Source organism: Brassica napus, chromosome C9 (genome assembly GCF_020379485.1).
Source record: "Brassica napus cultivar Da-Ae chromosome C9, Da-Ae, whole genome shotgun sequence".
Classification (NCBI taxonomy): domain Eukaryota; kingdom Viridiplantae; phylum Streptophyta; class Magnoliopsida; order Brassicales; family Brassicaceae; genus Brassica; species Brassica napus.
Genome location: NC_063452.1, coordinates 27094640 through 27238519, shown reverse-complemented (window position 1 = coordinate 27238519; position 143880 = coordinate 27094640). Strand labels below are relative to the sequence as shown.

At 37.3% G+C, this 143880-nt stretch overlaps 13 protein-coding genes and 1 non-coding gene across 16 annotated transcripts; 4 read left to right on the top strand and 10 right to left on the bottom strand.

The window, feature by feature from the left end:
* The first annotated feature begins 17188 nt into the window (after positions 1-17188).
* LOC106366931 (putative cysteine-rich receptor-like protein kinase 39) lies at positions 17189-22908 on the top strand. The gene is made up of 7 exons (XM_048767814.1): positions 17189-17600; positions 17714-18043; positions 21536-21663; positions 21749-21812; positions 21897-21959; positions 22052-22290; positions 22885-22908. The coding sequence occupies exons 1-7, from the start codon at positions 17189-17191 to the stop codon at positions 22906-22908; spliced, it is 1260 nt and encodes a 419-aa protein (XP_048623771.1).
* Positions 22909-34195: 11287 nt separating this feature from the next.
* Positions 34196-36900, bottom strand: LOC106392758 (protein PHR1-LIKE 2-like). 2 transcript variants are annotated; one of them, XM_048768299.1, is made up of 6 exons: positions 36491-36900; positions 36209-36285; positions 36049-36085; positions 35407-35512; positions 34972-35032; positions 34196-34553 (listed from the first exon to the last, which is right to left on the bottom strand). In XM_048768299.1, the coding sequence occupies exons 1-6, from the start codon at positions 36603-36605 to the stop codon at positions 34428-34430; spliced, it is 522 nt and encodes a 173-aa protein (XP_048624256.1). In that variant the 5' UTR covers positions 36606-36900; the 3' UTR covers positions 34196-34427. The 2 variants fall into 2 exon arrangements, with proteins under 2 accessions (XP_048624256.1, XP_048624257.1); XM_048768300.1 differs by having other exon boundaries at positions 35407-35509.
* A 24811-nt stretch (positions 36901-61711) lies between these two features.
* LOC106418329 (5'-adenylylsulfate reductase 1, chloroplastic-like) lies at positions 61712-63738 on the top strand. The gene is made up of 3 exons (XM_013859009.3): positions 61712-61928; positions 62084-62369; positions 62461-63738. Exons 1-3 carry the CDS (start codon positions 61847-61849, stop codon positions 63473-63475), a joined length of 1383 nt encoding a protein of 460 aa, XP_013714463.1. The 5' UTR covers positions 61712-61846; the 3' UTR covers positions 63476-63738.
* A 126-nt stretch (positions 63739-63864) lies between these two features.
* On the bottom strand, positions 63865-65194 carry LOC106418330. Its single transcript, XM_013859011.3, has 3 exons — positions 65032-65194; positions 64586-64724; positions 63865-64436 (listed from the first exon to the last, which is right to left on the bottom strand). The coding sequence occupies exons 2-3, from the start codon at positions 64713-64715 to the stop codon at positions 64063-64065; spliced, it is 504 nt and encodes a 167-aa protein (XP_013714465.1). The 5' UTR covers positions 64716-64724; positions 65032-65194; the 3' UTR covers positions 63865-64062.
* A 7471-nt stretch (positions 65195-72665) lies between these two features.
* On the top strand, positions 72666-75093 carry LOC111209452. The gene is made up of 10 exons (XM_022709362.2): positions 72666-72815; positions 73129-73140; positions 73214-73487; positions 73600-73684; positions 73800-73903; positions 73973-74054; positions 74128-74245; positions 74333-74422; positions 74688-74873; positions 74947-75093. The coding sequence occupies exons 1-10, from the start codon at positions 72666-72668 to the stop codon at positions 75091-75093; spliced, it is 1248 nt and encodes a 415-aa protein (XP_022565083.2).
* Positions 75094-76192: 1099 nt separating this feature from the next.
* Positions 76193-76825, top strand: LOC125592570 (F-box protein At2g35280-like). Its single transcript, XM_048767813.1, has one exon. It carries the CDS (start codon positions 76193-76195, stop codon positions 76823-76825), a length of 633 nt encoding a protein of 210 aa, XP_048623770.1.
* Positions 76826-83069: 6244 nt separating this feature from the next.
* On the bottom strand, positions 83070-87427 carry LOC125592832 (F-box protein At3g49510-like). Its single transcript, XM_048768296.1, has one exon. It carries the CDS (start codon positions 87420-87422, stop codon positions 86721-86723), a length of 702 nt encoding a protein of 233 aa, XP_048624253.1. The 5' UTR covers positions 87423-87427; the 3' UTR covers positions 83070-86720.
* Positions 87428-90481: 3054 nt separating this feature from the next.
* Positions 90482-92812, bottom strand: LOC106417526 (F-box protein At1g54550-like). Its single transcript, XM_048768297.1, is given in 2 exon segments — positions 90482-90741; positions 90743-92812. Coding segments are annotated over 2 exon segments (942 nt in total). The 5' UTR covers positions 91445-92812; the 3' UTR covers positions 90482-90501.
* Positions 92813-93318: 506 nt separating this feature from the next.
* On the bottom strand, positions 93319-94360 carry LOC111213706 (ATP-dependent DNA helicase PIF1-like). The gene is made up of 2 exons (XM_022715523.1): positions 93446-94360; positions 93319-93399 (listed from the first exon to the last, which is right to left on the bottom strand). The coding sequence occupies exons 1-2, from the start codon at positions 94358-94360 to the stop codon at positions 93319-93321; spliced, it is 996 nt and encodes a 331-aa protein (XP_022571244.1).
* Positions 94361-96641: 2281 nt separating this feature from the next.
* LOC125593645 lies at positions 96642-96748 on the bottom strand. Its single transcript, XR_007329545.1, has one exon. It is a non-coding gene; the product is annotated as a small nucleolar RNA R71 (small nucleolar RNA).
* Positions 96749-105913: 9165 nt separating this feature from the next.
* LOC125592569 lies at positions 105914-107436 on the bottom strand. Its single transcript, XM_048767812.1, has 3 exons — positions 107433-107436; positions 106242-107344; positions 105914-106153 (listed from the first exon to the last, which is right to left on the bottom strand). Exons 1-3 carry the CDS (start codon positions 107434-107436, stop codon positions 105914-105916), a joined length of 1347 nt encoding a protein of 448 aa, XP_048623769.1.
* A 7113-nt stretch (positions 107437-114549) lies between these two features.
* On the bottom strand, positions 114550-115965 carry LOC106366894 (autophagy-related protein 8b). Its single transcript, XM_013806570.3, has 6 exons — positions 115813-115965; positions 115646-115699; positions 115360-115415; positions 115227-115279; positions 114950-115068; positions 114550-114867 (listed from the first exon to the last, which is right to left on the bottom strand). Exons 2-6 carry the CDS (start codon positions 115680-115682, stop codon positions 114770-114772), a joined length of 363 nt encoding a protein of 120 aa, XP_013662024.2. The 5' UTR covers positions 115683-115699; positions 115813-115965; the 3' UTR covers positions 114550-114769.
* A 3677-nt stretch (positions 115966-119642) lies between these two features.
* Positions 119643-120674, bottom strand: LOC106378111. Its single transcript, XM_048767811.1, has one exon. The coding sequence runs from the start codon at positions 120672-120674 to the stop codon at positions 119643-119645; it is 1032 nt and encodes a 343-aa protein (XP_048623768.1).
* Positions 120675-135726: 15052 nt separating this feature from the next.
* Positions 135727-143517, bottom strand: LOC106378199 (protein FAR-RED ELONGATED HYPOCOTYL 3-like). Of its 2 annotated transcripts, XR_007328495.1 has the most exons (4): positions 142446-143517; positions 141801-142256; positions 136079-141577; positions 135727-135856 (listed from the first exon to the last, which is right to left on the bottom strand). XR_007328495.1 is itself a non-coding variant. In XM_048768295.1 (3 exons), exon 3 carries the CDS (start codon positions 140268-140270, stop codon positions 138306-138308), a length of 1965 nt encoding a protein of 654 aa, XP_048624252.1. In that variant the 5' UTR covers positions 140271-141577; positions 141801-142256; positions 142446-143517; the 3' UTR covers positions 135867-138305. The 2 variants fall into 2 exon arrangements, 1 of the variants encoding a protein (XP_048624252.1); XM_048768295.1 differs by lacking the exon at positions 135727-135856 and having other exon boundaries at positions 135867-141577.
* Between the last annotated feature and the right edge of the window lie 363 nt (positions 143518-143880).

The following is a 143880-nucleotide window of genomic DNA, read 5'->3' as shown; positions in this document are numbered from 1 at the left end:
CTCTTTTTTTACTGACTTCATTTCTTATGTGTTTATTCTTTTCGATCTGAGTTAGTTTTCTGTTTTTCTCATTCATTCAATTTACAAACTTTTCTCATTCATCAAGTTTCAATGGAAGGTTCAAAGAAGATGATGAAGCGTCCCATAAAGGAGGTTTACGGATCTGATGCTTCCGAAGGTTTCAACAAAGGAAAGGCGGAAACTGTGGAACGTTACAGGGCTCTTCTTCGTTTGTCCAACGAACACAGGCTATCCGAAATTGAATGGCATCAGGAAGCCAGCAAAGCAAATTCCATTGCTTCCCAAATCGAGTTGCTTGAAGAGATTATCAAGGCTAAAGGAAAATTTGACTTCACTGCTGAGTTGGAAAAACTCAAAGAAGAACTCATGGAAGCGGATGGAATGCTTGCTGATGTGAAGATCAAAGTCCCTGATTGGTGTAAGCTTGATGAAAAGTGGCTGTTGGATGAGTAATCTCATATTATGATCTTCTCATTTTTTATGTTTTAAGAAACCACATTATGATTTGTTTTAAGAAACCACATTATGATTTATTTTAAGAAACCACATTATGAGTAATCTCATGTTATCATCTTCTTTTGTGTTGTGTTTCAGTCAAAACAAAACAAAAACACTGATTAGAATGTAGAGGATTAGTGGTCTTATATCTGGTTAATCTCGGTTTCATATTCGTTTTTGGAAACCCATCCTGAATTTGACAAATGCGGTTAAATTCATTTATGTGGACACATATATCAGATGATTCACCTAAGCCTAGCGGCTAAACCACCTATCTTTCCAAATCTGAAACACTTGTCTCGACCTGGGGTCGACTCCCCTTGAAATCATATTTTTTTTTTTTAAATTATAGTTGAATACAAATAAAGGAAATATATTCCATTACTTACATTACCTAACGATTGAAACACACTTGGTCTAGTGGTAGACCTTATTCCGCCTTTACTCCCAGACATTTCAGGTTCGAATCCTGGGAGATGTGTATATTTTTATTTATTTTTCTCCAAATTTTGCTAATCACAATTTGTACGGTAAAATATGTTTATGTGGAAAAATATACCAGATGATTCTCCTCGGCCTAGCGGTTAAACCACTTATCTTTCAAAATTGATGCACTTGTCCTGACCTGGGTTCGATTCCCCTTGGAATCAGATTTTTTTTTAACGGTTCTGGAAAGCCATCCTGAATATGACAAATGATATACTATGCTTACTTATTTCAATGGTAACTCTATTTTCAATTCATTCACACTCATATTCAGCTTAATCTCTCGTAAATCTACAAAAGTATAAAACTTTGTCCAATCATAAGCATGATTCATCAACAATTTAAACTTTTAACCGTAGATTCACATAGAGAAACAAAAACAGACTGCTTAAACAACAGAGCAACCATCCTAACACATCAGAACAGAGCACAATCCTATGAAAGAAGACATTAAACAGACACAAACATCTAACAGAAACGGAATGATCACCTTCTGCAACCTTCCTGGAAATCTTTATCCATAAACAGATCGAACATCTCACAACATAGCTTGCTTCGTAAATCCATCGCAGTATCATCATTTATACTGGACATTTTCTTCAATCCTAATGACCTGCATTCTAGCATCTTGACAACAAAGAGACCACAATTGAAAGGAAGTTTTGTCTTCGGGAGCCCTTCTGCCTTCTTAACTTGAAACGGGACGATATCGTTGAAGTTTATCTCTTCATTCATCATTTCCAACTTTATGGCAGGAATCAACACTGTCAGAACACAAAAAAAAGTTTTCATATTCGTTTCTGGAAAGCCATCCTGAATTTGACAAATGATATCCTATGCTTACTCATTTCAATGATAACTCTATTTTCACATAGAGAAACAAGAACAGAGCGCTTAAACAACAGAGAAACATTCCTAACACATCAGAACATAGCAAAATCCTAAGAAAGAAGACATTAAACAGACACAAACATTTACCTGCCAGTTTTTGGATTAGAGGTTTTCTTTAACCTTGTGAACGCCACATTGAAAGATTCTGATTGTGTTCTCCATCAGATGTATCTCCACCCCAATGAAGTGATCCACAAGTCTTTCATGAACGACACCATAGACTATGTCAGCATCTTGCATCCACATCTTATTTGGACGTATTAAACCTCTCACAACTTCGCCTACCCAACCCTTTATGATGTTTATTCCTTTTTTATCTGGCTTCTAGAGATTTTCATAACTGTATCCAACCGTTTCAAAGAACTGGACTGGTAGAAAGCAAGCTTTTGGGATACCTTGCTCGCTGAACCAAGAAGATTGCTCAATTCTCTTTTGATTTAGCATTGCAAATGCAGCATCTACGTGCTGCCAAAGTAACAATATAGTTAGAAAATTTCATAGACACAGTGGAATTTTGACACAATCGAATAAACAAGAATAACATCACGCTATGTAACCACCGAAACCAACTTTCTTTTTTGACAAAATCCACAATTGCAATAACAAGAACATCTAGTATAGCTCAACCTAATCTCTTCCTATTCATATGCACAAAGAATAATTGTGGGATATGAAACATATTTTAAATTAATTACCTTTTCTTTGAGATTGTTTTTTGCATTGTCAAGGTATTCAAAGAAATTTTTCTCTATTTTGTTTCCATTGATATAGAGAGGCCTGTACTTGACAAAAGTTAAAAGTATCAATCAAATCTCTGCCAAAATAAATTACGAATATTTTATACAAGGACATAATTTGCTTACACATAATGTATGCCGCATAGTTGCATCCAATATCCAAGCCTTGAAAACTGAGGAAATTCAGGTGTCACAAATGGATCAATAGGAAGGATAACCTTAGGTGTTACAGGCATAGGAGGGTTTCTAGGTACTATTCGCCTCTTCTCTTCTCGTTGAAGAAAAGCAAGACGATCTACTGGCTGAGCAATTGTTTTTTTCTTCATACCAACAACAGGTTTCCCCTTTAATTAAAAACAAATACAAAGTATCTTAGAAAGACAAAATTTCAGTATCATTTTATCTTTTATTCATGAAAGCCTTCTTAATATGATGTATAAATATTTCATACCTTTTTTGCATGATCTACTGGCTGAGTAGTTGCTTTCCTCTTCATACCAACAACAGGCTTCCCCTTTAATTAAAAACAAATATAAAGTATCTTAGAAAGACCAAAATTCAGGATCATTTTATCTTTTATTCATGAAAGCCTTCCTAATATGATGTATAAATATTTCATACCTTTTTTGCATGATCGTCTTGTGTTGGCTTCACACTCTGAGTCTGCTGTACTTCTATCTGAGAAACAAAACCGATATATCAGAATATTGAAGTGAACTTCAATCTAAGTGGATCTTAGGCATTTGGTTTACCTCTTTTTCCATCTTCCAAACACCAGCTACCCATTCTTTAGGTATGCGCAGATCAGAAAGGTTGAACTGAATGAATTCAGTAGAACTGTTGAAACGGACAGAATATATGTCATTACTTAAAATTATATGAACTACTCCACTGCACCAGCCGTCATTGTGGTACGCCTCCACCTTATCCATCAGTTCAAAACCTTTTGTATCTCCAGGTGGTGGTTGAGGACGGATACTGTCAATGGACACACTTTCCTGAAGTTTCTTTGTCCTTTTCTCTTTGTCCCGAAACCGTGTTGAGTACTCAACCTTCAACATCTCAACCCCATTTCGAATATCTATTTTCAACACAACTCCTGGATACCATTTCACATATCTGTCTTCATCTTTTGATGCAATCTCCACATTAGCACCGACATCAAAGTGAGTTTGAACTCTGGGTTCTTCGTTCTGTGATGATTTTTATTCAAGGATATAAGTCATTTTTGATAGTAAAACAAGAAAAAATTAGGAAGACAATCCTAAATATGTATAACATCAATGAGTAATATCTTATTTTGCTCTCTTAATATTTTTGCGCGAGCTCGAGTAAGGCGCTGTGTGTCCGAAATATTTTGTGAAATGTTCTCATTCGTAGGCTCCTTAGTATCCTGAAGTCAGGAATGGGAACATGAACACGTACAAGGGTTTCTAAAAATTAATTGAAAAGTCCAATATGTTTTTGAGCATGTACCTGCTGCGTCTGATCTGGATTGGCTTCATCTTGTCTGGAAGCCGTCTCATGCAATGGAGTCTGTGCAAGTACAACAAAAATCAGGATGACAATCCTAAATATGCATAGAGAATTGTAGTTCAACTTATCTAAGATATATAAATTACCTCATCTGCCATCTTCCACACTCCATCTAGCCATTCTCTATGAATTCTCAAATCTGAAGCTTTGAATTCAAGTGTTTCCATCCAGCTATTCAGATAAACAGAAAATGTGTTCTCACCCAGAATCATTCTGACTTGTCCACTGCTCCAGCCTTTACTGTAAAATGCTTCAACATTATCCATCATCTCAAACTTCTTTTCTCTGTCATCAGCGGGTGGCTTAGGGCGGATTTTGTCTGCTGTTACAGTAACTCTCTTTTGGTCCGCAAACAGTGTTACTGCCACCTTCTCTATCCCATCACACAGATTTGTAGCAAATACATTTCCAGGATACCAGATTCGACAAGTAGCGTCATCGCTAGTTGCAATCTCAACATCTGCCCCGTTTTCAAAGAGAGTAGAAAGTGGTGAAGATGCACTTGTCTGAGGATGTTGTGTTTCTTCAATAACTCGTGAAATTATAGTGAAGAGACTAGAGAGGAAGGTGTGCTATGCACAGCATGTGTATCCTCCTGTAATAAAATAAAAGAGGTAGTTATGAATGAGTTTCTACGATTTAAAGTTTAAGTTGAAGCTATGAAAGAGTTTTTCTGCTTACCTGTTTATTGATTGCTGAAATTATTTCAGTCAAAGGCTCTTTATTGGTTGCTGAAATGATTTCAGTCAAAGGCTCTGTTGAGTCATACGTTCCCTCTGTTACCATCTGCAAAACAAAAAAAAAGTCAGGAATGGGATCATGAACAACTACAAAAGCTTCCAAAAATTAATGTAAAAGTCCAAGATTTTTTTGAGCATGTACCTGTTGCGTCTGAATTGGAGTAAAAAATGGAGTCTCAATACTCTGTGGAGCTATTGGAGAGACAGGTGTCTCATTCGTTGCCTCTGTTCCCACCTGCAAAGCAGAGAAAAACAGGATTTGGATCATGAACAAACACAGATATCAACTTAAACAAAGTTTAAGTTGAATCTATGAAAGAGTTTTTATGCTTACCTGTTTATTGGTTGCTGAAATTATTTCAGTCAGAGGCTCTGTAGAGTCATACGTTCCCTCTGTTACCGTCTGGAAAACAAAAAAAAAATCAGGAATGGGATAATGAACAAGTACAAAAGCTTCCCAACATTAATGTAAAAGTCCAAGATTTTTTTGAGCATGTACCTGCTGCATTTGAATTGGAGTAAAAACCGGAGTCTCAATACTCTGTGGAGCTATTGGAGAGACAGATGTCTCATTCGTTGCCTCTGTTCCCACCTGCAAAGCAGAGAAAAACAGGATTTGGATCATGAACAAGTACAAAAGCTTCCAAAAATTAATTGAAAAGTTCAAGATTTTTTTGTGTATGTACCTGTTGCGTTAGAACTGGAGTACAAACTTGAGTCTCAATGATCACAGTCGCAGGCTCTGTAGCATCCTGGGAAAAACATTTTCTCATTAGTTTTTCTACCAAAATACCATCAACTATAATTTTAGAAAAAAATCTTACTTCATCGCTAAGATTTTCTTTTTCATTAGCATTGAATGGCGTCTCATATGATCGCTCTGGGTCATTCTACAAGAAAATCAGAAATGCCTTTATATGTACAAAAGCTTACAAAGCTACTTGTATACTCCAAGTATAAATCAATATTTTTGAGCATATACCTCTGGTGTCAAATTAAGAGAGAATTCTTGAGTCTGAAGGGAAGTTGTCTCATTCAATGGCTCTCTCACACTCTGCAAAATTCAGGAAATGTCATCCCAAATGTGCACAAAAGCTTCCAAACATTACTTCAAAACTCAAAAATGTAAAACAATATCTTGAGCATATACCTCTTGTGGCAAATTAGGAGAGAATTCTTGAGTCTGAAGGGAAGGGTTCTCATTAAATGGCTCTCTCCCAGTCTTCAAAAAATCAGGAAAGGTCATCACAAGTGTGCACAAAAGCTTCCAAACATTACTTCAAAACTCAAAATGTAAAACAATATCTTGAGCATATACCTCTCGTGGCAAATTAGGAGAGAATTCTTGAGTCTGAAGGGAAGGGGTCTCATTAAATGGCTCTCTCCCTGTCTGCACAGGAAAAGTCATCCTAAGTGTGTTCAAAAGCTTCCAAATATTACTTCAAAACTCAAAATGCAAAACAATATCTTGAGCATATACCTCTCGTGGCAAATTAGGAGAGAATTCTTGAATCTGAAGGGAAGGGGTCTCAGGCTGTTGAGACATTCGAGATAAAGGTGTCCCACTGGATCGCTGTGTGTCAAAAATTAGGAGGGCATTCAAGAACAGTACAAGATTTTCCAAATATTACTTGAAAAGTCCAAATGTAAAACAAGATTTTTTGAGAATTTACCTGTTGTGTCACATTAGTGGGAAAAACTGGAGTCTGAGTGTGTGGAGCAACATTCTGGTTTCCTTCCAACTCTGACACACGGGCTCTAAGCTCCATGTTCTCTGCTTCCAGTAAGGACATTCGATCCTTCATGCTCTTGGCATTCTCCATCATTAACTTGATGATCTTATTCAGTTTGGCATTTTCTGAGTCATCCTCAATCGAAGCAGAAGCTTGGCTAGTCTCCACATTTTCCGTCATATGAATCGTCATATGAATAAGAGCATCCAATGTGTCCAATGTGTCTACAGACCTATTTTTCCAATCATCGGCTTTAAACTTGTACCCTTTCTTGGATATATCTTTCACAGATTCCAACTCGTCACTATGTTCGTCTTCCATGGAGACATCATCTTCTGGATCATGAGGAATAGGAGGTAGGATGCATGTGACCTTCAGCTGAAAGCATAAAAAAAGAGAAACCAATGAGAATAAGTTTTAAAAAAGAAGAAGCGAAATAAACAGAGAAAGATATCAAAACAAGGTCACTGTAAATGCTTGCCTTTTTTTGAGCTTCAATCTGTAAAACCCGTTCAAGTGATGGATTTTCTAGCTCAGTGTATTTCTCACACAAGTAAATCGGTCCAGGAACATCAACAGTCGGTGCCCAATTACTGAACTTATCTCGTTGCAAGGGAATGGACTCTAGTATCCAAAGATGGAATACTAGAGGATAACCTTGCAACTCGAATTTTGAAGTATCCTCCAGGTGGTTTGCGACAGCTTTTTGAATTGACCTCAGGAGCACCAGGTAAGCGTCTCTTCCCCATGGATACATCATATCCTTTGCTTTGTTGACATACTCCAAAGGGAAAGTCCCTTTGTTGTTCTTCGGCAGCAATATGCTCTCTACCAGGAGGAGCATTGCGAGGCAAACTCTCTCATCAGAAGCATCTACTCTTGTCTTTTTGAGCTGGTTCAACACGTCGCTTAACTTATGAGTACGCCCCTTTAGTAGGTCCCACTCATACTCCCCTCGTAGTCCTTCTACTTCACCATTACATTTCAAACCGGTCACCATATGAAATTCTCTTATAGAGAACTTCATTGGCTGACCAGCGAAATGGAACCAAGCTTCATTCTTTTTGACAGTAACGATGCTTCTTGTGAGAATATCGTAGACAGTCTTTCCTGATAATTTCATTTCACTCCTCCCACTGAGCCTCATTACAGGTCCCAAAAACCCTCGTACTCTCTCAGTCTCATTTGCTGTTAGAATACTCTCAACAATGAAGATATACATCGAGGTTGAATGTTGGTTTATTGACACCTTTTTTTCCTTTGGATCTGAACCAATAGGGCACTTGAGCTCAGGCAGAGTTAGTGTGAGAGGTAATGAATCTTCCATTTGTTTCTATCCTGCGTAAACAAGGGGAAATTTTTTTTTTCAAACTTTTCTGGAAGGCTTTCCTGAAACAATACAAACCCTTCCTGAATTAAGAAAAAGAAACACACACATACTTTCACAATCCTATCCATTATCAATGCAACTCTATCAATACCTCAGTCCCAAATTCAAAAACAACACGAGCTAGGAAGGATATAAGTCATTTTTGATAGTAAAACAAGAAAAATTAAGAAGGCGATCCTAAATATGTATAACTCTATCAATACCTCAGACCTCAGACCCAAATTCAAAAGCAACACGAACTAAAAACACGCACTCGTGAACTCTCGGATTTCACCAAGCCTATACACAAGCAAGAAGCAGTAGACAACGAGATCACTCACAAAGAAGCTTGAATCTGCAACATACTTCAAAGAGATGGTTTATGTCAGAGAATATTTGAGCTCCAACAACTTTGTTTTCCCACAATTCAAAAGCCTTTGCTTTGAGCTCCAACAACTTAAGGATATTTGCTTCGCTGGAAAACAAACGCAAGCTTCTCGGGTTAATAGGAAAAAATACCAAACAAATCAAATTCAACTTTTCGATTAGGAAAGCTAAGCTAAACAAATCAAATTCAACATTAAATAGAGTTGAACAAACATCATAAATGAATATGCAAAGTAGAAATCAAAATTAAGAAGACATTCCTGAATATCTACAAATTCTTCCTAAAACAAAAAAAAGGAAGAACCAGAACGAGCATATACTCTTTTTGTCAAATTTGGAGGAGAAACATAAGTCCAAGTGTTTGGATCATCATATAAAACAACAAGAAACTGTATTAGATACACGAAACGCCTTCCAGAAGATAAAAGATAAAAAAATTCCACAAGTTTTCACAAGCAAAACACTCACGAACACAAGCAAATCCCACATAATCAATAGAATCAACTTTATGTTGAAAAGAACAGAATACATTACCTCAAAAGCTTGTGTTCCCAATGATGATGATAAAGAAGCTGGTGCTTTTTGAACAAGACAGACTTGAGAACAGACCAGCTACGATGCATGCAAGGAGAAAGGCAGCAGAAAGGTAAACCAAGGCAACAGTTGGATTATCCATCGATTAGATGGATACTTGATGATAATCACCCCCTTTCTGTTTATTGGAGTCCTAGACGCAAGCTACGACAAAAAATGAAACCCAAAGAACATAAACAAATCTTACAATAGCATATGGAAACCAATCAGGAAAGATATCCTGAAAACAATTTCAAACTTCCGGAAATCAAATTAGCAACAAAAAGAGCTCGAAATATCAAAGAAACATCATAAACAAACAACCAACATGGTCATGAATGAAATCATGAGCCTACCAACTAACAACTGCTAACCTGATTTTAGAGGAACAAGAGAATTAAAACATCAAAACAGAGGTTTGAAACGGTATCATATCACCTAATCTAACCAAATGACACAATAAGACTCAATAAAAAATCTGAATATGAAACAATTAAAGCTTGATAAGAGAAGAAATAGGAACATAAAACATTCAAAACACTAAGTAAATTTCAAGTCGAAAACACAAAGTAAAATTGTATTTTTTCTTCATAAACCATTGATAATAACGATTAAAGCATAAGAAAAAGCTACAATTTTTGTGTGTGTTCTTAACTATGAAATTCTAAAAATTTTTGATTAACAAGAGAACTATAACAAAACGAAGAACAACACACACCATTCAGCTTTGAAGCAATGTCAAATCGGAACAAATTATCAACAAAAAGAACTCGGAACATCAAATATTCAAACAACAAATCGAAATCCCCAAATAGGAAACCCTAAGAAGAGGAATCATACCTTGGAGAGTCGAATCTTCGTGAGATGATCACCGGAAATGATCAAACGAAATCGGAGAGCGTCGGCGCCGTCGCGTCGCGTCGAAGAGATCGAGAAGAAGAATCGCCGTCGCGTCGCGTGAGAGAGAGGCGGTTCTGATTTTTTTTTTTTCTGTCTGTTTAATTAATTTTAAAACAAGGGTATCAGAGACATTTTACCAATTAATGAATGTCATTTCTGTGACTTTCTCCTTCTGATGCTATTTTGGTGACAAAAACTTCAAAAGTGCCATTATGGAAAATTGCCCATTAACAAAAAAAATTATAGTTTTGATGTAATTCCAACATTATTAATTTATAGAGGTTTCACTGTATTTGAAATTTTACTCAATATCTATTCTATTAAAGATTTGTAAAGATCTAACTTAACATGCGAAAGATTAGTTTAAGATCTTTTATACCGAAGTGAGTATATCAAAACTTAATTACATGCCATATTTCCATAAACGAATTTTTTTTTAAATATGATGAGAAGTTAATATATTAAAGATTTGCTTTCGATTTTGTTCTCATTAATTTACGTGTTTTTGGTATCTTAACTTATTCTACAATTCTTTGATAGTGATATATAATACAGCAATCTTCACCACCTCTTCTCACCACGACTTAAAAAGCATATTATTCATTGCTTATTTAGCTAGCATATAATTATAATGGCATCTATCGTAAAACTTACTAATCCCAGTACACTAGATCCTGATCCGCGCGCCAGCGCGGATATGAATTTTCAGTTTTTAATTATTTATTTTATTAAATGATGTATTTGTAAAATTCATTCATATTATATTCATTAAGTAAATATTTCTTTTTTTTGCATCTTAAACTATCTATTTTTTTTACGAATGTGTGATATCATATAAAAAAATATAAAAAAATGAGTATACATAGTTAATTATATAATTGTAAAAAGATAAATTTTTCTTTCGTTTGCGATATCATATAAATAATGATCCGCCCAGTTAACAAAAATCATGATTTTTTTTATGTGTAATTTTTTTTATTTAGACTATTTCCTTAAAACTATATTAAATTTTACATATTTTAATTAAAATATTTTTAATATCTTTACATTTTTATTTGAAATACAACTCAATATTTTTTAAAAAATTATAACAAAATATTTAAAAAATATTTGTAGAATTTGTTTGAAAAATATGAAAATTACATTTTAAATTAAAATTATCCTAAAATATGATAAGTTTTGATGTAAATGAAAACTCAAATTATGTCAAAAATAATTATTTTCAATGATAATAACAATTTAAATTGATTATTTTTAAAAAAATACATTTGCAAAAATATTGTTTGAAAGAAAATTCATTTCTCTTTCAAATATAAAATGAAAATATTATAACTAAATAATAAAAAAATATAAATAAAAACCATAAATTTAGCAAATGACAACTGAGTTATATTATGCTAAAATTTTATTTCTAACAATTTAGTAAATGACAAATGAGTTATGAGCAAATAATACCATATAATTTTTTAAAACATAGCCATTCTTAAATATTTTTTGAATAAATAAATATTTTTTAATTTAATCAACTGAAAATAATATCCGTACTATTGTGTGAGTCAAATTCTAGTTTTATTGATGCATGTTATATATTAGTGCTGTATGTTTTATGTAACATTTTAATGATGCACGTTTTTTAAAATCTCTTTTATTAAAATTATGCACGTAAGGATAACTCATGATTTTTTTATTTTTTTGATTAAATGACATTATGTCCAAATTTATTTAAGGATATTTCATTACTATTAATCCCTCTGTTTCTAAATATAAAATGTTCTAGGTAAAACAGCTTATTAAGAAAATTACTTTTTATTTTAAAAAAAATTATTAAAACTATTCAACCAATTAGAAAATAGAGTTATTAAATTTGATTGGTTACACAGATTTTGATAAAGCTAAAGTTACCTACAAATATAAAAACATTTTATATATTAAAACATAATTTTTTTTCTAAACATCTTATATTTCAGAACGGGGGGAGTACTAGACTAAATACATTTGTCACCAATAGAAGCATGGACTTTCTTTAGTCTTTAGCTTAACCCAAAACCCGGCTTTGCTTGACTGCTTGTACCCATTTCTCACGTTATTTGAACTGGTTGCGCAGAAAAAGGTAGAAGCCTCTCCTCTAATACATTTAGGCTCTGAATGTTTATATCCGCACCGCAGTTAATAGTTGTTCCGCAGTTGTCGGTATGTTGTCATTCAGATCCTTAGACTTGAAAGCGTTTATACAAAATAAAATAATAACATGCAAGGTCGCACAACAAATCACAACAATAAACTTCATAATGGAATGCTACTCTAAATTGATAGAGAGAATTTATCCTATCATGAAACAATTAAGGTGAATAAAATCCAACTTTGGAATCCTATCAATAGAGTAAATGGCAAATAGTTAATATTAATATGATATTTTCCTTTAGGCCAAATGGAAATTGGTTTAATATCTCATGGTGAAACTATAACTATGTAACCCATTACAAACTTAACTTAGTTTGACAAACATTATGTATCTTAAACGATCTCTAGAGCACTTTCTAAAACTTCTCTAAAACATTTTACATTTACATTTTAGAACGGAGGAAGTTATATTTCCGTTTTTTCAGTACTCTCTATATCATTTTAAATGATATTTAAGGTTTTTGCACAAAAATTAAAAAAATATAAAAATTTATTTAGTTTATCTTGGTTATATAAAAGTAACATTAAATAAAAGTAGTTTTACCAATAAGAAAAAATATAGTATTTTGTAATTGGTCACAACTTCTTGAGAATTTTCATGTTTACCACATTGTTGGTATCATTATTCATGTTTACCATCACTAATGATACATTTTCAAAAATATATTTTTCATTAATATGCAAAAGGCTCTTATACTCTTGTTATATATATAATAAATAATTATTTTAATAAATAAAAAATCAATTTTTTTTTAATGGTTTCGAATTTCTTTTTTCAAATTCGAACTTTTTTATAATTTTTTTGATTTTTTTTTCAATTTTTTTGAAGGTTTTTTGAAACTATTTTTTTAAAACTTAAAATTTTTAAGTATTTATATATATATATATATATATATATATATATTTGTTTTTATTATTAGAATCCTAAATTTCACATTCCAAAAGCCTCACCCCTCAACTCTAAACTTTAAGTCTAGATTAGTTAACCGTAAGATCATTAATTTTTTTTTCTCTCTTTTAAAGTTTGGGTAAAAATAGTTAGTGTAAACATGAAAAGTGGTACTATGAATGTGGTATTTTTAGCAGTTTCCCACGTTTAAATGATATTAAATTTTATCTAGAATATTGAGAACATCACTTATTATGAATTTTTTTGTAAATCTTTAAACACCACTTAAAATGATACGGAGGAAGTATTTGAAAACCTGATATCATTATCTTCTTTTTTTTGCTAAAATGATATTATCATCTTAACATTAGATGGTTCTCAAAAAGAAAAAGAAAAAGAAATAAATTAGAGAGAAACGAAGCTCTAAAAAATCTACACCCATTCGATGTACTATCCGTTCGACCCCTCAATATACATTTCCTACTAAATTTAATAAATATCAAATATTAAATTATGTAAGGTCAGTTATATTAAATTTTATGAATTTAATTTTGAAAATACCTTTACATAGCCTTAGATCAAGTTTTTATTCAAAAAATAATACATAAAAAATCTTCAAAATAGAATTCACTAAGAGATAAATATATTTATATATTTGATTTTAGAACTTAATAATTAAAGTTTAGAGTTTAGTATTGGATTTGGGTTAGAGTTCTGGATGTACGATTATTTAGTCTTTTATTTATTAATAAATACTAATTTAAAGATTTTTTTCTCTATTTAGACCATCTCCAATAGTGCATCATTTTGAGAGAAAATACAAAATATAATGAAAGTTGTCTCCAATAGTGTATTGGCTTCAATCGGTGACCATATTTTATGAATAAAATATGGTAAAATTCTTATTCCTCAATTTTTATACCAATCATGTTAATTTTTTTTTCAAATTAGAAACACATGGATCCCACTCTATTCTTCTTGTTTCCTTAAGAATGAAAAAATTATGAAGAAAAAATCTCTCTTCTGTTGTGAATAAGAGAAAGAGGAAATTGGTTAATCTTATTCTTCCATAGATCACGGTACAGTATATAGAGATACAACATTAGAAATTCAGAATCCTCTAGAATATGGGATTATGGGCCTAATGGACATCCACATAATAGTTCATAACACTCCCATTTGGATGTACATTAAAAAAATATTTCCTAAAGCGCATAAGATGCTACCTCATTAAAAACCTTGGGAAAAACCGTGGTGAAGAGAAAAAAAGTGCAGCGCACCTCTACTCCCCCTGATGAAAACATTACTTGATATATCTGATAGGACACAATCCAATGTGATGAATTAACTTCTTCTTCTTGGGGTTGGACCGATTTACTTTTTTTGGTTGATTTGACACTCCTCACTAAAACTTGAATATCTTGGTGACCGTAGGACAAAACGACTTCAAACCACTTGAAAATCGAAGCTAACATCCATGTCTAACTTTAGGCACCAATCTGGCTCTGTTAAGATGGAAATATCGAGCAATATTTTGAATATCATATGATATTAGGTATTCTGAGACAGCTTGTACATGTCCCACGAAAACAGCCATATCTCGAGTTCTATCATCAGGAATGACTTGATTCAAATTAGAGATTAAAGTAGACTCAGAGATCTTTCTCTGGACAACAATTTTATATTTTAATTCCATCTAGAAGGTCTCCTTTGATTAAGATAATTTCGACATTTGTTTCTCTCTAGCGAATTAAATGTGTCCATACCTTGATTCTTGTTCAAGTACGATTGATTTTTGATCATTATCTTCTGCTTCTTTTTGTCTCAAAATACATTGGAAGATTGATAGATCTTCATCACTTAAGTGTTAACATTTCTCTTTAGGTATCTATCATTTACGTGTTCTTTGTTGCCTCGTTAAAACCTTGACATGGAAAATCCAATGGGACAAAAACCATGATAAGGAAAAAGAGTACAACTAAGGACATCATCATATTACTCCCCCTGGAAGCATCATCTTAGAGAGATGTTTTCTCATCATATAAATCTTCCTTTTAAGAATTGATATAAGCATATCCTTAGTAATAAACTCGTTTGATTGTCAGATAATCTCTTAGACCATTGGACTTCTTATCCATAATATTATTTTCACACAAAAGATCATATCTTGGTCTATTTGGACTCCTTGTCCAAGTTTCCTTTTATAGACAGTCTTCTAAACCTTCACATTATGCATACTTATACATACGAGTTATTATTTTGCTTCTTGTGAATGTTACAAATATGACTATCCCTCTTGTCATACGAAATCACATCTTTCAATCATGAAAGAGATCAGTAAATTTCCAATATCATGGTACTTCATGACCAATACTTTTTTTTTCTTTTATATGCTCAATATACCCACGCGGTATGTTCTCGAGAACTAGCACTTACTGCTTCTTGCAGTCCAAATCCTTATGGGGTTTACTGCTTCTTATAGTTTATATTCTTTTGGATCTTTCACATAAATTTCATTGTTCTAGTGGCTCTCAGTTCTTTTTCTTTATTGCCAGACTAAAGAAACTTGAAAGTTGATGCTTCCACCACATGATGTATTTCTTATAGCAATTTCAGGTCTTTATGGGAAGTCTTGTGCAACTACTCTTTTGCTTCTCATAACTTTTCATCATCTCATTCATTCTTTCACATAATGACCTATTTATGTGCCACTGGTTTTACACCATTAGGTGTATGGACTACTTGTCCAAATACTCTCTCTTTCCAAGAGATTTAATCCCGCATCTATTGCTTATTTCCATCTTGGCCAATCATTTCTTTGTGTACACTTTTCAATATATGGTTCACGATCCTCATTCTCATCAACTGCTACATTGCATGCATAGATATTGACGACGTCGATTTGATATTGGTTCCATATTGTTTCAGACATGACATAGCTATTTGAGCTTTATTTATTCTCAGGTACCATAATTTCTCTCTTGTCATGTTTTCTATCTCTTCTCGAGATCCTTAATATTTCATTCCTCGATTCCTGCCATTCTCATTTATGCTCCCTTTTTCGAGGATTATTATATTTGGAACCAATAGGTCTATCACGCTTCAGGCGATCTTTAGACTCATTAGCAGTTTGATATTGTCCTTATGGGACATCCATTTTAATTGGAGCATTTACAGCTGGTAATTGTGACTTAATCACTTTCTTAAGGTCAGTAAATGAATCTGGCAACTCATATGCTAATCTTTGTAATAGAATTATCTCTATACATTCATTTTCGACTTCTATTCTCGATCTTTAGTCTGAGGATCAATGATAATTCATTTCATTTCATTCATTCTCCAGCTGTTTATTTTTCTCCCCCTAATGTTGGATAGAAAAACTTTGAGTCTTTAAATAAATCTTAGATTTTATCATCAATGGAGATCATATCCAACATATCCATAACCTCCTTTGAAGTCCCATCTGTTAGCGGTTGTGGTGGAACAAACAACTTATCCAAATTTTCTAGATGTGGATCTTTGGTTCTTGACCCAAAACCAGTTCGATGGGGAGAGAAAGATGAAATTGGTTAATCTTATTCTTCCATAGGTCACGATACAATATATAGAGATACAACATTAGGGATTCAGAATCCTCTAGAACATGAGCTTATGGACCTAATGGACATCCACATAATAGTTCATAACATCTTCCAATTTTGTTGAAAAATGAATCGAGTATAAATTCCGATATTTCTGTTTATTCACTTCCTCAACTGAATTTTTGTTTATTATTTTTTCATTTTCTGTTCAATTAAACTGTCACCATTTGAAGCAGAGGAAATGAAGATGTGAAAAGTAGCACATCAAATTTGTCGCAACTATAACCTCTTTTCTGTTAAGCATTTTTAATTTACAAATTGATCTTTAATTTTTTACATTGTTATGTTTATATCTAAAATAAATATATGTGTTTATACTTTAGTAAAATTATTAATACTTTCATTGACACAATTATAATATAAGAAATTAAAGAAGAGAAATTACAACCAGGATGAAAAATTTCTCTAATGTTATTCTCTTCTCTTGAGCATCGTTGTCTATATCTAAAATAGTTTTGTTTATATCTAAAATAAATATATGTGTTTTATACGTAGGCATCGTTGCCAATTTTATGAACCACAATTAAGCAATATTCATCCTATAAATATAGCCTATATTTTGGCAATGACAATATAAGAAATTAAAGAAGAGAAATTACAACCAGAATGGAAAATTTCTCTAATGTTATTCTCTTCTCTTGCTTTCTTCTCCTTCTAACTTTTATAGACGCTAAAACAGTTTGTGAAGGAAGCTTATTCTCAGATAACAGCACTTACAGCGACAACCTCAACTCTCTTTTCTCTTCTCTTGCAAGTAACGTCGTGGCTAACGACGGCTTCTACAACACTTCAATCGGAGAAGGCACCAACAAAGTTTACGGTCTTGCCCTTTGTGGACGAGGCTACGAGAAGCAAGCTTGTGTGAACTGCGTGGAGCAAGGGATTCAGGATTTAGAAGATATATGTCCGAATCGAATTAAATCCTTCAAGTGGACCACGAGAGACAGTGACAATGCTTCTTGCCTTGTACGATATGCTAATTACTCTGTTTTCGAAAAACTCGAGCTCTTCCCACCTGGTTTGTCACAAAATCCTTTATACATATAGTCATATAGGAATCTAAGAGCCTTAAGCTTTTTCGACGAGAATGGGAAGCACTGACTAACCTAACAATGCAGTCTGCTATTTCAGCTCCTGAAAATTCATCAGTTGTGCTAAAGTATTATAGCGTCGTAAGAGCAGAGTTCACAGAATTTGCAGATGTTTACATGATGATGAAATGCACTCCTGACATTTTACCTAGTGAATGCAACATATGTCTTATGCAGTGTGTGTTGAACTTTCAAAACAATAATTGGGGAAGGCAGGGCGGTGCGGGTAAGCTTCTTAGCTGTTGTTTCCGGTGGGATCTTTATAATATTCCTAGATCTTCTGAGAATATGACAAGAGTCTCCATGATTAGTCGTGGTTCGACTCCTCCTCGAGAAGATACCGAGTTAAAACCTGGATATGACGAAAAAGGTAAATTATAGAGCAATTATCTTAAATAGCCATTTTTAAGTTTTTGTCACAAAATAGCATTCAAAAAAGAAAAGAGAAATTACCTATAATGACTCTAATCATTCATGTTATTACTATACTAATTCATAAACTTTCTTAATTACTGTACTAGATCACATGGGTAACAAAAATACAAAAAAACCAGCCTTCATTTGAGTATTAACAAAACTGCCATTGAATTAATGTAATAATTAATTGTACCCCCTCTGTTTTTTTAATATAAGTCATTTTAAAGAAATTTTTAAGTTCCAAATTATATGACGTTTTCGATTTTTTATGTAAAATTTATTAACACTTAATGCTATATGACCAATGATAATATACATTCTATTTTATTATTGGTTGATTTGTGGTTAGGTAAATATTTAATGATGTTTTTGTTTAGAAAATATAAAAAATTAATGATTTTCTTAATCTATTTGCACAATTCTAAAACTATTTATATTAAAAAAAGGAGCGAGTATAATATTTTCCAGAAAAGCAAAACCCCTTTGTCGACACTTCTCTCTTTCACAATCTCAAATCTCCTTCTCCACACATCGGTTCCATCGAACTTCCATATCCGACAACCTCATCTCAGTTGCAGTCTCCTTGCACACGATGCACCCTAACTCGAACCCTAATTCGGTCACATCCGCCTCAAAATCGAAGAAAATTGAATCTGTAAGTGCTAAATATATTCAAAACCCTAATTCCCAAATTGAAAATCAATTTGTCTTTTCTTTGTTTCTAGATAAACTTTTCTGATTGCTTGATTTTAAAAACCCTAAACCCGCAATTCCCTTAATCCTTTGGCAGTAAAATTTATTAACTTGATTAATGTGAAATCAAAGAACTCTCATACTCTGTTACTTCACAATTTCAGTTTCTCAATATCACAGAACAAGGACACTTTTGTATTGCTTTTTTTATGTTGTATGATTATTATTGTTCCATTTGTTAAGTTCTTTCTAAAAATTTTGTGATAGTTAATTCTAATTTCTCTGTTATAATCTGGATGAATGATACTCCTTCTGTTCCTTAATGATAGACTTTTTAGAAAAAAAATTTGTTTCAGAAAAATGTATTTTTGTGTTTTCTATGATAAAATTGTAAACTTCAAAAAAATTAATTGACTTTATTGAATTACTATTGGTTAAAAGTTATTGAAAATTGAAAATTGTAGAAAACAATACATTTATTACGGTAGTTTAATGTGTTTTCTTAATATGTGTGAAAATACTAAAAGGTCTATCATTTAGGAACGGAGGGAATATTTATTAAATGTGCTCTTGCTTTTTTTTAAAGGAATGGCCTCATCTTCGGGTAACAAGAAGTATCCTCCGCGGCTTTACGAGATATATGGGCATCGGATAGAGGAAGCTGAGGTTCCGCTTCTGTCATGGCATGATTCTCATCAGCGTATCAACTTCCCAAACTTCTCTGCACAAGAAGACCCATGAGATTGCGGCGTGTACACTCTGAAATACATTTAATGTTTAGCTCTGGGGTATAATTTTGTAGGCTTAAGTGATCAGATCAATAGATCATACCAGCAATGCGATCGAATATGGCTGCAGAGATTTATGATGAGGTGGCTATGGAGGATTAGGAAGTATAACTCGTAGTCTGTTTTTGTTTGTTTGCTTTTTCTTGGATGTATAACTGTAGGTTTTTGCTTATTTTTGGATGGTATTCTTGTTTTCGGATGTATAATTTGGATGTTTAACATTGATGGTTAGTTTATTTAATTATGGCTCGTCTCTTTCACTTGTTCTCAGCTCATTACAAATTCTTGAGAAAGACAAACTAAATGACATGTAAACTAAAATACAAACTAAATGAACCATAATGTGATGACTAAGTCGTTTTCTGCAAAACCAACTTCATAATCCGCAAATATGATTTTCACAAAGTCTTCGATTCGAGTGTCCTCATTCGCACCAACTATTATGCTACCTCGATCATTATCTACTTTAAATAACCCCTTTGTTTTCTCCACTTTCCACTTCCCAAAGACGAGAATCATGTGTTTCATTATTCTCCAATCAATATGAATTAAAAGTCACCGTTGTAGATCCCCATGAAAGTGGACCCAAAATTTATGAATGGAATGTAACATGAAGAAGAAGACGACATAAAATGTAAACCTAATTGGAAAATGTGGTGTAATATGATTCTTAACTTAAACCAACTTTTAAAATTGTTTTAACCGGAGGTTTAAATTAATTTAAACCAAGAACAAATTGATTTAAACCAAAATTTAAAATTAATTAAAACCGAAAATAATCGAAACTGAACCAAGTTAAACTAAACCGAAATCTTTGTGAACTTAACCAGAAATTCAAGTGGATAAGTCTGCTACAACAAGTGTGTCTTAATCTGGTAATTAAAATTTGGTTTAAAAGTCAGCCGTCAAAGATGACAATTTTAAAAATTTGCCACCAAATGAATATAAAAGTCGACCAGAAATTTAAATCGGATAAACATATTTGTCATAAAAAACTATGTCTATTATCCATTAAAAATCGGTTGTAGGTAATTTTAAATCGGTCTTAAAAATCTAACCGATACAATATAAAACTGGCAATTTAAAAAAAAATCGGCCACTTCATTCGTTAGACTAAAACAGATAAATCTATTGACACCATTAAGTCGGACAGATAAATCAGCCAACCATCTTAAAAAAATCTGCTGTAACTCAAAAGTCTGCTACTAAATACACAGCAGATGTAAATTCAACAGCAGATTTAATTAACATATTTATGTCACGATAGATTTTTTTTTCTGTTAAATAAATATGCCGACGGAAAATTTTCCAAAATTTAAAGGGCAATTTTGTAATATACATTTTTTTATCACAACCGTAAAAAGGACATTTTTGACCATAAAAATAATTTAGTAATTTTAAACTTTTAAGACATATTCTAGTAATAACTGAATTAATTTGACTCATTTTAGTAAACTTCCCAAAAAAAATAACCAAAATAGCTTTTTTTTTTTGAAATTTTTAATATTTAAATTTTATTTTTTAAAATTTGAAACTCTATCTTCAAAAACCCACCCGTTAACTATAAATCTTAAGTCTAGATTAGTTAACCCTATGGTAAAAATTTACTTTTTCCCTTTGATAAAACTTTTTTTGGTCATTTTTCTATTTTTGTGACAAAAACTAAAAAAAAACTATTATAGGGGAAATTAATTGATTATATGTTAGGTTATCTTGTTAGTCATTTGGTGGTTGCAAATTGATGTTTTATTTTGCAGGAAAAAAGATTCGGAATGGAACTATCGCTATAATTGTGGTTCCACTCTTTTCATCATCTTTGATCAGAGGAGAAAGTCGTATAATAAAAACATCAGCGGTTAGTTATTTGTTTATTGTTTCAATGAAACTTAGTTAGTTATTTGTTTATTGTTCCATTGAAGCTTAGTATTTGTAGAATAAAGGTTTGATATTTTTTGTTGGTTCAGAATCAGAATGCTGTGATTCTGATGGACAATCTATGTTGCGGTTTGGCCTTGCCATGATACTCTCTGTTACCAATGACTTTTCGCCAGAAAATAAGCTTGGTCAAGGTGGATTTGGAACTGTCTACAAGGTAAAAAAAGACATTCAGAAATTAAATAATCTTGTCAAATCTTGATACGGGTCAATAATTTTACTGCGAGGATGACCGGTTTCAGGGGGTTTTACCGAACGGGCAAGAAATAGCGGTGAAGAGATTAGTAAGTGGTTCAGGACAAGGAGGTACAGAGTTTAAGAATGAGGTCTCGATCTTGACAAGACTCCAACATTAGAACTTAGTTAAGCTACTTGGTTTCTGTAATGAAGGAGATGAAGAGATTCTTGTCTACGAGCTTGTGCCCAATTCTAGTCTTGAACATTTTATCTTTGGTTTGTCATCGTGGGACGCTGCATTTAGTTACAATACATCTGGAATATTTTTTGTTTAGCGGAATTAGAGTGTTTTCTTTGAAAATCTGCAGATGAAGAGAAGCGTTTGCTTCTTACATGGGAGGTGACGTTCAAGATTATAGAAGGAGTTGCTCGAGGTCTACTTTATCTCCATGAAGATTCGCAGTTGAAGATTATTCATAGAGACTTGAAGGCAAGCAACATCCTTTTAGATTCAGAGATGAACCCTAAAGTTGCAGACTTCGGGACCGCAAGGTTGTTCGAAGCTGATGAGACTCGAGCTGAAACAAGACTGAATAGCTGGAACCCGGTAAGAATTTATCAATCAACACTGAAGAAAAATATAAGAACATCAACATTGGTTAATAAATTCATAGAGTTTCTTATTTTTGCTCCAAAAAAAAAGAGTTTCTTATTTAAAATTTTAATATTTAAATAATAGACAACTTGACACATGTGAAAAAAGTTGCAAATAATAGCATAGTTTCTTATCGAGAAAGTCTTTTTCTCTCAGGCACCAACTTTGGGGAGTGACAGTGATAGATTCCTACCTTGTTCCATGCTGTAGAACGTTTGGTTCCCCCCAACCGCCTGGTTTCTCCCCGTAGCTACCTGGTTTACCACCGCAACCACCTGGTTTTCCGCCGTCGTCACCGGAATTTTCAAAATTTGAAAAATTTCTGGTTGATTGCTTCCTCTGGTGTGCGTGTTTGGGTCCTGGCACACTTCCTCCGCTTGAAATCGGCTTGATTGGTACTACCACAAACCACCTCTACAAACATGAATATCGCTAGACCCGGTGTGAAAAGCCCCTTGTGGGGTTTGTGATAGCTCCTTTACCCTGCCTCAGGGCATTTTACTGTCTGAGTGCAGTCCAGTTTCTATTTTTGTCTTCTTGTTACAGATTGTGTTTTGCTTTGGAGCTTGAGCTGGTGTTTTTGTTTTGGAACTCTGTTTTGAACAGACCACTACTCTCCTCTAAATCATGGCACGTAGATACTCCAACAAAGAGAAGGAGAAATGGATCGCAGACTCTTCTAGCCCATCAAAACGAGCTCCGATCCAACTTCCGGAAGCAGACAGCTCTAGACTTATCGAAGAGCACAAACTCACTCTGATTGGACGCGTCACTAACCCGGCCATGCAGAATACTAGAGCTTTGGTGGGTTTCTTCCTCCAACACTGGCAGGTCATCGGCAACATTACTGGAAGTGCGCTGGGACCGCAATTGTTCCAGTTTAAGTTTGACACTGAACAAGACCTGCAAGCTATACTCTCTAAGGCGCCATACCATTTCAAAAAATGGATGTTCATCTTACAACGCTGGGAACCCATTGTCTCGGATCTTTTCCCCTCAACCATTCCCTTATGGGTGACAATTCATGGGGTTCCTCTCCACTACTGGACAGACCCAGCGCTCCGTGCTATTGGAAAAGAACTGGGTCCGGTGGAGGATACTGACACTGTCAAATGCAGAGTTCGAGTCATAATCAATGGCCTTAAACCTCTGGAAAGGACTCTGGACATCAGCCTATCTTCTGGAACAATGCAGGTAGAGCTCGAGTACGAGAAATCGGAAAAACATTGCTTTTCGTGTCTCTCTCTAGCCCATGAAGCGAGTAACTACCCTTCTAACCCGGCTTCAGCTGACTCTCCACGCCTTGGTATCTCCCAACTACGTACTCTGGATCGTATCGCCGAGAGCAGGAAAAGGGCTGATAACCGCAAACTATCTCGCTTCTCACCATATGACAGGGGCTATGATGAACCAAACAACAATAGACGTCATGATCATCAATCTCGTGAGAGGCACAATCACTCTGACCTCCGAGATTTCCATGAGGGAATTAGAGAGAACAAGAGAGATGGTAACTATCATTCTCGTCATTACTCTTCCTCAGAAGATAGAGAAGGAAACCGCTCCAACCGTCCTGCGAGTGACAGGCTACCACCTATTCGAGAAAGCTCTTATGTCTCGAGTAGACCTCAAGGAATGCGTACTGCCAACCCCGCTTCTAAAGGTTACTGGCGACCAGTCTCAGGTGATGGAGCTAGAGGACAGTCAAACTCCATTCAGTCTCAAGTGTCTCACACCCCATCCCCAAGAACCCAACGTGAACCTATGATACTGGACGGTAATCCTCCTCTGGCTTCACCGCAAACGCCAAGAGTGTCAAATAACTCGGGTGAACGCCGCTCTGCTCTGGAACGTCTCTCAGGTGCTCCAGATAGAGTTCCCCTGCTCCAAAATGGGGTTGCTAACTCAGACTCTGGGCGACTACAAGAGGTCAACGTCCAGTACCTGGAAGATGCTCTACCATACCAAACCCCACCAGAGCTTATGAGACCTTCTAGCTCCAAAGCAGCAGGGGGGAGCTTGCACATATTGAGATGAAGGGGCACTCTCCCATAAGGACACTCAGTGAAGATAGAACTCATGTCTCTCTAAGACTAGGACCTCTCCCCACTGATGACTCGCCCCTCCCAATCCTAGCTAAAACGATATCTAAAGCTGAAGGCAAGAAACCTACTCGTGCCCCATCTACTCGCGCTCCAACAGCCAGACGGGTTCGTAGCCCTGCCAAGGGTATCACTCTCAACAAACGCAGAATCCTAAATCAAGGCTTACCAAAACGTAAGCCAGGGATGAACCCAAAGGCAAGGGGCAAGGCATCTGCGACGGGAGACAGGCCAACCACCACTCTAATACCGGCTATCTCTAAGAAGCGAGCGGATTTTCAGACCGCTCCCGGCTCTCTTCCTTAGCGAGTATGAGCTGGAACTGTCAGGGGTTAAGGAACCCTCTCACAGTTCAATGCGTCAGGGAAATCAGATCGAAGCTTTCCCCCGACATCATGTTCCTTATGGAGACCAAAAATCAAGATGAAGCTGTTTTCAACTCCTATCGAGGCTCTGAGTACTCCTGCCAATTAACGGTTCCTCCCGATGGACTGAGTGGGGGTCTTGCTCTCTCGTGAAAAGCTAATGTTCAACTTGATGTTTTGTACTCATCTCCGAATATTATCGACACTTGTATCACAAGTAATAATAAGACCTTCTTTGTCTCTTATGTTTACGGTGCCCCTAGAAAGGAGGAACGCGCTGAATTCTGGAATAAACTCTCCGAACTAGGAGTACAAAGAAAAGAGGCTTGGCTTATTACGGGAGATTTCAATGATCTCTTGAACAATTCGGAGAAAGTAGGAGGCCCGGTTCGATGGGAGGGCTCCTTTCTCTCCTTCCGCAGCTATGTGACCTAACATGGCGTTTGGGATCTCCAACATTCTGGGAACTCACTCTCATGGCGAGGCATTCGATACAGTCATTTTATTCAATCTTGCCTTGACAGGCCAATGGCTAATGTAGAGTGGAGTGAGATGTTCCCGACGGGTCGATGTGAGTATCATCGGTTTGAAGGCTCCGACCATAGGCCAGTGCTCACTCTCTTTGATAGTAACTTGCTGAAAAAAAAAGGTATCTTTCGCTTCGATAGAAGGCTACGAGATAAGCCAGAGATCAGAGCTATCGTGGAAGATACATGGGAGGCACAACCAGGTGATGCAGTCATTACTAAAATCTGTCGCGTTAGGACCAAGATTGTCGAGTGGACTAAGCTACAAAACCAGAACAGCAGGGATCTAATTCTATCTTCCCAAGAACAGCTTGAGGCCGCTCTCTCGGATACAAGTCCTGTTGCTGACCTCATTCTATCGCTGCAGTCTTCCTTAGATAAGGTGTATGCAGAGGAGGAGCAGTTTTGGCGTCAAAGAAGCAGAACTCAGTGGCTAAGTTGCGGAGACAGGAACTCGAGCTTCTTCCACTCGGTCACCCGAGGCCGACGGGCCCTTAATAAGTTCGCGGTTATAGAAGATGAAACAGGGAATGCATTTTTTAAAGAAGAACAGATTGTGCAGGCCATCAAGTCTTTCTACCAAGACATCTTCTCTTCCCGCTCAACTGGAGACTTAAGTGTGGTCCGAGAGGTCGTCACTCCCAAAGTCTCACCGGAGATGAACGAAGAGCTCATTGCTGTACCATCAGATGTGGAAATCAGGCAAGCGGTCTTCTCCATTAATGTGGACAAAGAGCCAGGACCTGATGGATTCTCAGCGGGTTTCTATCAATCCTTTTGGGATATCATTGGTCCTGATATTACTATAGACATCAGAGACTTCTTCGCCTCCGAGAATTTGCACAAACGCCAAAATGAGACACATGTAAGGATGATCCCCAAGATCTCCGGACCTAGGAAGGTGGCGGACTACCGACCGATCGCCTTGTGCAACACCCACTACAAGATCATTGCGAAAATCCTCACCAAGCGTCTCCAACCTCTCATGTCCCATCTGATCTCGCGGCATCAATCTGTCTTCGTACCCGGACGGGCAATCTCCGATAATGTTCTAATCACACATGAGATCCTTTGCTATCTCCGTACGTCGGCTGCACGGCAGAGATGCACCATGGCGGTTAAAACGGACATGAGCAAGGCATATGATCGGATTGAATGGGATTTCCTTAGAGAGGTTATGGAGCGGATGGGTTTCCATAGTGTGTGGATTTCAGGGATCATGGCTTGTGTCTCCTCGGTCTCATACTCCTTCCTCGTAAATGGAGCGCCTCAAGGACTCGTTTCACCTACTCGAGGGCTGAGACAGGGAGACCCTCTCTCCCCATATCTCTTCATTCTGTGTACGGATGTGCTGTCCGGGCTTTGTAACCAAGCGCAAGAGAGGGGGGCTTTAGCTGGAGTAAAAGTCGCATGTGCCTGTCCACCGATAAACCATCTCCTCTTCGCGGATGACACCATGTTTTTCTGCCGTTCTGACAGTGCCAGCTGCGAAGCCCTAGTGTCGATTTTGTAGAGATACGAGCTGGCCTCCGGCCAATGCATCAACCGCAATAAATCTGCAATTACCTTCTCTTCCAAGACGCTGCCGAGCACAAAGCAGAATGTTAAATCAGCCCTTGGTACAGGACAAGAAGGAGGCATAGGAAAGTACCTCGGTCTACCTGAGCATTTCGGGAGAAGAAAGCGCGACATTTTTGCCTCCTTGGTGGATCGTATCAGACAAAAATCCCATGGCTGGACGACTAGATTTCTGTCGGGAGCTGGGAAGCTAGTTTTGCTGAAATCAGTGCTGGCAGCAATGCCTTCTTACGCCATGTCCTGCTTCAAATTTCCTCAGTCTCTTTGTAAACAAATCCAAGCGGTTTTAACCCGGTTCTGGTGGGATCAGAAACCGGAACAGAGACGGCTCTGCTGGATCGCGTGGGATAGACTCACGCTCCCGAAATCTGTTGGTGGCCTCGGGTTTAGAGACATCGAACTTTTCAATGACGCCTTACTAGCCAAACTAACTTGGAGATTGCTAAAGAACCCAGACTCCTTGCTTGGGCAGACATTACTCGGGAAGTATTGTCGTAACGAGAGTCTTTTGGAATGTTCTTTTAGTGAGCAATGTCGCATGGCTGGCGAGGAATTTTAGCGGGACGGGAAGTCTTAAAGCTAGGTGTTGGATGGGCCATAGGCGATGGCAGGAACGTCAACCTTTGGAAAGAGAACTGGCTATCAACCAGTGGTGCTCTATGCCCTATAGGCCCACCAACCTTTGAAGAAAAAGACATGACCGTAAGAGATCTCCTCCAGCCTGATACCGCAGAATTGAATGTCCCAGAGATCCGGTCTCATTTACCGCAGTATGAAGCAGCTATCAGACTCATCCAACCCAGTTCGCTCAATATGGAAGACACTATGGTGTGGTTGCCAGAGAAGACTGGCAGTTACTCCACTAAGTCTGGCTATGCTATGGAAAAGCTTGCGGAAGGGAACAAAACACAACAAGCGAGGAATGGTTCTTTTAACTGGAAGGCTTGTGTCTGGAATGTTGAGACCTCCTCGAAGCTTAAATTATTCTTGTGGAAACTGGCCAACAGAGCTCTACCAGTGGGAGAATCCCTCACTACAAGAAAAATGAGTATTTATTGCGCCGGGAAAACGCTATACTACGATACCATAGCGTTATTAGGTACGCTGTATCATCGGCCGTGATAATAGGTCTTCCACTTAAGATAGTGCTTTTCGCTTCCGCTACATATGTTTTATTTAGATAGCGTTTCCGCTTTTGCTATTTTAATATTTTAATATAGGATTCGTTTTACGATATTGATTCGAAGCCTTATACTTTTACAGATTTCTCTTTCGTAGCGTTAATGCTATAATTAAATTGAAACCGTAATATAATAAAATTTAAATATAATAAATATTTAACATAAATAATATTATGCATTAATTATTATTAAACATTAAAAGAGTACATATCCTGTTGACATACATGTTCAACAACATCCACCAACACAAAACAACATCCACCAACGTCAACGAACCAAACAACACACCAAAGTTTTAAAACATAGCTATATATGAAACATAGAAGTATCAGACAAATATAACTTTGTCATTAGGCCAAGCCACAGTGGTACCAAAAGCATCGGATATGAATTCAACTTCTGCATTTGGTCTCCAAACTTTTGCATCTCCAATCTTTGTCACTAGAACGAAGACCTTGGAAGCATTTTCACCTAATGGGACAAAGTGGACTCTATCCTCTGGATTTGTGAAAACAACACGGCCCTCAGCGATAGTCTTTCCCGAGTTAAAGCAATCTAACAAGATGTAGTTCTTCTCTGGACTTGATTTAGCAGTGTCCAAGCTGTTACTGACACTCTATCACCAAAACAAAAGCATCATGCGACTACGCATAACAATTCCAATAAATGCTTTACGTTCGAAAAAGTTACCTGAGGTGAAGATGATAATGGCGAAACTCTTTTTGGAGACTGGTTAATGATATCTATCTTCTGAATTGGCCAAGCGATACTTTGATGAAGTGCGTCAGCAATGGTTGACATCTCGGGACTAGGTCTCCACAAATAAGCATTCTTCTTAAGCACCTTTTTAACTTTGACAATTGCAGCATTGGGTCCAAGGGGAATGTTGTTGACCAGTTGCTTGGGATCAGTTGAAAACAAACCACCCTCAGCAATCACATCATCAGAAGTCCAGTCAATGATGAGTATTTTATCCGGTGATGCCTAAGACATGAATAGTGTGTTACACCATAATTCAAACAGAAAACCAATTCATACAAGATTAGAGAAATAAGATGTTTACCGATGAAGCATTTGTGTGACTTTCAGGTGTGGTGCCTTGGTCGTTATCCAGTATTACGTTGTCTGCTGGCCATGCGATTTTGTTACCCATTGCTTGTCCAAGTGAAAATATAGTTGTGGTTGGCCTCCAGACATAAGCATCAGCTTTTGTTACAACATTGACAATAACAGCAGCTGCTCCAGGTCCAAGAGGAACACACCCAATTTTGTACATTGGTTCAATGTTGTTGCTCGGCACAGTTGGTCCAGGGATCAGAAAAGTAAGCATAATGTTCTCTTCTTTCAGACACAATGTGGGATGCATGTTGTAGTTGACTAATAACACCGGCCATGTACTGTGGGTGGAGCTTTGGAATGAGAAAGGATTCATACCATCCGTACAAAGACCAAGCCGGAGGTTTCTTGCTTCGTCAGAAAACTGTGGCCACTTATCCTTCACAGTGGACCAGGTTATAGAGTCTACTGGGTGCCGCATTGTACCATCTGAGCTAGCATTGTTGAAATGCCAAACCAAATCTTCAGCCATCCTCTTCGATCTAAACATCCTCCTGAATCTATCTTTGATAGGAAAGTACCTTAGAACCTTAGCTGGAATCCCTGTCCTCTCCTCACCAGTGTGCTTATCCCTTTCCCATCTTGAGAGGCCACATCTTGGACAACTTGTCATGTCCTTGTATTCCTTACGGTAAAGAATGCAGTCGTTTGTGCAGGCATGAATCTGATCGTATCCAAAACCAAACACTTTCAAGAATTTCTTCACCTCATCTGTTGAACGCGGAAGGACATTATCTACTGGAAGCATGTCGTGAACTACCGTCAGGAGCTGGTTGAAGTAATTCTCAGACATACCACTCTTGACTTTAATGCGGTAAAGCGCCATTATTGCTGAAACCTTCGTGTATTTGGGACAGCTAGAGTACAGTGGAGTTTCTGCATCTTCCAGTTTCTTCCTAAACTCTGATTCCTCCTTACTATCACCTTCTTCTATCTGAACACTTTCTGCATCGTTGTTATGGGGCTGTGAAGCTTCACCATCAAAGAAAGCTGTCCTGAACAAGTCAAAAGCTTCACACTCGTAACTTCCCATATCTGAAGGCTTATCACTCTTCACATCTCCATGTTCAAACCAACTCTGCTTCCTCTTGTATTTCTGATCCATATCGTTGATGATTAAATGATCCACCACTGTATCTGTCGGCTGATGACACAAGTTGCAGCAGTCAATGGAGAGACACAATATATCAGTCGACTGACCCAATCTCAAAGCTGATGCTCTCACAAAATCCATTGCTCCTTCCTGATACTCAAGGCTAGCCCTGTAACAAACATTTCGAAAACCAGTGAGCACTTTCAACGTAACAGACACTTTCAACGTAACAGACAAGTTCATTCTCCAAAGATATTAGCTTCTCAGGGTCAAACACTTTCAACGTAACAGACAAATGAAAATATAAAATCTTTCACATACCTTGGTAGCCAAACCCAATTCTTGTCCATTTTTACAGAAAACCAGTGCTCCAGATCCAAGTGTACTCAGACACGAGTAAATTGTCGTATATCAGAAAACTAAAATTCTGAGAAAACTAAAATCTGAGAAATAAGGAATGAGAAGCTCACCACTTAAATGAGTACACTTGATATGAGAATATATCTGCAAAGTAACAATCATCGATTAATAATTTATAGATGTAATAGAAGAAAAAAAAACAGATTAAAATCCTAAATCGATTGAAACCAAATAGAAGAACCCAAAATCGATTAATTTGTAGATGTAACAGATGAAAAACCTAAATTGATTGAAACCAAATTAAGACCCTAAATCATTTCGAAATTTGAGGACAAAATCGAAGAACCCTAAATCGATTAATAATCTGTACATGTAACATATGAAAACTATAAATCGACTTGAAATCCAATTAAAACCCTAAATCATTTCGGAAATTTGAGGAGAAAATCGAAGAATCCTAAATCGAGAACATCAAACCTTCGACTGTGAACACGAGATGAATCCTTTGAGAGAGAGGCACAAGCTCGGAATGAGTTGAATCAAGCTCGGTTTCGATTGAATAAAAGAGTCTCGGAATGAGTTGAATCAAGCTCGGTTTCGATTGAATCAAAGAGTGTCGAAATGAGTTGGAATGAGGATTCGAGAGAGAGAGAGGCACAAGCTCGGTTTCGATAGAAAGATATCTTTCTTATTTTTGCCTTAGAATATTTTTTGAGGGAAAACCCAAAAAATAACTTTATCCCGCGTATTGGTTTTTCATAACACTTTTATTTTGGTTTTGCTACTAATAACTAACCGCGAAAACACTTAGCTAAAAAATATACCGCGTATCGAATCTATTTTTTCCGCCTAAATTAAATATAGCGTTTCATTAAAACAAAACGCTATAGAAAAAGCCGTGTGTTATAAACCATAGCATAAACAAAAACAACGCTATATTCGTGTGCTATGAATACTCGATATTCTTGTAGTGCCTGGCCAGAAGGGGTATTGCCGCGACAACAACTTGCAAGAAGTGTGGCGCTAATGAGAGTGAGATCCACACCTTTTTTCAATGTCCTTTTGCGAAAAAGGTTTGGGATCTCCTCCCAGCTATGCACAAACCTAGTGAAGCAACCCCGACGATCCTGAGCTTGATCGAGAATAGCAAGAGGATGATCACTCTCCCGCCAGCAGGGGTTAGTAAACCGTTATTCCCTTGGCTGCTATGGAACCTTTGGACCTGCAGGAATCAGCTCCTGTTCGAAGACAAAAAGTATACCGAAACAGAGGTCCTTAATAAGGCAATCAAAGATGCCAAAGAATGGAGCCTCGCTCAAGTTACACCACCACCAAAGCCTCCTCCTCCCCCGCTGGCTGCTGCTCAAAACTATAGCTCCTCTACTACTCTTTGTTATACAGATGGAGCGTGGGATGCGACCTCAAAGACCGGTGGTATGGGATGGTGCTTCAAAGATCACATGGGGTTGTTGATGGTACAAGGCGCTAATGCAAAGCGATATGTCGGTTCTACCTTGATGGCAGAGGCTCTATCTCTTAAAATGGCGTTGGAAATTGCTACTGGCTTAGGCATCCGAGACCTAAGATGTTTTTCAGACTCTCGTAGTCTTGTGTCACTGCTTACGACGAACTCTTCTTTTGTTGAGCTTCAAGGGATCCTCCACGACATATGCGTGTTGAGTAGTTCTTTTACTTTTATCTCTTTTCATCACATTCCTCGTTTGGAGAATGGTGTAGCTGATGGGCTAGCTAAGTCTGCTCTTGTTTTATGTATGAACTCCCCTCCTTAGTGGAGTATGAACCTTTTGCTTTAATTTAATGAATGAATGTTTGACCAAAAAAAAAAAATAGCATAGTTTCTTATATATGCATTGTTAGAAGATTCACTATGCTAATACTCTATGAGTTTAACATAATGTTTCAAACATTCACCAATTAATGTATGCAGTGGATATATGGCTCCGAAATACGTGAATCATGGGCAAATCTCAGCTAAATCTGACGTTTTTAGTTTCGGTGTTATGCTTCTAGAGATAATAAGTGGTCAAAAGAACTATAGCTTTGAAGGAGAGGGACTTGCAGCTTTTGTAAGCTTCCTCACATGTCTTTGTTCATTTCTTTTACTTATAACATGCATAAAGAAAGTAAGAACATATCTTTATTGGTATAGGCATGGAAGCGATGGGTTGAAGGAAAGCCTGAGATGGTAATTGATCCTTTACTGATGAAGAATCCGAGAAACGAGATCATCAAGTTGATCCAGATTGGTTTATTGTGCGTTCAAGAGAATGCGGCAAAGAGACCAACCATGAGTTCTGTAATAGTTTGGCTTAGCAGTGAGACTATCACCATCCCTTTACTTAGAGGTCCTGCTTTCACTAGGAATAATTCCCTATCTGAAAATAGTAAAATGTCAGTGAGTAATAACATTTTCACGGAGATGAGTTGCCGTTGAGTTATAAATAAGTTGATCGTTGGTGTCTGCAACTGTGTTACTACAAACATCCAATAAACTGATTTGTCGTAAGATGATATAGGCCATATTCGGTTTTGCATCCAAACGTTCCATATGGATGCAAATGCTCAAAAGTTTTTTTTAACACTTTTAAATATGTATTTAGATGCTGCATCTAGATGTATAATCTCAATAGAAAATCCAGATATCTAGAATTTATTATGGATTTATCACTTTTAAATAAATATTATAAAAACAATTACATTTTTTTTAAAATCGCATAGGCAGCCATTAATATACACTATACGTAATTGTTTTCATAATAGTGTATAGAAATTTGCAATTAATTTGTTTCTTCTTTGCTTTTAACTCAGCTAATTAGTCACTTCGCAAACCTATAGCTACGACTTTGCAACTATGATATTTACATTATTTGTGTAATAACGGATTTGCAATTGCATAAATAGTTCTAAATAAGTCATAATAATACTACTGTGATGCAACTACGCTGATTAGCCACGAAAAACGTCTCAAATGTGTCTCAAATAGGCGACTAAATTACCATATATGGCTGTTCTACGGTACTTGTAAATTAGTTAAAAACTAGTCACACAACATTGCAATCACCATGTACAGTCGCAATAAAAGTCTCTAAATTGATGTTTTCTTGGAGTGTGACCTCTCTCACTCCTGCTCCATACTATCCCACAAGCTTGTGAACCTTGTTAAAGTGATGCCATATATATAGTACAAGATTTATCTTGTCATAAGAAATGTAAGACTTCTTACTTTTTATTTAGAACCCAAAAAAAATTTGATCCAACTTTCTCTCTTCACATTAATCTAAAATTTTACGCAGTCCAAAGACTTACAAAATTTGGGTTCCAACAGATTCTTGCCTTAAACTAAGCTTGGTCAAGGTGGATTTGGAAATGTCTACAAGGTCAGAACATTCATAAACTAGAAATTTTGTCAAAATATTTAAATGGTCTATGATTTCAGGGGCTTCACCAAAGGGACAGAGATATAGGTGAAGTAACTAGCAAATGTTTTTGCATAAACTTGATACAGAGAAGAAGAACGAGGTCTCAGTGAATGATAAGAAGAGATTCTTGTCTGCAATAAAATATTTATTATTAAATAATATTTTCACCCAAATAATGAATGAAAAATCACATAGTTACATTTTATATTATATTGTTCCTTTTTTTGATTGGAACGCATATGTTCATTTTTATTGTTCTCATACCATTATATGGAACAAGAATTACATAAATATAGGAAACTTAAAAAGGATAGAACCGAAGTCCTCTTAGTACTTGAGTCCAAGAGTGAGTCCAAGGGACAATTTCTCTTCCCCCTTCAAAACTCCTGTGGAGTTTAAACGAACATTTGCACCATCGCTAACAGCAACCAAACCATCGTCAGCATGTCCGACCTACCATAAACCAATCATATAGATGACAGTAATTATAAGCAACCATGTTTTACTAAATTAAAAAAAAAAAATGCATTCTCAAGTTTCTATTGTCATATAGATTATCTTTTTTTATATGATAGCATATCCAAAATCAACATAAACTTAGAAAATATAATCGGAAAATAATATCGAAAATAGTTAGATATCATTATTATGGGTAAACATTTGATAAATATAAAAATTTTAGCAATGAGTGTAGGGTGATGATATTTTTTTTGGGGGGGGGGGGGGGAATATTGTGTATGTGATTTGATATAAACATCTATTTAAACGATCTTCATGGAATCCACATATTAATAATCCTTCACGATTATAATTTAGTACAAAGGAAACGAAAGATCGCTCATGAAGACTGAAATAGAGACTTGCAAGATACCTCCATAGTTTTGTTACTTGGTTTCAGAAATTCGATTGTTTTTTCTTTATTATCGCTTAGCCTACAAGAAATTCAAAACAAAGTTTATCATTATATATAAAACAGGAAAAAATAATGTATATATAAATAAACAATTAGATGAATTTAGAGAAATCATTAAAATATCATAAGTTGACTACCACTTTTCAAAAATACAACCAATCAAAAATATCATAATATTTGGGACTCGTATATTACTTAGAGAATAAATTATTAGTTTAAAGTTTGTTTAAAATTATTGTAACACTGCCACACAAGCAATAAAATAATGTTAAACAAATTCAAATTGTTATTAATTCAAAGTTGAGGTTGCATTTCTTAAAAAGATAGTTAATAACTGTTTACAAAAAAAAAAAGATACTTAATAATATATAGCTGATTAATTATCGCATGAACCTTCGTTGATTTTGGATAAACTCGGTAGCGTCTCGAAGGCGTTCATAGATTTGAAAGTGTTGTTGAAATTGCCGCCACCTCATTTCTTGTCTCATTATCCTTTCTGCTATAGAATTGCACACATGTAATTTATAATAAGACTACGGCAAAATATTTGATATTTCAAACATTTTTAAAATATTTATAAAATAACTAAATACCATTTAAGTTTTTGAATTACAACATAAATCCAGTAATTTCATATCAATACAAATAATGCCGATCCTGAGTGGAAGGCATATAAGCATGTGCTTCCAGTCTTGTTTACAATATTAAATTTTTGACCGTTCATTTCATAAATCATATGTCACTCAGTTGGCTAATGCCTTAATTAAGACTGTTACCATTTTAGAACTTTATTACCATTTTCGTTCATTTTAAGATACAATTTCTTCTGTTCTCTGGCCCAAAAATCAAAATGTTTCAGACCAAGCCAACGAATTGAAAATTTTATATCCGAATGAAATGAAACAAATCATGGACATCACAAAACAATTATCATATCTGCTGTGAACTCTCTGTTATTGGATCATGTGCAAAAAGATGTACAATACAAACATGCTTGTACAGCTTTAAATTAAAATGCGTATGATATTTATTTACCTTGTACTGAGTCTCTCCGCTTCTTGTTCCTATACATCTATTGAGATCAACAGATTCGTTTGATTCAGTAAACACCAGCATAGACAAATATAAATGATCACACACTGAAAATTTGCATTTATAGTGATACTTTAGACATATTTTGTGTGTATATAATGACCTGGAGAAGGCTTTTCACATGAGATAGTGTGAGACTTTTCACACCCATTGCCTGCACAATCTTCTTAGGAGTTGCTTCTGCAATTTTAACAATAAAATACATACTTTTTTATACAATCAAACAATAAATATATAATAATATAAAAATTATTTATAAATTATAATATAGATAAATTTTGAAAGTAGAGAAAATTATCAAAACAAATAATATTGGTTTTGATAGACATAATTTTTAATAGAGAAACTGTAATTGTTGTTGGAAAAAAAACAAAAAATTGTTTACTTCTTTCGCCACCGAGTCGATTAACAACATAAACAAAATATTGATGGAGATCAGTAGCCCATCGCAGCCGTGGCATCTTTGACTTAGTGTAAAATCTAACAATCGGTTTTTCCATCGCCTATGTTTTCCGATGAAACTTATAATCTGTTTTTTCAGTAATATACTGATTTATATTTTTTGTTCAGAGATTTATAGAATTTTGTTTCTAGAGGATGTAATTCCCAAAATAAATAATTAGGAAGAAAATATTTGATGCATATAAATATTTTTTGTTTGTTTCTTGTTTAAGTATACCTCTTAAAAAGACATTCAAATTGAACTTCTAGAGAAAATAAAAATTTACACCATTTTTTTCTCATGATAATAATATGTACCATAAATTTATAAATATCAATTAATACTACTAGATTTTGTTTAGAAAATCATAAAATAAAACTATATACAAAATTTATATAAATAAGTCAAAATTAACCAAGAATTGATGTATAGGATATGTACAACTTAATAGTTTCAACAACTGTATTACCAACCAAATTCTGACCAGCATATTAAAAGTTATTGACAACAACAACAAATATTAAGACATAAAGCCTCAAATAGTCAAGTTATAACTTATTACCATTATTTTTAACCATATGATATAAATAACTTGAACATTTTCCAAGAAAAATACCATGAATATATATACACTATACAAATGCTGTTTCCTTTCCAACCAACTTTTTGCTGATCACAAAACACTTCAATACTGGAGATATCACAGTGTAGAAATTTAATAGTTTCCAAATAATTAAAGTAACCCCCCCCTCCCCCCCCTAGATTTCCTTATGTGTTAGATATTGTAATTTATTCTTATTATATTTTTTATAGATTATTAAGTTGTAGGTTTGAATTTACAGTAAAAATTCTATAAATTATTAATGTTGAGATTATGATATTTATTAATTTATAGAGTTATTAATCTACAAATTTTTTTTTTTTAGATTTATATATAATAAATATATACTTTTCTAAAATAAAAAAATATATTTAATTTTATGTATATACATTAATTAAAATTTTGAAATTCAACGTTCATACTATTTTATTATATTATTTGGCGCATATAAAATATGTTTAATATAGTTTAAATGTGATTTTAGATATAATTTTACCAAATCTCATTAAAATATATTAAATATTAAAAAATTATAAAAATAATTCCATTTTGAATATAAAACAAATCATATAATGATTTGTTTGTACATATATAAATGTATATACAAATGAATTATTAATAAAATCAAGGAACCTCTAAGAAATTCTTCTTCCCAAAAGGAGTATAATAGGGTCTTGATTTCGAATTTATAATTTTAATGAAATCATATTTTTACAAAAATTTACTTAAAATCATTATTTTATCGATTTGTGTCATATTTTGAACCGGTCCAATTCAAAATTGGAGAAATTTATTAATCTATAGTGTTTTTTAATTTATAGAGTTCCATCTACTGTATCTAATTTTATTTCACCCTTCATTTGAGTAATGTTATAGTTGATTCCTTAGCAAATGCACAGTTCTCTATTCTATCGTAAAGTCTCTCTTGGTGGACTAACTTTGTTTCTTTTTAATTTTTATGAAATCAAGATTATTATTCAAAAAAATCACAAAACGGTTTATGGAAAAAAAAAATATAAAGAGCAATACATATATGTATTATATGTAGAACAATATTTTATGATTTAACTTCAAGTAGCTATAAATAAAAAAAGATACTAAATTAGTATATGGACTGAGTTCAACAGTTAATTTGAGACCGTGTAAACAGTCATACAGCGAATGAAAGATAATTCCGAAATATAAAACCCAATCGTATACTAATTAAAGGATCTACCAATAAAAAGAGAATGAAAGAATAGTGGAATAGTTACCGTAAATTCGTAATGATCCTAAAGAGGAATTAGAATATACTCCCTATCCCTATGTTCCTAAAAAAATTAATCCATATTCTAAAGAAAACTTTTGTTTCAAAAAAATACATATTTTATATTTCCAATGTAATTTTTGTCAATTAGTAATGAAAAATTATGAAGTTCAAGAACATTAATTGCATTTTTAAAAATTTTATTGGTTTAAAAAATATAGGAAATATAAAATTATAAAAAACTATGCATTTATAGCTAAATTTTAATATGTTTTATTAAAAAGTATGAAAATTCTAAAACATGAATCTTTTATAAACGGAATGAGTATTAATATATCCTTCTAGATGATAATGGCTAATGATTTTATAATCCTTATTAGATAGTGCTTAAGTTTAACCTTTCACTTTTTTTTATCAACAGTTTAACTTTTCACTAATTTCAGTATTACTATCTATACCAATAAAATAAGTTTTTTTCTCCCATTGGGAGAAAAATGACATGTGTCAGCCTGTGATTTGTTGGTTATTTTGAATTGGGCTTTTGTTTTTTCAAACTGTACAACATGTTGTTAAATTTTAGGCCCACCTCAGGCGTGAAATAGACTTTAGGTCCATATGAACATGTTTTCGTCTAGGTCAAATTTTCTTCTTACGTCATCCAGATGAGAACTGATGCTAAAGCCATGGACGTTACTGTTATAAAATAACTTATAACTTTGAAGTATCGAAAAATTTAAATAAGAACAAAATTTTATACCCGTAGAAAGGAAATAACACTGATATATGATACATATACGATAGAGAGAAGTTATTATAAAGAGGGAGAAGATGGATGAGGTGCGAGTTACAAATGATCGAAATCGATCGTTTATTTAGAAGTTAAAAAGTGGAAGTTATTGTGTAAATAGTGATAGTGGGCTCCATTCAAATTTCTTTCACACGATCATTTCAATGATCGGTGCAGCTTTTGTTGACATCTTCTTTTTCATGTTTACAACACTCCCCCTTGAAGAACAGTGTCGCTATTATCTCTTGCTTAACGTGTTTGTTGCCTCGTTAAAAACTTTTCTAGGAAAACCCAATGGGAAAAACCATAGTAAGGTAAAAAGAGGACAACTACGTAAGCTCCCCCTCAAATGAGTAATCATAGATCCTTCTGATAACGCATTCCAAAGTTATGGACATGTTTTCTGAATACCGAAGTCGGAAGTGATTTTGTGAAGAGATCGGCTGCATTGTCGCATGATCGGACATATCTCACTTCAATCTCTTTCTTCTTCCCGAGCTCTTGAGTATATGAAAAGAACTTTGGATGTATATGTTTCGTTCTATCACTTTTGATATATCCTTCCTTCGCTTGAGCAACACATGCTGCATTATCTTCATATAAGATTGTTGGCTCCGTATTTTCGTCAATCCCGCTGCTTGAACAGATGTGTCGGCTTATTGATCTTAGCCATACACATTCTCTACTTGCTTCATGGAGTGCAATGATCTCAGCATGATTTGAAGAAGTAGCCATGAGCGTTTGTTTCTGAGAACGCCAAGATATAGCAGTGCCTCTGATTGTGAAAACGTATCCTGTTTGTGATCGGGCTTTGTGTGGATCTGAAAGATATCATGCATCTGCAAAACCAACCATTTGACCTTTTGAACTTTTAGGATAAAACAAGCCTAAATCAATGGTCCCTTGGAGGTAATGAAAAACATGTTTAATCTCATTCCAATGTCTTCGAGTTGGAGATGAGTTGAATCTTGCCAAAAGGTTCACAGCAAATGATATATCAGGCCGTGTACAATTTGCAAGGTACTTCAACACTCCAATTGCACTTAGATATGGTACTTCCGGACCAAGTATCTCTTCTTTCTCCTCAGGTGGTCGAAATGGATCACTTTCAATATTAAGTGACCTAACGACTATCGGGGTGCTAAGAGGAGTTGATTTATCCATGTTAAATCGTTTCAACACTCTTTTAGTGTATGTGGATTGATGCACAAATATACCATTTTGTGAATGCTCTATTTGTAGGCCAAAGCAATACTGTGTCTGTCCAAGATCTTTCATCTCAAATTCTCCTTTGAGATAGTTTTTGAGATAGTCTGATGCCTTTTGTATTTCCTTTTGAGTTCCGATAATGTTAAGATCATCAACATATACTGCGATTATTACAAATCCGGATATTGTTTTCTTGATGAAAACACATGGGCATATAGGATCATTCACATATCCTTCTTTTGTTAAATGATCATTGAGACGATTATACCACATACGTCTAGATTTCTTTAACCTATATAGTGATCTTTGCAATTTTATTGCACATAACTCTTTAGGTTTGGAACTTAATGCTTCTGGCATTTTAAATCCATCAGGAACTTTCATGTAGATATCAATATCTAATGATCCATATAGATAAGCTGTAACAACATCCATGAGACGCATCTCTAGATTTTTATCAGCTGCTAGACTCATCACGAATCTAAACGTGATTGCATCCATAACTGGAGAATACGTTTCTTCATAATCGATTCCAGGTCTTTGAGAAAAACCTTGAGCCACTAGACGAGCTTTGTATCTCGTAACCTCATTTTTCTCATTTCGCTTTCGAACGAAAACCCATTTGTACCCAACTGGTCTCACATCTATAGGTGTGAGCACAATAGATCCAAATACTTCTCGTTTATTAAGAGAATCATGTTCGGCTTGTATTGCATCTTTCCATTGTTCCCAATCATGTCTCTTTTGACATTCATAGACAGATTTTGGTTCTGAATCATCGATTTCTTCATTTATTTCACTTGACACAATATATGAGAAAGCATCATCAAGATCATCTTGTTCATTTCTATTCCATATCTTCTTATTATGGATGTAGTTGATAGAAATTTCATGATTACTTTCCGACACATGATGCTCAACTTTCTCAGCATCCTTATTATTTGTTTCTTCCAAAATACTTTATGCTATTTTGGATGTGTCATTAATCTTGACATCCTTTTGTTTTCTAGGATTTTTATTCTTAGAACCAGCAGGTCTGCCATGTTGCAAGCGTGTTTTAGATTCTCGTGTATCATCTGCTTTTCCTTGCTCATTTGATATTTTGATACAAGCAGGAGCATTCACGGCTGGTATATGAGATTTAGTTACCGTCTTGGTATCCGCAAATGCATCAGGTAGCTTATTAGTTATACTCTGTAAATGCATGATTCATCGACCTTCTAGTTCAGACTCTTTAGTACGACGATCAAGATATAATAACGAAGGTACACTCCATTTGATATCATTTTCTACATTTTTGTTTTCTCCCCTAGAGCTGGGAATATTTTCTCATCAAAATGACAATCGGCGAAACGTGCCGTGAAGACGTCACCAGTCTGTGGTTCTAGATATCGTATAATTGATGGAGAATCACAACCAACATATATTCTCAATCTTCTTTGTGGTCCCATCTTTGTACGTTGTGGTGGTGCTACAGACACATATACCGCACAACCAAAGATTCTAAAGTGGGAAATGTTTGGTTCTCGACCAAACGTTAGCTGTAGTGGCCTAGTGGGGAATACTTATGGTATGCACTCGGTCTGATCCGAATGAGTGCTTCTGCATGCAAAATGGCATGTCCCCATACAGAGGTTGGAAGTTTTGATCTCATGAACAATGGTCTTGCAATCAATTGTAGACGCTTAATTAAAGATTCGGCCAAACCATTTTGCGTATGAACATGAGCAACCGAATGTTCAACTTCAATTCCCATTACCATACAATAGTCATTGAATGCTTGGGATGTGATTTCACCAGCGTTGTCTAGTCTAACTCTTTTAATAGTATAATCAGGAAACTGTGCTCGCAGTTTGATTATCTGAGTTAGAAATCTCGTAAATGCCACATTTCGAGATGATAGTAGACAAACGTGTGACCATCTACTGGATGCGTCAATTAATACCATAAAATAGTGGAATGGTCCACAAGGTGGGTGTATAGGTCCACATATATCGCCTTGAATTCTTTCAAGGAACTTTGGTGATTCTTTATCTATTTTGGTTGGCGATGGCCTTACGATCAATTTTCTTAGAGAACATGCAACACATGTCATTTTATTCCCTTGAGAAATCTCCTGGATTTTCAGTGAATGACCATGTGAACTTTCTATGATTTTACGCATCATTGTAGTGCCTGGATGGCCGAGGCGATCATGCCATAATGTGAACTCTTCTGGGTTTCATTTTACTACAAAGTTTGATTCGATCTCATCGATATAAGTATGATGTAGTCCTGAAGGAAGTTCTGGAAACTTTTCCAATATGTGTTTTCTGCCACATTTCTCAGAAGTTACATACATGTACTTCTTTCCATCCTCAGTTGCAGACTGAGTATCATATCCGTGAAGATATATGTCTTTAAAACTCAACAAATTCCTTTTAGAACTCAGAGAATATAGAGTATTTATGGAAAATTTTGTTCCATTCGGCAACGTAAAGTTTGCTTTACCAGTTCCTTCAATCACGTCTGCAGGACCTGATATTGTATTGACGAAAATTCTTGTCGGTTTTATATCCGAGAAATATATCTTTTGTCTCAGAATAGTGTGCGTTGTTCCACTATCTGGTATACATATTTCTCGAATCCGTTTCTTGGATTTTGCTCCATTAGCATTTTGATCCATTTCTGAAATTGTCATGAATATTAATAAAAGAAAACATAAAATTCATTCATATAATAATCATATAAGGAAACACACAATAATTATACATTAAGGTGACGTTAAAACATCATTATTTGTTTAAAACAGGAAATGTAATAATTATACATGACAATATTGAAAACTATTCAATAGTCTTATTATAAGCATTTCGGTTCTCTTCAGGAGTAATCTAGTCCAGCTCATTTGCGAAGTCGGAGGCATCGAGGTACGATGCCCCTTCAAAGTTTTCAGTGAGGTTCACTTCTTTAGCTTTGCCTTTCGTGGACTTTTGATATAACTTACAGAGATGTGGAGGAGTACGACAGGTACGGGACCAATGTCCTTTACAGCCATATCTGTAACACACTGTCTCACGCTTCTGGGTGGTATCCTCTTGAGTTTCTTTACCCTTAGAAACTTGTCCGGATCTAACCCACTTGTTAGATCCCTTCCATTTGGAATTATAAGTTTTTCCACGTTTGTTGTTGAAACGGCGACCATGACCTCGGTTGGTCTGGTTTCTCCTTTCCGAATTTTCTACCGCCGTAGCATTCACTCCAGGAAATGCTTTGGCACCCGTAGGTCAGGAATTGTGGTTTTTGATCAGGAGCTCATTTTTCTTTTCAGCCAACATGAGCGCAACCATCAATTCAGAAAATCTCGTGTACCCGCATTTTCTGTAAATTTCGGGCAAGAAGTGAAGCTGTTCGTGGAAAGTGTTGTATGTTTTATTCATCATTTCTGCCTCAGAAACAGGGTTACCACAATATTCCAGGAGTGAAACTATCCTCAGGACAGCGAAATTGTAATCCTCAACCTTTTGAAAATCTTGAAACCTCAAATTTTTCCTCTCTTCTAGAGCGTGAGGGAGGTTGACTTCTCTCTGGTTATCGAACCTTTCTTTTAAAGCTTGCCACAGTTCAGCTGGGTCTTCTACGCTTGCATAGTCATGCGTTAGATTCTCATCTAAATTCTTCTTCAGGAAGATTATCGCTTCGGCTATATGCTCGGGTGGCGATTTGTTACCGATTTTTATCGTTTCGGTTATCTTTTTCATTACAAGGTAAGGTTTCACATTTGTGACTCATCCGATGTAATTTTCGCCAGTTATTTTCAGAGCCGAGAACTGAAGTTTCTCGATGTTTTCCATTTGTATTTCTAAAACACAAAATAATATATTTTATTAGAATTTTGTAATTTTAAAACGAACCACTTATATTAATAATACACGCAATTACAAGGAGAAACAACGCATAGAAAAGTAAAACGACATTAAGCGTAAGTTCTCCAGGAGCAAATTCTCCAATAAAAAGAACGTACATAGAAGCAAAAATTAGAATTGTACATAAAACCAAAAATATGCGAATCATCTTTCTTGCAATGAAAAACCGGAGTGGAGTGATTTGAAAATATTTGAGAGAATATGAAATTTTTTGGATGAAGTAAATGAGTGAAGTATGAGTGTATTTATAAATAAAAAATACTGTTCATAGCCGTATGAAAAGGGGGATAATTTTGAAATTTTTTCTTTGTGACCGTTGGGATTAAATCGTATGAACCAAAAATCGATCTGAAAATATTGTAATAATCAGTCAACCAAATTCCGTAAATTTCATAATATTCGATATAGGTGACCAAACATTTATATAATAACCATAATATATTAAACAAACAAATATCAATCATATTATGGTGATATAAAAATTATAACATTAAATAAATTATGCGGCGGCACAGCCAAGCCAATAATTATAGTGTAATTAGCGATCAAGGTTTATTAACGAGGCGACATACCACCCGCATTAATATAGATAAATAATAATAATTAAAACAACCATTAGAAAATTATTAATAATAATATAGGCAGTATACCGGCCATTATAGCAGCGTAAATATGATGCATATAAATTTTACCGAATCACAGAGTGATCGTGCTGATAACGTGTTATAAAATAACTTATAATTTTATAGGATCGAGAAATTTAAATAAGGGCGAAATTTTATACCCGTAGAAAAGAAATAACACTGATATATGATAAATATGCGATAGAGAAAAGTTATTATAAAGAGGAAGAAGAGAGATGAGGTGCGAGTTACAAACGATCGAATTCCATCGTTTATATAGAAGTTAAAAATTGAAAGTTACTGTGTAAATAATTACGGTGGGCTCTATTCAAATTTCTTTACCACAATCATTTCAGCTTTTGTTGACATCTTCTTTTTAACTTTTACAACAGTTACAACGTTTCCTCTTGTTCTTCTTTATTTCCTGTTTATACGTGATTTTCCCACTCCTAATCATTCAATCCAACTTCTTGTCCTCCCAGAGTAACACACTAAGCTTCGGGTATAAATAACTCCTCATCCGAACATGAGCATCGCAGCTTCGACGAGAACCAGAAGACCAGTCTGTTCAATTTAATACACGCTCTATTGTACCGATTCTACACCTATAAATAAGGGCATTCAAATCAGTGAAATTCATCGCTTTCTCCTTTTCAAGCATTAGAAAACTGGTTAGAGGCAAAGAGTATCTTGAGTCTGTGTAAGTCTCAGTTCACAAGCCATTTACTTACTTGCATAAGTTTATTACTACTTGAAATGGCTTTAATGTATTGTTGAAATCATGCATAAGCATCTGTTCTCACCGAGTCCTTGATTTTTTAATGAGGATTGTGGAAGCGTTTATAGTTGTTTAACCTTCTCCCTTGCTCTTTTGCGCTGCTCTCTTCTTGGACCAGCAAGTGTTGTGGTTTTTTTTTCTGATCGTAAGCTTTCTGTCCAACTTGTCTTATGATCTCAAGTTGTGAAGCATGTTGGTAAAGTTTAAGACTGTGCTTTTTAGGTTAGCTTTTGCCTGAAAATTAACTCGAGCCTGCTGCTTGATAGCTGATTAGTTCAATGTTGGGTTTTCCTTTTATGATTGAGCTACAGAAGTAAATTTCATAATTTTTTTTTTTTGCTCTGATCAGTTGATTTTATCACAGCAGTTTCATGGATACCAAAAGGGACTTCAAAGGCCATGCATGATGATGCTGAGCGTCCTTTTAAGGAGAATATCAATGAGTTGATCGAGAATGGCACTATCAAGAAAAAGGTGAATTCTTTTCCCTTTCCTGTTTCTACTGGACTTTTTAAAAAACTACCCGTTGATTTGTGGTTACATGTACAACATATGCTATCTGAGTGACATAGATGACGATGACGAGGAGATAAAGCCTGAAATACATAATGCTGAAGTTACTCATTCCAAATCTGTAGCCAAATATTTTGGAAAACCATGTTCCAAAAGCAAGATTACAATTCTAAGCACTGTAAATTGACCCATCTGATTGTCATTGTCCTCTCATTGATCACAGCCAACTGAGTTTCGCAGTACCGGCAAGGTGATCAGGATTCAAACTGATAACGGATGCTCAAAATGTTCGAAGTAGCTATAGCGATGGGCTTGTGATGATTCCAACGCTGTCGGTATCGTCAGGTTACAAACATATTACTGAACTTCTTCTCAAATTTCTTAGTTATTAAACTCACCAAAGGGAAGTAAAAGAGAGTAAACTTAATTAAGCCTTTTATTTCCAGGTTTCTACTGATCAAAGAGAGAGGTTGGCAATGTCCGTGGAGAGGCTTGATCAGTCTAGGACAAAATCAGAGAGAGTAGAAGAACCATGATGGAGACGGAAGATCTTGGTGTCTCAGTTCTTCAAGATCTGATAATAACCTCCACAAAGGCATTGATGTCCATGTAAAGATCATAAAGAACAACAGACTTTTTTGACCAGAGCCGTGATGAGATCAAACTTCTCAAGTATGTCAATCAGCATGATCCCGCTGACAAATACCATCTCTTTCGATTGTATGACTTCTTCTTTCGGGTAAGTGGGGGATTATTTCTTTTTTACTTTTGATCATCTTATTTATGATGTTTCTAGAAGCTGTTATGCAGAATTTTTTTTGTTGATGAGATTCAATGTAGAATGTGTAACATGGGACTGCATCTTGATGCCTCTGATGCAATTAATTTAAAATCTTTGTTTTGTAGGAGCACCTGTTAATAGTATGTGAAACTTCTCAAGGCAAACTTGTATGAGTTCCAAAAGATTAATAGAGAATCAGGTGGAGAAGTTTATTTCAAAATGCCAAGATTGCCGGTTAGCCAAAAATCATTACCACTCCCAAGTTTCACTTAAATAATGCTTTAGCAAGTCCTTATTATAGAACTCAATTTTTTTCGTTGTGGTGTTTATATTAATTACTAATATAAGCATATGCCGAATTTGTTATCATCGTTATCAATTGTTCAGTATAAATGAATGAGAATAAGCTGTTTGTGCCAACTAACTTGACCTGATAAGTTGTATATGCTTCTATACAGTACAGTTATTCCCAAAGAAACAAAACCCATGTCGAAGTGAAACATTCAAATGCCGCATATCACAATATACCAACTTTACAGCAATTCCTCTACGACGTCGTAGAGTTAAAAAGGAAGATCATCTACCACTTTGTAACTTTGACCCACCCTTATGTGCAATAGCGCTATGATTAGTCCAGTGCCGTGGTGCGAACGTTTTCAGGGCCCTAAGGCAATTTTTTTCTTTTGACAACATTTAAGGCATTTATTTTCTCAAATGATCTTTTCATATAAGATTTCGGTATGTTCACAGAAAACTAAAATAGTAAATATACTGACTATGTTTATAATTGAAATCTAAAAAGAGAATCCAAACTAAAATCTAGAAAAAAATATATATACAATCAAACTTTTTTATGTACCATAAACATATATAACACTAACTAATGCATTTATATATAAAATGGGGCCCTAAATATTAACTAAAAATTATGGGGCCTAAGGCCATTTCCTTTTTCAACAAGGGGTAAAAGCACGACTCTGGATTAGTCCAACGGTAATCCTAAGCACATTTTTTACCACACTACCCTCTACATAAAGTCTCATTTATACAACCATAAATACTTTTAATCGCAGGTCAAGCACGCTAACGAATCCCAAACCAACGAATTAAGGACCTGCGAAATACTTGCTCAGATGCAACGTTCGGTCTCACTCCTTTACGTTACATACATTTGGTAGGCCATTCAACAGAGACGGTTTTAATCTAATATTCTATACATGATACAACACCTGCTGCTTTGATTGATGTTTACGTAACGATACAATTTCTCACAGTAAGCCGTTACTCCATAGCACCATTACTTTTCACCTCATCTCTCAAACACAAGAAACACTTCTATCTGCTATCAAAAGTACAAAGAAAAATAGATTTTGTGTCTAAATTTATGTTTTGGGGTATAAAGTATAGGTTTAGAGTATAAGAGTCTGAATATAATAATTGGAGTTTAGCTTTAATTTTTTTAAAATATCAAAATAAAAAAACAATTACAAATGCGGGGTTGTCGTTACGAGGAAACTTACCACTATAATTAAACTATACTTGGAAATGTATTTTTGAATGTAGTGTTAGAGGAAATATTTTATTATTTTTTCTTATTAAATTTTTGTTAGTATTTATATGTAAATATAATTATAATTATTTTAATAATAATATATTTGTAAAATTTCACTCTTTTATAGAACTCTTACTAATAAATATATAGAATACGTATATTTTAAAATAATAATTGTTTAAAATATGAAATTTTGTATTAATAATGAAGTGTTTATGATAATAACTATTAATATTGATGTATATTAACTTGACTAAATTATGTTTACCAATTAGCAATGGACTGAATCAGTTTATAAAGTCTTAGTGTAATTTATATCAAATATATGATATCAGATAAAATATAAAAAGACATATTGTTGTATTAGATAAATTGGTTTTTATGTTTTCAAATTATCCGGTTTGGATGAACCGGGTTGTTTCTTTCACATCTTTGTTTATTTTATTTATTTCCCGAGTAGGAGAAACTTATTCAAACAATAGGGAATTTACATTATTAATCAAGATATCTCATGCATCACTCGACATTTTTTCATCGACTTTACTTTATGTTTTAAGTTCAACTATATTTACTTTGTGCAACTATCAGCTATTTATTCTATTTTTTATTGCATTAATCTATGAAAACTGTTTATTCTATTCCTTTTTAATTTAAAAAAAAACTACAAAACAAAGTAATACATTAATATTACTAACCAGTATCAAATGGATCAAATAAATCATTTTAAATTCATTAGAGAACAAAATATATGAGGCGCGTAGTGCCGGAATACCACTAATATAATATATTCTATCAAAAACAAGGCAATAAACCAAATCTATAGCTATCTCTTAAAGCTTCTAGATGTTTTCTCATTTTATTATAAGAAAGACAAACTACAACATGTGTTAGTCTCATTTCTGTCACATGCATTATAACGTTTAAGTAGGTGAAATACCTAATTATATATTATTTGGCGATGGAGCTTATGCATGAATCTTCCAATAAAGTTAATTTTTTGGTAGCGTAACCAATAAAGTTAATTATTGCTGGTAAGTATACTTGCATAAATAATATATAGAGCTGGGCACAAATGCTTGATATTCGGTTTGTACTCGCTACGTAACTCGATTTAGTTTGAAAAAACAATTACTTGCTCCAATCAAGTCGAGTAACAACTAAACAGATTTTATTACTCGCAAGTACAAGTCAAGTATCAAGTTCATTTTAATTTTTAGCTACTTGGTTTGTTACTTGGTTTATTACTTGGTTTATTACTTGTTATCCTTTACTTATTCAGTTATTTGTTATATATTCACTACAAGAAAACAACATGGATACTGAGGGAAAAAATCGTCGGAATTTCGTCGGAATAACGTTATTCCGACGACATACCGACGAAACAAGTCGTCGGAAATAATTCCTCGGAATTTCTACTTTCCTCGGAATTCCGTCGGAAATATCCGACGGAATTCCGAGGAAACACATTTCCGAGGAAATTCCGAGGAGCACCAGTTTGTCGGAAATCTCCTCAGAATATACCGAAGGAGTACTTCGTCGGGATATACATCGATCGATGTGTTTTTGGACATATACCCATCGATCGATCCGTTTATAAAAACACGTTCGGAATATACCGAGGGACACCTTTCCTCGGAATATTCCGAGGAACATGTCCCTCGGTATATTCCGAGGAACATCTCCCTCGGTATATTCCGAGGAATATCTCCCTCGGTATATTCCGAGGAACCTGTCCCTCGGTATAGCCCGAACGTTTTTTAAAAAACGCATCGATCGATGCGTTTTTGAACAAAAACGCATCGATCGATCAAGTGAAAAATATAATTAATTTCCTCGGAATGTAAAAAATATTAATTTTTTTAAAAAGATAAAATTTCTGAAATTTAAATTCGAAAATATGAAATTAAAAGTAAAATTGAAATCATATTAATTAATATTCAAAGTTTCACAAATAAAAATAAAACATTCCGAGTTTGTGGAAAAAAAAAAACTACGGGTCTGGCACGTCCGGGAACACCTCGTTCGGGTACATCCTCTGCATCATCTCCATCATTTGCTGGTTCAGCCTCCTCTGTGCCTCATAGCCCGCCTGTTGAGCCGCCATCTGGGTCTCTAACAAAGATATACGATCATCTTTGTCCTTCAACTGGGCCGTAAGTACTTCTGGATCAACGAAGGGCGGTGGTGCAGAAGAAGGGGGAACCGACCGGGTGCGACGACCCAAACCGACCAAACGTCCCTTCTTCTTTGGAACCGACTGAATAGAAAAAAGCCAAATTTAGAAATTTAAACCAAGAAATAAATGAATTGAACTTTTAAAAACAAAGAACTTACGGATTCAACGATTTCGTTGATTCGAAACCGGGACAAGTTGGTCGAAGCCGTCGAAGCGTCATCCTCGGTTTGAAGCTGAGACACTTCGTCTACCACCTGAGTTTGGACCAGGTCGACCACGTCCCTCACAAGACCGTCATCAATCTGGCCGGTCTTCTTGTTGGTATACGCCCTCCTCATTAGGGCGAGATCATCAACCGGCTCGCCATCATTTTCTTCCGCCTTGAAAAAAAACATAAATTAAAGAAACATTAGAAATTAGAAGAAATGCACAATAAATTTAAATTCTGAAACTCAAATAATTGAAGAAAAAGCGGTTGAACTTACCATGCGATCTCCGAGAGTGGCAATAGATTGAGCACCCAAGTTATGCTTGTAGATGCCCTTCCCTTTACGGTCGCTCTTGCGGTTGGTGGAGTTGGTGGAAGAAGTTTCTTTCGTCTCTTCCTTATCCCAATGCGCACACAACTCCTTCCAGACCGTGTCGTTCATCGACTTTGGGACCTTTTAATTAAAAAAAAAGAAAATTTAATAAATTAAAAAATAGTTTAATAAATTAAAAAATGGTTTAATAAATTAAATCGAACCTTATTGATTTCCCACTTCTTCTTCCACTCGTGGATCTGCTTCCCATAGTTGTCCATTACTTTATGGACGAAGTGGTGATAGATAAAGAGCGTCTCATCGGAATTCCAGTTGAACTCTTGCTGAAAAAAAACACAATTAGTAGAAAATTTATATTAAAGATTAAAAATATAAGTAAAAAATTAGAATACTTACCGCAAATTGACGAAACCACAGAACCTGCTTGTCGGTTGGGAAGTGAGTGAAAGTCGGATGTCCACTGTCGAGGGCCGAGTACATCATACGGTTGATCCATGCGCTGATCCCGTTCCCGGATCGGTTGAACCTTAGTTAAAGAACAAACGGTTAATAATGAATCCAAATTTAAAGAAAAAAAAAAGTTTAATTACCATGTTTGACCCCGTCCATGTGGATACGGAGTGAGATACGGAAGATGGTCACGACCGGGCTGTTGAACCAACTCCGCAACACGCATCACTCCCGGAGGACCCGGATGAACAGGAGTGGATGCAGCAGCGGGAGCGAGAGGAGCAGGAGCGGGTGCAGCAGAGGGAGATGTATGGTTGGAGCTGTGGGGCGAAGGGGAATCCTGAAAATGGCTGGAATCCCGAGACTGGCTCCCCGTACCACCACGACCACGACGCTGTCGAGGCCGGGTCTGATCATCATGGGACCTGTAAATTTAAAAAATACTACCTCCGTTCCCGAAAGTAAGATAGACACAAAGATAGATATATTGTTAATACTTTTTTATACTTTTGAGGAACATTAATTGAGAATATTTAATGATTAAATTTCATTGGTGGAAAGTTATTGGAAAGTGTATAATAAAGTAAAAAATAAATTAAATTATAAACATTTATGAAATTCTTAATAAATACTCTAGAAAAATTTCAGGAACAAAGTATATTAATAAATACAGAAATATTACAAAAAATTCCAAAATAATTTTTTTTTAAAAAAATTCCCAAATAATTTAATCACAAAAAAAGATTTATATATATTTAAAATTATTAATAAATATATAAAAATAGTTCTAATAAACAAAAAATAGTTGTAATAAATAAAAATAGTTTAATAATTACAAAAAAATAGTTTTAATAATATATATATATTAAAAATATTTTTAAATCCCAAATAATAGTTTTTAATCACAAAAAAGTTTTATAGATATTTAAAATGTTTTGTAAAATCCAAAAATTGAATTTATATAGAAATTTTTTTTTTGTAAAGTCCAAAAAATCGAATTTATATAGAAAAATCGTTTTGTAAAATACAAAAATCGATTTTATATACAAAAATCGATTTTATAAATAGAAAAAAAATTATACAAAAATTCTAAATCAATTCAACAAAACAAATCATTCAACCAAATCACAATTCTAAACCTATTATACAACCAAATCACAATCCTAACCAATCACCCTAAAAAAATCTATCAAAACCACACAAAAACCTAACAAATAGAACCTAAGAGAGTGGGATAGGGTCCTTACATGATTTGTGTAAGAGAAGAGGGAGATCGCCGGAGATATCGTCGGATTTCAGGGGAAATCGCCGGAGAGAAGAGAGGATTTGCGCAGAGGAAGAAGAAAGAAATGGGGAAGAAGAAGTGGCTCGGGGTTATAAAACCTAGGGTCCGACGGATATTATCCGTCGGAATTCTAATTTCAATTTTCGCGAAATATTTGCCCGGTAAAATGAAAATATTCCGAGGAAATTCCGACGGATAGTAAAATATCCGTCGGAATTTCCTCGGAATATTCCGAGGAAATACCGAGGAACTAGTGTTTGGGGTTTCAAAACATCAATTTTTTTGCCGTATTTCATTTCTTATACAATTGTAATGCATACCATTGAGGATTCTTTGTATAGATGAGCATAAACCATGAAATAAAAAATTTCAAAACTAATTGAAAGTATTCCCTTTACCGTTCATTAAAAGGTATAAGTGTTTGTCTTATGTTGCGAGATTTCGTTCATACAATCGGAAAAGTGTTAATTATACGGTAAGGAACAAATTTTTGTCTTCATAATGAACGTAAGACACTTAATAAGGGTTATATAGGTGTTATTCAAACGGCAAAACGTTGTTTTCAGTTTAAAAACCCTATTTCCTCGGAATTTCCTCGGATTATTCCGAGGGAACTCCGAGGAAACCCTCTTCTTCCTCGGAATATCCTCGGAATATTCCGAGGAAATTCCGAGGAACTAGTGTTTGGGGTTTCAAAACGTAATTTTTTTTAAATAAACGCATCGATCGATGCGTTTTTGAACAAAAACAAATCGATCGATTACAAAGATGGACCGGGCCGTAAGATTGTGATCGATCGATGAGAGTATCCCATCGATCGATCGAGAATCTCAATTGTTCCTCGGAATGTCCTCGGAAAATCTTGTATGTTTTTTTAAAAACGCATCGATCGATGCGTTTTTGAACAAAAACAAATCGATCGATTACAAAGATGGACCGGGCCGTAAGATTGTGATCGATCGATGAGAGTATCCCATCGATCGATCGAGAATCTCAATTGTTCCTCGGAATGTCCTCGGAAAATCTTGTATGTTTTTTTAAAAACGCATCGATCGATGCGTTTCTGAACAAAAACAAATCGATCGATTACAAAGATGGACCGGGCCGTAAGATTGTGATCGATCGATGAGAGTATCCCATCGATCGATCGAGAATCTCAATTTTTCCTCGGAATGTCCTCGGAAAATCTTGTATGTTTTTTTAAAAACGCATCGATCGATGCGTTTCTGAACAAAAACAAATCGATCGATTACAAAGATGGACCGGGCCGTAAGATTGTGATCGATCGATGCGTTATAGAACAAAAACGCATCGATCGATGCGTGTTCGGAAAACAGAATTATAAGGCAAAACCCGACCTTTTCTGGATCTAAACCTTAGAACTCTCATCCCCTCCGATTTCCCCTATAATTCGCCCCCCCTTTCTCTCTCTATAATCATCCGATTTGAACAATTTTGGGCTCCATTCCACTTGATTTTTCGAGCTCTACCTGATTCCTACACTCGTCTTCACCCTAAGACAGGTATACTCCGCGAATCTCCACATTCTGAAATCGTGTTCTTGAGCAATTTTTTGGGTTTTGTGAATTTCTTATTTCCGTGTTGATTCCTTGATCAAATATGCATGAAACAGATGTTTAAACATGGAATAGAACACAATTGTCTGTGATCAACGAGTTTGGAACAGGATTTGAGATGATTTAGGGATTGAGAATTTTTTTCAATTTGGTTTTTTTTTATCACAACTCGATTTCGCTTTTCATTTTCATGTTGCTTTGAGTTCTTAATTGATTATAACCATGTTGAGAGCAATGATTCTATTTTGTAGAGAATGAAGCGCACGAAAATGTCAGCAAAGAAGAACACACAAGAAGAGGGTTCGTCTCAGCGAGAGAAGCAAAGGCCAAAGAAGTGGGATAAGTCTGATACCACCCACTACAACAACATGAAGAAGGTAGCCGTTCCGGCTACACAACTAGCATGTCCTGAGACGATGACAATATTGGGAATCCAAGCAGACATTGAAGGACTGTTCCAGAACATGGGTCTAGGCCAACTATGCAACCTCAACGAACCCACTTATCCGGAGTTGGTACGCCAGTTCATAGCATCCGCATACGTCACCCGTCCCGATGATAGCCATCAGGAAGGTTTTCTGGCATTCGTAGTGCAGAAAGTATACTATGAGGTATCTTTCACAGACCTCTGCAGACTATTTGGATTGAGTGCAGGGGAGAGGACATCTGGTCTTTATTGGACTTCAGAGCTGTTGAACTTCTGGGAAACGATTGGCACAGGGGTTTATAGATCTTCTCAGGCAAAGGAGTCACTTATCCGGAGCCCAGTACTGAGATATGCCACACGCCTCATTGGCTCATTGCTATACGGGACAACCACAGCCGCATCAGTCACGCAATGGGAGTTGTGCCTCCTGTACCAAGGTGTGAGGCATTTGCTACCGGCATTTGGAAACTCTACATTCCCACCTGCTACTGCCTTCAACATGGGAGCGGTGCTGGCCGCAAACTTAGCAGGATACAAGGGGAAAGTAACCAAAAAAAAGAGCAATGCATGTGGATTTGGTGCAGTGATTACTCGGATCCTTAGACATGTGGGTGTAGACTGCAAGAACCAGCAGGTAGCACTGGACAGATCGAACAACATTGCTTGGAACTACCTGGATGTCATTTCTCTAGTAAGTAAGGAGTTCATAGCTGGTCCCCACTCGAGGATCCATCGGGATGGTCCTTACGTCTACGTATTCCAGGACCGAGCGAAGAAAACACTCTACTGCCACCTACCTCAGATCGGTCTCACTTCTCTACTTTCAGAGGCTGCAGTTGAGTTCCTACCCCCTGCTACCGCACTAGTAGACAAGCCATCCTTCTTCACGCCAAAATATCAGACCAAAGGCAAGGGCGTGGTTGATGAAGAAGGAGAAGATGAGGCTGCACAAGCCATTCCAGATGATTCACAACCCCATCAGCTACTCCCATCAGACTCCAGCCAGTACAAGCTGCAAGAGCTTCCACCGAACGCCACTTCGCGCCAGCAACAACATTGGAGAGATCAGAGCATAAAGACAAACAACGACATGCTACACAAGATCTGGGCTGCCATTTCACGTATCAGGCCGTGTCGTTGCCAAAAGGATGATGTAGTTCATCGGGACAACTCTCCATCCACCTCTGGTTCGGGTTCGAGTGGTACACACAGGGTAAGAAAGAGGTCCAAGAGACCCAACGATGCAGGAACATCTGGAGCAGGAGACGAGGAGTAGGAGCTATCACCGGCTATTTTATTTTCTTTTCTATTCTAACGTTTTATGGTCTTATTTTCTGTTAATTTTGAACTGAGTTTTTTTTTGGGTTTCTTAATTATGAGTTCGTATTTCTTTTACATGGTTTCTTCGTTTTATTTGGTTGTGTTCTGAGTAGTTTTTAATTCGTATTCAGCTTTGCCTTGCTAGATAAACCAAATAACTATTATCCGAGGAAAGAGGTTATATCAAGTGTTCCTCGGAATTTCCTCGGTATTTCTTTAAAAAAAAAATAAATAAGTTCAATGGTAGTCTGTTTCCGAGTCATCATCACCAGATGAATCTGAATCTGGATCTTGGTGAAACTCTCCAATCACTGGTTCATCCTCTACGTGAACGACGGCTTCCTCTCCAAAGTCGGTTAAATCGACTACAAGGCCAACTCCAGCTAAATCTTCTGCTGCACTTAAGTTGCCGGATGTGCTTGGTTGTAGTGGGTCTTCCAGCTCAGAACTTCCCTGAACTCGGCCTCTCGGGTTGAGTCTTGTAACAGTAACCCATGGATCATCTCTGTTCCTTACCCGGGGGTACTTGATATAACAAACCTGTAACATTTAGAAAAATTATAAATTAATACACATGATGATGAATCATTCTGAATAATTAACATTTAATTACCTGATCGGCCTGAGAAGCAAGAATGAAAGGATCATAATATTGCAGCTTTCGCCTCGAATTTACTGATGTAACACCAAATGCATCTGTTCTCACACCTCGATCTGGGGTGTTGTCGTGCCAATCACAATAGAAAACAGTACAGCGCAATCCAACCATGCCCAAATACTTAATTTCCAAAATCTCATGTATGTGTCCGTAGTATACATCATCTCCTGATGCAGAACAAACGCCAGCATCATAAGTCGTACTCGAACGTCTCCTCTTCTGAGTTGTGAATGCATATCCTCGAGTACAAAATCTCGGATATGACTTCACAACAAAGTTTGGTCCAACGACCATCTCACGTATCCAATCGTCAAATGTTTCACCTCTGGCCAAACCAGCAGACACCTATTAATAGCACATATATATATATTATATCAATAAATGTGAATTAGTATAAATATGTGATAAAATATATTTTAATTTGTTTAAAGCACTCACATAAGTAAACATCCATCCACTAAATTCTCTCTGCTTCATTTCTTCTAGTTCGTCCTCTGTGGCGTATCTATACTCGAACCGCTTTTCTGCCATGAAAATCCTGTATATGATGACAATAATGTAATTAATTAAGATTTAAATTTCAACTTGTTAAAATAAAAATTTGTAAGCTCATTTATTTACCTCTCATATTGAAGAACGTCTTCGCAGTTGGTGAGCAAATATGTTTGCAAATGACTGCGCTCCTGCTCAGTAAGTCGACGGTCCTTTGGTTTTCCGCTAAGTCGTCCAACATCTGTGAAAATGTCTGGAACCGTAACATGATATGTTGCCCGTTCGCCTCTATCATCATGCCGAGCAGGTCTTCTGTTTTTGGTCTGAACTTCTGCTGGAAAGTAGTACTCGGCAAAGTTTGAAGTTTCTTCATTGATCATCTGTGCGACTATAGAACCTTCCACCCTACTTAAATTTTTCACCATCTTCTTCAAATGGAACATATACCGCTCATACAGATACATCCATCTATACTGCACAGGACCACCAAGTTCCAATTCTCTTGCCAGGTGAATAACAAGATGCTCCATAACATCAAAAAATGAGGGAGGAAATATCTTCTCAAGGTTGCACTGAATCACGGCTATGTTAGTCTTCAAATTTTCAATACCTTCAAGAGTCACTGATCTCGTGCATAAATCGCGGAAGAAACCACTTATCCCTGCAATTGCTTCATGAACATTTCGTGGTAATAGTTCCTTGAAGGCGAACGGAAGGAGGCGCTGCATCATTACATGGCAATCGTGGCTTTTCAAGCCAGTAAACTTTCCTTCCTTTCTGTCGATACAGTTACGCAAATTTGATGCGTAACCGTCTGGAAATTCCACATCGTTTGAAATCCAATCAAAGAACGCATCTTTTCCCCCTGCATCAAGTCGGTATATGGGAAAAGGAGCCCTACCATTTCATCAACATGAAGTTCTGAACGAGCACATATATCGACTAAATCCAGTCTTGACTTCAAATTATCCTTTGTTTTACCTTGAACATTAAGGATCGTGTTCATGAGATTGTCAAAAAAGTTCTTCTCAATATGCATGACATCTAAATTATGCCTTAGCAGATGATCCTCCCAGTATGGCAGATCCCAGAAAATACTTTTTTTGTGCCAGTTATGTAGTTCTCCAACAGCATCTACCGGAAAACGCTCATGTCCACCGACTTCTGGCGTCCTTTCTGCACCAAAATCTCTTAGTTGTATCTTCAAATCTTTCCCACAAATTTCCGGAGGTGGACTGTCAAACACCCTCTTGTTCTTCGTAAACAAATTCCTACTCCTACGATATGGATGATCAGGTGGTAGGAATCTCCTGTGACAGTCAAACCAACACGTTTTCCTTCCGTGTTTTAGTTGGAAAGCATCAGTGTTATCTTGACAATATGGACATGATAGCCTTCCATGCGTTGTCCATCCAGACAACATACCATATGCTGGAAAATCACTTATTGTCCACATTAGTACTGCCCGCATTTGAAAGTTTTCTTTACACGAAACATCGTATGTTTCAGCACCTTGAGCCCATAGTTGTTGCAACTCATATATTAGTGGCTGAAGAAACACATCAAGTGATCTCTTAGGATGCTCTGGTCCGGGAACGAGAATCGAGAGAAACAAAAACTCTCGTCGCAAGCACAAGTTTGGGGGGAGGTTGTATGGTGTAAGAATGACGGGCCATAGAGAATACTGTCTTCCACTCTTGCCAAACGGACTGAAACCATCAGTACATAATCCAAGGTAGACATTTCTTCTCTCATACGCAAAGTCGGGATACTTTGATTGGAAATGCTTCCACGCTTTTGCATCTGAAGGATGTCTGATCTCACCATCTGTTGAGTGCTCCGCATGCCATCTCATTGGTTGCGCTGTGCGTTCAGACAGATACAACCTCTGCAACCTTTCCGTCAAAGGTAAATACCACATCCTTTTATATGGCACTGGAACTCTTCCACTCGTATCTTTATAACGAGGCTTTCCACAAAATTTGCATGTAACCCGCTGTTCATCCGCCCTCCAATAAATCATGCAGTTGTCGCTGCATACATCTATTACCTGATACGATAAACCAAGACCAGCTACGAGTTTCTGAACCTCGTAGTATGAACCAGGAGCTACATTATCCTCGGGTAGAATACCTTTTACAAAATCAGCAATCGCATCCACACAGTCTTCAGCCAAATTATAATCTGTTTTAATGCCCATCAATCTTGTAGCAGATGATAAAGCTGAATGACCATCTCTGCAACCTTCGTACAATGGTTGCTTTCCAGCATCCAACATATCATAAAATCTCCTAGCTTCTGCATTGGGTAAATCTTCCCCTCTAAAATGATCATTTACCATCTGCTCAGTACCTACACCATAATCTACATCCGTTCTAATTGGTTCTTCTAATCTAACCGCTGGCTGAGGTTCGCTAGTACTACCATGTTCATAATCAGTTTCCCCATGATGATACCAAATTTTGTAACTTCGTGTAAACCCACTCAAATATAGATGAGTCCAAACATCCCACTCTTTAATAACCTTTCTATTTTTACAATTAGAGCAAGGACATCTTAACTTACCTGTTTTTGCTTCCGGTTGTCGGTGAACTAACCCCATGAATTCGGTTATACCTCGTTGGTATTCTTCCGTAAGCAATCTCGTGTTCGGATCCAAATGAGGTCGATCGATCCAAGAACGAAAATAATTTGAAGAAGACATATTTTTTATGAATCAAATTCGTGTGTAAATAGAGTAAGAGGGAGGATGAAGATATGGAGTGAATGAAGAGGAAGAGGAGTGCTTGTTATATAGATTAAATCATGCCGACATACCGAGGAAATTCCGACGGAATTCCGACGGAAAAGGCTAGTTCGTCGGAATTTCCTCGGAATTTTGTAAAATCCCCCAACGGCTCTCCAACGGCTATAATATTTCCTCGGAATTCATCGGTTTTTTCCGAGGAACACATTGTTCCTCGGAATTTCCTCGGAATATTCCGACGGACTGAGGTTTCCTCGGAATTCCGTCGGTATATTCCGAGGAAATTCCGAGGAACCCCAATTTTGTGTTTCCTCGGAATTTCCTCGGAAATTCCTCGGTATATTCCGAGGATTTCATTTTCCGTCGGAATGTCCGTCAGAATACCGCTGTTTTCTTGTAGTGATTATTTGGTTTATTAAATACTTAGTATATATTTCATTAGTTAATTAAAATGTATGTATTTTATGAGTGGCTACAATTACTTGTTACTTGCCTATGATCACTACTTGGTTGGTTGGTACTTGATCTTTAAAGTCGAATACTTGTTTTGACCAAGATGTGTATCAAGTAGTCTATTTAAACTACTTGCGAATACATACAAATACAAAATCATAAAATAAAATTAATTATTTGGTTTATTATTCATTTTTTAGTTGAACAAATATACATTTTCCTAAATTATAGTAAAACAACTCGTTTATATTTCAATTTTTATAAGTGAATCAAACATAAATGATATATTTATATAAGAATTTTGAAATTTTTCTTTTTTAATTTAATCTATTTACGAATGACTAAAAAACAGGAAAAACAATGACAAAATAAAAACAAAGACATATTATTTATATATAATAAATTTATTTACTTTTAAATTTCAACTAATTATCAAATAATTTATCAATAATTATCAAATAATTTGTAAATAATTTACAAGTAACAAGTAATAAAACAAGGGAAGTAACTACCAAGTCCATCAATTTTTCGTAAATACTTGAAACTGTAAGTACTCGTTTTTAACAAACCAAATACAAGTCCAAAATTTTAATACTCGTACAAGCCAAACCGAGTACTAAATATACCGAAAATACCAAGTACTCGGCTTTTGTCCACCTCTAATAATATACCCATACGGTGAGGAAGGGATGTCGTATAAAATATTTTAATAAAAAAAGTATATTTGTGTATAATTTTAGCGATATGCAATATGAATATATTTTATATTAATAACATAGGATATATAGTCTCATTTCATTATTGTTAATTTTTTTGGTGACAGCTTATTTTGTGAATATATTCTATTTTATTCCAACATGTTAATAAAAAGGAAACAATTTTTTAAAAAAAAGAAAAAAACTCTACTGGTTTGCCATAATTGACTACAAATGAGCGATGTTATAAAAAAAGAAAATTCATCCACTTAAAAAAAGCCATGTCATCAAGTTTGACCAGAATCTTCGCGCTGCCTAAAACAAAAACACGTCCAGATTCAATGAACCTGGTTTCACCTGGTTCTTCATCCTTTTTATAAGGCCAACGCTTTCTGTCAAAGCATCTGTCAAAAAAAAAGAAAGAAGAAGAAATCAAAACTATCCAAAATCTGTCTTTCCAATTCGAAATCTTGCTGTGAAGGAATGGCAATGGCTGCAACAGTCTCTTCTTCAGGGATCACAAGCTGTGCTTTCTCTCGTTCTGTGATCTCTTCAGAACCCAAAGGTAATAAGATCAAGTTTCAATTTTTCTACGAATCCTCAACTTCTCGAACTCAAAATCTGAGAAATTGTTCGATGAGTTTCTCTTAGTTACATCAAATTCGGTTCCTTTATTGCAGAATCTGAAATCTAATTTAAGTTTTTAAATCTTTCTTACAGTATCGCAAATCGGTTCGTTGAAGTTATTAGACCGTGTTAGTGTCACAACTCCGATGCCTCTGAATCTATCTGGGAAGCGATCATCCGTCAAGCCCTTAAACGCTGAGCCAAAGAGGAACGACTCTATGGTCCCTCTTGCAGCAACAATGGTAGCACAAGTCGCAGAGGAAGTAGTTGAGACAGAGGATTTTGCAGAGCTTGCTAAGAAGCTAGAGAATGCTTCACCTCTTCAGATTATGGATAAAGCCCTCGAGATGTTCGGCAACGACATCGCTATTGCTTTTAGGTATAGAAATAATATTACATTTTCAGATTGATTCTTTGAATACGAATATGTTTGTTCATTAGACTGATTTGCCTTCTTGTGTGTGTTGCAGTGGTGCTGAGGATGTTGCTTTGATTGAGTACGCTCATTTAACTGGGAGACCATATAGAGTGTTTAGTTTGGATACAGGGAGGTTAAACCCTGAGACGTATCGGTTTTTCGACGCGGTGGAGACACACTATGGGATTAGGATTGAGTACATGTTTCCCGACTCTGTTGAGGTTCAAGGCTTGGTTAGGAGCAAGGGTTTGTTCTCTTTCTACGAGGATGGTCATCAGGAGTGTTGCCGTGTGCGAAAGGTGAGACCTTTGAGGCGTGCGCTCAAGGGCTTAAGAGCTTGGATCACTGGTCAGAGGAAAGATCAGTCTCCTGGAACCAGGTCTGAGATTCCGGTTGTTCAGGTTGATCCAGTTTTCGAAGGTTTGGACGGTGGAGCTGGTAGCTTGGTGAAGTGGAACCCGGTTGCGAACGTTGAAGGGAGCCATGTGTGGAGTTTCTTGAGGACTATGGATGTTCCGGTCAACACACTGCACGCGGCGGGGTATGTTTCGATAGGGTGCGAGCCGTGCACGAGAGCGGTTTTTCCTGGCCAGCACGAGAGAGAAGGGAGATGGTGGTGGGAAGATGCTAAGGCTAAGGAGTGTGGACTTCACAAAGGGAACATCAAGGAGAATGCTAATGTAAACGGAGAGTCAAAACCCATTGTTGAGGATATCTTTAAGAGTGAGAATCTTGTGGCTCTGAGCAGGCAAGGGATTGATAATTTGGTGAAGTTGGAGAACCGTAAAGAGCCTTGGATCGTTGTGCTTTATGCTCCGTGGTGTCCGTTTTGTCAAGCCATGGAAGCATCGTATGATGAACTGGCTGATAAACTGGCTGGAAGTGGGGTTAAGGTTGCCAAGTTCAGAGCTGATGGTGAGCAGAAGGAGTTTGCTAAGCAGGAGTTGCAGCTCGGTAGCTTCCCGACGATACTGGTTTTCCCTAAGAACTCTACAGGACCAATCAAGTATCCGTCTGAGAAGAGAGACGTTGATTCTTTGACTTCGTTCTTGAATCTTGTCCGGTAAAGAAACCGCAAAACTAGTCGACACTTCCATGAGAACAGAGAGATCAAACAAGAACCATTTCATCTCGTTCCAGATTGCTAGAACAGATGAAAGCTCGTGTCCAGAGAGTGATGATTTACAGCTTCAGGTCACATAGTTAGAGAGATATAAGCTCTCGAATAAAGCTTGAGTTTATGCAGTATTGTAGTGTTTCAAAGCTGTAAAAGTGATGCTTTTCATGTAAATTTTGTGGTTTTTAGTGAAATGAAACTCAATGTTTCTTCCTTGCTTGCATTCATCATATCAAACATATTTTAAAGGATCATATAATCAGATTATATCAAATACCACGATTTACCTCAAACCTGAGATATTCAATAATCAGAACAGAGTAAATTTTGTAGCAACTATTGAAATCAAATTCTTGTTTCTTCAGATTCATATCAAACACAAAAAGATGTAACCTCAAAGTTGAGATTTTCAAATAAAACAAAGCAAGTATCCGATGATTCTCCATTTAAATTTTGTAGCTAACAGTGTAATCAAGCTCTTGTTTCTTCACATACACACCAAACTACAAACATGTTACCTGGAAGATGAGTCTTTTTCTAAGAATCAAAGCCAGAGTAAACACCGCTCTCTCTCAACTGCCTCTTCTCTTCCTCAACGTAGTTCTTCCCTCTACTCGCTTGCCCCAAATCTCTCTTCTTCTTCTCCTTCTGCGAAAAAGAAAGACTCTTCCTATCACTCCTCAGCTGCGCGTTCGCAATGGTCTCCCCACCTGCAACCGCAGCTCTAGTAGCTTCTCGTTCTCGAAAACTCTCTTTCACTTCCTCTGGTCTTTGTTTATCCTTCCCCGTAGCCCATGACCAATCCGCTTTCTCCACAGGAGGAGGCAAATCTGGAAGGCCAACGGCTTTGTAACCATGCTGCTGCAGAGATTCATAGTCAAAAGCTTTCTTCTCCTTCTTCGCAAACCTCGCTGCATATAAACAACCAGACAAAGTTACATAAGAGATCACACAATGTTTTTTTTTTTTGATTAACCAAGTGTGTCCGGCGAGCCGAGACCCAACCGACTAAGCATGATCTCACAATGTTAAAACATGAAAACATTTTTTTTGTTTCTACCTATTGTCTTCTTGCTCTTTCTCTTCTTCCCAATCTCTGTAGTATCAGCGTTAGAGTCAGAAGATGATGATTCCTCCGATGAGTCTTCTTCATCATCATCATCACCCCATCTCATCATACATTTCTTCATGGTACAACTCTGACAAAGAATCAAATCTTCATTTAGTCCCAATTTCAAAAAACAAGCTTAGCTTCTTACAAGACAAGCTCGAAAGACATACGGTAACAGAGATCAAAATACATATAAAGGTCGAATCTTTGTAACTATTTGAGAAACCCAGTAAATGAAAAGCAGAGCTTTAAACGCTAAATTGAATTCGGAGGTCCATGAAAGATGCCAAATCTAAGAAACCCAGTAAATGAAAAGCAGAGCTTTAAACGCTAAATTGAATTCGGAGGTCCATGAAAGATGCCAAATCTAATTAAGAGTATAGTCTGTACGGTACCTTGTCTGGGCGGTCGAAGTTGGAAGGTCGGAGACCACGACGGCGGCGAATAGTCGCAAGGGGAATCGGGAGAGGAGCGGAATGGTTTTAGGGACTTGGGCAATGAACCACTTACTACAAATAGAAATTATTCAAAATTTTGAAATGGCCCAAAATGTTTAGTTTTGTTACAATTTAGTCCAAACTTTGTTAGGTTCGTAAAATTCGATCGGCTTTGAAAATTGAAATTGGATTCAAACGTCAAAGTTTGATCGGCTTGTCTGAAATTTAACGGGTCATAATAATGGAGTAAGAAGTTTGACCGGAATCAAGCACGTCTACAATACCCTATCTGCAACACTCCGTCCATAATACTTAGTCTATGGCAGCCTAACCATTACATCCTTTATGAGGATTTGTCTATGACACGAGTACGATATAGTACCTCAGCAACGAAAGCTCATCTACTCTGAGCCTCGTGCCTGCCTAGTTACGCCTTAAGATTTTGGAGGCCTGTGACAATGTCTTATATAAAAATTTTTAGTTTAAAAGTCTAAAATTATTTTCTCGGAGATTATGTCTATATAACTTTTTTCAAATATTTCGAAGACTTGGTACAAATGTTTCACATAGCATTACTCAGGGTCGGATCTACTAGTTAGTTGGCCAATATCAAACTAGTATCTTGCAAATAAAATAAAACGCTTAATTAATGGAAGTCGGCAAATAAATATGAATAACCAAAATTTCTAGTTCTGGTGGTAAAAGGTTTACAGCTGTGAGTTTCGCCACCTGGATTCGAAATCCGGCTACTGGAAAATTTACATGCGGATCCTCCAGCGCCCGAGACCGAAGATCGTTCACAGTGAGCCACATGGTGACGCTCTGGCAGTGTCTTTGCTCGCTTCGGTCTCTAGTCTGGACCACTTCGGTGGGGCCAGGACACTCGGTTATTCAAAAAAAAAAAAAATGAAATACCCAAGGAAAAAGAAAGAGGTGAAAAAAAAAGTCTGGTGATAAAAAAAAAATACTTTCGAGACAAAAAGAAAAGACTACAAAAAAATGAAAAGACACCAACTTCGACCTTATATAAATAAGCAGACTGCTCAAGTGTAACGGATCATCTCTAAATCATCTACAAGCAGTTCGACACTTCTATGAAAAGCTGGAAACTCAATGAAAACGTCTTTTGACAACTAAAGTCCTTTGTAAACGATTGGTTTGATAAAGGGTATGTAGGCAGCATTTAATCGGATTCAACTAAAACATAGAAAAACATATTTTATGTTTGTGTGTCAAGTTTCGATTTCAATACGTGAACTTCTCCTAAACTTTAAATCAAAATCATGCTTTTGTCAAGTACGCCGATTTCAGATTCTTACCAGAGATATAGCTTAAATCATTTCTCCTACCGGGACTCGAACTAATAGAACAATAGAACCAACAAATGTTCCATTTTAATTTTTGTTATATTTAACACGAATATTTATTAACGATATAAAGAATAGAATTGTTTAAACGGCGACTCTTAAATCGACCAAACCCTAACTTCATTATATTTAATCAATAGAGGAAAAAAAAAGATAGGGTAAGCTTAGAAAGTTGAAAACTCTATTTGCAACTTTGAAGAATGACGGCAATGTCAAATCTTCCGGAAGAATTGGCAAGGGAGATACTCTCTAGAGTTCCATTTACATCTCTGAGAACGTTGCGATGTACTTGTAGAACATGGAACGCTTTATCGAAAACTCAGGTTTTTGGTAAAGAAGCAGCAAGGAATCAGTTTCTAGGGTTCACGGTGATTAATGGTAGGGTTTGGTCCTTGAGACTTGATTTCCAAGGAATCCATAACGAAGGAGACATGGTTCATAAATCTACAAAGAAAATAAGTAAACTTGATCAAACTAAGATGTATGAAGTTCTTCACTGTGATGGCCTCATAAAAACAATAACCTCGTGGTGTGGAACATGTATCTGAGGCAAACCAGATGTATTCCGATCAAATGCAAAACTAACATGTTTATCTTAGATAACTTACCGGCAAGTCTTTTCTGGTGTTTTCGAAAAAAAAATTGAAAACAAAAAGAAATCAAAATACTTTCAGAGAAGTCATCTCAAAGAAACACACATAAAGTCAATTGCAAAACCAACATCTGCATTGACCAGAAGACTTCCGTGTAAGTCATTTAACGTAAGTCTTCTAATAGACAGATCTGGAAAAAATATGATTTCATACCTTAAATTCGTGAGATAACTTCCTTAGCACACATAAGTCTTCTCCAAGCACTCAGAATCTCAAACCAAAGCGACCCACCAAGAATCGTGAGCTTGAATGGCTCTATGAACCTTAAAATAAATTAGAATCAAAATCTTGGATTTTTTTGGATGAATATAGAGAGAAATTGAAAGAGATGTTGTTTTTAGTTCATAAGAAATGAGATAAAAGAGACAAATTCGATTTTTTAGGTGCATTAAGAGCTTCAAATTAGTTGTTCATGGTGGTTGGTGTATTGATGGCAGTTGTAATATTTTAAATACTTGATGAATGTGAGGATGATAGAGTAAAATACTCATTTTCAAAAAATAAATAAAATAGTCTGAATTTTTAGGGTGAATATGACAAGTCAAATATCCAAAAAAAACATAGGTTAGTTTTGAGTCATATTTGCAAAAAAAAACCCAATATTGTTTAGATATTTTTAGTTTAATTAATATCATAAAATATTTGTAATCAACTGAAGATTATACAAACTGAATAAAACATATTAATATGCTAATTATAAATTGTTTTATTTAACTAAGATATTTGGTTTACATTATCTAAATTACTTTCTGTAATTATTTAAGAAAATATATAGATACAATTAAAATATTTTTATTACTTTGAAAATATATTTTATGTTGCTTAGGCTTATGTTTTAAAAGAAATATTATTTTTCTTAATGTCAAGATTATTTCTGTTAAATTTTTTATTTTATGGAATCACATTATATATAAATATATTGTTTTTAAAAAATTCCTATTAAATATTTTGGATGTTTCCTTTTTACTATATATGTTATTGAAAAATAAAAATAAAAAGGAAACTTCTAATTAACATAAATATAAAATAAAAAGAAAATCAATTTTAATAATAGTAATTAAATAGAACTAGGTAAGGAACCCACGCGATATCACGTGGGAACTCATTTAAAAAAAAAAATATCATATTATAATTTATATATAATATAAAAAAAAATTAATTTTCAAAAAAAAATTTCATGTCAAAACGTAGAACATATGTGTTTATATTTATTTATAGATAATATTAAAAATGTATATTCTATAATTTTAAATTACAACTAAAATACAAATACATCAATACTAATAAAATCATACATTTTTTATTATTTTAGGCAAGTTACTCTAAAATTTTAAATTATATCAATTTATAATAAATAAACAAAATCTCTTATTAAACATAAAAATCATTTTAAATAAAAAATGTATCGTTTACGTTAGACGGTCGTGTCGTCAACGAAAAAGTACGAACGACTCATAACCTAAGAGGTATGAATACCTCGTAAACTAAGGGATACAAACATGATGTGATTCAAGAGGTATGAACTTGTTCCAAGGGTTGGACGAATGTGCCTTGGCAGAAAGTATGAATGTGTGATGACCAAAAAAGTGTAAATGGCGTGAACGAAAGGGTGTAAATTGAAATTGGGATCCATAAGACAAAAAAAGTTTTTGGATGGGTAAAAAACAGGAAAAATCTAAGAAATATTAAGAAAATGATATATTCTAATTTGGATAGATTTTTTATGTTGTCGAGAAAAGGTCATACTTTTATATCACCAGCACCATGATTGACCATAAGACAAAAAAATTTCCGTATGGGTAAAAACATGCAAAATCTAAGAAATATTAAGAAAATGATATATTCTAATTTGGATAGACTTTTTATGTTGTCGAGAAAATGTCATACTCTTATATCACCAGCACCATGGTTGACCTTTAACATTCTCTCAGTGATGTCTCGTTCTCACTTTTTCAGTCACAATCCATTATTACCTCTTCGGTCATGATTCATTGGCACTTCTTTGGATACGACTCGTTTGCACCCTTTCATTCACGATCCATTCACGTTCTTTCAGTTACGATCCGTTCACACTCATTCGGTTACGATCCGTTTACTCCTTTTGGTCACGACACGTTTGCACTTTTTTGTCACAACCCATTTGCAATCTTTCGGTCATGACCATTTGCACCATTTGGTCACGACCCGTTTGCAATTTTTCGATCATGATCCATTCGCAACCTTTCGGTCACGACCATTTACAATCTTTCAAACACGACCATTTGCACCCTTTCGATCATAACCCATTTGCACGCTTTCGGTCATAACTCATTTGCACGGTTTCAGTCATAACCCATTTGTACCCTTTTTGTCATGGTCAAGATCCATTTGCATCCTTTAGGTCAGGATTAATTTCACATCCTTTCGGTCTAGAACCGTTCGCACCCTATCGTTTATGACAGTTCACAGCCTTTCGGTCACGATCCTTTTGTACATTTTCGGTCATAATACATTCACACCCTTTCAGTCACAGCACTTTCGCACCCCTTGGATTATGACGTGTTCATATCTCTTAAATTAAAACACATTTATACCTCTCTGTTGATGACACTATATAAATATTTATAATTTTTAATCAGTGTTAATATGAAAAGTAAACTTATATGAATTTTTTTTGTATTTATTAGTATTGAGATGAAAATTTATGTCTTTTTTGTTTTTACTTTACTCATATATATTTGTAGTTGTTTTAAATAGACTTTTTATGTTGGCCAGGAAAGATCATATTCTTATATCACCAACATCATGGTTGACCTTTAGCATTCTCTCGGTGATGTTTCATTCGCACATTTTCAGTAACGATCCATTCTTACCTCTTTGGTCATGATCCATTGACAGTGACACACCTTTGGTTACGACTCGTTCGCACCATTTCAGTCAAGACCCATTCACACTCTTTCGGTAACAAATCGTTCACATCCTTTCGATTACGATCCGTTCACACCCTTTTTTGGCCATGACCCGTTTACACTTTTCGGTCACAACCCATTCGCAACCTTTCGATCACGACCATTAGCACCCTTTGGTCACGACCTGTTTGCAATTTTTCGGTCACGATCCATTCGCAACCTTTCGGTCACAATCATTTGCACCCTTTCGGTCATAACCCATTTGCACCCTTTTGGTCACGGTCAAGATCCGTTCCCACCCTTTCAGTCAAGATTAGTTTCACATCCTTTCGGTCAAGATCCATTCGCACTTTTTTCGTTTATGATCATTGGCATCCTTTCGGTCACGGCCGTTTTGTATATTTTTGGTCAAAATACATTCACATCCTTTCAGTCACAAAACGTTCATACTCCTTGGATCATGATATGTTTGTACCTCTTGGATCACAACACGTTCATACCTTTTAGATTATGATTCATTCATATCTCTTAAACCACAACACATTTGTACCTCTTCGTTGATGACACCACGTAAATATTTATTATTTTTTAATCATTGTTAATATGGAAATTGTGTCTCTTAAGTTTTTTTTATGAAAAGTTACTTTTATTAGTATTGAAATGAAAATTTATGTCTTTTTGTTTTTACTTTATTCATATATATGAATAGTCACATCTGTCAATTTAAAAGTAGTTATTTTGAAATGATACTTATATGAATAGTCACAACTTTTCAATTTAAATAGTTACATCTTTTCAAATTTAAATGTAATTATTTTAAAATGATAGAAATATGAATAGTCAAAACTTTTCATTATTAATTGTTTTTTTTCTTCACCATTTTATTTGATTAGTGAAAATTATGCTTTGAGAAGGCATTGACATTGGACTATTTATAGATACTCAAAATTTTTTTGAAGAGTCACATCTTTTGAATTAAAAGGTTGTGTCTTTTTGTAATAATACTTATATGAAGAGTCACAACTTTTCAACATAAATGGTCACATTCTTTCAATATAAATAGCTATTTTAAAATAAAAAGACACAACTTTTAATTGTTAAAAATATACAATCTTTCAACATAAGTGAAATTCACAAATTTTTGAATTAATTAGGATTGCTATTATTAATAGATATTTTTAATTCATTAAAAGTACCTTTGTAATTAGTCATCCTAAAAATTAACATAATCACCGCAAGTAGGAAACTGACTTCTCAAATAATATTATAGAGATTCATCAACTAAATTTTGTTAATTGACATGTTTTAACTCGAAATAGATTATGCTGATTGGTTTTAACATTAAAAATCATTTTTCTTCTAACGTTTTCCCTAGATTTAATAACATAACTTTTCTATTATAATTTTCTACAATTTAAAAAATTAAATAATAGACTTACTAAAGAGATGTAAGAAAAAAAACAAAGGTAGGAAAAAAAATGAGCCCTAACTTTATTTTAAGGGTGAATTTGCTGAATTACCAACATTGGCATCAAAATTAAGTGAGTGGTATTGATTTTGACGTAATGTAATAGCTATCATTTATACCAATTATTATCCGGTTCTTCCCCTTCTTCCTGTAATCATCCGGTAATATTGTATTGCTAGATATGACTTGGTCAAAATAACATAGGGTGAAAATTAAATTAATATTACTTTGTTTGATAGAAACACATGCAGCCACATACCAATTTAATCCACCCAAATTTTTTGTTATTGCTGGTCAATAATGAATCACTATTATTTACAAACACATCGCGTAAAAGAACTCATGTCACAAATTTATTTACAACATATTTATTTACTATATGCAGTAGAATGAGTGGATAGAAACATAAATTTTTAAAAAATAAAAAGTGTATAAACCCTAAACCCAAATATAAACACAAAACCCAAACATAAATTTCCAAATACGAAACCCTAAACTCTAATCACTAAACCATAACTCAAATATAAACCCTAAACCCAAATATAAACACAAAACCCAAATAGAATGGAACAAAATAAATAACATACTACATATTGATGAAACTATAAAATGTCTATGATTGCATGAAAGAAGTTAATGCTGACCCCAACCATACCCCCTCACCTTCTAAAGACTAAACCCTAAATTCCAGTCACTAAACCCTAATCCAAATATACCCTAAACCTAAATAAATAGATTAAGCTAAACCCTAATCAAGGAAATATAAACCCAAATCTTTATATATATAAAAGGCTTTGTATCTCTCCTGCGACTGCCAGCTCGGATGCCACGCTGGAAATTGAAGCTCCCTCGCGCTGCCACGTCGGATCCGCACCGTTTCATTAAAGTCTGATTCTGTTGTTACGGGCTTGGCAATTTGGGCTTTATGCTGTGTTCGCTTGCGGCCCGATGACCACGGTCTTCTCCTGGAATCCTAATCAGCTTCTACGATCACCTTCGTGTTCTCCGCTCTCTTCGATCGGCGCAGTCTCGATCCATCGTCTGTAACGGTTTCCCGACAATTAATGGTCGTAAAGCGTCTTTAATCACCACTACGAAGCTCCCTCCTACGCCGATCCTCTGCTATATAAAGATCTCACCGGTTCGTATCGCTTTGTTTACACTTTTATATTCTCGCGACTCATTCATACTCGAATATTACTCTTCATCTTTCTCAATGGCTATTGCAAAGGTTTTCTTTTCCGATCTCAAGTCTGGGCGGTGTTCATCCGTTGTGGAGGCGAGACTGCTTCGGTTCTGGGAGGCTAGGAACGTTAAGCGTGGTGGAGAGCTAATGTGGATGGATCTGCTCATGGTTGATGTCAACGTAAGTTCCCTATTCTGATTAGATAGGAACGCGTTTGTGTAATATTTTTAGAATATGTTGATTTTCCCATATGTCCTTTGTTATAGAAAACTTCGAAACTTGCTGATCTGATCTGGAAATTATATATCCGTAACGTGATTATGCGGTTGACTATTATTTTTTAGAAATGTTGATTTCCCCATAAGTTCTTTGTTATAGAAATACACGAGTGTTGCTGATCTGATCTAATATTATATTATAGAAATACAAAGCCTTTTATATATATAAAGATTATTGTTTTGGTTTGTCATTGATCATGCTGTTTATTATCTAGGTTTTGGTTCCTGTAATTTATAGTACTGATGATCCGTTTGAGTTTATACTGATGTAGCACTGATATAATCTTTAATGTGTTTCAGTCGACTGTGATGCAAGTCACGATCAGTGCTGGCCATCTCCCACAGTTCCGGGAAAAGCTACATGCCGGAACAATGTTTTCCGTGTCCGGTTTTGATGTCTCCAGATGCGCGCAGAATTTCCGACTCACTGATTCGTCTTTGATGATTTGGTTCAACGAGTCTACCTCATTCCAAGAGTTGACCGAACCTGACTCCCCCTTGCCAGAGGAAGCATTCCGGTTCCGTAACCACTCAGAGCTGATTGGTCTTGCCAATACGAACACTCAGCTTCCAGGTATGTTGATCACAGCTGAAACGTCCTTATATGTTGTTGATGCTCTGAGTACATAGAGTTATGATCAGTCTGACTTTGTAAGAGAATGATACCGGCTTTGAATTTGATGTAGACATCATAGGTTTGAGTGTGAAGAGCACGGTTTGCGATCCTCCGGAGGAGAAGAATCGTGTTATGGTGACTCTGAAGCTGGATAGGTAATTGTCATTGTGTCTTTTCTATATATGTTGTCCATATATTAATTCTGAACGTATTATATGGATGTTTTTGATGACAATTGATTTTCTGATATGATGAGACTGTCACTTTAAGCTTCTTTGACTCTCAGGCTGTTGCTTTCCATATACAGCTTGAGACTATGAGGGTTGATCCAAAGGTCATGGTCGTCACTAGCATAAATCCCAAGATTGTCGGAGGTATTGAATTGTGTATTATCATTTAATGTCATAGCACTTTAGTCCTGACAAGTTTATTAATCTACGTAGGTCGTCTGTTTCTTAACGCTACGTCGGGAGCACACGTGTATTTTGATAAGAAGACTGAAGCAGGAGCTGCTCTATTCTACAGGTATGATTGTCGTAAATTGACCGTGTGTTTGTGTGTTCGGTTGTTTCTTGCGTAATCATTATGCTCTGTGTAGGCTGGTCGCCAGAGATACTGGTCTGACGTCGGCCGCTCCACTGCTAAAGTCATATGCGAAGGTGGAAACTATGACCATCGCTGACCTCTGCAGTTTCATCGTTTCTGCTGCATCTCAGGTATAATATCTGTTTGTTTTGTTTTGTAATATTTTATTTGTATTGTCAGTGTTCGCTTTCCATGTGAGTCTTGATTATATGTTGCAGGAGATTGATTTTCTGTGCACTGGGAGGGTTGTCCGGATTGACACAGATAAGGGGTGGTGTTATGTTGCTTGCTTGAAATGGAGCCCTACGGTAAGTATCGCGTCTTCTAAATGAGGATTTACATGCCTGCTGGTGATCTAAACTCACCTTTACCATCTTCATATAGCTATCGTGTGGAGATGGCAATATCTGATGATACTGCGGAAGGAATATTCGTATGGTTTGATGGTGTATTAACGAAGCTGCATAGTATCCGAGCAAGAGAAGCTGCACAAATGCTGGTATGACTCATAAATGTTTACATTCGTGATGTCAAACGCTGAACGAAATCTTATTTCTCATTTTTTTTTTCAAGGCTGAAGACGGTGTGAACCCTGAGGACACTAGGTTACCCCCGTTCATTGCAGACATGGAAGGAAAAACGTACACTTTCCAAGTGAGGGTCACTACGTTTAACTTTACCGAGCATCACAAGACATTCACCATAACACATATTGCTGAGAATCATGGACGTCTGCCAGCAGATGACGTCGTGAATAATGTAAGTTACGTGTGTATCGTGATGTTCAAGTAGCTCCTTGCTAATTGCATATGCGTTTTTACATATTGTACAGGGAGATGATGACGACGACGATGATGATGATGCCAGTCCGACCATCGAGCCATCAACTGCTGCAGGTGATCAAGGTGGAACCAGTAAGGCGCGTAAGAAGACTGGCGCAGGGGCGTCAAAGGTAGTGAAGAAGGCACGTGCTGGTTGATATATATCAACAATTAATAATGTTCAGACTGTCGTTTACGTAATGTTTATGCATGTTTATTTGATTTTGCAAATTTGGATGTTTCTGTTTTGGATATTCCCCATTATATGGGCCCTTTAATTTTAACTGCATGCATTCCTGTTCGGTTTTTATTATGAGGTGTTAACCTTCCGGTTAGTTACGTATCTATATAGTAAGCTTTTGTGTTTCCCATGCGCGGACATATGTCTTTATAATGTCGAGTCAATCAAAACTAATATTTAAATTTGATTTCACAAATTTGGATGTTTCTGTTTTAGTTAGTCCGGTATAAAACTAATATTTTCGTGTTCATCATTCCGGTTTATATTTTCGGTTCTTTTCCATTGTTATTAAGTTGTGGTATTCCTAATCGTTATATTTAAAATCCACAAACAGATTGATTTTCTTTATGTGGTTTTATATAAGTTTTGCAGAAGAATTGTATTATGGTTTCAAGCATGTTAGAGTGTGCAATGATCACCGATTATGTATGTTTAGATTAATTTGCTTAATTAATTTCACCATGACACTTATGCAGGATGCATAAACATCAAGTAATTTTTTCTCCAAGTCTAATATAAAAAATAAAAAGATTATTTAATTGTATATATCCATTTTTCTTTTATTTTTTTATTTACAACTTTTGGATATTTCAACTACTTCCTTAAAACCTATACATTAAATAGTCATTCATTGATATTGATTGTAATTACTCCAATTTATTTAAGCTATTGTAACGTAAACACCGTTATGCAGCATCCAGTATTATGTATACGATTGGGCGAGGACATCTATATTATTTTACACACTAATCATACACATACGCATATTAAGCAACCCAGGGCCTTGACGATTCACCTCATACGGAATACGTTAGTAATAATGCTTTATTACAATTTATTGGATCTCTTCAAATGCGTAGTAAATTTATAAGGCGTTGAGATTATAACTTCTATATAAGCAGAACAAATCATTGCAAGTCTTCACTAAGGAAAACAAGAGCAAAGACTCATATTCAGTATAACTTTCTAAAAATATCAATGGAGCCTCCAAACGTTCCCTCTCACGTCTTGAGTCCATGCCTGACGACATGCTGCGGCTCATAGTCTCCAAGGTTGGTGCTTCCTCCTCCGCTGACTACTGTAACACAATGATGGCATGCAAGAGTCTCAATTTCGGCCTAGACGATCCATTAATTGCCAAAACACTCAACATCACCCCCATGGTGGAGAGACCCAATATCTCTTACGGGTATGGGAAAATGATGGAAAGTCTTTTGGCATCCAACAATCTTGATGCTCACTATGTTAAAGGTATGTGTGAGTACTTCGATCTTGGTAATCCTGTTTTGGGACTCTACCACCTTCGTATTGCTTCTAAGGGGGCCCACAAAGAGGTCAAGTACCTTTACGGTGTTCTTCTCATGGCCACGGGTATGATCAGTAAGGGGAAGAAGATACTTTCCAAGTTGACTGAAGATATTGGTCTTGACTCCGTTGAGACAAGCTGGGAGAACGTCCAGGCATCTCTGAGTCATCTTACCGTGGAAATGAAGGAAGTGTACGTGGACTCACTCATAAGCATGGAACCAGAACTCAACTGCCATCCACCGGGTGTCAACACGGTCTGCTACAAATGTTACCACGCATATCTCATGACAGAGTTTTTTGAGATGGCCTTAGGGCTCAACCCAGCTCCTGCAGCTGCTTGAGGAGATTATCGGTACGCGATGAAGGTGGTTGAACCGGATTCGTGTTTTCGTGTTCTTTTCAAAATTTCTATCTAATCTATTATATGGAATTTATTCCATGAGTTTTTTTTTTTAGTATATTCTCTGTCGTGTTGAGTTTATGCTCAATAATTTCAGTTATATGCTTTGGTATTTTCAATATTCCATGTCATGTTGAGTTTAGGCTCAGTACTTTAAGATTTATGTTTTATTTCATAATTAATAAAAAAACCCAGAAAAAAAAAATGTTAATTTCCCAATTAAGTAAACAACAAAACTCATCTAACTCTGGTATCTGAAATATTTTCATAGACAAATAAATTTGGGCAAATCTCCAAAATAGCACCTTTCTAAGTTTATATCACAAAAATAGCACTCAAAAACTAAAATGACCAAAATAGCACCTTTCTAAGTTTATCCTTTGAAAATTTTAATTTTTTTATTTTTCAAAATTTGAAATCTTATCCCCTAAACCTCATTTCTCAACTCTAAACCCTAAACCCTAAACTCTAAACCCTAAACCATAAACCCTAAACCCTAAACTCTAAACCCTAAACCCTAAACCCTAAATCCTAAACCCCACCCTTTAACTCTAAACCTTAAGTTTGTGGCTTTTGATAAAACATTAAGTGTTATTTTTGTGACTTTTGACCTTGAGTGCTAGTTTGGGAACATAAACTTGATTTAGTGCTATTTTTGTCTTTTTCTCAATAAATTTAGATATGAAAAAACGTCCATAATGAACATACGAATCAATAATTTAAAAAAAAAAAAAAGTTTGGTTCAGCCCATCACTAAGAAAAGTTTTTAATTTCCCAATTGAGAAACCAACAAAACTCATCTAACTCCGGTATCTGAAATATTTTCATAAACCAATCTATAATTAACATACGAATCTATAATTATTCAGATCTAAACTTTGCAACTGCATGTCCATAACTTCCGCTACGTCAGACCCACGCAAAAATATAATATCATTCCCTACACGCTACAAGTTAACATGCAATGCAATTGCGACTACGGCTCTAATCAAACACAGACACACTCATATACATTTTTCCATGTCATTCCATTGATCCAACTGAATTCAGCATTATGATTTTATCAAGCAAAAAAAATAAAAAAACCAAAGTTCGTATGACATCTGAATAAAAATTAACAATACATAAAATTCTCTATAAATAATCTTTAAACCTACCAATACATCAAATAGTTGTCGTTTTCTATTATTTTTTGGTTTAACGTAAATTTGATTGAAAATAAAAAGAAAAAATTGGTACTAAAAAAATGAAACAATAACTCAATATTATATTTTTAATTATATAACTAAATAAAATTATTTGATTAACATTTAGTTATATAGTTTCTGTTTTTGACTTTTTACTGAAAGATTTTTTAGATAACTATTCAAAAAATTATCTCTTTTTAAAATGATATTTCCATTAAAAAAAAATATTTTTATGAGATTTGTTATAATAGACTAATGGTTGCCATCGCATTTAGTCACACAGCCAAATATGGAAACTGATTAAGTACACATATTTATGACTGACCTATATGGTAACGGACGTTAAGATACATATGGAGGAACAATAGTATTCAGAACCATTTTAGCCAGAATCCGATTACCATAGAACCTGTGTGGAGTTATCAAAATAATGGTGAAGATAACACGTAAAAGAGATTTACATCCTGGTGCGAGTGAGCCAATGAGTGACAATGGAAGAAGATTGGGTGCGTCCGGAGAAACATCATGCGACCGCGTAAACACGGGAGTCTCAACTACTGGTACACACAACGAACTTACAGTTCTAACCAATGAAATTGTGAACGTGTTGTCGCGATCTATAACCATCCCACCGTATACTCTTTATCAGGTGATCAAAAAGCAATCGAATCGCGATTATCCCGACGTGCACGAATGGCTATTCGGTCATCTAAACAAACTCAATCGCCATCAGTTGGTTAGTAGCTATTTTCGTGTGTCTAGCAGTAGATTATGTTATCATCATTCACCTGCATTAACTTATAGAACGGACTTTACGTAGCTAACACGCAGCCCATGAAGAAACGCGGAGTTGGCAGACCAAGGATTATCTCACGTACAGATAAGGAACAATATACAATGCTTCTTTTATACATAAAGATATTTCTAACAAGTTTACTCAACACGAACAGCTTCTCCACCAACAGCATCTGATTCAACCAACGCTCATTCCCCCGACACTCCTTACGCAGTATCATCTCGGATCGCCAGACAGCTTCGGCTATCAATACGTAGACAGACTAAAACAGCTAGGTTGACTGCGCCTGCGTCCACATCTGGTAATAATTTGGACATGCCTAGCTACTATCAAGTTAAACCAAAAATATCTACATACATTCTTACGCTGCCACCGTCTTACAGCGTCTTCGTCAAACAACTCAAGAACTAGGCGCACGGCGCCTACCTCAGACGGTCCAAAAACTAAACGTATGCTGAGTAAACCCTGGAATCGTTGGATAATATTGTCCCATCCCATAGACATAACCTGACTATGTTTCCTTCTGATTCAGGTACAAGAATCCGCAAGCCATGTGACAAATGGGATATAGTCTCATGTCCATCGTGTAAAGCATTACTATGGAATGCAGAAGCAACTGGTGTCCAGCCGAACAGAGATGCCAAACAGTTTAGTCTATGTTGCCAGAGAGGTAGAGTGAGGCTTCCACCTGTCCGAGAACCACCCTCTCCATTGCTAGAGCTCCTAGAGACGCCTAAATTCAGATCTCACATCAGAGTTGCAAACAGTTTGCTTGCTTTCACATCCATGGGTGCACAGATTGATCATAGCGTTACTGGGACCCCTGGACCTTTTACATTTCGGGTTCATGGCCAAATCATTCATAGAATTGGTTCTATGCTACCTGACGATGGTAACGATCCAGAGTATTTGCAGCTTTATATTTTCGACACTGATAATGAGCTGGAAAACCGAAAGAGGTCTTTTACAAAAGGTTCATCTCAGCTGGCCGTGGATGATACTGTTATCCTCCAGTTGATTGAGATGCTAGATATTAATAATCACCTAGCCAAAACCTTCAGGCATGCGCGCGACCGTTTTCGAACAACCGGGAAAATTGAATTCAGCATCACCGGGAAAATTGAATTCAGCATCACAGAGGTGGTCAATATGATCTTCCTACGGCGAGTGAGATCGGTGGACTAATAATTGGTGATTTGTCTGCAACTTCAGTAGGAAGAGATATTGTGGTTGAGCTCAAATCATCTGCACTGCAAAGAATAGGTGATCTACACCCATTACTGATGAGCCTTCAGTATCCATTATTGTTTCCTTACGGAGAAACAGGTTACCATGAGCGATTGCCATATGAGGGGCCTGAAGCATCCACTGTGAGAAGAACATACATGACGATGCGAGAGTTCTATGCTTACCAGCTACAAACTAGGCCATCGGAAGGAATGACAATCATTAAAGGTGGAAGATTGCTGCACCAGTACATTGTTGACGCCTATGTAGCTGTAGAGACGGAGCGACTGCGATTTTTGAGTCTAAATCAGAAAAAACTCCGAGCAGACCTGTATAACAACGTATGTGACACCGTTGAAACTGGCGATGCGGATGCTACACAGGATGGTAAGAAGATCATCCTCCCTTCGTCCTTCACTGCTGGACCCCGGTACATGTCTGAAAAGTACCAGGACGCAATGGCTATATGCCGTTGGTATGGGAATCCTCATCTCTTTATCACTGTCACTGCTAATCCTAATTGGGTGGAACTCAGTAACCATCTTGATGCGTATGGAGGTGATTCTGGTAATAGCCGACCTGACCTAGAATGTCGGATCTTCAAAATCAAGCTTGATGAGATGATAGCAGATTTCAAAAAGGGAGAGTTCTTCCCTACGCTGGACGCAGGTAAAAAAACTATAAATAGAATATTATTTATTAATGATCAAATCCATCGCAATTGTATTATTTAAAGTAATTTTAAACTAATACAATTTAGTAGAACAATATATTTAAATTTTTTATAACTACTTATTAATGCATGTATTATTAATTAAAAATTATAATTTACAATATATGTATGAATTATCTTTTTATTTTAAATATATTTTTAAATTATGGATAATTTTTGTTTTTATTAATTGTAAACACTCACCTAAACAAATAAGGGTTTTTTTCAGAATTGACCTATAACTTAAAGTCAAACACAAAACTAACCTCTTTTTTTTTGAAAATTGGTTTTGCCCTATTCACCCCACAAGTTCATATAATTTACGAAAATGCCATCAATTTTTTTTTTCTTTTTTTTTTCGAAAATGACATTTTTACTCTCTCACCCTCATCATCTTCAAGTAATTACAAGATTGCCATTGTCATCAATACCACAACCACCATGAACAACCAATTTGAAGCTCTTAATGCTCCCAAAATCGATTTACTCTTCTTCTTTTTCCATTCTTGTGAACTAAACACAACATATCTCTCAATTTCTCTCCACAATGAGCTAAAAAAACCCAAGATTTTGATTCTAAATTTTTTATGGTTCATAGAGTCATAGAAGCTAACGATTCTGGGTGGGTTACTTTCGTTTGTGATTCTGTGTGCTTGGAGAAGCCTTATGTATGCTAAGGAACTTATCTCACCAATTTAAGGTATGACATCGAGTTTTTTTCCAGATCTGTTCGTCAGACGACTTACTTGGGAAGTCGTCTGGCTGTAGACAACTTACCTGGAAGTCGTCTGGTCAACGCAGAGGTTAGTTTTGCATTTGATTCAAGATTGGGTATAGGTTTGGGATTAAAATCAAGTTGTGGGTTAGTTTTGGCAAAAACCCCAACTTTTAAAAATAACAAAAAGAGAAGGGGGTGGCCGGTATGCTAATTTCTTTTTCTCCTTCTCTTCTCCGCCGTAGAAGAAGACTTAGATGTTGTTTTGTGTTCGTGAGTTGGAGGCCAAAGGATCTTGTTATGGGAAAGGTTTGTATACATTGATTTTGAAAAGCATGCCAAGATAATAATGTACTTTGTCTCATTTCTTCGGCTTGATGACATCTAACCTTTTGTTGGCTATATATGATTTGGACTAGACTTTTCCTCTTTGCTTTCTTTAGGGTATCAATGGCTAATACGTTGAGTTTTTTCAGTATTAACGTATGGTTTTAAATTTTTTGTGCAGAATGGTAGGAGACCACTATTGCAGTTACTTCATCCAAATTCTTCACGTTATTTCAGTCGTGATGATTTGGCCTCTCTTGATCTGTCTGTTCCATCACTGTGCTTAATGGTATAGGAATATAACCCCAACTATCTACTTAACTAAGCTGGATGTAAAAATTTCCTGTATTTACCAATTACCATCCAATTTCAGGATAAGTCTGAGACAAAGGACTCAGATGGCAAAGAATCTGCTGAGGAGGAGAAAGACGAGCAAGAAGATATTGTAACTGAACAGAGCGGTCTTGAAGAAAATGTCACAATTGCAGGCAGTAAAAAAGATTCCCTTTTGAGAAGGCAGGAGTTGCTAGTCAAGAGTGGCCTTGCTGAGGTATCTTTGAGTGGGACTCGTTTCGTAGATTTTTTTTGTTGCAGTTTTCTTACCACTCATGTATGAGGTATTGAGTTTTGGCTTCTATCATTTTTTTAGTCCTGTTATAAGAACGATAGGAGAGAGTTAAATGGTTGTGTTACCATATTTGTTAGGGTATATACAGTACTTGTTGTTTTACCATATTTGTTAGGGTATATAGGGTATATATTTGTTAGGGTATATACAGTACTTGTATGCTCTGATCTCCTCCCTTCAACAGATGCTAGTTTCCAGTTGTCTCATTCTGTATTGTCATGTTTTATTACATATCAGGTGGCCGTGGGAGGCTGTGATGGTATTCTTTTGCCAACTTTGAGTGAGAATCTGTGTGAGCTGTACCAAGCCATTGCCTCTGCAGCAGCAGAGCCGAAACCCGAAGAATCAGAAAAGAGTTCACAGCACATCCTGGAAGACTTTCACTCAAGCCGAACAATTAGAAGGCTGGTCTTGGACAGCCCTAATTTTTCTTCCATTCTTTTTAAGAAGGCCTTGTCTGGAAAGTGTCGGTCATGGGCTCAAGGACACTGGTTAGCCTCTAATCACTTCACTCATTTATCCATTTTATTTGCAAACAAGCAAGTCCTTAAAATCTGAATATGTGTTCAATCTCCTCTTTATCTGCAGTTCAAGGATATTATCTGCTTTCTTAGAGACTCAAGATGTTCAAGTGCGTGAGATGGCTAAGGAAGAGCTGCAAGTGTTGGTGGACGAAGATGCTCTAAAGATCACAGGAACCAAGAAACCCGAATGATGCAGCCAGTATTGCTGAATCACTTGGTGGTTTGTGTTTCAGTCTTTTCAAACAGGTTTCTACTAGGTTTTAGAGAATCTGGGATTATGTCAAAGTTTTGTTTTCTTCTTCCTTCTATGGTTTATTACTTTAATGCAGCTTCAAACCCCACCTTTACAATGTACTCATACTCGATCTTTAGTTGCATATGTATTAATTAATATCACATTCTTGGTTGTTGAAGCTGAAAACATTGATATGTATTTGTGTTATTAGTTATTAGAGGTTAAAGAAGAGACATAGAGCATCCTTGGCGATGCTTCTTCTTTTCTTTCGTGGTAGACAAAGCAACTTCATCACTTTCTTTACCAATCTCAATGCGCTCTTTCACTACTATCTCCACTGTTTCATCATAGTGTTCTCAAATACATGGTGGAGGAAGCCATACATACAAGATCACAACACAAAAGTATTTTGATTGGAAATATAAAATAAGATTGAACAAAAGTGAAGAAAGCATAGGCCATGTTCAGAGACAAGATAACTGATAGAAAAAAGGACAACAGCAGATTTAACTGATACTCTATTTGCCTTAGTGATGGGAAGTTTACATGATTTCAACAGAGCTAGGAACATAAGAGCACACAAACACAGGTGGGCTACTACATCCGGGGAGGTTAAGAGAAGGATCTACGAGTCCTCCGAGATCCACTTGTTTGAAGGGTCCATTTCTATCAATGATGCAAGCAATGCGGCGAGTAATGGGGCCAACCTCATCTCTGGCTTCATCAAGAACCACTGCCACCTCATCCTCCTCGTCAACGAAGAAACTCTCACCGGAATAATGAAACGGAAAACCCGTGAGTGGTTTTGTATCAACACTTAGGAACAGCTTTGACAATTAGATGTTTTCCGATCATTGGTGATAATAATTGGAGGATTCCCTCTTTGATTCACTATCGAATAACTGAACTCGGTATTAAGAACATTATGGTCCACCCCATAATCCTTACACACGATCCTCTTGAGCTTCTCCAATGGAGTAGTAGTTTCTAATGTTACCTTCGACCACGCCTTGCTTTGTCTACCAAGAAACTCCACTCTTCACTGCAACTAGACACCCATTCACCAGATTTAACATAGATTAGAACCATGTTGTATTGATAGAGAGAAGAGATGACTTTGTGGATGAAGAAGAGAGAAACACAAATGAAGAGAAAAAAATCGGAGGAGGAGGAGGAGGAGGAGAAGAACGTGAAGAAAATATTCTCAAATATATTTTGAGAGATTTAGGGTAGATTTAGTTTAGATTTAGGAAACTTCTTTAACCGAATATGGAAGTTTCCATATTTTCACGATTTGCCTAGAATATGTACACTACTTAAGCATAACACCGTATATTAGGTGAGAAATGTATTCTTCCTGTATGCGTCATATAAGGTAAAAGGCATAACAAGTTATGTCACGTAATATAACCAACTTATATCATTGAGTTGTGGCTATATATCGTTATCAAGCTGTAGGTAGACCGAATACATTTTTCTTGATTATAACGTAACTGATTCTATCTTTGCTAGAATATACAAGAAATGTTAGTTTACGGCATATACCCTTGATATATCTATGTTTAAAACTTAGAATCAGACATATAAACTAGGTAGATTGCCAGAATGAGTATTCTAACTATAGTTAGAAGATAAAATAAAATATGATTCCAATTTTTTTTAAAAAAAGTTTAAACATATATATTATCATACTTATGTTTCCAACAGTTTTCATATTTTTTTTTACATTTTTAAAATTTAATTTACTATTTTTCCCATTAAAGAAGGGTAAAAACATGTCCAGAATTGCTAAAAATATGAGAAGTCTTATTGTGACAAACAAAAATTCAAAGTGTCCTATTTTTCCAATTCCCCCAATATAAAATACAAAACAACTATTGTAAACAAATTATATAACAATCTATATTATTTAAGAGATGAAAGCCGCACAAATTCGATTTGATTATTTAGTAAATATTTATATTGCCTCACAATTTTGTTTACTGATCTTTTTGCTTTCAGAATTACTTGAGATTTACCTAGTTTCTCGGGTCAACATAGTCGGTTTTAGAGCTGGTCTCATTCGTTTGATGGGTTCTTTAGCTTCAGTCGGCTTTTCACCCCTCTGCCAACTCCGTTCACTAGGATATTTCAACGTCGCTTTACACTGATTGAAGCTTTTTTGAACGGTGGTTTCAAGGATTTAAGTTAAGATTATCCGCGGATTTCTTTATTTCGAGAAAGTCTCTCTTTAACACTTCTATGTTTTATTGTATTATTGTTATTGTTGTCTATCTTACCGTCGAGCATATTTCCAGTTGTAATTGAAGCGCGTTAGGCTTCAATTAATGAAATTTTTGTGCACAAAAAAATATTTATACTGTGCCTAAGCATAAGAGAGTCATCTAAGAACCGATCTAACCAGACTTCAACCAACTGCACTCCACTAGTCTCTCCCTCAAGACGAGCTTTCCCAAAACGTTATGTCGGTTCATCGTAGATTTTAAATGTTCAAATTGATGAGGAAACAAATGTTTAGTATGTCCGCCACTTGATCTTTAATTCAAACGTGTAGTGTTTTGAGAATCCCTTGTCTAGCTGTTCACGAACAAAGTGGCAATCTCATGGACTACATGATTTGTTGCAATGTAAATTGCTGTTGTATTATCCCTAAAATTGAACTGGAGTCTCAGCAGGAGATATTCTCAGTTCATTAAGTGTTAACTATTTTCACCAAACTATTTCGAAGGAAGCCAAAAACTTCTGTATTCAACTTCTACAGAGGAACAATACAAAAGAGTCTAAAAACAATTCTTTATTAGATGAGATTGAACATAGCAAAACTCAAGACCATCAATAGTTATGTTCAAAACGACATGAAAATCAATAGAAACTACATAATTAACTAAATTTAATAGTTTCGTTCTTTTATTTTCTTTTGATAAAAGCAATCTTTGTGTTCCCTCTTGCAACATTGGTTGATTCCTAGTTGCACTAAACTTAGAACATAAGAAAAGATCACAAATAGTTCATCAAGTCCACACTCCGGAGCTTCTGCGACACTCACAGATTTGAGGTATCCATCTTGCCCAATGATGTGAGCGGTTTGATAGCAATAGGTCTCGCCCTTGATTGGTTTATCTCTTCGAATACAATATAAACCACAGCGACTTTCTTCTCCTCGTCAATGAAGAAGCTCTCAGTTTCTTTCGTTTCTTTTGATAAAAGCAATCTTTGGGTTTCCTCTTGCTCCGTTGGTTGATTTCTAGTTGCACCAAACAACAGCGAATTTCTTGTCCTCGTCGATGAAGAAGCTCTCAGTTTCAGTATCAAAGTCATAATCAAAACCATTGAGCGGTGTCATCTCCACTTCCAAAAATTTGCTCCAGGATACATCATCGTACTCAATCTTAGTTGTAATCCAAATCTCCATTGTATTCTCTATTTGATATAACACAGCGAGCTTCTCTTCTCTAACACAAGACAGAACCACGTGTTCTACAGCATCATAGTGAAACGGCAGAGGCCGCCAAAACCTCTCTGTTGTAAAATCGAAACAGAGTAAAACGTCTACAACCCCCTGGTCTGTTAGTTTGAGCAACAAAGTAAGTGTTTCCCTTCAAAGACACCCCACTTCGGTAAACATCTAGATCAACGTCTGGTTCGATATCAAGAACCCTCCAAGAACTAGTCTTAAAATCGAACCATTCGAAACAGAAAAGGGATTCATCATTATCGTAGCAAAACCTTAAGATTTTGTGGTTACGGTTGTTCTTGTCGTATCCGAAACAAAACATGTCATAAAATCTGAAATCACTACTGGCGGGTGGAATACATCTGGTTTGCCCCAGGTACGGGTTCCACACCACGAAGTTACTTCTGTTTCGGACGCATAACAATAAGCCATCACTGTGGAAAACTTTCTCGATATTAGTATGATCAAGTTTACTTATTTTCTTTGTAGATTTATGAACCAAGTCTCCTTCGTTATGGATTCCTTGGAAACCAAGTCTCAAAGAACAAACCCTACCATTAATCACCGTGAACCCTAGAAACTGATTCCTTGCTGCTTCTTTACCAAAAACCTGAGTTTTGGATAAAGCGTTCCACGTTCTACAAGTACATCGCAGTTTTCTCAGAGATGTCAATGGAACTCTAGAGAGTATCTCCCTTACCAATTCCTCTGGAAGATTTGACATTGTCGTCATTCTTCAAAGTTGCCAACAGGGTGTTTAACTTTCTATTAAAAAAAAACTGCCCTCTCTTCTTTTTTTCTTATAGATTAAAATAAGGGGAATTGCATCGTACATCCATCAAACAAATTATAATTCACCCACTATCTAAAAACTCTGTTTTTTCAATATACACGGTACACATTATAGATTATTGCCATATTACCATTCTCAACCAACCAGTGAAACCTACTAACAAAAATAGTTAAAAAAATATATAAAAAACTCTTAGCCACATCTTCTAATCCATCATTATCATCATTATCACCACATCTTCTACTCCACCATCTCTTTCCACTGTCTCTCTTTCTTCTTCAGATTATCAACAAAATCATACATTTTCTTCTGTCACATAATTCTTCTCTTTCAATACTTCACCAAAAGAACAATCAATTGTTCTAAAGAAGAGACAACGATGAAGTCATAGACGGTGAGCACACACAACAACTCTTTCATTTCTTTTCTTTTTTTAAAAAAAAAATCTATTGATTATCACAATCATGCGAGTAATGGGGCCAACCTCATCTCTGGCTTCATCAAGAACCACTGCCACCTCATCCTCCTCGTCAACGAAGAAACTCTCACCGGAATAATGAAACGGAAAACCCGTGAGTGGTTTTGTATCAACACTTAGGAACAGCTTTGACAATTAGATGTTTTCCGATCATTGGTGATAATAATTGGAGGATTCCCTCTTTGATTCACTATCGAATAACTGAACTCGGTATTAAGAACATTATGGTCCACCCCATAATCCTTACACACGATCCTCTTGAGCTTCTCCAATGGAGTAGTAGTTTCTAATGTTACCTTCGACCACGCCTTGCTTTGTCTACCAAGAAACTCCACTCTTCACTGCAACTAGACACCCATTCACCAGATTTAACATAGATTAGAACCATGTTGTATTGATAGAGAGAAGAGATGACTTTGTGGATGAAGAAGAGAGAAACACAAATGAAGAGAAAAAAATCGGAGGAGGAGGAGGAGGAGGAGAAGAACGTGAAGAAAATATTCTCAAATATATTTTGAGAGATTTAGGGTAGATTTAGTTTAGATTTAGGAAACTTCTTTAACCGAATATGGAAGTTTCCATATTTTCACGATTTGCCTAGAATATGTACACTACTTAAGCATAACACCGTATATTAGGTGAGAAATGTATTCTTCCTGTATGCGTCATATAAGGTAAAAGGCATAACAAGTTATGTCACGTAATATAACCAACTTATATCATTGAGTTGTGGCTATATATCGTTATCAAGCTGTAGGTAGACCGAATACATTTTTCTTGATTATAACGTAACTGATTCTATCTTTGCTAGAATATACAAGAAATGTTAGTTTACGGCATATACCCTTGATATATCTATGTTTAAAACTTAGAATCAGACATATAAACTAGGTAGATTGTCAGAATGAGTATTCTAACTATAGTTAGAAGATAAAATAAAATATGATTCCAATTTTTTTTAAAAAAAGTTTAAACATATATTATCATACTTATGTTTCCAACAGTTTTCATATTTTTTTTTACATTTTTAAAATTTAATTTACTATTTTTCCCATTAAAGAAGGGTAAAAACATGTCCAGAATTGCTAAAAATATGAGAAGTCTTATTGTGACAAACAAAAATTCAAAGTGTCCTATTTTTCCAATTCCCCCAATATAAAATACAAAACAACTATTGTAAACAAATTATATAACAATCTATATTATTTAAGAGATGAAAGCCGCACAAATTCGATTTGATTATTTAGTAAATATTTATATTGCCTCACAATTTTGTTTACTGATCTTTTTGCTTTCAGAATTACTTGAGATTTACCTAGTTTCTCGGGTCAACATAGTCGGTTTTAGAGCTGGTCTCATTCGTTTGATGGGTTCTTTAGCTTCAGTCGGCTTTTCACCCCTCTGCCAACTCCGTTCACTAGGATATTTCAACGTCGCTTTACACTGATTGAAGCTTTTTTGAACGGTGGTTTCAAGGATTTAAGTTAAGATTATCCGCGGATTTCTTTATTTCGAGAAAGTCTCTCTTTAACACTTCTATGTTTTATTGTATTATTGTTATTGTTGTCTATCTTACCATCGAGCATATTTCCAGTTGTAATTGAAGCGCGTTAGGCTTCAATTAATGAAATTTTTGTGCACAAAAAAATATTTATACTGTGCCTAAGCATAAGAGAGTCATCTAAGAACCGATCTAACCAGACTTCAACCAACTGCACTCCACTAGTCTCTCCCTCAAGACGAGCTTTCCCAAAACGTTATGTCGGTTCATCGTAGATTTTAAATGTTCAAATTGATGAGGAAACAAATGTTTAGTATGTCCGCCACTTGATCTTTAATTCAAACGTGTAGTGTTTTGAGAATCCCTTGTCTAGCTGTTCACGAACAAAGTGGCAATCTCATGGACTACATGATTTGTTGCAATGTAAATTGCTGTTGTATTATCCCTAAAATTGAACTGGAGTCTCAGCAGGAGATATTCTCAGTTCATTAAGTGTTAACTATTTTCACCAAACTATTTCGAAGGAAGCCAAAAACTTCTGTATTCAACTTCTACAGAGGAACAATACAAAAGAGTCTAAAAACAATTCTTTATTAGATGAGATTGAACATAGCAAAACTCAAGACCATCAATAGTTATGTTCAAAACGACATGAAAATCAATAGAAACTACATAATTAACTAAATTTAATAGTTTCGTTCTTTTATTTTCTTTTGATAAAAGCAATCTTTGTGTTCCCTCTTGCAACATTGGTTGATTCCTAGTTGCACTAAACTTAGAACATAAGAAAAGATCACAAATAGTTCATCAAGTCCACACTCCGGAGCTTCTGCGACACTCACAGATTTGAGGTATCCATCTTGCCCAATGATGTGAGCGGTTTGATAGCAATAGGTCTCGCCCTTGATTGGTTTATCTCTTCGAATACAATATAAACCACAGCGACTTTCTTCTCCTCGTCAATGAAGAAGCTCTCAGTTTCTTTCGTTTCTTTTGATAAAAGCAATCTTTGGGTTTCCTCTTGCTCCGTTGGTTGATTTCTAGTTGCACCAAACAACAGCGAATTTCTTGTCCTCGTCGATGAAGAAGCTCTCAGTTTCAGTATCAAAGTCATAATCAAAACCATTGAGCGGTGTCATCTCCACTTCCAAAAATTTGCTCCAGGATACATCATCGTACTCAATCTTAGTTGTAATCCAAATCTCCATTGTATTCTCTATTTGATATAACACAGCGAGCTTCTCTTCTCTAACACAAGACAGAACCACGTGTTCTACAGCATCATAGTGAAACGGCAGAGGCCGCCAAAACCTCTCTGTTGTAAAATCGAAACAGAGTAAAACGTCTACAACCCCCTGGTCTGTTAGTTTGAGCAACAAAGTAAGTGTTTCCCTTCAAAGACACCCCACTTCGGTAAACATCTAGATCAACGTCTGGTTCGATATCAAGAACCCTCCAAGAACTAGTCTTAAAATCGAACCATTCGAAACAGAAAAGGGATTCATCATTATCGTAGCAAAACCTTAAGATTTTGTGGTTACGGTTGTTCTTGTCGTATCCGAAACAAAACATGTCATAAAATCTGAAATCACTACTGGCGGGTGGAATACATCTGGTTTGCCCCAGGTACGGGTTCCACACCACGAAGTTACTTCTGTTTCGGACGCATAACAATAAGCCATCACTGTGGAAAACTTTCTCGATATTAGTATGATCAAGTTTACTTATTTTCTTTGTAGATTTATGAACCAAGTCTCCTTCGTTATGGATTCCTTGGAAACCAAGTCTCAAAGAACAAACCCTACCATTAATCACCGTGAACCCTAGAAACTGATTCCTTGCTGCTTCTTTACCAAAAACCTGAGTTTTGGATAAAGCGTTCCACGTTCTACAAGTACATCGCAGTTTTCTCAGAGATGTCAATGGAACTCTAGAGAGTATCTCCCTTACCAATTCCTCTGGAAGATTTGACATTGTCGTCATTCTTCAAAGTTGCCAACAGGGTGTTTAACTTTCTATTAAAAAAAAACTGCCCTCTCTTCTTTTTTTCTTATAGATTAAAATAAGGGGAATTGCATCGTACATCCATCAAACAAATTATAATTCACCCACTATCTAAAAACTCTGTTTTTTCAATATACACGGTACACATTATAGATTATTGCCATATTACCATTCTCAACCAACCAGTGAAACCTACTAACAAAAATAGTTAAAAAAATATATAAAAAACTCTTAGCCACATCTTCTAATCCATCATTATCACCGCCACGTCTCTACTCCACCATCTCTTTCCACTGTCTCTCTTTCTTCTTCAGATTATCAACAAAATCATACATTTTCTTCTGTCACATAATTCTTCTCTTTCAATACTTCACCAAAAGAACAATCAATTGTTCTAAAGAAGAGACAACGATGAAGTCATAGACGGTGAGCACACACAACAACTCTTTCATTTCTTTTCTTTTTTTTAAAAAAAAATCTATTGATTATCACAATCATGCTTTTGTTTTCATACTCTGTTTTCGTTTCTGTTTTTCTTTTAAAGATCCAGTGGTGAAGAACAGACAACGATGAAAGCGTAGACGGTGAGCACACACAACAACTCTTTCATTTTTTCTCCTTTTTTTTCTTAATTCAATTGATTCTCACAATCATGCTTTTGTTTACATACTATGTTTTCGTTTCTGTTTTTGTTTTACAGATCCAGTGGTGAAGAACAACAACGGCGAGTCGGTAAAAGCATCATCGTGTCGGAAAAAAGAGAGGAGATGAAGACGATCACTATATGGTAGTGAAGAATAATGATGGTGAACGAAATGAATGTGTATCAGCCTGTCTAAAAAAAGAATTGAAGAAGATGAACTCGCCGTCTATACTATATTTGGTGAAATGAATAGTATAGTATATATTCTTAAGTATAGCTACCTATGTACAGTTACCATAATATTTGAGACATATTTCTATACCACTCCTTAAAAATGTAATAATATGTCATGTTTTTAAATTTGATAGGTCTCTTCTTTGTCATTTTGTGTGATTGATTGTAATATGAAATTCATTTTTCGAGTGTTGGACAAATTTGATTATTTGGAACATTCGTTTGCTATACTACTTAGACTATATGAAATATAAGATATGGAACATGCTAACCAAGTAAATGTGCTTTCAAGTGTTTAATATTGGAAAACAATTTATAGATTGTATTTGGGTTTATAGGTTAATGCCTAGGGTTTAGATTTACTACGTAAAGGTTTGGGTATAGTAAACCATATTATATACATTCTACTAGGATCGGCCCGCCCTACAGACGGGGTGTGCATTATAAAACGATCTTGAAGCTAACGTATTAGTATGTCTCATGGTTTTTTTTTTTTTTTTTTTGTTGCTGGAAGGATGAATGCATGAGAGTTTGATGGTTTGTAAGGGTTCTGTGATACGTTGTTAAGTAATTGGTAGTTTTATGAAATTTAGGAATATGGATGTCTGGACAATACCAGTAGCTATTGCTTCAGTTGTACAAACCTAAAACCGTTCAAATAATTTAATTTTAATTGTTTCGTTGGAGTGAATTGTTTGATGATCTATGCATCATACCAGTTGCTATGTCTCATTTTAAATATATATCCTTATATGTTAGATACTTATATGTTATTTTTATTTGAGTATTTTAGTCGGAAAGTATTTGAAGCATATAAAACCAAAACAGAGGATAGAGTAAATTTTAAAAAATCAGAATGTTTTGAGTAAATGTAATAAGGTCACCAACTAATTGACTGCATGTCCTGAGAATAAACTGTTGTTAAAAATTTTAAAAATAAGTTCGGTATAGCAAGAGAACTTGTCCAAATCGATGCTTACGCCGTGTTTCTCCGATCACTGAGAGGAATGGGTCGTACCAATATGCAATGAAAATAACGACAATTAGTCAATGCACACTGATTGGGGTATATAAAAAGTATAAAGTAAATGTGTAGTTCTAACCTCGGTCACTTGGACGTCCTTAAAGATTTCTTTGTATACAATATTAGTAACTCCATCTTCACCGTTCATATTGGAAGTCTCGTCTAAAATCTTAAGCCCATTCGGAGTTGTTACTCGAGACATGGCAACGTACAACTGACCATGAGTAAAAACAGGGCGAGGAAGATATAAAGCAACTTGGTTCATGCTTTGACCCTGGCTCTTGTTGATCGTCATGGCATAGCACAGTCTGATCGGGAATTGTCTTCGGTTAAAGGTGAATGGATGCATGGTATCGGTGGGACTAAGTTGTATCCTAGGGATCAAAACTTCTTCTCCAACATCTGTTCCAGTCATGATTCTCGCCTTAACAACCCTGTTACCTAGGCGAGTAACCACCATTCTTGTACCATTACACAAACCTTGATCCTGGTTAAGATTGCGCAGCATCATCATCGGAGCTCCAACTTTGAGGCACAATCTGTGGTTTGGGAGGCCCGAAAACTCTAGTGAATTGAGGTACTCTGGCGGGTAGTGGGTGGTCCAATCATCGTCTGGCGTAGCTTCTAACTCCACTGAATCAGAACTCAAATATTCTCTAGCCTGTGATGGGATCTTAGAGAGGAGATAAGCGTTCACTTCATGTACGGTATTATTGGTAGGTGTCAGCACGGCTCTCTCTTTTAGGTAGTCCTTATCCCGGTAGTTTTGGAGGAAGTTAGGATATGCAGCATGCGCCAAAGCTTCGTGTGGTGTATCTGAGCGAGAGATCAAGAATCTTTTATCCACAATAATCTGATTCCCTTCCTTATGTTTTGGTTTATTGGACGCCAAGGTGTCAGCTTCCCCATCACCGACTTGTAGAATCCTTTTTGCGAAGTCCTTGTCTTCTTGCCGCAGCCGCATGTTGATGGATAAGGTGAATACTCGCGCCATTTTCCATAGATATGATTTGCTGATGGATGCGAGAACGGTGTCTGGCCTTTTTCCGTGTGGAATAACTGGCAAAATTTTCCGGAAATCCCCGCCGAGAAGCATTGTCTTGCCACCAAAGGGCTGTGTGCTAGCTTCTGGAGATTCATGCGATAACAAATCTCTGAAGACGATCTAAGGTTTCAAAAGCGTGTCGGTGTGCCTGATATTCCGTGTTTTTAACGGTTTTAAACTCGTTTTGGAGCAATTAAATGGTCGGTTTTAATTAATGTTTTGGTCTATTTGATGCGTTTTGGTGTTCTTAAGTGTAATATGCAGGTTACTAGATAGCTTGAAAGAAAAGAACGCATTCGGGATTTATTCAGAAGCAAGATGGACCGAACAATGGACCGAATGAAGTATTGATCGCGCAGAGCACGAGATCGACCGATCCGGGATACCTGGATCGACCGATCCCAGGCTTTCATACACGAGATCGACCGATCCGAGCCATGTGGATCGACCGATCTCAGGCGCTACGGGCTCCACACGCACAAACGAGCTTTTCACTCCTTTTTACCCACTCCCCTCAATAATTAAAGGGAAGAACTCGACCTTTGAGACTCAGAAAAGACCAGGGGCGACCAAGGAGGAGATTTACAAGTTCTAGAGAGAAGATTTGAGTGTTTTGTACTTGTTTTGGTGTGATTTGTGAAGATTTGTAAAGGAGTTCATCTCAAAACCATTTGGAGAAGATCTTCTGAACCTTTACTCTGTTTTAATACAATCTTATCATGTTTTCTTCATCAAAATCGTTTTGTTCTTGCTTAGTTATGTGTGAGTAGTCATCTAGTTGGGTTTAGGGGTTCTCATAGGGGATTTCTTGATGTTTTGATCCATAAAACGTGTGTAGACTAAGGGATTACGTTTTGGTTCTTCATCTAATGGATTTCTTACTGCTTGAACTGAATTGATCACTTAGTTCATGATTTCAGATTGTTTGATGCACCGAAAGTGATTGTTTGAACTTCCGAAAATACTTTAGATGAGCAAAGTGTCCTTAACCCTCGGAAGTTGATGTTATTGCGCTTTGTGAACATATTGAACCTGTTCTTAATGCTTGTTTAGAAATTGAAACTCAGCGGAAGTTAGTGTGGAGATTTCTATAACATAGAGAATTAGCGCTACGGAAGTAGGTTAATTCTAATATCGTGTTTGAGTTCTAGACGGTTCTTAATATATCCCTGTGTCTTCCATTAATTGTATCTTGATTAAAAAGAAATCCCTGAGAATTCCCAATGCCCAACGTTTGTTTTAAAATAGTTTTCAAATCGTTTAAATCATCTTTTTACATGCTTGTTTATGCTTTGTGACACTAGAGAAAATTAAATAAAAACCATCAAAAATATATTTTGATTCGCTGTAGCTATTAACTTGTCTGCAACTCTACGTGTGATCATCGGTCCCTGTGGATTCGATCCCGTATTACTACTGCGTACTTTACTGTGCACTTGCAGTTAGATAATCGGGTTAAAACTCGAGACATCAAGTTTTTGGCGCCGTTGCCGGGGACCATTTGGTCACCCTAGAGTTAATGATCAGTTTAAGACTATAGCATTTTCTTTATTTTGTCTAATGTTTCTGTCTTTCTCTTTCTGTTTGTGTTTTCAGGTGAATGAGCGGATTTCATACTAGAAGCAAAGGATCATCGAATTTAATACCTTTGGAGTTAGAGCTCGGCCGCCTAGAGAGACAAGTGAAAAAGAAAAGACTTGAGTCCGCTGAAGAGGTTGAAATGGCTGAACACCAAGAAGACCAATTTCAGGACAACCCGCAAAATCCAATTCCTGTAAATGAACGAGAAGGCAACAATGCTGGTGATAATCAGCAGGCTGGTGTAGCTGCAAGACAACAGGCTGGAGACTATGGCATGCCTAGGATGACGCTTGCACATTATGATACACCAGATGCATTCTATGCCGATCGTTCTGGGATTCGCCCACCTCCCATTGAGAGAAGAGACTTTGAGATCAAGACTGGTCTCATTAATTTGGTGGAGAAAAATCCGTTTCATGGAAACCCGTCTGAGGACCCGATGTATCACTTGGAGCATTTTGAGCGAGTCTGTGACACCAGCAGACATAATGGAGTTCCTCAAGGCGCTTTGAAATGCAGGTTGTTCCCGTTTTCCTTAGCTGATAAAGCTATCAGATGGTTAAAGTCCATCCCTCCAGGATCTCTTACTACATGGGAAGAGACAAGAGCTGCTTTTCTACAGCATTTCTTCACCAAGTCAAGGTCCACATATCTGAGAAGCAGAATTGGAAGCTTTCAGCAACTTGATTCAGAAAGCTTTCATGAGGCTTGGGAGCGTTTCAAGGAGTACACACAGGACTGCCCTCACCATGGCTACACTGATGTGAGTTTGCTGAACATTTTCTATAATGGAGTTCATGAAGAGAGTCAAGATGCCATGGACACAGCAAGTAATGGTGATTTCATGACCAAGACTGTTGAAGAAGCTTACACCTTGTTGAACAACCTGTCATCCAGCAAAGCAAACCGCAAGTCAAGGTTTGATACCAGCCAGAAGGGTGTTGGTTATGAATCCAAGAAGATAGATGAGTTGAATGCCAAGATTGAGATGCTTCTCAAGAGAGATCAGAAATCTGTGAAATTTGTGGAGGAGCAAGGCTATCGTTCCTCACAAGAAGCTGTTGGTGATGATTCAAGTGATATGCAGGCTGATGTGAACTACATTGGTGGTCAAGGAAACTACAACAGAGGCTACAATCAGAACCTTGGGTGGAATCAAAATCAGCAAAATAATCTGTCTTACCGGAGCAACAATGTGGAGAATCCACAACATCAGTCCTACCCTCAGGCAGGAAACAGGCAGAACCAGAATCAGAACCAGAGTGTGTTCAACCAAGGATTTCAGAACAGAAATCAATATCAGGGGAACAACTCGGGCAACTCAGGATTTCAGCAAAGGCAGCAGTACAACAACTATCAGAATCAAGGAAATGCCTCTTCGTCACAGCCTTCTCAGGATAACGAAATTAAGAAGATGCTGCAAATGGTGCTAGAAGGTCAGAAGAATAGCACTGCAGAGATAAACACCAAGGTGGATAACATGTATGGAGAGCTTAATGGGAAGTTTGAAGCTTTGAACACCCATTTGAAAGTTTTGGAAAAGCAAGTTGCTCAAACCGCCTCCAGCAGCAGAACAGCACCTGGATTTCTACCAGGGAAGTCAGAGACGAATCCAAAGGAGTTTGTGAATGCTATAACACTTAGGAGTGGAAAAACGATTGAGGAATCGAAAGAGAAAGAGATCGACCGATCTCAAGAACAGATCGACCGATCCAAGGGGAAGGAGATCGACCGATCCGGTCCATCTGGATCGACCGATCCTGTGTCGACAAAGCCAAATTCCTCTGAACCTGAAGACGTGTATGTGGCGCCTCCTGCTTATGTTCCTAAGGCTCCATACCCATCCAGACCAAGGCAGAAGATCAAAGAACGTGAGTACGAGAAGCTAAAGAACCTTGTTGGGGAGTTACATGTGAGATTGCCATTCGTTGAAGCGGTGAAGATGGTACCTTCTCTTAAAAGGTACATGAAAGAGATTCTTACCGATAAGATGAGCCTAGAGCGGGGTGTGTTGATGCTCAATGAGGAGTGTAGCGCAGTTCTACAAAATGTCATGCCTAAAAAGCGTGAAGATCCCGGAGCATTTGTTCTACCATGCCGCATTGGATCACTTACTTTTGAGAAGAGTCTCTGCGATCTGGGTTCAGGAGTGAGCCTAATGCCTTTCTCTGTCTCTGAGAGGCTAGGCATGACGAACTACAAACCTACAAGGATCTCCTTGGTCCTTGCTGACCGATCAGTGCGAAGACCAGTCGGTGTACTAGAGAACATCCCTGTTGGTGTTGGAAAGGGATACGTACTTACCGATTTTGTAGTTCTGGAGCTGGAAGAGGAACCTAAAGATCCTCTCATTTTGGGCAGACCGTTTTTAGCTACTGCTGGAGCCATGATTGATGTACAGAATGGGCATATAGACTTACGTCTAGGAGACATGGCGATGAGATACAATGTGGAGAAGGTGCTGAAAAATCCGACTATTGATGGACAGACTTTCTGGGTTGATACATTGACTGAACTGGTGGAGGAAATGGATGAAGAGTTGCACACTGATGATCCTCTACAAGTCGCATTGACCCAAAGGGAGAGTGAGTTCGGGTTCATGAACCAAGAAGTGGTTGGATTTTCTGAGATTTTGGATTCAGCCTCACCGATTGAGAAGCATGTCGCCTATGTCAGCCTTGAAGACTCAGGCACCGATAAAACCGTCAAACCGTCATCCTCCCAACCAGATTGGAGTGAGGAGAATGCTCCAAAGGTGGAACTTAAAGCCCTCCCAGCTGGGCTGAGGTATGCATTCTTGGGACCGAATTCCACATATCCTGTTATTATTTGTGCTAACCTGAATAATGTGGAGACCGCTTTGCTTCTTTCAAAATTGCGAAAGTATAGAAAAGCATTGGGGTACTCTTTGGATGATATTACAGGTATTTCTCCAGATCTTTGCATGCACAAGATTCACTTGGAGGATGAGTCAAAGACGTCCATAGAGCACCAGCGAAGACTGAATCCCAAACTGATGGAAGTTGTGAAAAAGGAGATTCTAAAGCTGTTGAGTGCAGGGGTGATCTACCCAATTTCAGACAGCACTTGGGTGAGCCCGGTTCATGTGGTTCCTAAGAAGGGTGGCATCACTGTCATCACAAATGAGAAGGATGAGCTGATTCCTACCAGAACAGTCACAGGGCATAGGATGTGCATTGACTACAGGAAGCTAAACTCAGCCACAAGGAAGGACCACTTCCCACTTCCTTTCATTGACCAGATGCTGGAAAGACTAGCCAACCACCCCTACTACTGTTTTCTCGATGGCTACTCCGGGTTCTTTCAGATACCCATTCATCCAGACGACCAAGAGAAGACAACATTCACCTGCCCATACGGTACTTTTGCCTACAGGAGAATGCCTTTCGGATTGTGCAATGCTCCTGCCACTTTCCAGAGATGCATGATGTCGATCTTTACTGATCTTATTGAGGACATTATGGAGGTTTTTATGGACGATTTCTCAGTCTACGGTTCTTCATTTAGCGACTGCCTTGCTAATCTGTGCAAGGTGCTGGAAAGATGTGAGGAGAAGAACTTGGTGTTAAATTGGGAGAAGTGTCATTTCATGGTGAAAGATGGCATTGTTTTGGGTCACAGGATATCAGAGCAGGGTATCGAGGTTGACAAAGCAAAGATTGAAGTTATGACCAGCCTACAGCCTCCCAGGACAGTGAGGGATATTCGGAGTTTTCTGGGACATGCCGGTTTTTACAGGAGGTTTATCAAAGACTTCTCTATGATAGCGAGGCCACTCACCCGTCTGCTGTGCAAAGAAGCGAAGTTTGTTTTTGATGCTGACTGCCTCGCTGCGTTTCAGATTCTCAAGAAGTCTCTAGTCAGTGCTCCCATTGTGCAGCCACCAGATTGGGACTTGCCATTTGAAATAATGTGTGACGCAAGTGATTACGCGATTGGAGCTGTTTTGGGGCAGAGAAAAGACAAGAAACTCCATGTGATCTATTATGCCAGCCGAACGCTTGATGATGCTCAAATCAAGTATGCTACCACTGAGAAGGAGTTGCTGGCAGTAGTTTATGCTTTCGAGAAGTTCAGGTCCTATTTGGTGGGCTCGAAAGTAATTGTGCACACAGATCATGCAGCCTTGAAGTACCTGATGACGAAAAAAGATGCTAAACCGAGACTCTTAAGGTGGATCTTACTCCTACAGGAGTTTGATATTGAGATCAGAGACAAGAGAGGAGCAGAAAATGGAGTGGCAGATCATCTTTCCCGAATGAGAGTGGAAGCTGAAACACCACTGGATGATACATTACCCGAGGAGAATGTCTATGTGATCACCTTGCTGGAGGATGAGTATTTGGATCAGGCTGATTGCTGTGCCATGAGACAAATTCAGGATGATCTCCCATGGTTTGCAGACTTTGCAAACTACCTATGTGCTGGAATTGAACCACCGAACCTGAAGGGATATGAGAGGAAAAAGTTCATGAGAGATGTGAACCACTACTACTGGGATGATCCCTTCCTCTACAAGAGATGCTCAGATGGTTTATTCAGGAGATGTGTCCTGGAGAATGAGATGCAAGGGATTCTTTTCCACTGCCACAGTTCAGAATACGCAGGCCATTTTGCAACATTCAAGACGGTTTCTAAGGTCCTGCAGGCTGGTTACTGGTGGCCTACACTTTTCAGAGACGCCCATGAGTTTGTCTCAAAGTGTGATGCATGTCAGCGGAAGGGCAACATCAGTAAGAGAAATGAGATGCCCCAAAATTTCATCCTTGAAGTTGAAGTTTTTGATGTGTGGGGAATTGATTTTATGGGCCCTTTCCCATCTTCTTATGGAAATGAGTACATCCTGGTTGCGGTTGATTATGTCTCCAAGTGGGTGGAAGCAGTAGCCAGCAAGACAAATGACTCTAGTGTCGTCAAGAAAATGTTCAAGACAGTCATTTTTCCAAGATTCGGGATCCCGAGAGTGGTTATTAGTGATGGAGGCTCTCACTTCATCAACAAGACGTTCGATCAACTGCTGAAGAAACATGGAGTAAAGCATAAGGTAGCTACACCTTATCATCCTCAGACAAGTGGGCAGGTTGAAATATCGAACCGAGAAATCAAAGGGATTTTGGAGAAGGCTGTAGGCAAAACAAGGAAAGATTGGGCTGTGAAGCTTGATGACGCCTTATGGGCGTATAGAACCGCCTACAAGACTCCCTTGGGCACCACTCCTTTTAATCTGGTCTATGGAAAGTCTTGTCACCTACCTGTGGAATTGGAGTACAGTGGTTTCTGGGCAACGAAGTTGATGAACTTCGACATTAAAACCGCAGCAGAAAGGAGGATGGTTCAGTTGAACGAGCTGGACGAGATTCGGTTGAACGCCTATGAGAACACCAAAATCTACAAGGAAAGAACTAAGGCATGGCATGACAGAAAGATAATCCCGAGAGACTTCGCTGCTGGAGACAAAGTCCTTCTGTTCAACTCTAGACTCAAGCTATTTCCTGGAAAGCTTAAGTCTCGTTGGTCCGGACCTTTCACCATCACAGAGGTTAGACCTTATGGAGCTGTTGTCTTGGAAGACAATGGGAGGAAATTCACCGTCAATGGGCAGAGGCTAAAACCTTACTTCACAGATGCAAAACCCGAAGAAGGAACCAACATTCCTTTAACGGAACCCGATCTCGCCTAAGGACAACAAAATAGTCAGGCTCGCGACTTTAAACAAGCGCTGACTGGGAGGCAACCCACATGGTTTGATTTTCTTTCTCTTTTGTGATTATATTTTCTTGTGTGAATTGATTTTTGGTTGTGTTTTTAGATGATTTTTAGGCATGTATCACGATCAGGCATAGATCGATCCGAAAGAAACAGAACGGCGATCCAGGTAAGCGATCGGTCGATCCGTCATACGCAGATCGGTCGATCCATGTCACGGATCGGTCGATCCTTACGCGTGAGATCGGTCGATCTAGGGTATGTATATTCCGGTTTAATTTCACTTAGTTTAAACCGGAAAACACTCATAAAATTTCCAACTCGCGTAAAAAACGATCAAACACCTCTGATTTCATCTTCCTCTCTTCTCAAACTCTCTCAAACCTCTCAAGAACATGCAAATCGATTTTCATCATATCTCAACCGATTTTTGTAATTCTTGGTGCTAAACTCATTAGTTTTTCGAGCTCTATCCATTTCTACCATCAGTTTTCATCAAGACACAGGTATGACTCTCTAAATTGGGAATCAAAAATCGCCCTAGGGTTAGATTTAGGGGAATCTCCGAATTCTAAATGAAATAGCATCTAGGATGGTTTATTTGTGATGATTATACTCATGGGTTACCTAGATTGCCAATTTGTAGGATGAATTGCGATTTTGCCTAAAAAAAAAAAAAAAAAAAAAAAAAAAAAAAAATTAATTTTCGAGTTTAATTGAAAAACGAAAATTGGAATGGAGTGTGATGTGTTATTTTGTGTTTAGAGAAGAGATGTGTGCTAAATTTTTACATGTTTAGGATGTTGATCAGAAATGATTATATAAGAGTGTTTTTCTATATGTCTCTTACTTGGGTTTTGATGAATTAATTTTGCAGATAATGCCTAAGAGACAGAAGAAGCAGAGTGAGCGTGGGGATTCCTCGGTACAGACTGCTAGGCTCAGCACAAAGGGCAGGTTCCGAAAGACGGATAGGTCTCATCCTGCGAATCGAGAGATAACCCAGCAGTGGGATATACATGATGATGATTTCTATGAGCAGATGAGGGGAGTGGAAATATGTCCGTCGCGCTTCGCTCACAGAGACACTACAGATGCATTGGGGATAACCGAGGATATTGAAGCCTTGTTCGAGAAGATTGGCCTAGGATACATCTTCGATCTTCACTGTGATTGCTATGCTGACTTGACCAGGCAGTTCCTCGCATCAGCCCGCCTCTACAATCCTGACGAGGACAACCCAGTTGCTGATAAGGCGATGTTCTCCTTCATTGTGAACAGGCAGTTCCACTCCATGACCATCTTTCAGCTATGCGACGTATTTGGGTTCGGAAAAGGACGTCAATCTTGTGTTCCTGACTTCCCGGAACACAATGATTTCTGGACATTCATCGCTTCAGGAAACTTCATCTCTCGAGAGGCCAAGCAAGCTAGGATTCGTAGCCCTGTTCTGCGATATGCAGTGAGAGTGATCAGCAGTGTTATCTATGGGAAGACGGACCCCGCTGCAGTGACAAAAGATGAGCTACCTCTTCTGTTCATTGGGGCTGGACACCTATGGCCTCAAGGCGCGGAAGTTACCTATGTTAGCGGGAAGGACATAAACATAGGAGCTGTGATCGCGGAGAAGCTTGCGTACTTCAAAGTTTCAGATACGAAGAGATGTGGGTTTGGAGCGGTTATCACACAGATCTTACGGCATTGTGGAGTGTTTCTTCCACCTGTTGACAGAGTGGTGGATAAGAAGGGGATGTATCAGACCTTTTTCGACATGAGAGCACTCATTAGCAGCCACTACCTCACCGGCCCTTGGCGAGGAAGCATCGACAAGTCCGCCCCTCATATCTACCAGTTCCAGAACCAACATGGGAGAGAGCAATTTGTCAAGCTACCCGATACCGCCATCACAGAGCTGACTGATCCAGGTGCCCTCACATTTCTACCACCGCCTCCATCTCTATGCACCAGACCCGCGACACTGAAGAAGAAAGGAGTCGCATCATCATCGACACACCAGCAGGCACCACATGATGATATAGAGGAGGAACCTGAAGATGAGGAAAGTCTTTTCCCCACGGATTTCACTCCGTATATGCTGCCACCAGCACCTCCCGCTACTGCATCCGCTGCTGAGATCAACGCTTGGTCCATCAAGAGCCATCAAACCAACAACTCCATACTGCTGAAGATGTGGAAGGGAATCTGCAACATTAAGAAGGGATGCGCATCACAGCCAGCTGTTTCTGGAGATAGCGATGACGACTCAAGCGCTCACGACACCGCTGCTGGACCTGAGGCAGGGGAGGACTCTGATGATGATGGAGCCTTGGAGAGGCGCTCCAAGAGGCGTACTGACCGCAACGCCTGATCGGTAATCTCTCTTGGAATTATTTTCACCCCGAGACGGTGTGAAGTAAGTCTGGGGGAGGATGCTACTTATGTACCATATTGCTTTTATTTGTAGGATTTCCTTGGGGAGGATGCTACTTATGCATTACATATTACCTAAGGTCTACTGAGGGTTAGTGAGCTCCCAAATTTTAATCCTCTTTACTTGAGGACAAGCAAAGATTCAAGTCTGGGGGAGTTGATATTCCGTGTTTTTAACGGTTTTAAACTCGTTTTGGAGCAATTAAATGGTCGGTTTTAATTAATGTTTTGGTCTATTTGATGCGTTTTGGTGTTCTTAAGTGTAATATGCAGGTTACTAGATAGCTTGAAAGAAAAGAACGCATTCGGGATTTATTCAGAAGCAAGATGGACCGAACAATGGACCGAATGAAGTATTGATCGCGCAGAGCACGAGATCGACCGATCCGGGATACCTGGATCGACCGATCCCAGGCTTTCATACACGAGATCGACCGATCCGAGCCATGTGGATCGACCGATCTCAGGCGCTACGGGCTCCACACGCACAAACGAGCTTTTCACTCCTTTTTACCCACTCCCCTCAATAATTAAAGGGAAGAACTCGACCTTTGAGACTCAGAAAAGACCAGGGGCGACCAAGGAGGAGATTTACAAGTTCTAGAGAGAAGATTTGAGTGTTTTGTACTTGTTTTGGTGTGATTTGTGAAGATTTGTAAAGGAGTTCATCTCAAAACCATTTGGAGAAGATCTTCTGAACCTTTACTCTGTTTTAATACAATCTTATCATGTTTTCTTCATCAAAATCGTTTTGTTCTTGCTTAGTTATGTGTGAGTAGTCATCTAGTTGGGTTTAGGGGTTCTCATAGGGGATTTCTTGATGTTTTGATCCATAAAACGTGTGTAGACTAAGGGATTACGTTTTGGTTCTTCATCTAATGGATTTCTTACTGCTTGAACTGAATTGATCACTTAGTTCATGATTTCAGATTGTTTGATGCACCGAAAGTGATTGTTTGAACTTCCGAAAATACTTTAGATGAGCAAAGTGTCCTTAACCCTCGGAAGTTGATGTTATTGCGCTTTGTGAACATATTGAACCTGTTCTTAATGCTTGTTTAGAAATTGAAACTCAGCGGAAGTTAGTGTGGAGATTTCTATAACATAGAGAATTAGCGCTACGGAAGTAGGTTAATTCTAATATCGTGTTTGAGTTCTAGACGGTTCTTAATATATCCATGTGTCTTCCATTAATTGTATCTTGATTAAAAAGAAATTCCTGAGAATTCCCAATGCCCAACGTTTGTTTTAAAATAGTTTTCAAATCGTTTAAATCATCTTTTTATATGCTTGTTTATGCTTTGTGACACTAGAGAAAATTAAATAAAAACCATCAAAAATATATTTTGATTCGCTGTAGCTATTAACTTGTCTGCAACTCTACGTGTGATCATCGGTCCCTGTGGATTCGATCCCGTATTACTACTGCGTACTTTACTGTGCACTTGCAGTTAGATAATCGGGTTAAAACTCGAGACATCAGTGCCATCGGAGCTTCATCCCATATTATCAGGTCTGCCTTAGATATCAATGCAGCTAAACTTGACCCCTTGTGAATTTCACACATTGAACGATCATCTAGATTCAGAGGTAATTTGAACCGTGAGTGTGCTGTCCTTCCTCCCGGGAGCAGCAATGCTGCGATGCCAGCTGTAGCTACCGGTATAACTACTTTGCCAACTGACCTAAGCCTCGCTTCTGTATAGGTATGTCTTTCCTGTGCCTCCTGCACCTGATACAAAAATTAACTGGCCCGACCGCTCGTCAACTGACTTCAGAACAGCAGCATATACTTTCTCCTGATCCGTATTCAATCGCCGAGAACATCAGTTCCTGCCGCAAAACTTGGCTGTTTATCTCTGATAGTATTGAAGTATCTGGCTGAGGCAACTCATCATAGTCTGCTAGGGACTGGTTATGCTCTTTTAAGTGTTTGTCAACCTCGAGCAGTGTATACTGCTTTAACTGCTCATCTTGTAAGTCGAGACCTGGAAATCGAAACTCCTTTCGTTTCATGTACAGTATGTCCTCTGCCAAAAAACATCCAAGTATGCTCCCAAAGCTTGAGTGGGTCTACGACTTGACAATAAACCAAGATAAGCACAAACAGTCTTCTCAGCTGCCGTCCGGTTGCCCATGAAGATGGCTCCTCTATTGCCTCATGCCACTCTTTATCATCATCAAGTAGTCCTCGTGCATAACACGCTTCTTTGAATTTCTTATATACCACATCCCCTACCGTGTATAACACGTCATAACCTCTAGGACCTCTAACAACATTCAGCAACATCCTTAAGAAGTATCTATCACCAGACGCTGGGCTGACATATACGACCCTCCCTATAGCTTCCCCTTGCAGTCTTGGCGTCCATATCCTATCGTTTGAATGGTAGACAAACCTCGAAGGGAATTCAACGTAGGTCAGCTCCCTAGCTTCCTCATACGTGTCGCATGCCTCAAAGAACGCTGTTAACATTGACCTATCAATATTTTCTCGGTATACCACCTTTGATAAGTCAGCAGATTCGTCAAATACCATCACATGGTCACCTGGTAGATGTACGGGGAGCTTCACAACATTAGGCTGGTTATAGTGTATAGGAAAAGCAAACAATCTCCATGAACCTTCGCAAGCTGATATATACGAGCACTCCAAGAAATTATTGATCTCATTACTCGTGTCTGGCTCATTCCTATGTATAAGGACAGTTGCTCTATCAACGCCTTTCGTTATGTATTTGAAAAGATATTTGATTGCGCTGGTTCTGCAACACCATTCAACGTTGATGTGGGCTTGATATTTTTTCAGAAGACCAAGATTATGAGGCACAACAAAACGATTATCCAGCTCGATCTCGCCCTTGACTACAAAATCTCCAGTACCAGCTCTCCTTCTATAAACAACAAATCCAGATTTGTCTATTCTTGTCTGATCTGAAGAAGGTTTAGGAAAATTCTTAGTACACTCTCCTTTCTCCATACATGGCGAGTTGGGGCACATTTTACAACACGGACCATGCATCATATGCCGCTCAACCAGCTCAAACCCCTCTCTATCAACTTCTTTATCGGGAAACTCAGCTGAGATGTATTCATCAATAACCGAAGCTGTTACTTCCTTCTTTATACCTTTCAACCATAGTAAAATATGGGCATGGGGCAGACCTCGTTTCTGAAACTCAATGGTGTAGACAGCTACAATAATAAGTAAAGAGATACATTAGATGATAACATAGAACGAAAACCATTCCGATAACATTAACAATTACTAAAAAAAAAAAACTCATGGGATACTATATGCATCTAATTATCCTCTTGGTGGAATATAATTAGTATCTTAAAGTTAACCATCCAATGATATTATCAATTATGATAGATGTGTTATTTTGGCAAGTTTGTCTCAGCATCACAAAGAAGTTTTAAATATCTAAAATGTGCCATTTTATATACATATTTATAATATATTATTGTATACGTTACATCGTAATCATGTTTCGGTTGATTCAAATTTTCCACATAATCATATTTATTTAGTTTAACATTTAATGTTTTATATTTTTGTTACTTTTAAATTTTCTGTTATAAAATATGGGAAATTGTAGTATTTTGACTATTATTTTCTCTTAATGTGCTAATTCAAATTGTTTAAATATATTTACTAAAATATTTTTAATATGTGAATGTTTTCTTTTATATATATATCTGATGTTTGATTTAATGCTTTTGAAAACATAAATATTAAGCTATCATACTAATTTTTGAATTAATAAAATATAAACTAATATATATTTGTTACTCTTAATGAATATATAAAAAGTTATTTTAGTAATTAACTATGTATAATTGATTCCACGTTACACAGTATTTTGATAGTGTACAAATGAATTTCAAAAATTTCTAATACATAAGAATGTTCAATGAAACATAAATAATAATTTTATATTGACAATTAAACTCTCCCGTTAAAAACTATCACGGTTAATATCGTGTATATCCTTATTGAATAAATTAAATAAAATACGAAGTTAGTGTTTTTTGCCAAAACTAACCCACAACTTGATTTTAATCCCAAACCTATACCCAAACTTGAATCAAATACAAAACTAACCTAAAAGCCTAGTGAAATTACAGCTCAACCCCTTGTGACCAAACAAAAAAACAGAAGCCATTTTTACGAATATAGCCCCAGTAAATCGTCTGAGTCGTCTGAGATGTTGGAAGTCGTCTGGACGACTGAAGTTTAAGTCATCTGGTACCAGTTTATTTTAAAAATAATTTATAAATCTTGTAAAAAATTATTTTGATGCGTGAAAAATAAAAATCAAGTAATTATAAACAGTTTTAAGTGATATAAATTAAGATATGATAAAATTGATTTGTTTTGAAGATAGATGAGTGGAATTAGTGAATCATGAAATACTTTGGTTTAGGAGTTTGGCAAACATATGTTATAGTATTGTATGTATTATTAGGGTTAGATTTTGGAAAACTAAAATGTTTTTTTCAAAAATTAGTTTTCACCTATATGTGTTTATTTATGTGTATAGTAAACACTTTTCAAGTTTGATTTGATTTTATGAAGTCTTTAATTAGATAATTAAGTTTAGGGGTTATGTTTAGGGTGTGGACGACTTATATTTCAGTCGTCTGTTGAATAATTTACTCGGACGACGTATATTTTAGTCGTCTGTTGAATAATTTACTCGGACGACTTACATTTCAGTCGTCTGGTGAAGAAATTAAAACAGATGACTTACATGTAAGTCGTCCAAATATTCCAGCCTAAAATTTTTTTAAAAAATTATTTTTCCGCTTAAATAATTTAAACCAGACGACTTACTTGTAAGTCGTCTGGAAAGTCGTCTGGAAAGTCTTCTATTTTAGTTTCCCGCTAAAAATATTTAATTTCCCGCTAAAAATATTAAACTCTTCTGAACGACTTACATGTAAGTCGTCTGTTTTAATTTCTTCACCAGACGACTGAAATGTAAGTCGTCCAGAAAGTCGTCTGAGTAAAAAATATTTAATCTAATCGGATTTTTTGTCTCCCTATATAAAAAAAAATTTACACATTCTCTCTCCTCCTCTCAAATGGCTGCAACAAAAATGTAATGTTCATCATTCTAAAACTCTCCAACCTCTCTCTAATCTCTTTGACTTGAAAACACCAAACTTTATATGAATTTTTCAGTTTTGTCTCATGTATTTCTTACTAATCTATCTCTTTTACAGGTTTTTAATCAAATGGTACTCATCTTCCATTAATTTAAAGGTAAATCTATTAATTTTAAATATGTATTTTTGTGTGTTCTATAAATGTAGATTTATCTAATCTTCCACTCATTTTCTCTATTTTTAAGTCATTTGAACGTTTTTGGATATGCAGGTTTTTCAGATCTGGATTTGATATGCAAGTTTTTCAGATCTGGAAGACTTCTTGGATGACTTACGTGTTAGTCGTCTGGAAGTCGTCTGGACTTCTTGGAAGTCTTCTGACAAAGTCGTCTGGACTTCCAGGAAGTCGTCTGGACTTCCAGGAAGTAGTCTGGACTTCAGGGAAGTCGTATGGACTTCCAGGAAGTCGTCTGAACTTCATGGAAGTCTTCTGACGAAGTCTCCCTTTCATAATAGATCTGAGCGTTTTGGTAAGTTCTTATGTCTGATTTTTCTTCATTTGGGAACTTCTTGTTGTATAAAGTTCTTACTTTTTTCCCAAACTAAAACTCTCCAAACCCACTCTAATCTCTATGACTTGAAAACACCAAACTTTATATGAATTTTCCAGTTTTGTCTCATGTCTTTCTTACTAATCTATCTTTTTTGCAGGTTTTTAATTAGATGGTACTCATCTTCCACTAATTTAAAGGTAGATCTGTTATTTTTAGATATGTATTTTTGTGTGTTCTGTAAAGGTAGATTTATCTAATCTTTCACTCATTTTTTCTGTTTTTAAGCCATTTGAACGTTTTTGGATATGCAGGTTTTTCAGATCTAGATTTAATATGCAGGTTTTTCAGATCTGGAAGACTTCTGGGACGACTTACCTGTTAGTCGTCTGGAAGTCGTCTGGAAGTCGTCTGGACTTCTTGGAAGTCTTCTGACAAAGTCGTCTGGACTTCCTGTAAAGTCGTCTGGACTTCTTGTAAAGTCGTCTGGACTTCCTGTAAAGTCTTCTGGAAGTCGTCTGAACTTCCTAAAAGTCTTCTGACAAAGTCGTCTGAACTTCTTGGAAGTCGTCTGGACTTCTTAAAAGTCGTCTGGACTTCTTAAAAGTCGTGTGGTCTTGTCTACTCAAGTGGAATCCAAGCTTGTCTTTGTAGAGGAATGATCTATAATAGTTTTGTTTGTGGTCTGTTTTGTGAATTGCATGTCTACTCTTTTAGTTGTGAATTTTTTGTAAAATCAGTAATAATGTTTTCCAAGATGTGTTAAATGTGCTAACAATGTGTTTACACATTTACAAATCAATGAAATAATAGACTTCAGTAGCCTTTTTCTTATCTTTGGATCTTTCATATGCAATAATAAACTCCAATGGCCTTTTTCTCATCTTAATAAACAAGAATGTTGGTAGCTTTATATTGATACAACATTTTAAGAAGTATTTTAACCCTTCTTCCAACTCATAACAATAGTCATCATTATTGTCTATAACAATAATACTTAAGAGATGGAAACAAACAATAGTAACTAGTCAAAGCATATCATATTTTATTATAAGTTTGCGTTGAAAAACTTAGTCAAATTTAGTAAAACTAAGGGAGAGAACATATTTTGTAAATATGAGTTTTACATATCTTGAAGTTACTTATCACTCTTAAAAATACAAGTTATTCAAAAACTAACGTAGAAGACTTAAAAACTAGCGGAGAAGACGCGGACGACTTCAATCTAAGTTGTCCAGACGACTAAACTATACGTCGTCTGGTCAACACAGAGGTTATTTTTGCAATTGACTTTGAAATCTGTTATTTCGGACGACTGAAAAATAAGTCGTCTACTATTGTTTGGCTAAAAAAAAACTCCAAAAAAGCTAGACGACTTACATTTCAGTCGTCATAGGTTAGTTTTGCATTTGAATGGATAATTTCAGAAGTTTGACTTTTCTGGACGACTTACATTTCAGTCGTCTAGTGAAAATTAAAATAATAATATTTTTTAAAAGTAGACGACTTACAGTTAAGTCGTCATAGGTTAGTTTTGCAATTGAAAAAAAAAACTTCAAGATTTAATTATATACAGACGACTTATAATTCAGTCGTCCACGAGACGACTGAAATGTAAGTCGTCCAGGATTTACGAGGTTTGACCAGAATCTCAGAAAAAAATCCTGGACGACTTACAAGTAAGTCGTCTCGTGGACGACTGAAGTATAAGTCGTCTATGTATAATTAAATTTTGAAGTTTTTTTTTTCAATTGCAAAATTAACCTATGACGACTTAACTGTAAGTCGTCTACTTTTAAAAAAATATTATTATTTTAATTTTCGCCAGACGACTGAAATGTAAGTTGTCTGGGGAAGTCAAACTTCTGAAATTATCCAGTCAAATGCAAAAATAACCTATGACGACTGAAATGTAAGTCGTCTAGGTTCTTTGGAAATTTTTTTGAAACCAAACTAAAACAGACGACTTAACTTTCAGTCGTCTCAGGTTACAGATTTCAAAGTCAATTGCAAAAATAACATCTGCGTTGACCAGACGACTTCCAGGTAAGTTGTCTACAGCCAGACGACTTCCCAAGTAAGTCGTCTGACGAACAGATCTGGAAAAAAACTCGATGTCATACCTTAAATTGGTGAGATAAGTTCCTTAGCATACATAAGGCTTCTCCAAGCACACAGAATCACAAACGAAAGTAACCCACCCAGAATCGTTAGCTTCTATGACTCTATAAACCATAAAAAATTTAGAATCAAAATCTTGGGTTTTTTTAGCTCATTGTGGAGAGAAAATGAGAGATATGTTGTGTTTAGTTCACAAGAATGGAAAAAGAAGAAGAGTAAATCGATTTTGGGAGCATTAAGAGCTTCAAATTGGTTGTTCATGGTGGTTGTGGTATTGATGACAATGGCAATCTTGTAATTACTTGAAGATGATGAGGGTGAGAGAGTAAAAATGTCATTTTCGAAAAAAAAAGAAAAAAAAAATTGATGGCATTTTCGTAAATTATATGAACTTGTGGGGTGAATAGGGCAAAACCAATTTTCAAAAAAAAAAGAGGTTAGTTTTGTGTTTGACTTTAAGTTATAGGTCAATTCTGAAAAAAACCCTTATTTGTTTAGGTGAGTGTTTACAATTAATAAAAACAAAAATTATCCATAATTTAAAAATATATTTAAAATAAAAAGATAATTCATACATATATTGTAAATTATAATTTTTAATTAATAATACATGCATTAATAAGTAGTTATAAAAAATTTAAATATATTGTTCTACTAAATTGTATTAGTTTAAAATTACTTTAAATAATACAATTGCGATGGATTTGATCATTAATAAATAATATTCTATTTATAGTTTTTTTACCTGCGTCCAGCGTAGGGAAGAACTCTCCCTTTTTGAAATCTGCTATCATCTCATCAAGCTTGATTTTGAAGATCCGACATTCTAGGTCAGGTCGGCTATTACCAGAATCACCTCCATACGCATCAAGATGGTTACTGAGTTCCACCCAATTAGGATTAGCAGTGACAGTGATAAAGAGATGAGGATTCCCATACCAACGGCATATAGCCATTGCGTCCTGGTACTTTTCAGACATGTACCGGGGTCCAGCAGTGAAGGACGAAGGGAGGATGATCTTCTTACCATCCTGTGTAGCATCCGCATCGCCAGTTTCAACGGTGTCACATACGTTGTTATACAGGTCTGCTCGGAGTTTTTTCTGATTTAGACTCAAAAATCGCAGTCGCTCCGTCTCTACAGCTACATAGGCGTCAACAATGTACTGGTGCAGCAATCTTCCACCTTTAATGATTGTCATTCCTTCCGATGGCCTAGTTTGTAGCTGGTAAGCATAGAACTCTCGCATCGTCATGTATGTTCTTCTCACAGTGGATGCTTCAGGCCCCTCATATGGCAATCGCTCATGGTAACCTGTTTCTCCGTAAGGAAACAATAATGGATACTGAAGGCTCATCAGTAATGGGTGTAGATCACCTATTCTTTGCAGTGCAGATGATTTGAGCTCAACCACAATATCTCTTCCTACTGAAGTTGCAGACAAATCACCAATTATTAGTCCACCGATCTCACTCGCCGTAGGAAGATCATATTGACCACCTCTGTGATGCTGAATTCAATTTTCCCGGTGATGCTGAATTCAATTTTCCCGGTTGTTCGAAAACGGTCGCGCGCATGCCTGAAGGTTTTGGCTAGGTGATTATTAATATCTAGCATCTCAATCAACTGGAGGATAACAGTATCATCCACGGCCAGCTGAGATGAACCTTTTGTAAAAGACCTCTTTCGGTTTTCCAGCTCATTATCAGTGTCGAAAATATAAAGCTGCAAATACTCTGGATCGTTACCATCGTCAGGTAGCATAGAACCAATTCTATGAATGATTTGGCCATGAACCCGAAATGTAAAAGGTCCAGGGGTCCCAGTAACGCTATGATCAATCTGTGCACCCATGGATGTGAAAGCAAGCAAACTGTTTGCAACTCTGATGTGAGATCTGAATTTAGGCGTCTCTAGGAGCTCTAGCAATGGAGAGGGTGGTTCTCGGACAGGTGGAAGCCTCACTCTACCTCTCTGGCAACATAGACTAAACTGTTTGGCATCTCTGTTCGGCTGGACACCAGTTGCTTCTGCATTCCATAGTAATGCTTTACACGATGGACATGAGACTATATCCCATTTGTCACATGGCTTGCGGATTCTTGTACCTGAATCAGAAGGAAACATAGTCAGGTTATGTCTATGGGATGGGACAATATTATCCAACGATTCCAGGGTTTACTCAGCATACGTTTAGTTTTTGGACCGTCTGAGGTAGGCGCCGTGCGCCTAGTTCTTGAGTTGTTTGACGAAGACGCTGTAAGACGGTGGCAGCGTAAGAATGTATGTAGATATTTTTGGAACAAAAAACTTATTTTCTTAAAACATCTTCTACAAATTTTAATGTGACAAATCCAAGTTCAAAGTGTTTTTTTTTTCCATTTTTTTCTTTTATATTCTGTGAAAAGAAATATATTTTACTAATCAAAAGCAATCATATGTAAATTTACTTAAGAGTATAATAGTTTTATTTACCAGGATATGATTTGTGTAATCTACTTGTCAATCATATGGTGATTAAGAAGAAAGTGTGTATAACAGAGATTAGGAGAGGATAGTAGGACTAGACTCAAGTTAAATATGACTCGAGTAAAATAGAGTCCAGATACCAATGGTGAAGATAGATGGATAGAACGAAAGACGCAAAACGATGTAAATAGACAGTCAAATCAAATCAAACTGAGGAAAAATATTAAATCCAGAGAAAAAAGAGCTAAAAATATAAATCCCAGAAAGTAAAGACATTATTGAAGTCGACGAAACAGAGCAAAAGCTAGAGGGGGGAAGGAATGTACAATCATTATCAAGATCAAATTGTCAAAGCAGAGATAATTAGCATGCTGATCCAAATGTGTTCTCTCCACTGTATGTCAAGTAGAGAAACCCATCTTCGTCTTTGTGTTCTTCATAGATTGCAGACATCAATGCCGCTACTCGTAAGAAAGAGAAAACAAATCAAGACAAGAATCATAGAAGTTGGAAAATTCAGAAAGTTTAAAATATTTTAATTACCAGTTGGAGGTAACGTGTTCTTGACAAAGACAAAGATTGCTTTCTCGGCTCCAAGCTTGATTCTTTTCCTAACAACGTAGACGAATTGCCCAACGGTTAGATCAGCGGGTACAAGATACCTATAAGACAAGAAACAAGATTAGAGAAAACGAATGATTATGTGATGAACTCGCTTTAAACTCTAATCGCTTGAGAATTATATAGCTTAAAGCAACAGTTATTCATACTTAAGAATCATTAGGCATGTATCATGTATAATAATTAATAAAAAACTCACTTCTTCTTGTCAATGTCAGGAACATCGCTCTGTTCAGCTTTCTCCACAATCACCTGTAATTCAGTTTCTGATTAGACTCGAAAAAAAAAGAAAAGATTGTTCGGTAAAACAGAGAAAAGTTGAGAGAACATACGGGAACTCTGTCTTGGTATTTCTCTCTGATGCGAGTAGATTCAGCCATTCTTATCTCTGTTATTATTAAAAAGAAAAACATAAAAGATTCATTCAATCACAGTTAGACAAATCACATAAACATCCTTAAGGTTCGGTAATAAACGTAATTTGATTTGATATTTTGATTCAAACACAAGGGTAGAAACTCGCATCAAACAATCAAATCAGACAAACTAAAACAGAGTTCCATCAGCAAACGATCAGAATCATAACACAAACTAAAGAAGCAGGCCAACGAAACTAACCAAGAGGATTAGAGAGCTTGAAGGAGTTCTTAGTCATGGCGATTAGATCAGTACCTGCGATCATTAAGAGAAAGAATATAAAAAATACGAATCTTTAGCTTTCTTTGCAAAATCTGGATAAAACCCAGAATCTGTAATTGATCGAACAGAGGCGAATTCAAATATACCGATGATCGTGAGGAACTAGGGTTTGATTGAAAGAAAAAATAAGAAAGAGGATCAAAGTATTAAAAGAAAGGGAAGAGGCAAAATATATATAAAGGAATCGATTCATGATGGATTTAGGGCTTAAAAACTTTTAATGACGGTTTCCTACAAGACACCGTAACTTGTCTGGCAATTGGTGTTTACTTTTATTTTAATTTTTGTTTTAAGATATTAATTAATAATTGTTCTAATTAAAAGACCGAAGATTGAATAGTTCTGTGTTTTATTAATCATAACATGGGTTCCTTTATATAAAGATTACAAATCATAAGAAAAGGAAAGTATCCAAAAACCTAAACCAACTAGGATTAAGAAAACTACTAATACATAATAATGAAAATATAACAATTACAAAGAAAAGAAAATAGAGTTTCATTTTCTCCAAAGCATAAGCCGTCTCTCTCTCTTTCTCTCCTAAGATCACGGCCGTCTCTCTCTCTCTAGGGTTGGGCCGTCTCTCTCTCTAAGTGTATGGACCTGTTATGGACCGGGCCGGTTATGGACATCCATCAATTGATTTATAACACTCCCCCTTGGATGCCATAACCATTCAGGGATTGTAATACGCTTAATGTTGCCTCATTAAAACCTTATCAGGAAAGCCCAGTGAGACAAAACCATGATGAAGGAAAAAGAGTACAACACGTACTACTCCCCCTGATGTGAATCTCAGTGTAGGTTCTTTAGTCTACGCATCTGATGTGTGATCTTTCCTGAACGTGCAGGAAGAGAGTAATCAAATCGGCCAAGTTTATTACTGAACCGTAATTGGACCATTTTGATCTTTCCGGTCTTTTCTCATGTCATCTGACATCGTGTGTACATGGTCCAGAAGTGAACCTTTGCTGTCAACCGCTATATACTTTGGTCAGACATGTAGGACTATGGTCCTCGACCATAAACATCCTCACTGATACTCTCTTTGGCTATTAGCCGCCTATGATGATGTTAAAATGCTGATTGATAGGTAACAGACTGTATGAGTTTTCTCTATACTACCATCAACTATGCACTTATCTGATCGATCCATGTTGAGTCATAGACTTCTTTTATACATGTTCATAACTTGTCTCATGAGTGTCCAAGATCATGACTTGATCAATGATCATTGTTGTAATGAATTTTACAATCTTATCTAACTATGGCATTGTGGCCAAATACACTCATGAATCTCACATGTGGTCATCGATCTCTATTGCCTTAGGCAATGCCATATTCGTTTTTCATTGCAGTCCTATCCTTATATTGATGTCGTCTCATGACCTCTCTACCGTGGATCATATCACACACTGAATATACATTAGGTCATGGACTTCGATCACACATTCTTATGGACTGCAACCTATTGGTATCCGATCGAGAAGGATAGATTAAATGTCTCCTCTCAGCCTCACAGCAGCAGCAGACTGTTCTGCTATGCCGGATCCTTATCTAAGGGATCTGATGTTGGATTGGTCTATCCGGAGAACATGCTATCCGAGGTAGCAAGCTGAGGCAATCCGAATTACCTTTCTTTGGGCTGATCTTTCTTTTCCACCCGTACTACAATCTAGTCGGTCCATGCTAGTGTCATAGATCTGTATAAACCTTTTAACCTCTCTTTAGGTTGGTTTAGTATAAACAAAAGGAATTCGAATTTCTTTATTAGTTTACATATGGACTGAATTTGATCGTTTTTATAGAACTCCTTTACTAGTATTACATACTATATGTAGCTGCTTTGTTGCAGTCCATGAACAGCTGAGGAACAATGTTGTCCTTTATCCAGTGATCCATATGCTGCTTACTGCATCTTTATATGTCAATCTAATTTCTTTCTTATGACCAGACCTTTGTCAATTTCGAAATTGTGTAGCAGCATCCACCACATAGGAGTTTATCTCCTTATAATCTGTTCCATGGTCTCTGTGAGTATCCTTGTGTTACAAGCTATGATCGAATGTTGTTTAGTAGGAAACATAAACACCTTTAGACCTCGTGATCATGTACCATATCTCACGGTTTCTTTTCCCTCACAAGACCCATCTATTTCACTGGTTTATATCAGATGGCGTTTTTGTATATATGTATGTGGCCATACGCCTATCTTTCTCTATAGATACTTTAAACCCCACGTTTATCTTTTCAATCTAATCTTTAATCTTTATGAGTACTCTTTCGTGGGTTCTGATCCTCGTTTATATCTTTATGTTCAAGTGCTACTCTCTTATGTACAAATATATATTTATGTGTCAACACTTATATATGGTTCCATTGTGTTCCAGACATGATCTAATCGATTGGAGATTTCATTATCCAGGACCTTTGCTACCTAGTAGCTTGGCGTCCCAAACTACATGGTTTGGTACCTTAGCTGTTTAGCTGCGCAGCCTTTTCTCAATGTCTGGTCTGGTTTCCTTATGACCTCGGATTTGTATTCTATGCACCTTTCTCTTTTTCTTTCCGAGGTTCCTTATCTTATGGAACACTTTGGTCTATCTTGTATAGACTCTGTAGCAACTTGACTGTGTCTCTTTCTAGGACATCAGATTTCGTTTGGTGCTAAGCTGGTTATGACTTAGTCATTCTTTTCTTTTCTTTTCGGGTCAGTGTATGGCATCTCGATTAGCTAGCTATGTATAATCTTTTCTTTCTTTGGACGTCTATAAGTCTAATCTGAGGATCTTTGCCAAGACAATGATGGTTGATACCATTCTGCTTCTTATCATTCTTTACTCTTTACCAGCTTATAGCTTTCTCCTTTTAATGTTGGATAGTCGGATTCATTGATCATGCAATTCGTGTACCTGGCCACTTTCTGATCACCCATATTTGTCTCAAGGTCTCTAAGAAGTCATGGGAGAAAGTCATACTCTTATCCAACATATATTCCCAATCCTCTTCTGAGGTTCCATTTTAGACGGCACATATGTCTGTGGTGGTTTATTCAAAGTCTCTTAAGATGGTGTATGTCAGGTTTATGACCCGTATTCAATCTGAGATGGAAATATCTATGCTCACTTATATGGCCTGATATATTTTCACTTTATATACATGTAAATCCATGATGTTCCTAAGCTTTAGGATGGATGTCCGATCCTTATAGGTAATGGACTGCACGGCCAAGCCGTTTATATCATGGTCATAGACCATGGTTCACGATTTTTTTCACGAATTTGTAGTATTGATCATGTATCACGGGTTTATCCTCTCTCCCCTTCATGAACATACTATAATTTCGTGATGTATGACAATAAAGCCTAATGAGTTTCCCTTTGTGTACATGTTTCACAACGTGAGATCTTATGGGATAACTATTTGTGCCTTCTCAATATCAATCTTTGCATCAAGTTAAGACTAGGATGGCTAATCCGGTCTTGCTATAACGTGTATAATTTTCGTGGGATATATCAGTATGATCACCACGGCTCTTGCCTCTTATCATACTGATATGTAGCATAATTTTGATCAGTAGATTACATAGGTATAGTCTTGACCACTTTCTCAAAAGGGTCTTAGGTGTTTTCTTTCTTTCTTAAATCTGAAGAAACTTGTTTCCTTTTGCCCATTGTTTCTATTTGGAAACCATTTTATTATAACTCAATGGGTCATACATTCTTTGGTGTATATAATGCCCTTTAGGCAATGCCTTGGCCATAGATTTCTTACTAGGCTACTATACCCGTACTATAATGCCCTTTAGGCAATTTCTTTATCAATAAAATCATTCACATTATCAAGCAAAATCAGACAAGATATAATAGCAATGAACTCAAAGCATTTCATAAAACAATATGACAAGATGTCGATTTTAGTCTTTGAGACAATCAGAAGTCTCAAAATCCAAGAGGTCGTCCTTTTCAAGGTCGGAATCATCATCAGCATCATACCCGGTATCATGAACCATATGGGCTTCCGGGTTCTTGTTCTTAAGGCTCTCTTGATAGAGCTCACATAGATGTTTAGGGGTTCTACAATTCTTGGCCCAATGGTTAATCATCCCGCATCTGTGACAAGATGATTTGGTCGAGTTAGACGGTTTGGATATGCCGCCTCGACCACGACCATAACTGCCTCGGCCACGGCCATAGCTGGAACCACGACCACGGTTATTGTGGTTTCCTTTCCGACCATATGAGAAGTTGTCACGGCCACGTCCTTTGTATCTACTACGGCATTTGCCGTGTGATCTCTTATTATCATGGACGTGGTTGCACTCTTTGGGATATTTCTTTTCAGCCTCATTGGCTTCTGGTAATGCTACTGTTCCGATGGGTCTCATTTCACTGTTTTTCATCAGGAGTTCATTATTAGCCTCGGCCAGAAGTAGGCATGAGATCAGATCAGTGTATGAGGCGAAGCCTCTCTCTTTATACTGCTGTTGCAGCAACACGTTCGTCGAATGGAACGTGGAGAATGTTTTATCAAGCAACTCTTTCTCAGTTACTTCCTCACCACAAAGTCTCATCATTGAGACTATCTTAAACAATACTGAACTGTATTCATCCACAGACTTATAGTCCATGAATCTGAGATTCTTCCACTCATGTTTAGCCCTTGGTAATAGCACTGTTTTCTGGTGATCATATCGTCGCTGTAAAGCGGTCCAAAGGTCTAGTGGATTCTCCATGGTGAGGTACTGATCTTTTAGAACCTCAATGAGATGGTGGCGTATAATACTTATAGCCCTGTATAGATTCTTATCAGTCTCATTGTTGCCATCGGTGATAGCATCACCGAGTTCTTTTGACCTCAAGTTAATCTTTGTGTCAAGTGCACATTGCAAATAGTTGTCTCCAGAGAGATTAAGGGCAACATAGTCTAGGTTTGAGATTTTCGACATCTGAATCACATTATCATTCGAAATTAAGGGTTTCACAATGTGATCATGTGGCCGCAAGACAATCAATAATCTTGGCCACAAGCAAGTCTTATGCAATCATGTTTTCAAACAATCTAAAACGACCATGGTGTGATCAATCATAGATTCTATATTAGGCCGCACGGCCATACAATTCTATGATGCAAACTATTCAAGTTTATACGATCTATATGTCATGCTGGTCGATATTTTAAAACAAGACGAATGCAATTCATATTCAGTTTTATATGTTTATGCAAACAACCCTAATCAATCGGTTTCTTATTATGAAAATTAGAGTTTTGATTTAAGCAATACTAGAATTTGATTTTAGCAATATGAGATCAAGGTTTCAAGGCCTTTAGGAATTTAAAACGAGATTTAGGGTTTTAAACATTTAAGTGGCCGATTTTATCAACATGAGGTTAAGGGTTTCAAGGCTTTAAGATTTTAGTTTTGAGATTCAAACAATTTATTAATCTTAAAACTCAGATCATCAATCATTCAATCAAGCAAGAACAATTTAAAATCGATTTCAAGCTTTAGGGTTTTAGGATTTTCGATTCCAAGATTTAGGGTTTTCATAATTTAGATCAGAACAATCAATCAACATGTTCTAATGGAATCGATTTCAATCTAGTGATTATAAGATGATCAGTTTTAGGTTATACCAATTTTTAGGGTTTATCAAAAACATTGGATTTCCATAATAATGGATTAGGGTTTTAGGGTTTGATCATTATGTTTTTAGATTAATCGGTATACCTTTGTTTGTAGGGTTGAAACTGGACCACCAAAGAGAACGGATGAACCTCGAGCTGCACACGGACGGACGCGAGCTGGCTGTCGTCGGACGCGAGCTGAACGGGACGGGACGCGTCTGCTTCTTATCGGGTTTGCGAGTTGCTTCCTATCGGGTTTGCAAGCGGCTGATCGGGATTGCGAGCTGGTTGATCGGGAACACGAGCTGGCTGTGATGCGAACGGAAGCTGAGGTCGTCTAGGATCAGGAACACCTTAGGGATGGAGCTGATCGGTTGCTGACGAGCTGGAACGCGAGCTAGGACGAATTAGGGTTCGTCGGGATTAGGTTAAAGTCGCCGGCTAGGTTATGTTTAAAGGATTGACGATTTTAGCTTAGATTGAAGAGAACAATCGTGCTGATAACGTGTTGTAATTAGAAGATTGAAGACTGAATAGTTCTGTGTTTTATTAATCATAACATGGGTTCCCTTCTATAAGTTTTACAAGTCATAAGAAAATGAAAGTATCCAAAAACCTAAACCAACTAGGATTAAGAAAACTACTAATACATAATAATGGAAATATAACAATTACAAGGAAAAAAAATAGAGTTTCATTTTCTCCAAAGTATAAGCCGCCTCTCTCTTTCTCCTAAGGTCACGGCCGTCTCTCTCTCTCTAGGGTTGGACCGTCTCTCTCTCTAAGTGTATGGATCGGTTATGGACCGGGCCGGTTATAGACATCCATCAATTGATTTATAACAATAATCTTTGTTTTAGAATATTAATTAATTGCCTTGCAAGGATAATACGAAGCTTGTCTTACGTCAACACGGCCGGCCATACAACGTCAGTTTGTTGTTTTATGGGTATTGTGGGCTTTTATATGGGCCTTTTTAATTATGTTTGGATCCTTGTTGGGCGTTTGAAGTCTATATATTCACGATTTCTGACTTGTGAATGCCTCACAATGTCAAGAGTTTAAGGTATTCTTTGTATCTAGTTTTGGGCAACATTATTCCGGTCCTTAGTTTGGTCATTAAGAGGAGGGAGCCCGCAAAAACACCAGAACCGAGGGAAAAAATCTCTAACTAAGAGACATTTTGGTTTGGTCTCTGTACTGTTCGCGGGCCCCACTGAAACGTGCCGGTCCGCGATTGGTTCATTTTAAATTTTTTTTTTAAATCTGATAAAAAAAAAAGTTTAAAGACAAATTATTAAAGACTCAGCAATAATGATGCTCTAAATGCAGTTGTTATGTGATTGAGTCTTGTAATCTTGACTGTCACTAAGAGCCGCCTTCTTCTAAATTATTAGATCAATCGAATATTTATTTTTTGGTGACAAATCACAAGCATTTTTTCTCTTGTATTGTTGTTTTTAAATAAAGCTTTGTAAGCTATTGTTGTTTTCTATCCTTATTAATTACTAGGGGCATAATCTCCCGCGTGCAGTGACATTATTGTAGCTTTGTATAAATATTTGAAGGTGATGCTGTGTTTTGCAACACTCACACCTGATACATAGGAACAAAGAGAACTATGGTGTTTAATTTTTTAGTATTTTTATTTTATAGGTTTGAGGTGAGGTACTGAAGTGGAGTTATTTTATGTATTTCATGTTGTGTTTGAATTTTGTTGTTTTAGTAGATTAGTTTATTTTGGGATGTTTATTTAACGTCTTTTATTTAGAATTAATGTTCATTATCCCAAACTTTTATTTTGGTCTTAAAAAAAATGTCTTCACCTCTTTGCCGAAAATCAAAACATTATAAATAATAATTTCCAGCACGATTATTATTATTATTATTATTATTATTGTTATTATTATCCCAAACTTGATAGTTATTTGTAATTCGTCGTTACTGTGTTTTAAACAAACATTTGAAATAAAATATTAAATAAATTATAGTGAAAATTGCATGCTGAAGTTTTATTTTTTGGTTTTTAAAGGGCTTACAAATAAAAAAAAGTTCGTAGAAATATTTAATTGTTTGGGTTGGTTCGATGTTGGGTATATAAACTCAATTTATAAGAAAACGTAAGTGAACTGTCGGTGGTGAATTTGCCACCTATGTGTAGCTCAGAAGAGTTAGTCTCTAAAATTTTAAGCTTTGCAGGTGTTTGATTATGTTCTTTAGTTGGAGTCATGTTCTGAAACATTCAGCAGCAACACAATAGAGCTCTTTAAAAAAAGTTCTGCCTATGATTCATTTAATTGGTTCATCATATTAGGACAATCATAATTCATTTAATATTGGAAAAGGCGTGTATTGCAACGTAATGGACGATCAAACAATTTGATTCCATTTCAAAGAAAAGGAGAAAACGTAACAACATTCATAGTTTCACACCATCTTCATCTATAACATATCAAAGATCTTCCAATTTTATTAAGCTTCAACTTGTATGATTCAACAACACCACTAACACAAACTATGTAGAACAATAATATGTTTAGGCAATTGAGTACCAAGTCAAACAAACAAACAAAAAACAAAAAAAAAATATTAATGTTTCTCTCTTAAGCTATGTCAAGTGGGAAATATGAGTTCTTGGTAACTGAAATATGAAAATGGTAAACAAAAATCCTGAGCTGGCTTTGATTTTACAACAAATCTATATACTCAGTCACGTAAAAACAAAACTGAAAGCAATAACCTGGGATACCCATGACGTCATTCAATGAACTCAGCAATCCCTCTCCTCACTTCCGAAGACCTCTTGAGTCACTGTAAGAGCCTGATGACACACCGAGAAAGAAAATAACGGATCTTTCCACTACTAAATCTATATGACACCTTATAGCAATTGCTGCTTCACTTCAACCTGGTCGAAACAAAAAAAAAAGGATTTTTTTTGTGAGAATCCATGGACCCACATCAGCAATTCGAACCAGAGAGCCAGACATGATCAAATGAATGGACATCAAAACTAAAAACCCACGGCTTTTCAAATGGAAAACAAAACTGATCCAAATGAAACCGTGATTAATCAACACATACCTTCAAAAAATCAATCTTTGTGACGGCTACATTTTCACAGCAGAAAAGATCTATTACCCAAAAAATCTCAATCGTGTTGAAGAGGAAGTATATATAAGGAGGGTTCACAGAGGGGTTACGATTGAGGCATCTCCTCTGCTGCTCCAAATGTGATAATCCAATCTCTCTTTTTTTTTTTTTTTTTTTTTTGTAAAAATCCAATCTTTCTTAACACTCTAATAAACAGAAAAGAAAAACAATTTTTCTTTAATTCGGAAAATATGGAAATTACATAAAAACCTGAGAATAGTTGAAGTATTTACAAGTTGTACCAGGGTATAACCCATCCGCCCCGACCCGACCCGTTTGTATGGGCAAACCAATTGAACCGAATCGTCTAACCGTGTAACCATACTAACCAACCGAACCAATCCCTTAAAACCAAACCAAATCTGTCGGTTTTAGCAAACCCTCTCATTGTATTTACTCGATCCAATTTGTATTAATTTATAACTCATTTCTCCCCTCTTTTTCCTCTTTTTCGGTTGGTTCCGAAGAACCCTAGTTTCCAAAATCGAGCTTGATTCGGTGAGAATCGAGCTTGATTCGGTGAGAATCGAGATAGAATCCGGTGAAATCTATCCGATTGCGATGGTGGTCGAAACGCGACGGGATAAGAGGAAGGATAATCCAACGGATGAAGAGGCTCCGAGAGTGAAGTTTGCAAAGACGGGATCCGGAGAAAATGTGGAGAAGACGACGACGGAGGAGAGTGAAACGAGGGCGGTGGAGATTGTTGAATCGACGGCAAAGACGACGGATGAATCGACGGCAAAGACGACGGATGTCTCGACGGAGAAGACAAAGACGACAGATGTCTCGACGGAGAAGACGAGAAAGGACTCGACGGAGAATACGGCGGAGATAACAGAGCCAAGTAATGTGGCTGCAGAAGCTGCTCCGATGACACTGAACAAAGGTCCTGGAGATGAAGAGAATGAGGAAACCGCTTCTGGAGATGAAGTGAATGAGAAAACCGCCTTTGGAGATGAAGAGAATGAGGAAACCGCTTCTGGAGATGAAGAGAATGAGGGTTCTGAAGAAGAACAAGAAAAACCAGATGGAGAGAAGGAGAGTTCTAACGAGGAGAATGAAGATTCTGAAGAAGAACCTCCAGATGGAGAGAACGAAGTGAATGCACGTTCGGAAGAAGAAGAAGCAAATGGAGAAGGAGAAGAGGAAGCAAACGAGAATGGGAATCCACCTGAACCTCAGGTAACAAATTATCAATGAGTTTGAATTTAAGTCGTAACATATGATTAGGGAGAGCTAGTAAATCGAGTGGGTTAATGTTAGTAATACTATGAGAACAATTGGAAAAACTGTCAGTTTTGGTACAACATAGGGAAACTGAAATTTTGTAAACGGAACCGTTGTATTACTTTGATATGATTTAGTATAACCTTTGTATAACTTGAGTATAACTTGGATATAACTTTGGTATAACTTGCAGGATTTGGATGGAAATGAGGCACCCGAGGCAATCAAACCAACCAGAATGTTCTTCAATCCATCTGAGTACAAGAAAAAAATAAAGCTAGGGACGAGGTGCATGATAGCTAGAGCGATTAAGACGCTAAGCAAACTGAAACCGAAGCTGTCTAAAGTGGAGTGGAACTGGTTCACGGAGTATCCTCAATTCAGACATATTTTCCACATGAAAAGAGAGAACAACCATAGGGTTCAGGGAATGTGGATGTTGTTGCTGCATACTGCCGGTAGCGAGAGGCGAAGAGAGGTGTGGTTCATTGTGAATGGCGTTGCCATCCTTATGGGCTGAGGAAACACAGTTTGATATCTGGGCTATTCTGCCACAACTATCCTCTCAGCTACAAAAAGCTTGGTGGGACGAAGTTCGTTGATTGACATTTCAAGGAAGGAGAACTTAGAAGGTTGGAGGATGTTAAGAAGAAGCTGGTGAACATGGGACCCCACAAAGACAGACTGAAGATGGCGGTTCTATTCTTCTTAGCTTCTGTCATTTGCGCGCAAATGAAGGTTGGACACAAGGCAAATCATGTGTTGGAGGTGTTCCAGAGAGCAGTGGATGATCTTGACCACTGCCAGTCCTTTCCATGGGGGAGATTCTCCTATGATTACATGCTGAAGGAGATCTCTCACACAATGAAGCATTTTGGAGGGGTGGTGAAAGAGAATACATTATGGCCGCTTCCAGGTTTCTGTGTTCCACTAGAGCTATGCAAGATCCCATTAATGACTTGATTGCTATTGTGATTGACTGATGGTATTTTATAAATGTTGTGTTTAACAACTTCTTGCATTCGAGGCAATTCCTAAGCAAGGAATGGCGTTCAGAGAACCTGTTGAAGGAGCTGATGTCAACTGCCCGAGGATGTGCAAGTCCTCATTCGAACGAAATGGAATGACAGGGGTGTCACTTTCTGCGATAAACAAGGAATTTTCTAACACAACCGTAAGTTTACCTGTGAACTAAAGTAGAACTAGAGTAAAACTGCGGTAGAACTAGGATATGATTAAAGTAAAACTATGGTAGAACTAGGGTAGAACTAGATAGGGAACTATGGTAGAACTAAGGTAGGACTAGATAGGGTGTCATGTCCCCGTTCCTGGAACTTGACATGAGACATAGACGTTTCAACAGAAACGAGACTGCTTTGGTTCAGATAATGGGAATTGATCGTGAACTAGCTGTAATGAAGTGAATGATCAGAATGGATCATGAGAAGACTAAGTCTAGGTCTGGAAATAGACCAAGGGACTTAGTAATATTGAATAATATGAAGAGAGCAAGCTGGACGAGAGATGAGACAGCTGGACGATGCGAGAATGAAGCTCGGTCAGCTGGGCGAAGCTCGGACAAGCTCAGCATAGCTCACATCAAGTTTGGCCAGCTCAGGTAGCTGGACTACTAGCTCACTCAGCTGGGTCAGCTGGGAGTCAGCTCAACTCAGCTGGATGGAGTGTTGGAAGCTCGGACCAGTGTGACAGTTTTGGGCAGTTACCGGGTCGGTTGGTTAGTCAATGATGGCTATGGGCCGGTGGGCACTTAGGATCGGACCAGGGGCTTGGGCAACCAGCCTAGGCTTGTGTGTGATGTGTTTAGGAGCAGTTAGGCCTGTTAGGGACGTCAGGTAACTGCCATAGGTGAAAAGGTGCAATCTGTACCATTGATTAAATCAATGGACAGAAATGAAACCGAAGGGATGCGATGGTTAAGAAGTAACCACCCCTTCTCCAATATAAGGAAGGCAAGTCCGTGCCTTTGCAGGCACGCCAGGGATTCCTTCTACACCTTGAAACAAAAAGAATCCATAGAAAAATACAGAGAGTTGGTCGGATTCCCAATCCAAGACCCATGGTGGTGTGAAGGCCATAAAGAGACAGTTTTGGGGCAGATCAAGGGGGAAGTTGAGAACGACCCTCTGAACGGTTTTGAGCATTGTTGACAACACCCAAAGCCTTATCTGGAGCCTGTGAACACATGCAAATGGTGAGGAAAGGAGGGAGTTGGCCGGAATCCATTCCCAAGGGCCAATGCAGCCTTAAAGGGAGATTGGTGTGGAAAGCAGTTTCATGGGGAACAAAGAGGGAAGTGATGCACGACCTTTGGATGGTGATTGATCATGGATGATCATGTCTAAGGCTTCCTCTGTGTCTGGGGAACACACACAATTGGTTAGGAGAGAAGGGGAAAGGCTTGACTCCACTCTCAAAGGCATGAACAGCATTGAAGATGGATGCAGTATAGAAACTGGTTTCATGGAAGTTCCATGGAAGGAGTGATGGGCACGAACCATGGTTAGATCTTATCAATACTGGAAGTATGTGATAAGGGTTTGATGAAGGCATGCTAGGAGGAGCATGGACGCCCCTGATGAGGTAACAGGTGGGGACTGCAGACCATTGGACATAGTCTGGTACACTATGGGCTGATCTGGTCCTGCAGTTACACCTTACTCTGTTTTATGATTATTAATCATATTATTTCTTCTTCTTATGATTGAGATTGATGATTAGACATAGTAGCACTGAACCATGGCTTGGCCGGTTCAGAAGAACCCTCCATGGCCTTGGTTTGGCAGCTAAGTTCGGATCTCCTACTTCCTGATGGATTTATGGCGATCTGACTTTGGAATCCTCTTAGTGGTGAATTATCATGAATTATCATGGTATTTGGGGATTTTTATCTGATTGATTTCGAGATGGTCAAGGTAGCCGGTGGGGCTGTTCTCGGTCAAGATCCATAGGATCGAGATCGGTTCTTGGAATTCTGACTTGACCATTCTCTTAGTTATGATTTATCATGAATTATCATGAATCCTAATGAGTTTTTAGGTATTGATTTAGAGATGGTCCCTTGGGCCGGTTTGGCTGATCTTGGCCGAGATCTATGGGATGGAGGCCGGTTCTGGGAAATCTGATTGGACCATTCTCTTAGTTATGATTTATCATGAATTGTCATGAATTTTAATTGATTTTTGGAGCAGGTTTGCTTGGGTCGAAATTGCACCTGGGGGCATATTGGGGTCAGATCCTTGTGTTAGGATATCTGATCATATGTTTGTGTGCTGGAACATATTGTCACTTATGATATTGATCATAAGGAATTGCTGGTTATCAACCTTGATGTTGGTAAGGCAGGCCGTGTGTGATCTGATCATGGGCAAGGATGGATGACCTGATCCTTGGATGATGGATCAAGGTGTCTGATCTGATTGATCAAAGGATGCACCGGTGGTAAGAGCGACACTAATCAGGTTCAGTGGGACATGGTTCCATGACTGATTAGGAAGTATGAAGACTCATCAGTTCTGAGTCATGTGGAGTGGTTGGTTGATTGACTCAGGATCTGATGGGCATTGTTAGTCCATGAGCTGGACTTGGTATCGTAAGTTGATAAGGCAAAAAGGATGTGGGACAGTGCATGAGCCGGTAAGGGCCAGATGCATGTCCTTAGCTGTTTGAAGACTTCTCAAGGGTTACTTATGTTTGTGGGGATGGTTGGATGAATGACTAAGTACCCAAGGGAAGAGTTTATGCAGGTGTAAAGGAGCTGGACGCAGTATATGGCAGCTGGCCATAGCTCGGTCCTAGCAGCTGGTTTATGAGTTCATTCAGCTAGAGTAGCTGGGCCGATGAGCTAACAAGCTCCGTGGATGTGGCAAAGGTATGATCTAGCAATGTTGCATAAATCTAGATAGAATGGTTAGGGGAATGGAACCTCAGATTTGTATGCCTTGATTTGGGTTCGGGATTGACCTTGGAGCTACCTGGTAGTTGAGTATACTAACCATTAGCCGAGGTGATTCGACCAGAGAAGTATTATATTGGTTATAGACCAATGGTTAAGTAGATACTATTTCGCTGTGCATAAGTTGAAAGGATCTAGCTAGGGAATGACTAAGGTAGTCTTGAGCTAGGATCTGAGTTAGCCCTCGCCAATGGGCGATATTTTAAATAAAGGGCAAAATTTTTAGAGGTTCGGCCCGGGTATGGACTGAGCGACGTGAGGCATCGACCGCGGCCTAGTCGGCCGGGATCGGGTCTTACAAGTTGGTATCAGAGCATGCTTGATCCTGTTACGGACAGTGCTCAAAGATGTTGAGTTCCAAACCGAAATTATTTCTGAAAACTGAGATGACTTGGAACCTTAGTTGTGGTGAGCCAAGTGAGAGTTGAGGTAAGTTTGGGTTTCATGCTTGTGAACGGGGAAGTTCCAAGATGAGCCGGCTTAGCCAAGATACACTCTTCCACGGCAAGACCCTGAAAACATAAAGGTTAGTTTATCTAGTTATTTGGGAATAATAGACGGATTGGATGATGGATGCAATGCAAGATCTTTGTATGGACGACCTGGACAAGGGAAGTAACATGGACCAGAGAGTGGCTTAGGTTGAAAGAAACGTGCAGCGCTCTCTTGGAGGTAAATGTTATTCCTTGGTGGCCGTTCAAAACAAGTGAGCATATGCAATGTTCATGTTAGTCTAAGGGAGACGCTACATGGCTAGTACATGAGTAGGCTTGTGATCAGATGGATCAGCTTGGACTCAGTGTAAGTCAAAGTAGGATTCCTTAAGATTGAGTGAATGGAATGGATCAATTCCAAGAGGAATTGGAAACACGATGTTAAGTATCTTAGTATGATGAAGATTGAGGTATACTATAAACACTTTTGTGAATGGTATGGGACGTTCACAGATGTGTGATGCTTTGGAGAATGGTATGGGACATTTTCCAAATGTGTGATCAAACCGAGATCCTACTCATCTAAGTACTTAATGATCGGTGGTGTGGAAACACATTATTTGATACTGGAGCTACACATAGTTTTGTGAGTCCAAGTATGATTGCAAAAGGTTTGTTCCAGTATGGAACATGGGATGGTCCTGAACGAGTGAGTGCGGCCAGAGGACAAGTTATGAACTCACTCGGTCTGGTTAAGGACATCCCTGTGGTGATCTTGGATAGGCCGATGCCTATAGATCTGATTGTTGTCCCCCTCAAGCATCATGAAGTGATCTTGGGCATGGACTGGTTGGGAAAGTATCGGGCAACTCTAGATTGTCACCGAGGAAGGGTGCAACTTGAGAACGAGTTTGGACCCCGATTAAGTACCAAGGAATCAAGCCAACCTCTTGTAGTTTGGTGGTTTCAGCAGTCCAAGTAGAACGAATGCTTGGAAATGGTTGTGAGGCCTTTTTGGCTACCATTTACACTGATGAGGTTGTAGGGGCCTGTGACCCAGAGGGTATACCGTTGGTTCGGGAATTTCAGGATGTGTTTGGGGCACTACATGGCATTTCCCCAGATAGGGCTAACCCATTCATCATTGAATTGGAACCTGGAACGGCCCCATTATCTAAAAGTCCATATAGAATGGCACCATCTCAGATGGCAGAGCTGAAGAAGCAACTTTGAGGAGTTGCTTGAGAAGGGGTTCATACGCCCTAGTGTATCACCTTGGGGAGCACCAGTCCTATTTGTTAAGAAAAAGGATGGTAGCTTTAGGTTGTGCATTGATTATAGGGGTTTGAACAGGGTGACTGGGAAGAACAAGTACCCTTTACCTAGGATTGATGAATTGCTGGAATCATAAACCTTATTGTCCAGGAAGGACTTAAGGGAACAGAACAATCTGTTAGGACTAATGGTAGAGTGAGCAGCCTAAAGATTGGAACATGTTGGCTAGGACTTGGCTGGTGCATCGAGTGGCTTGGAGATTGGTTGAATCTACTAAGACTTGAGTACTCAGTATGTTCCTAGGGACTGAATTTGATCTTGTCATGGACTAAGATCCGAAAAAGAATAAAGTCTAGAGTAGACGACCTTCTAAAGAGAGATATGGACTTGGTGTCTACTAGGACCCCAACCTGGAGAGTTGGACCAGTGACACAAGTCATGTCCTTGTATGGGTGCTTGATGAACCCTCGACTGTGGTCGAGGTAACCAGGTAAGGGTGCCATAAGAAAAACAGATGAACCACTTGATAAGATTTTGGGTTAAATCTCTATCAAGTGGGGGAGACTTGCTATGGTGATCAAGACGTGATCAGTGAGAAGGAGCAAGGAGGGAGATGCAACGAATTGGTTAGGAAGAACCAATCGAGCATGCTCCATGTTCTGGATAAATAGAGTTCGGTGGGAACCTTTTATCTTGAGAGAGGACGTCAGTTCCACTGGATTCGAGGACGAATCCATCCTAAGTGGGGGAGACTTGTCATGTCCCCGTTCCTGGAACTTGACATGAGACATAGACGTTTCAACAGAAACGAGACTGCTTTGGTTCAGATCATGGGAATTGATTGTGAACTAGCTGTAATGAAGTGAATGATCAGAATGGATCATGAGAAGACTAAGTCTAGGTCTGGAAATAGACCAAGGGACTTAGTAAGATTGAATAATATGAAGAGAGCAAGCTGGACGAGTGATGAGACAGCTGGACGATGCGAGAATGAAGCTCGGTTAGCTGGGCGAAGCACGGACAAGCTCAGTGTAGCTCACATCAAGTTTGGCCAGCTCAGGTAGCTGGACTACTAGCTCACTCAGCTGGGTCAGCTGGGAGTCAGCTCAACTCAGCTGGATGGAATGTTGGAAGCTCGGACCAGTGTGACAGTTCTGGGCAGTTACCGGGTCGGTTGGTTAGTCAATGATGGCTATGGGCCGGTGGGCACTTAGGATCGGACCAGGGGCTTGGGCAACCAGCCTAGGCTTGTGTGTGATGTGTCTAGGAGCAGTTAGGCCTGTTAGGGACGTCTGGTAACTGCCATAGGTGAAAGGGTGCAATCTGTACCATTGATTAAGTCAATGGACAGAAATGAAACCGAAGGGATGCGATGGTTAAGAAGTAACCACCCCTTCTCCTATATAAGGAAGGCAAGTCCGTGCCTTTGCAGGCACGCCAGGGCTTCCTTCTACACCCTGAAACACAAAGAATCCAGAGAAAAATACAGAGAGTTGGTCGGATTCCCAATCCAAGACCCATGGTGGTGTGAAGGCCATAAAGAGACAGTTTTGAGGCAGTTCAAGGGGGAAGTTGAGAACGACCCTCTGAACGGTTTTGATCGTTGTTGACAACACCCAAAGCCTTATCTAGAGCCTGTGAACACACACAAATGGTGAGGAAACGAGGGAGTTGCCAGAATCCATTCCCAAGGGCCAATGCAGTCTTAAAGGGAGATTGGTGTGGAAAGCAGTTTCATGGGGAACAAAGAGGGAAGTGATGCACGACCTTTGGATGGTGATTGATCATGGATGATCATGTCTAAGGCTTCCTCTGTGTCTGGGGAACACACGCAATTGGTTAGGAGAGAAGGGGAAAGGCTTGACTCCACTCTCAAAGGCATGAACAACATTGAAGATGGATGCAGTATAGAAATTGGTTTCATGGAAGTTCCATGGAAGGAGTGATGGGCATGAACCATGGTTAGATCTTATCAATACTGGAAGTATGTGATAAGGGTTTGATGAAGGCATGCTAGGAGGAGCATGGACGCCCCTGATGAGGTAACAGGTGGGGACTGCAGACCATTGGACATAGTCTGGTACACTATGGGCTGATCTGGTCCTGCAGTTACACCTTTCTCTGTTTTATGATTATTAATCATATTATTTCTTCTTCTTATGATTGAGATTGATGATTAGACATAGTAGCACTGACCCATGGCTTGGCCGGTTCAGAAGAACCCTCCATGGCCTTGGTTTGGCAGCGAAGTTCGGATCTCCTACTTCCTGATGGATTTATGGCGATCTGACTTTGGAATCCTCTTAGTGGTGAATTATCATGGTATTTGAGGATTTTAATCTGATTGATTTCGAGATGGTCAAGGTGGCCGGTGGGGCTGTTCTCGGTCAAGATCCATAGGATCGAGATCGGTTCTTGGAATTCTGACTTGACCATTCTCTTAGTTATGATTTATCATGAATTATCATGAATCCTAATGAGTTTTTAGGGATTGATTTAGAGATGGTCCCTTGGGCCGGTTTGGCTGATCTTGGCCGAGATCTATGGGATGGAGGCCGGTTCTGGGAAATCTGATTGGACCATTCTCTTAGTTATTATTTATCATGAATTTTCATGAATTTTAATTGATTGAAGACTTCTCAAGGGTTACTTATGTTTGTGGGGATGGTTGGCTGAATGACTAAGTACCCAAGGGAAGAGTTTATGCAGGTGTAAAGGAGCTGGACGCAGTATATGGCAGCTGGCCATAGCTCGGTCCTAGCAGCTGGTTTATGAGTTCACTCAGCTAGAGTAGCTGGATCGATGAGCTAACAAGCTCCGTGGATGTGGCAAAGGTAAGATCTAGCATTGTTGCATAGATCTAGATAGAATGGTTAGGGGAATGGAACCTCAGATTTGTATGCCTTGATTTGGGTTCGGGATTGACCTTGGAGCTACCTGGTAGTTGAGTATACTAACCATTAGCCGAGGTGATTCGACCAGAGAAGTATTATATTGGTTATAGGCCAATGGTTAAGTAGATACTATTCCGCTGTGCATAAGTTGAAAGGATCTAGCTAGGGAATGACTAAGGTAGTCTTGAGCTAGGATCTGAGTTAGCCCTCTCCAATGGACGATATTTTAAATAAAGGGCAAAATTTTTAGAGGTTCGGTCCGAGTATGGACTGAGCGACGTGAGGCATCGACCGCGGCCTAGTCGGCCGGGATCGGGTCTTACATAGGGAGCTATGGTAGAACTAAGGTAGGACTAGAAACGGAACAATGGTCTCACTAAGGTAGGCGTGTGTTGCTAAGTTTCAAAATTAATTGTGTTAGTGACAGGATATCGACAACATCATCCCCACCAGAACTCCACAAGAAGAAAGGCTCTTGGATGACATTTTGGAAGATGAAGACGATGTTGATGAATCTGATATAGTTGTGGAGAGTTGGGAGAAGTGTCTAGATGCTGGCTATATTGTCTTTTTTTCAAGACATGCACGACGAGGAAGTAGCTGCGCGCCAAAAACAGGCCGAAGCGAGTGAAGGTGCAGCAGGGGATGGAATAGAAGTAGGTGAGCAGTCAATTCAACTGGGAGATGTTATGAAGTTGCTGAAAAGAACGATGAAACTGATGAGGACAGTTGACAAGAAGGTTGACCAATTGGATGGGAGATTGGCCCCGCTTGAGGAGTTTGTCAAGGAAGCACAAGCTAAAGCAGCAGAAGAAGAAGCACAAGCTAAAGCAGCAGAAGAAGAAGCACCAGCACAAGGGAAAGCAAAGAAACCGAAACGCAGGAAGAAGTGAAGTAGAGTGAAGAACTTGCTTGGTGTGTTAGAACTTTGTTTTATGTTTTTTATGAAGTAGACAAACGATGTCTTTTGATGTGTTTCTTGTTTGTGATGTGGATTTAGAACTTTTAACTATGTTATGACTATATATGCGATCTTTGTTGTGGATGCTTTTACTTTTATTGTGTAGGTCGAGTGAGAGCTAGTAAAAGTCTAGGAGAGTACCAATTTATAAAGTCTAGGAAATTAGTTTAAGAGAGTACCTATTGATAATGTCTAGGAAATTAGTTTATTAGAATAATGGTTGATGATGAAAGTGTAAACATAGAGTACCAATTGATAAACATAAGAGTGCTTAACATCAGAGTGCTTCACATAACATAAGTTTGAGCATAACATAAGATTGAACACATAAACTTACACAAGTCTTAACAAACAAAGACTTATACTAACCGAAATGATAAAAATAGATCGGTAGGGACGACAAAGTTTTTAGCACATGAACTCTGAACTTGTGAATTGAGAATCTCATGGACGGGAGGTCGAGGTAATAAGCCTCTTAAGCTTAGCAATCTCTTCAGCCAACTCTTTCACATCCTCCCTTAGGCGCTCCACTTCTTGCTGAACACCGAAAGCCCATGGCTGACGAAAGTGCAACCCATCCTCCTGCACAGTTTCAACCAGAGTGTAAGTCAGTTTCAACCAGAGTGTAACTCAGTTTCACCCAGAGATACCCAGAGTATAACACAGTTTCACCCAGAGTATAACACAGTTTCACCCAGGGATACCCAGAGTATAACCAGATATCTCTAAGTATTACGGAGTTTCAATCAGTATATCTCAGTTTCCCTTAGTTTTACAACGAAGAGAAAGATAAGCGGAAATTACCTCATAATTCTTGCAGGTGAAGTACCTACTCCCAGGCAAGGTATCGAAATCTGATTTGTACTTCGGAGTTGGAGAAACATTCGTCATTATTTCACCACCGCATGGGCAACGGGTAGGAATTCCATATTGGGCATCGCAAACGAATCCTAACATGTCGTAGTGTTTCTTCAGCTTCTTTATCTCCTTCATCTCTTCATACGGATGAGTCATGTTCAGTAAAGGGGAAAGAGTAAAACCGTGGAGCTTCAGAGAATATAGAAAGAGAATGGATAAAGAGGGAGTGTATGAATGGTGAGAGAGAGTGCTGGGGAAGTGAAAAAGTGTATGGGAAAAGAGACGAAAAGATGAGACGAGACCAGGTAAAAGAGCAGAGGGAATCTACTTTTTGACCCAAATAATTGAAAATTTTGGCTTTTTTCGTTTAGGCGCGAGAATAATTTTTATTCTCCCTCCGAAATATTTGCTCTTAGTTATACTGAAGTTTCTGGTTTTACCAATTTTCTTCATAGTTCTACTTTTCGTGATTTCAACATTTTTTAGTTTTACGTCTAATTTTAATTTGTAAAGAAAGTTTTAATTGTCATTTTTCTGCATTACCATGTAAGTATAAAAATTTAGTGCAATAATATCTTTGAAATCATGAAAACTATAGAATACTTCTTTATTAGCTGATCTTATTAACAAAGTGCTCTTGGAAAGACTATATACAATGCATATCTTCACTGATCTATTTCTCATGAAACAATGAGTTTTTTTCTTATGAGGTTTGTAAATTTTTGTTATCTTCACTAATCTATTTTCAGAAGCAGTATATGCTATATCATTTTTGGTGAATGTGTTTCTGTATTAAGACTTATGTATCATAGTTACACCTTGTTATACTAGTTTTCCGCGGTTTTCCAATATATCTCTTAACCATAACTGCCAAAACGCTTAACCATAACTGCCAAAACGCTTAAAAAGAGGTTGTAAAACAAACACTTAAACTTAGAGAATACATGGTAAGATCGCTTAAACATAGAATTCTTCAAACTTTCTAACAATTTCCTCTTCATTTTATATCTTCTCCAAATTGCTTCTCAGTTCTGCAATTGTTTCGTTTAACTGCGTAATCACTCTACTCTTCTCTCGGATCTCATCCCAGGCTTCAATCAAAGCTCGTTTTTTCCATAATGTCCCGCCCTCTTCATCAAACCATGCGAAGAACTTGCATCCATTTTTCTCCTGCCATAATTTCAATTGTAAAGCTATTTTCCCATCATAATTGCTAGTTCTATAATCAGATGGGATACCTTAAAACGCTGACAACCATAAAATCGTCGCCCTGGGTTCTTGTCTGTCCATGCTTGTGTTATGGCTGCCTCTAAGCCACATAAACACAATTTCCGACCATTTTGCCTTCTCCTTGACGATCCCGAACCATCTCCTTGCATCTTCACTATTTTGTACCGAGAAGGAGAAGAGTCGAGAGAGAGAGAGAGAGAGTAGAGAGAGAGAGAGAGGAGATCAAATCGAATGAAAAGGTGAACAAGAAGCAATATTTATTTCATTTATTAGAGGTTTAAAGGAGAAAATTCGGGTCTATTCCACAAAAGATATACTTAGTTTTACCAATGTTTTCAAAATAGGGAAAAGCAACATACCAAAAGCAACGTACCAAAACCAAACAACACAAAAGCCATAAAATCCGAACAAAAGATCTAGTTTGATTCACTGGGATTACTACTACGCATTCCAAACAACAACCAACTGAAACCGAAAGTTTGCCTTGGTCGCCTTAAGTTTTGTGTCCTTTTACGTCGTTCCCCAACAAATGGATTCCTCTTATTCTTTTTCCTTCCCTTCCTCTTGAGGCGATCCGGAGGTATGATCTGAAGCTCTTTGATGTGATCTGGTACATTCCATTCAGACCTGTCCGACACAGAATAAATGGTCTTGTAATAAGCCAATGCCCAAAGTTCCGTCCAGTAATATTTCGAGCACAACTCATGATACTCTATCCTGATATCACGTCGACGACCAGGAGCAGCTTCAACCTCAAGGAAATATAAGTAAGCAGCAAGTCTGTGCAGACAAGAATACTTTTCATAATCATACACCTTCCAGGTACAGCTCTTCGTTACAAGTTCACAACATAATTCTTCCCATTATCAGTGTCGGTTACCTCGTACTCAAGCTCATAACTACTAAGCTCACGCACTGGTGTTTTCTCAGCTTTGCCCCATAGCTAATGCAAGTGAATCTCGACAAGAGGAACCAGTTTGGTATCAATCGACCCAGCCACAGAGTCCTTCCGATGTTCATTAAACCAGTAAGAAAACTTTTTGATGATTGTATCCAACAATGGTATTAAAGCATACCTCCTGGCGTCCTTAAACACACTGTTCATTGACTCCACACTGTTGCTAGTGTCCAAGTTGTATCTGACACCTGGGAAATGAACCCGAGCCCATGTGCTTTTATCAGTATGCTCCTCCAAATACTTGTACGCTGGAGGATATTTCACCTTAAAAGATGCATAAGCAGACTCGAACTCAGCGAACGTGTAACACCTAGCCAACTCCATAAATCTCCATCCGACTACGGCTTTGGTTGTGTTACAAGCATGCCCTCTCACATTCTGAGACAAATGCCATATACAATGGCCATGGTGAGATTGTGGAAACACATTAGCTACAGCCGCGATGAGGCTCTGGTTTCTATCGCTCATAAAAACTAATTCAGAAGAGTCTGGTATAGCAGTTTTGAGCATCTCGAAAAACCATGTCCAACTAGCATTATTCTCACCGTCGAGTACACCAATCGCAAGCGGATAATGGTGACGATTAGGATCTTGAGCTTTAGCAAATACTAGTACACCACCATATCCATTCTTCAAAAATGTGGCATCCACAACTATCACCCTCCTCATGGCTGCAAAACCTTCAATACAAGCTCCCAGAGCTATGAAGAGGTACTTGAACTTATTTGCCTCATCCAACTTCACCCCTGTTTTTGTTCCCGGGTTGACATGCTCTAACATGTACAAGTAGCTATATAGCATCTTGTAGCTCTCTTCCGAACCACCACACAACTCAGAAATAGCTAGATTTTTCTCTCTCAAGGCTGTGGAGTAGGATATTGTTACACCAAGTTTTAACTTTATAAAATCCATGATATCTTTCGGAACAGGAGTACTCAGTTTTCCAGGATATTCCTCATTCAGAAAAGTTGCAACTAATTCTGCTGAGCCTTTCCTCTTGATGTTGCTGCTTTTACTTTGTTTAGACCGAGAGCATGTATACACACCCGTGTACCTCCTAACAGAAAAAATTTCAGTCTGTGGAATCCTTGCAGCTCGTAAACCCCACTTACAGGTTGCTTCACAACATTTTAACACCAATCGGCTCCGGTCCGACTTTTTGATAACATAATGAAAGCATTCACCAAATGCAGCTCTATCGACCACCTCTTGAAGTGCTTTCTTACTTGGAAACTCCTGATACTTAAACAGACCCAAACCGTCCTCCCAATCCTCTATAACCTGACTAGATTTTTTTATAGGTGGCTGCTCAACATACTTATCTGCACCCATACCCGTCTCACCTGCAGTGTTCGTCTCTGCTGCGGTGTCCGTCTCAGCTGCTGTGTCCGTCTCAGCTGCTGTGTCTCTCTCCGCTGCAGTGTCTGTTTCCGCTGCAGTGTTTGTCTCTGCTGCAGTGTTTGTCCCAGCTGCGGTGTCCGTATCCATAAAATCATTCTCTGCATCTATCAGCTCCTTCTGTTGATTTACTTGACCATTTTCTACATACAGAGTTATGGCCTTAGGTCCGATTTCATCATAAACATCATCATTTCCCTGCAACACTTCGTAGTTCATGCCAAACGAACTTATGCCCACTCTCGATACCTTCTCTAACTGATCCGATCTACTCGTCTCCTCCACTAACAAGAGAGATCTACGGTTGTCTTTATCAACGGTTGTTAGGAAACCAAACAGATCATCATCATCACAAATAATTTGCTGTTCTTCAGATCCATACACCATCGGCATGCACTTCAATGCCAGTTTTACCTTACTTTCATCCAACGCAAGCTTTTTATACAACTTTTCTTCTAGCATTGCCAAACTTATATCCTCCACTGTTGTCTTCAAGGTTACACAAGAGATCTCCCCTTTGAATTTGAAATAGACGCTCACATATTTCATCATTGTATCCTGCAAGAACAAAAGAATAAAGTTTAAGTTATACCTGTAATTCTTAGTTCTACCGAGTTGTCTACAGTTTTACTAAGTTTTACCTATTCTACAACAATTATCAGTTCTACTTGTTATATCTAGCTATACAAAGTAATGCTTAATGATTAAACAAGAACTCAATGTATGTACGATTAATTGATCAGAGAGATCTCTGTGCAAAGCTACTCACAATTGAGACAATTCACGCACCCCCATGCATAACAATTTCATATACAAATCAACCAAATCATCCCAGAATCAATGCCGTTTCAACACTTTCAATTACAAACCCTAAATCCAATTTATATCTTGCAGCTCGCTGAGGAGAGAATAACGAACCTGCATTACGACCTCTCCGAATGAATGCTAGCCGGTGGAAACGTTGCGGTCCGACGGCGTCGCTGGAGTAGGCATCGACGTCGACAACAGAGTAGCTGGGAGGGAGCTGCGAACCAACCAGAGACAATAACGAGCTTCTCGAGAGGGAGAGGAGCTGCGAGCTGGAGCTTTCCTCGAGCTGCGGGATAACAATTTTTTTCTTTTAATTTTTGATTTTCTTTTTTTCTGAATTCCAATTGAATTCGGTTTCAATTGAATTGAATTCTCAATTACAAACCGTCGACCGAAACCGGATGACTCAACCCATCCGCCCCAAATTCGAATTTTTTTTCCCACCCTCGAAGGGCATTCCCATCATTTCACGTCGACTTAATGAAGCATAGACGATTATGGAGCCCATAGGAGATTTTGCTTATCACATTTGGGGGCACCAGAGGCGTTGACTCGTTACGATTCGGAACCATTAATAGTGAATTGATTAAATGCGGGGAGATGTAGAGATAGAAGAAGAGTAATTGGAATCGAAAATACCAAGGGCCACGTCACTCGAAACTGGCTCATTAGAACATGATTAACCCACAAACCCCATTAGAGGTGCTTAATGAATATTTTAGTATTTAAATGTAATTAAGAATTCTAGACATCTTGATTTTTAGCTCCAATGCAAGTTTCTTATTTAGGGATTCTTAAAAAAAAATTGGCAATAGAGAGTTTGCAAGCAACCAAAATTCAAGACAATCTTATGGTCATATAGCAGGAAGATAAATCTGTTCAGAGCTGAGTTTTGTTCATATTTTATGATGCAATGAAAAACATTCTAGATGAAAAATTTGGCAATAGAGAATTTGCTTTTACCTTGCATCTGTGAGCGACATCTTGAGCAGAAAGCATAGTAGCATAAGGTGAGAACTCATCTCTGTCGGCTTTCACCTTTATACCACCTACACAAGATAAAACTCAACAATTTAAAAACCAATGGATATATTTCAATCAAGAACAATACAATTCCCATAACGATAACAACACCAATTTAAAGAGGAACTTAATAACATACACTAGTTCATTTAACCATGCTCTATCTAGCATCCAAATATGAAGTCACAGGAAAGCAATTTATATCAAAGAATACATTAAAGTTCTCGTGTGATGCATATAGATGCTTACCAAAGACTTGCTCTCCATAACCATGCTCTATTATCTTCTTCATTCATCACACTACTCCAATCAAAGTAAGTGTCAACACCTCAACCACAAACTCCTTGATTCCTTGAGCACCATTACGGTCAAGTTGCTTGATTGCAACAGCCTATCCACAAATAATTTTCACCATACTCTTCAGAAAACAATCACACCCAACGTGTTCAAAAAAGATAAGAGTTTAGCTGATCAATTTTCTCTATAGTTCCTTTGAAAACTTTACCAAAACCTCCTTCACCGAGAAAACAATCCGACCTAAAGTTCCATGTACCATAAGCTCCTCGAATGTGAAGGTCTGTGCTTTCTTCCCTGTGGGTCGGTCGTCTAAATTCAAACCCTTCACGTCAAGAGCTAACTGATCCTCCTCCTTACCAACAACACCTTCCTTGTTTACATCGCGATATGGACTAACTTTTGTGGAATCTACAACACATGGAAAGAGTATGACTTTAAACCAAATCAAATTAAAGATTCAGATACTTAATGCAACATACAAGAAAAAAAAAATCAAAACTTTGACATGTTGTCTCATCTAAGAGAACACAAAATCTAAAACCCAGAATCAGTTATACGGCAAATAGAACAACATGCAATCGAAATCACACTCTGTACCTGAACAGAGTTGAGCCTGATCGCTTGTACCACCGAGGGTCTTCCTGATTTTCAAAGTCTCTGATCGTTTGCTCGATTTCTTACTGCTTCCGAAACAACCCATCGGGGAATATCTACAGAGAAGAGAGCAATTTCGCTTTGTTGCTATGATCTTCGTCTTACTCCTCTACTTCCTCGTCGGAAAGTCAGAAACTTTAGACGGCAAATCCAACACGGAAGATCGAGAGAAGCGGATTGATGAAGGTTTCGTCAAGAGAGAGAGAGAGAGAAAGATGTATCCAAAATGGAACGCGTGTCCCAGAAGAGCCGGCTCTTCTAACTCCTGATTAAGCATCGCTTCTTCACATTAAACCTATTTTTCTTTCTTTTTTTTTAAATCCTAATTAAAATAAGTACCCCTTTAAGCAACCCGGTTGATGATGGACTTATAATGTTGATTTCGTGTGATGTGGCAAAAAAAAATTTCATTGGTTGATTTTCCATGCTGAGGTTAGATAGATTCACTGGAGTTCGTATTCCCTTTTTATTACTTGTTTGATTTGGACAAGAATAAGCTTGCCTTTGATTCAACTCATATATGCTACGCTACTATCCTTTTTTTTCTAACCCAAAAACGCTCAACTTTGAGTTTTACTGGGAACATTTATAGCTTAAGATTTTTTGATATAAATTAAAGTTAAAAACATTTTTTGAGGTGGTTGCAGACTCTTAACAATGCAGGCTTTCAGTAATGAATCTGAAAAATATACATTTTATTTTAAAAATTAAAACAAAATATTAATGATTTATGTATTTTGACCAGCCAAAACAAAAAAAAATATGAAAAAAGAATATGTACATTCCAAAATCGAGTAGAAAAAAGTAGTGCATTGAAATATTATGACTGAAAAATCTACAACATTTGCCGACCAAGTTTATTGCGATGATTAAAATATAGGTTTATTTTGTATTCTGGAAGCTCACAAATTCTTAATTACGATTAGGTATGGGCATTCGGATCCTCGGGTTGGGTTCGGGCCGGGTCGTTGCGGATCCAGGTCTTTCGGGTTTAAGAGTTTACGACCCGATACGGTAATTTAAAATTTTCGGTTTGGGGTCGGTTTGGGGTCGGTTTGGGTCTTCTCGGGTCTGGGTCGGTTGGACCCAATAGGATAATTATAAGTTGTCAATTTGGATTCGGTTCGATTACGGATCGGGTTCGGTTCGGGTTATGTCGGGTCCAACCCAAAAAACTACCTAAAACACATAGAAATACCTTAAAATATTTAAATACTCGAAAAATATGAGAATTGTTTTCTAAAATCTGATCCAAGGACATGAAAAATATCCGAAATTTTATATGATTATCCGAATTATATTTTTGAAAATCTAAATTTTTATCGAAATCCAAAATTATACCCAAAAACTAAGATTTGAAACTTAAAAAATACGCATT

What these genes read in the sequence shown, in the direction of transcription:
- LOC125592569 (XM_048767812.1), bottom strand. An exon ending in GACTGTTTGTGCTTATCTTG is followed by an intron (nt 106,154 to 106,241) that starts GTTTATTGTCAA and finishes ATGAAACGAAAG; the next exon opens with GAGTTTCGATTTCCAGGTCT.
- LOC111209452 (XM_022709362.2), top strand. Translation starts at nt 72,666, where the DNA reads ATGGCTATTGCAAAGGTTTTCTTTTCCGATCTCAAGTCTGGGCGGTGT. An exon ending in AAATCCCAAGATTGTCGGAG is followed by an intron (nt 73,904 to 73,972) that starts GTATTGAATTGT and finishes TAATCTACGTAG; the next exon opens with GTCGTCTGTTTCTTAACGCT. An exon ending in TCGTTTCTGCTGCATCTCAG is followed by an intron (nt 74,246 to 74,332) that starts GTATAATATCTG and finishes TATATGTTGCAG; the next exon opens with GAGATTGATTTTCTGTGCAC.
- LOC125592832 (XM_048768296.1), bottom strand. Translation starts at nt 87,422, where the DNA reads ATGACGACAATGTCAAATCTTCCAGAGGAATTGGTAAGGGAGATACTC.
- LOC106392758 (XM_048768299.1), bottom strand. Translation starts at nt 36,605, where the DNA reads ATGGAAAAACCGATTGTTAGATTTTACACTAAGTCAAAGATGCCACGG. An exon ending in TCGACTCGGTGGCGAAAGAA is followed by an intron (nt 36,286 to 36,490) that starts GTAAACAATTTT and finishes TTAAAATTGCAG; the next exon opens with AAGCAACTCCTAAGAAGATT. An exon ending in CAAGTAACAAAACTATGGAG is followed by an intron (nt 34,554 to 34,971) that starts GTATCTTGCAAG and finishes GGTTTATGGTAG; the next exon opens with GTCGGACATGCTGACGATGG.
- LOC106378111 (XM_048767811.1), bottom strand. Translation starts at nt 120,674, where the DNA reads ATGTCGAAAATCTCAAACCTAGACTATGTTGCCCTTAATCTCTCTGGA.
- LOC111213706 (XM_022715523.1), bottom strand. Translation starts at nt 94,360, where the DNA reads ATGGCGCGAGTATTCACCTTATCCATCAACATGCGGCTGCGGCAAGAA. An exon ending in AGGACGTCCAAGTGACCGAG is followed by an intron (nt 93,400 to 93,445) that starts GTTAGAACTACA and finishes TACCCCAATCAG; the next exon opens with TGTGCATTGACTAATTGTCG.
- LOC106378199 (XM_048768295.1), bottom strand. Translation starts at nt 140,270, where the DNA reads ATGATGAAATATGTGAGCGTCTATTTCAAATTCAAAGGGGAGATCTCT.
- LOC125592570 (XM_048767813.1), top strand. Translation starts at nt 76,193, where the DNA reads ATGCCTGACGACATGCTGCGGCTCATAGTCTCCAAGGTTGGTGCTTCC.
- LOC106366894 (XM_013806570.3), bottom strand. Translation starts at nt 115,682, where the DNA reads ATGACTAAGAACTCCTTCAAGCTCTCTAATCCTCTTG. An exon ending in AATACCAAGACAGAGTTCCC is followed by an intron (nt 115,280 to 115,359) that starts GTATGTTCTCTC and finishes ACTGAATTACAG; the next exon opens with GTGATTGTGGAGAAAGCTGA. An exon ending in GAACACGTTACCTCCAACTG is followed by an intron (nt 114,868 to 114,949) that starts GTAATTAAAATA and finishes TCTTACGAGTAG; the next exon opens with CGGCATTGATGTCTGCAATC.
- LOC106418330 (XM_013859011.3), bottom strand. Translation starts at nt 64,715, where the DNA reads ATGAAGAAATGTATGATGAGATGGGGTGATGATGATGATGAAGAAGAC. An exon ending in AAAGAGCAAGAAGACAATAG is followed by an intron (nt 64,437 to 64,585) that starts GTAGAAACAAAA and finishes GTTTATATGCAG; the next exon opens with CGAGGTTTGCGAAGAAGGAG.
- LOC106418329 (XM_013859009.3), top strand. Translation starts at nt 61,847, where the DNA reads ATGGCAATGGCTGCAACAGTCTCTTCTTCAGGGATCACAAGCTGTGCT. An exon ending in GATCTCTTCAGAACCCAAAG is followed by an intron (nt 61,929 to 62,083) that starts GTAATAAGATCA and finishes TCTTTCTTACAG; the next exon opens with TATCGCAAATCGGTTCGTTG. An exon ending in GACATCGCTATTGCTTTTAG is followed by an intron (nt 62,370 to 62,460) that starts GTATAGAAATAA and finishes TGTGTGTTGCAG; the next exon opens with TGGTGCTGAGGATGTTGCTT.
- LOC106366931 (XM_048767814.1), top strand. Translation starts at nt 17,189, where the DNA reads ATGGAAAATTTCTCTAATGTTATTCTCTTCTCTTGCTTTCTTCTCCTT. An exon ending in ACCTGGATATGACGAAAAAG is followed by an intron (nt 18,044 to 21,535) that starts GTAAATTATAGA and finishes TTGTTGGTTCAG; the next exon opens with AATCAGAATGCTGTGATTCT. An exon ending in AAGTGGTTCAGGACAAGGAG is followed by an intron (nt 21,813 to 21,896) that starts GTACAGAGTTTA and finishes TCTGTAATGAAG; the next exon opens with GAGATGAAGAGATTCTTGTC.